Raw genomic sequence first — 144,179 nt, 5'->3', positions numbered from 1 at the left:
CTTGAGTAAATATACTTTGAAAAAAAACCCGAAGTCTTCGATATCAAGTTTCTATGCAAACACAATGTTCATTTTTGGCCGTGACGAAAAAACTACCTCGGGTGCCGAAATAACCGGGTCCTAATTTGACTTGTCGCAGAATTTACTATAACAGGTCCATAAAACAGCTAAGATGCCGATGTGAATAGAATTCAAGGGCAGTCTGTGATCGTCTATTTATCCGTCTTTCCGGTCTTGTAAACGCTTTCCCGCGGGCCCATTCCCCAAACGAATACGAAAGTTTTATGTTGATTCGGTCCACATGTAGCAATACATTAATAAGTTGGCTTGCTGAGAGTTTGTTTTACCGGATACGAATAACATATATACATAACAGTAAATCACAGGACATGCAGATAAGGTATATGAACAGCTATTACTTCAATCAAATTGAGAATGGAAATGGGGAATGTGTCAAAGAGACAACAACCCAACCAAATAAAAAAACAACAGCAGAAGGTCACCAACAGGTCTTCAATGCAGCGAGAAATTCCCGCACCTGGAGGCGTCCTTCAGCTGGCCCCTAAACAAATAAACTAGTTCCGTGATAATGAACGCCATACTAATTTCCAAATTGTACACAAGAAACTAAAATTAAAATAATACAAGACTAACAAAGGCCAGAGGCTCCTGACTTGGGACAGGCGCAAAAATGCGGCGGGGTTAAACATGTTTGTGAGATCTCAACCCTTCAATGTACAGATACAGCACTGACATATATATTTTGAAATACATACCTTACTACACAGTTAAACATCTAAGCTTAGCATGCCAAAATCTGGAGCATAACTAAAACATTAATTCAAAAAATGTTTAGAAAGACTATCATGGTCAATAATGTCTCTGACCTGTTCGAAGATTAGCTAATTTCTTCAAAGAATTATGACTCTTGGAATTGAATCCTTCATTGTAAGCGTTCCTGTATATAAATTGTCTTCAAATTTTTATGCCATCAATTTATTTCGGTCTTGAAAGGTTTGTATCATTAATGTATTGAATCTCTTGTGCCGGGGGACGTTTTTTGAAAATTAACTGATGGATATAACAGGACAATTGTTCCAAACGCACGGAGAAAAGGGTAGTATAGATATATAAGATGTGGTATGAGTGCCAATTAGACAACTCTCCATCCTTGCAGTTTGATTGTTTAACATCAATAATATTAATCAATGGTTGGACATTTATTTACCGAAAGGTAAACATGCAACAATATTTCTTTTAAATACAACAAATCTTGGAACAGTATATCTATGTCCCTGAACAAATGTGTGGCATTGAATACTAATCTAGTTGAAAATTTATATAGGCGATAGCAATACATCGAAATGACCTCACGGTCATCGCGATGTAAAAAAAACAACTATACTGAATAATGCCGACTTTGGACATGAACATATTGAATGCTGCGGGGTTGGTCATGTTGGTAGGCGCCCAATATTCCCCCTAACCTGGGAAACGTCTTAACAAACAAAGTACATATCTGAGATTTCTCGCAGTTACTGACGTCACAGCTAGTCAGTCAAAGCCAGATCATCAAAGACTAAATTATCAATCAGTATTATTATATGGCAGTGAAATATGTGGAATGTTTCGTACTGATTCAGATGCATGCAGAAAAGATAATGACTATACATAAGAAACAGTTTTTGATTCTGAAAAAGCTCATTATAAATTTATGAACTATATTTTTGGTGTAAGCAGAAAGGCCAGTTACAGGTGAGGTTGAAGATAAAGTTCATTTTTTATTTGAATGTGACAACCATTTATTTAAAAGAGAGGAATGGCACAGTGTATTTAAATCATATCCAAACTTACATAACATTCTTATTAACAAATTAATTTGGATAATGAATAAAGAGGATCACAATGTACTATTTGCATTTTATTAGAATATATAAGAGATGCGAAAAATTTAAGGAAAAATGACTTCTGCAATAACTGATCATAACTAATTTCAATTTAACTCTTGATACTCTGTTTAGCCTGCACTGATCACAAGAAGAATTTCATATGCCCTGACACCACCCGATGATGATCTTTGCTTGCTAGAAACAGAATATTTAATCTTAAAAAATGTGTTTTCGAAATATATATTTTCAATAATTAGCTTACTGCAGAAAAGTCATATCAAATATCCTTTATTCTATAATTGCCGTTATTCGCATTATCATGGCCTCATACTAAAATGTTCGTTGTTTTATATACATATTTAACATCACTGAAGACATGTATTGTCGAAATCCGGATCTGGTGAACGTACTGTAAAATATTGACACCATATGTTTGTGACATAACATCGTGGCCACAAGTATTTTTTTTCTGTTTAGTATTAAATTTATATTAAGATCCATTTTGTTACATCTTGTGATCAATTTTTACTGTTTTTGCAATCGCCAATGGCAGTCAGCAGGGTTAAAGAACATCAGTTGTTCGACCTGTTAGTCAAATGCGTTTTGTTTAAATATACTTTTTCCGTGACTTTTTTGGTCTTTTGGAAAATGCTGTTTGTGCTGTTCTTCCCTCGCCGTACTCATATATATGTATATATATATATATTGAAATTTCTACGCACAAAATACTGAAGCCTCTTGTTTTTCTTTTAACAATAAAAAAAAAAACCATTGACCAGGTGCACTTGAGTCAATGTCAACATAATGCAGATTGAATGATCATATATTGCTATTATTTTGTTGTGTGTGTTTCCTGTTGCATTTTTTATTATTATTACACATGTTTATACGTGTATCTATTTTTCTGTGTACTGCATATGTAATTCTTTATAATGATATTGTTTGTATGTTGTATGCCCTCCTGGGCTCTACGTTGGTCAATAAAACAGTAACTATACTTTATATATATTTAATTCTATTCATAGCTGTGATGTTCTGACAAATGCTTATATACTAAATATACTTTTTTTATATATTGTTGTAATTGTCAATGATTATCCCATTTTGGTCTTTTGTGGATAGTTGTCTCATTGGCGATCATACCACATCTTCTTTTTTTTTTTTTTTTTATATAAACCCACATTTTCTACACTGATAAGAAAATACCTGGACCAGTGTGTATAAATGTCTGTGCCTGCAGCAAGTCAGGAATATGACAGTTGTTATCCATTCGTTCGATGATGTGTTTGAGATCTTGATTTTGCCATCTCCTTAGGGAAATTGCATTTAGAATTTTGGTATTCAGTTTTTTTTTACACGATTTATTTTCAGGTTATTGTTTATAATCAATATAAGTTCTTTTTTTTAATCAGAGAACCAACCGCAAAACATTAAGTTAAGATACTATACTGAGAAGTCCCATACAGCTAGCCAAATGTAAATATTTTTCATTGTGAATTGACGTTCTGATTTTGTAAAGGTGAGTGATATAAGAGAGATATAATACATTTTTATTTTTTTTAAACTCTGAAATTGAAAGTCTTGCAAAAAATATATACCCCTCTAAAAAAAACTTTATATTCTCCATATACTCCAAATCAAAAGGATAGAAAAGGAAAATGATATAAGACATATAATTAATATGTCTTGATTTTTTTTTTCTATAGGTGACGAATTGACCAGGTGTCGATTTGACTTATTCTCAAATAAACCCAGTGACCCAAAACCATGCAATATAAATGTTTTTTGTTTGTTTGTTTATTCAATTTCTTTCAGAATATAGAGTTCTTTAAAAGAACAGAGGCAAATATTATAGAACTTATGAATTCCAGAGAAACATAATTTCTTGATTATATTGTTTCACGTCTTCAAGCTTTAAACATCTTTCCTTTATTCCTTTCCTTAAGGTGAAGGGTTAAGTCAGGTGAATTGGTGACACAGGTAAATAATGAAATTTTAACTTAAAAATTAGAGATACTTGCATAACCAAAGTGTGATTGAAATTGCAAGTTCAATATTTAAAAACTTTTTTGTGTAGTGATGAATATTTCCGTTCGTAGACCAAATTAACGTGCTTTTATCCACGTGCATGACATGTGGAACACCTGAGCACAGGTCATTGTGAATGAATGACAAGATCTGATGAACCATTCTCCGCTCCTTTGCATTAGAAACACAGATACAACAACCAATAGACTCTCTTTTCTTCCCAACGTGAACAGAAAAGAGTAAATAACGAGGACACACATCAGTACTTTATTTATATCTATATATATAAAACTAAATCAATTAGACAAAAACTGACATTGCTGAAAAAAGTCAGCACAGTAGTATACAAAAAACATGGATAAACTGTCCACACAATTAGAAGTTATTTCCCTTCATTGGCTAAAAGTGTTGATTTTTATCTTTGTTGGTATTTTTATTTTTTTTCATGCATTGTTTTAAAAACTATAGAACAAGGGTCATTATGGGGGTACCATTTATGATGAAAAACTGTAAAAAAAATCTTTCCAAATAATGTTTAAGACAATTTTTTTGGTACATGAGAATAAAATGTACACTTTTTTAGACGATAAAATAGGATTTTGAAGATTAACGTCTTTTTTCCATAAATAACTGTGACAATAGTTATTCGAGACCCCTTAAAAAAACATTCAAAATGATGTGTTCTGTTCATATTTAAGGAATATATCTGTTTTAAAAAATATATCAATTTTTAGAATAACATTTGAATTTGGAGTTATCTACCTTTGTTCATAATCTACATTATGGAATTTTAAGGAAGATATGTCAACTCAAATATTGCCTTCCAATGCCTAACCTATTTACAATGCAATGTTTGAATTAAAATTCCTTCTGATAAATGCATGCACTTCACCCTTCTGTGCTCACCATGCTACTTTGATTTTAATTTCCTTTGTTTAAAATTATAATGGATAGATGGAAGACAGTTTTTTTTATATATACAAATACAAATACAAATATTTATTGGCACAAACACAATTACAATAATTGGCAATGGCCCATACAACTGATATACAAATAGTAATAATGCATAGAATGTTAATAGGCATATTTCGAACAATATCATGGAACGATATCAATATCATCAACATTAAATGATTAAAAAAAGATATATCAATTACATAGTTGGTCAAACAAAATAAGTATTGAAAATAACGATAACGATAATAATAATATGTAATATTATGAACAATGATTATAAGCAATTTTATAGAGTTTGTTCTGCTTTACGCAGGTTCAAACTGTCTGAGATGAAAGAGGAAGTTAATTTTAGGATTGTGTATGAATTATTATTTAATAAAAAGATTATATTATTTTCATGTTTTTGAAATTTTGTAGGATCAACAATTATATTTGAAACTTTATGGTAAAATATGTCCCTCTTAGTAGAGTATTTTTCACAATGTAAAAGAAAATGTTTTTCATTTTCAATTTGACCAGAATTACATACAGAGCAGTATCTCTCATTTCTGGGAATATTTAGATGTCTCCCTCTTTCAATCATCAGTGTATGAGCGCTTATACGGATCTTACATATTGCAGCTCTGTCACTTCTGTTTTTTAATATATCAACATAGGGTGGTCTTCTGCCCATTATGTAGACACTTTTGAAAAAGTCTAACTTTTTGGATTCAAATATATTTGCATTTTGAACTTGCAAACATTGGTCATTAATTCTTTGTTTAATAGAATTTAAATTACCTTTAACATAATTAAAGTTATTGATGATATAAGACATTCCAAGTTCATTCAAAAGACTCTTGACCTTTTTGACCCAAGGGTTTGAATCTACAGATTTAGTGAATATATCATATGCCAAAGAATTTTCCGAAGAAACTATATGGTTCAGGTAGTTGAATATTGAATATAATATTTTATTTTTTAAGGGAATTCTATTAAGTTCAGCTCGACATCCATCATTAGATGCCTTACAGTGAACCCCTAATATGTCTTTGATAAATTTAACATGAAGTTTTTCAAATGGATCAGAGTCTTTAAAATGTGAATCCACCCCCCAAATTTCACTACAATATGTAAGAATGGGAGTAACTAAACAATCAAACAATTTTTCAAGAAGTCTACATGGGTTGTTGAGACCTATAGTTTTCTTTATTTTATAGTATGCCTTCCTGGCTTTTTCCATTAGAGTATTCACAGCAAGGCAAAAATTGCCATTATACTTTAAAACAATACCCAAGTAACAATAATTTGCTACCGTTTCAAGATATGCATTATCATAAGTAAAATGGTTTAACAATGTCTTGCCATTAGAATTAAATATCATAATTTTTGATTTATCAGTATTAACTTGTAGTTTCCATGTTGAACAATATTCATGTAAAATATCAAGAGATTTTTGTAGACCCTCTTTGCTTTCAGATAGTAAAACAATATCATCTGCATATAAAAGAATGTTCAAAGAGGTATCCCCAATAGCAACTGGATCCGTATGTTTGTTATCAAGATTACCTACTAGATCATTTATAAAATAATTAAAAAGAAGGGGACTCAATACGTCACCTTGTTTAACACCCCTTTCTGATAGGAATGGAGGACTCAACCCATTAGAGAATTTTATTCTACTTACTGTATCAGTATACATTGAATAAATAACATTAAACATTTTTTGGGGGATATTATGTTTTATGAGTTTAGAAAATAAACCTAGTCGCCAAACAGTATCAAATGCCTTTTTTAAGTCTATGAAGGCAGCAAAAACTTTTTTCTTTTTTTGTTTATATTGATCAGTTATGGTCTTAAGAGTGAATATGTGGTCAGCTGTACGACTTTTCTCTTTAAAACCTATTTGATTTTTACTTATTAAATTTTTGATATCCATAAATTTTACTAAACGTTTATATAAAACTTTATTAAAAAGTTTACCCAGGTTGGAACTAATAGATATACCTCTATAGTTCCCTGGATCAAATTTGTCCCCTTTCTTATGCAAGAGAACAAGTAAGCTCTCATTCCATATTCTCGGAAATTGACCAGATTCGAATATGCTATTAAAGAGTTTATGAAGTGGTTTTATTAAGATGGGGATTGCATTTTTCAACATTTCATTTGAAATCATGTCGGCTGATGTACTTTTGCCATTTTTAATTAAACGAATAGCTGTTACTATCTCTTCAATTGTTATCTCTGAACTCAAGTGAGTTAAGTCATCTGTAACATGTGATAAATTAAACTTTTCTTTTAGAGAGTCAAAATCTTTAATAATTTTAGAGTGAAAACTATTGTGATTTATGTCACAGCTATTCAATTTTTTATAAAACTGGATGAAATCTTCTTGTGGTAAAGATTCATTTTCTTTGTTATTACTTTTTTGTCTACTTAATTTATTCAAAATGTTCCAAAACATCTTTGGGTCTTTCTCACATGTATATAGTTCTGAAAATATATCTTTTTTGTATTTATTTCCTTCATATTTACATTGACGTCTAAGTCTAGATCTGAAAGAATAAAATTTATGTCTGTATTCAGAATTATAGGGATGTTTATTAACTAACTTTGCATAATTTTTTACTGTAACGCCAAGTTCATATATATTTGCTTTAGCTTTGGCTTTTATCATTTTGGTGGATATTATCTTTAGTCATGGCTTATTGAATATTTTGCATAGTTAACATGATCAAATATTGCCATTTAATTTCAACATTTGATATACAATGATCAATGATATATACTTCAGTATCAAAATTACATACAAATGAGACATACATGTAGCTCTGTGTCAAAGGTTAATTCAAACATTATGAGCGTGCACTTATGCACCAAAGGTTTTCGTGCACTAATGTCTGGAATATAATATTCATAAAATTTTACTGCCATCTTCAAAGGATGCTTCCCCCCTGTGTTCCTCTTGATGAGAGTTATATGGCAACATATAATATTATGTGTTATAATTTCCTACAGCATGTACAGTTTAGCAAGTTATTACAGATCAATGGACTGAAATCAAACATACCAATAATAGGTGCTTTAAATAAAATTGATCAGTGAAATCCTGTTATAATAAGTGTTTAGCATAATGCTATATCCACACTTGCTTTTAAGTTTAATGAGCACTTTTGTTGAGCTTTCCTTTGTTGACATTCTAAATGATACTTTAGAAGGCATAGTCTGGTATAGGATGTTATCAAATTACTCCATTTTCTTATCAGGTCTTTATTGCTTACTAGTATATTTTGGGTTTTAAGATCTTTATTGATCATTGGTGAAGTTTATTCCAGGTGATATTATGTAATACTGCTTTGAACAATGATATACTTCAAACAGAGGTAAACAGTTACTATGATAAGTTTTTATTGAATTCAGGTAATGATACATGATAATGGGTGACATAAGGTCTCCTTGTGTCATTTAAATTGTCCTGGGAACATTTTCACTGCTGGAGATATTAGACTGAAAACAGGTAAAAGTTTTGTTATCATGATCAGTTTTCTATTTATACTTGCATGTTTTTTTTTTCTAAATGCTGAAGTCAAATGTACATGTAAGCTTTCTGGAAATGAGAAATATTAATAAAAATCATGAATTAATGTAATTTCAATGTTTGTTTTTCATTTATAAATCATGTTAACATTGAAGGGTTGTGTAAATCAGGCCATTGATTTTTGCTTTGAAATAATTTCAAAATTTATTAATTGGTTTCTTAATGTTTAAGGTTTTACTGGTTGTGTCCTTCAGTAGATTGTTTCCTGGTAATTTTGGATAGTCGTCTCATTTTCAATTATACCACATCATCTTATTTTTATATTTAATCAAGAATATGTACCCACTTAAATATAAGAATCCACAGTTTTACATGTAACTGTTCTTTTATGTACAAGGATCATCATTTTTCTCTTTAGATATTGAAGTTAATTTATCAGATGTACGGATGTGATATTTAATTTAACACATATATCATTTATCATGTATATCGGACTGAAAAGAAATCTGTTGAACTTTGATTATGGCTATGATACATGTAAGTGGATTGTAAGTACTAAGTGCAATAGTTCTTTTGAAGAACATAGTTTTATTAAGTTTTAGCAAATTGCATTTCTAAAGTAAAAGTCTGTTTTTAATTGATGCACATGTTCAATGGAAATCATAATACTGTACTGTAAAGAGTCTCAGAAATGTTTTAGGTAGAAGTAACAGTCATTTTAGAAGGGACAGCAGGCCTCCTCCCACCCTCTTGTAAAGCTGCATATATCAGATGTGGACATTTGGACATGTGAAAAATCTTTGCTTAAACCAATGAATGTTGCTTTATGAGGTGATGACCTGGCTCCCCTAAAATCTGCCTCTGTATATGGTTGTGTAGAAATTTTCAATAAATATTTATGTCTTCAAGCACTGTAAGATCATGAGCAGAGCCAGAAGCATCCTTGGCATTTTTATTCTTAAATGTACATCAGTAGATATTGAAGTTTGAAAAAAAATGCCATCGTAAATTTAAGTATATCATCATCATGGTCAAATTGTGAGAGTTGTTTTCCCCTAGACCTAAGCCCTCAAGAAAAACAAACCTTAAGTTACATCTTTGGATATCCTCCGGCTAAGAAGGCCCTTATTGTATATTATGCTCAGAATAAAACATACTTGCATTGGATGGACATAATTCTGACCCAATGATAGCTATTAGATAATTGGATTTAAAGGAAGAATTTCACTTTATGGAAATGTTTTTAGGTCTCTTTTGAACCACTAACTTAAGTTCCATAAACTGCAGAATAATTATTCACTCTGGCTTTCAATTACTTTTCCAATAGCTGTTATAGTTGGTTGACCTTTTACCCTACTCGATCTATGCTAACATTAAATTGAAATGAAATTGGTCTTGAGAGACCTGGTCATTGATATGGTAATTAATATCCTTCTAAGGGCGAGTAATTACCGCCATAATAACACGGCCTGGTGTATTAATCAGGAAACGTACAAATGATGTCCAGGTCTAATGATGAAATGAACATCTGTCTGTTGTGTGAAGATGTATTGGCCTCTAGGCTTTGTTAGTACACGTGATGATTCACCAAACAATTAAGATTTAAAGTCAAACTAATGACACTTTTTGGTTGATTTTAGAGGATGTACTGTGAAGACTGGTGAAGGTTGACAGATTACTATAGGATATAATACAGGTAAAACAGTCATCATATTTATCATCAAAACACTTTGTACTTTTATATGATAAAGTGAAAATAGTTTCATATTTTTATTTTTAGTTCCTTGATATATAAGGAGATAGATCAATATTTTGATAATATGTTGTCTTCAATATTTCCATAAGCTTTATCGGACTACTTGTATATGTTTCTGTTTTCTTCAAATTAGATTATTTTAAGTGCAGTTTTAAATTTAATATTTAAAGTAATGTGTAATGTTTTAATAAAGTAAAAAAAAAAATCATTATTAGTTTCACAAAAACATTGAGTGTGAACAAAAAGTACACTAGAGGCTGTTTTTAAACATCAAAAAATGAATGTGTTAAGATATTGTGCCAAAAATCTGGTTATTATGAATATTTTCAATTAATACAATGCAAGATATCATATGCACTGTAGTGCATTTGTAATATATATATTTATTTGAATGCATAAATTGAAGTTTTGTTAAATCGCTCAGATTAGTGGAAAAGGAATATTGTAGAAGCATTATAGTTTGGCTTTTCTTTCCAGTGTCTAGACTGAATGGATATATTATTATTTACACCCACAAAATCTGAACATTTTTATTCATTTTATTTTATTTTTTGAATATATATATATATAGATATTGCATGTAGACTGATTGAACTTAGGAATTTAATTCAAAACTTTATTGACATATAAATAACCTTTATCACTGTAGATTTGAGCAATTAACTATATGTACAATACAGAAAGTATTTGATATTAAATTCTCATGAACATTCTTTTTACTTTAAAATGTTTCTTTTTATATCTTATTTATTTCTCCTGTGGGGTGGACATAAAAGGTAACACAGGTATATTATCTATTGATAGGACAACTCGTTAAAGGTATGAGATTCTTTCTTTTATCCATAGATGTACACTATAATGATAAGGTATAACTCCCTTAAGCAACCAATGGATCATTGCTCTTTGTAAGGATGAGACAGCTCAAATTTTATTAGGGATTTTTTTTTTCTATTTGGTAATTACATGGTTTGGGTATTCATTTATATTTGTGCAAATAGTTGATTTGAGTAGGTTGAAAAATGTTCTAATGTTTTTATAGGCAGTATAATTGATTGAAAACAGGGATATGTTGATTTGTCACACTGTACAGTAAGATATTTCCAGTCTAGACACTTGAAAATTATTTCTAACAACAAACACTGATATTTTCACTTATCCCAGTAATTAGAATAAAATCTGCATATTGTGCATTAAAAAGTTTGATAAAACATCTATACATATGTAATTTGTAGATCATAGTCTGCAGAGGCGGATCCAGCCATTTTTAAAAGGGGGGTTCCCGACCCAGGATAAAGGTGAGGTTTCAACCATATGTCCCCATTCAAATGCATTGATCGGCCAAAAAAAAGGGGGGGTTCCAACCTCCAGAACTCTCCCCCTGGATCCGCCACTGGTCTGTCCTGTTACAAAATTGGTTACTGGGAAACCACTGGGACAGTAAAAAATACAGATACACATGTTTGCAAGTATTCAAATATAAAAGAACAGGGGTTTTGTAAACTTTTCTGATATTAACACTCAGTTTGTGTAATTTTTTTCATTTTTTAGTAAGAAAATTAGTTATCTGCAATTTTATTAAGTCTGAAGTTTCAAAACAGTTTTGATGTGGTTTATAATCAGACAAAGGAAAGTAATCTTTATATAGACAGGTGTGACAGCCAGTAATCAGACATAAACTATTTCTCTTATCTGGGTTATGTTGTAATTGATTTTCCTAGGTAATAAAATGGAATAAAAAACTTCATATCTTATTGAGTCAGGAAAATTTATGGGTATTATTTTTTACCTTATGTCTACATCAATATTTGAAGATTTGAAGATTTCAAAGGGGAAAACAGGCATTATCTTCAAGATGTAAAAAAAAGAAGATGTGGTACAATTTCCAATGAGACAACTAGCCACAAGAGACCAAATAACACAGAAAGTAACAGCTATATTTCACCTTATGGCCTTCCACAATGGTAGCAAAGCCTATACATCTAAGTTCTTTACGTCATTGAACAAGGCCTAAATACCTGTGCTTATCATGATAAAAAGATAAATAAAGGAGATAAGGGGTATATGTCAACGAGACAGCAACCGTAAATGATACAAAAAGTAAAAAGACATTTACATATCAACATCAAAGCATCAAAGTCCCTTTGGATTGTACCAAGAAGCCACAGGAGTGTTCGTTTGTCTATTGACAAAACTGAGACTGGAAACAGTTTCAAGTCAATGGAAAATCTTAATTTTGCCAAAAAGTGTTTCTCATGTCGGAATTGCTAGGTAGGCCAGGAATATATCTCCTGATGAAAGAGTTAGATATTGTATGACTTTTATTAACTAAAAAAGATCTGTTAGGTACTGGTAAGGAGTACATTCCATTTAAAGTCCTTAATGCTATAATGGAAAGTAGGATAAAAATTGAAGAACACACACATGGTGCTTAATTATCGGACAAAAACCTTAATCTATAATGAATAAAAAGAAGTTAAAGTACACCATTTAGGCATTAGTTGTAGCATTTAAATAGTATACCAACTGAATTTTAAAAGAAGAAATTGTTCAATTTAGCATTGCCAGTTTTATTTAATTTCTAGTCTTCAAAATATTTTGTTTTGTAAATTATACCAATTGAATAAATTGGTATAATTTCAAAATATAATATTGAATAATTCTTTAATTCACCTATCTGAAGAATCTTGAATGACAAGTCCATGAATATAAAGCAGTTTCAATAAGGAAGAATCGATTATAAAGGAAAGTTAATAGGATTTGATATAATGACATTATTTGGTCTAGTTATCTGGAGGAATTTAAAGCCCTGCATAGTCTGTTATAGTCATTATTTATCATCTGACCAGGTACTCCATGTCAATTAAAGAAAGAATGGTATCAGCCCTCTAACCCATGGAATTTACAGTTAATAATAGATTATATGTGGTTATTGAATGTATCTAAACATGTATCTCTCTATATGTAATTAATCATAGTCCTTTCATGTTCTTTGATGCAGGCAATTTGCTCATCTAATTGCAGGAACACTTGGTAGAAGCTGTGAAGATAATTGTAGATGTCACATTACTGCCATGTGACCCGTCAATCAAACTGTCAGGTGATCACCTTTAAAACACCAGCCTAGTTATTACTGAATGAAGTAGATACTGCACAAGAATAAAACAGCAGAAAATTGAAAAATAAATGAATTTGTCTGGTTTTTGGATAGTATTTCATATGTTTTAATGCAATCTAAGTGAAGCCAAGAAAATTTAAGTTTTTAATAGGTAATAACACAGACAAGATCTAATGTAATTATTAGCTTTCTCAGGACTATAGCATTTCATTACATCTGGAAATAATATACAGATTTCAAATTGTGAGATGAAGCATAACCAGACAACTGCAGTTTATTACGTTTATTATATGCATTAAATTATAATTACTTTTTCATGTGATAGAGAAAACTTTATAAAATCATGAAGTAAAGATTATGTGAAATTATCTAATTGGTTTAGTCAGGAAAGTGTCTAAAGTTAACTTTAAGTGGAGTATATCTGTGGACATTTTTAGCACTGAAATTAATATTTTCTTCTTCTTTCAAAATAGATGGATGGTAACTGAATCAATACAAATAGCCACATTAAATTTGAAAATAGCTGCAAATGATATCAGTAACAAAAGATTGATAGTGTGCAGTGTGTAGACAGTGGTTGAACAGATATAACATTCTATTAGTTTTGGGATTTTACAAACAAAGCCAAAATGAATCATAACGCTAGAGGAATAAATAGGAGAAAAAGGGACATGTGTGGGAAAAACTTCCTCAAAGTCGTCCTTTATGTGTTCAACTTTTTCTTTTGGGTATGTATATTTATACATTGTTGTGTAATCTTTTAAAAGACAACTTTCAAGATATATATATCTATTTAAATGATTTATAGATAATTGGTTGCTTATAATCCAGTGGCAAATATTTCATGCATGTTCAGAGAGAACTACAATGTATTTAAAGTTTAAAAGGAGTAGATCCGGTAAGAACCAATTTTGGCCTCAAATTTCAGGTTCATCTAACAAAAGATTTTCACCACTTTTGAAAAATGTAAGTGTCTATTTCATTTGAATCAATTAGGTTATATGAATGATTTTAACTGAGTTAGTCATGAAAAACGATCTGATTCAAGCTCAAATATGAAAAATCTACCAAATATGCCAAAAAATGTCACTTTTCAGATGGTTTTTGTCAAAAATGAAAGTTGCCACATCCTTGTTCATCCTCAACCTTTATATATGTAATATGTATTATCATAAATACAACTTACATTTCAATATTAAGGATGGACTCGAATGTGGCCACTTTTGTTTAACACGAAAACCGTCTAAAATTTAACTAAAATGCTGGAATTGTGAAGATTTCAGTAATTTAGCATGACTTAATGATGCTAGAAAGCGATATTTGTGCATTGTATTGTCAAAAACAGCCTATATGTATGTAGCAGAATCATTCTACTGTCCAATAAATAACTAAAAGTTAACATTTTAACAATTTTGTAAAACTGCTATATTTTGGGGCCAAAAAGGGGTCTTACTGGACCTACTCCTTTGTGAATGTAATAAAATATAAGAGAAAAAGTAGATACAGGTAATTGAATTATCTCCTTTTGTTCTGTGTTTAGATTAAGTGGAAATCTTGTTTCTTGGTTTTCTGTAATATAATTTTATGCCTAAGTGGATCCAGGGGGGCCTGTGGTCTTGGGCCCCCCCCCCCTTTCGTACAAAAAATTTGGTTGATTATATAGGGAATCATTGAAGCATGACTGGAGCGGCCCCCTCCTTAGGTCAGTCAGCTGCCTCCCCCCCTTAGGAAAAGTTCTGGATCTGCCGCTGAAATCCCAGGTTTTTTTTCAAAACAGATTGACATTCAGAGATTTGGCCATTTAAATATCAACAGAAATGTCAAAATAAAACATTTATTTATGTCTAGTAAATATGTAACATATGATTTACTAATATGACATTTTAATCTAATAATGTTAGTGATAGGGCATATCATTATATAAAAGAGCATGGGAAAATTCTATCAAAATATTCAGAAAAAAAAGTGCATATTTTTATCAAATACAATCTATAAAAGAACAAACAAATGACATTTTCCATTAAAATATACTTTGACATTCAACAGGATAAAAGATCCTAAATTTTTTTTTTTTTTTCAAATTTTTCAACTTACAGTGGTAGTTTACTTCAAAATACTAAATTATTCTGTTTTCTTACAATTATTAAGCATTTTCTGTCATTGATAAAATGTTCTTGAAAATTCAATATCGTTTTTATACATAATAAATTCTATCTGTCTTTTCCAGCTGACAGGGTTAGCTTTTCTAGCATTAGGATTATATATCAAGTTCCAGAAGCATACCTATATCAGTCTGCTAGGGAGCAGTACTTTCCCTTTATCAACATACTTGTTACTAGGGACAGGAGCCTTTATTATCCTGTCAGGAATCATTGGCTGTACTGGGACATGTATAGAAAATAGATGTTTTATGGTTATGGTGAGTTATTTCCCTTTGAACACTTTGTTGACTGAGACTACATTCCATCTTTTATCTACCTAGTTTTAAACTTTTCACAAGCAAGCCAACAACAAATTAAATAAATTTATTACTGCTAATTCAAATAACATGTTATTTTTATGTCCCACTTATAATTGTAATGGATATTGTGTATTATTGTCTATTAGTCCAATATCGAAATAAATTTTTGATAAAGGTTGTTTCCAATGAAGTTGTGTTCATATCACCTTAAAATTAAGGACACATGATATGAAATTATTATGGTTTTTAAGCCTTATTCACAGTTCACTAAACATGGAAATCATTACATTCTAAAGTTAAAAGTTCTTTTGTTAATTATAAAACCACAAAATTGTGGTCACATCAACTTAAAACTTGTTCACTGTGATGTGAAATGTTTAACCTATATGCTAAATTACAATTTTTACCTTAATTTCGTGGTTCAATGAACATATTATTGAACTTTAATTGAAGTACAAGTGTGGATGAATTCCTAAGATGATGATTGCCTTGATGTGATCCGTCAGCGACACTCTAGTGTCATGTTTTTAGTTGACCGTTACTTTCATTCATGGTACCTTATTTTAAAACCAGTTGTATGTGGTTTTTTATATAGGAAATCTCCATAAAAAAATCTTTTGTGAGAAATTTAACTGTGAGGATTGAAACTTTTAACTTTATGGTTTTTGTTATCAATACTGTATATTATTAATAGATATAAGAAGTTGTGGTATGAGTGCTAATGATACAACTCTCCATCCAAGTAACACTGTAATTATCTATGTGACTGTGTTATATTATACTTTTCAGTGTCTTAACTTTTAGCTTGCATATCTTTTTATTTCGTTTTTTTTTTCAGTATGCCTTATTTTTGTTGATAATTTTCCTGACAGAAGCAATATCAGGTGTCCTAGCTTATATGTATGAAGGCACAGTAAGTATTAACATTCCCAGTGTAGGGTACTTCAGATTATTTGCTAATAGTAGATACTTACACTCCTGGCACTCATGTATAGTGGTACTTATACTCTCTACATCTGATGTATTCTGACCCTGTTAAGTATTTACATACATTGACACACTTGAATATACAGAAGATCAATGTTAATTGAAACAATTAAAATGGCTATTGAGCATGTTTAAATTTTCAACATTTTAGAATTAAAGTTTGAGAGTATTGGTTTGTCTATAGCTTGTAACTTGTTTACGACTGTTACAGTGGATATCATATTCAAGACATTCAAGGATTGAGAAAAGGAAATGTTTTTGGTTGATATTTGATTTTATGGTTTTGGCAAAGTCTACCTATAAGCCTGTACAAAACATTTCACCTAATTTAACAAAATACAATCACCTTCACCCATGAAATTCATGGAAATTGGTATCTCACATATAAAAATAAATATTTAAGAAATTCAATGTTTAACATAAATTTGCACTGCTCTTTTTTTTTTGGCATTTTCATATTTGTTTGTGATTACATTCTAGGATTTACACACCTTTTAATACCATATTAACATGGCAATTTAATTAATTACTACACACAAAATCTATAAAATATGTTATTAAGTATGGAAGAAATAAACAGCCTTATATGTACCTCACAATCACTTCATTATGGTCATTAGTACATACAAGTATCACTTGCCAGGAAAGGAAATTAAGACTTTTGGAAATGCCATTGTGGAAAGGAATTTGTAAAAGATGGGGAAAAGATACCAGAGGGTCAACTCAAACATGAAAATAATCTGACAACACCATGGCTTCAAAATGAAAAAGACAAACAAACAATCAATAGTTCACAAAACACAACACAGAAAACTAAAGACTCTGCAACTATTAATGCGTTTAGAACTTTTGTCATATGTTATTGTTTTTCTTCCAGATAAAAGAAGAATTATCACGAAATTTAAATTCTACAATGATGAATAATTATCATTATGATGCAGTTATCACTAAAGCAATAGATGATATGCAGAAAGAGGTAAATGTTATAAGCACAGATAGTCCAAACTTATGTTTTGTCTCATTTAGGAAGATTGACCCTTGAAATAATGTCTACTTTGTAGATTTTTTAACAAAAAGTTTATGAATTTAGTTGGGAAGGTACATTGTAATGTTTTGATAAAAAGTGAATTCCTTTCTTTTTTTAATTAACAAAATATATTATATTACACAACTTAACTTCATTACATAGTCAAAACATGTGATCTCCATCAAAAATGATAAATTAACACATTATTGGTAATATTGACTTTGAACTTGCTTTCAGTAACTGATACCCATAGATTAGTACTTTGTGTCTGTTGTCTTGTATTTGTAATCTATTTTCAGCTTAATGCAACCATAAAAATTGTTAATTATTATTTTACAACTTGTTTTCTGAACACCCAAAACCTGTAGAATCAATATTGTTACTTTTATTTCCTAGTTTGAATGCTGTGGTGCAACAGAATTTGAGAACTGGGAGAGATCTAAATGGATACAAGAAATGATAACAGAAGATCCTTCTAAGAAAAACAGAGTACCAGATTCCTGTTGTTTGACTGTTTCTACCAATTGTTCCACATTTGGTAACGGTCCATCAAATATAAATCCAGAGGTATTTATCTGATAGTTTCTAATAAAAAGAACTTTATGACACTACCACATCAGTTGGGGATGCTTCAAATTAACTTGTTAAAGGAAGATAATTTTAGTTTTTTGGCTTGGTTAAATCATTTGGTGCAAGTATTAGTGATAGACCTGGCCAGAAAAAATTCAAAATAAGATGATATATGAGGGGGGATAGGACATTTATCGGGACTCCGGGATCAGTTGTTTCTAAGCTTGCGATTCACCCTTTCGGGATCCAAGAATTCTTTATTTTTTCTTCGGATTTCGGGACGTTAGAATTAACTTTATTTAAATTCAGGACCTCTGGATTTCATGTTTTTAAGCCAGGGATTTTGGGATCAGGACTCCTTCTATCCCCCTAATATATGATTGCCAATAAAAACAACTCCTCCACAGTAAACACAGTAACAACCATAGGACAAAATGCATTTCATTTTTAAAGCTTTTTGTTAATTAAGAAATAGTTCATTCATGTCTTGCTCTATGCTGATTTTAATATGGGTAGGCATTATCATTGTCAATATCTTAATACTGAGGGTTTGTGAGGTGTTAAATGTTGACAAATATGATGCCTACCCATGTTAAAATGAGCTTAGAGCATGGCATATAAAAATTATTACAATTCTAATAGGACAATTATGAACTTTAGTACATGGAAGCGGCCCTTTGATACTTTCTCCAAAGGCAGCCATTTTGATTTGATGAACACCAAAGGTTATATAAAAAGTCAACAGTTTAACTATAAAATATGAAGAGATACATTTAAAAATAACTTTTAGAAGGATTTTATTTAATGTTCTAGCAAGCAACACCAACACAAATGTCCTAGTTGCTTTCCAGAGTTGTTCATACTACAACTGACATTGCAATTTCAATGTGACGTCAATCACATACAGCCTATGTTTGTTAAAATTAGAACATGGCTTTGTTTCCAAAGCGAAAGAATCTTTGATCAACATCTGTATAATAGAATTGAAATTAAACTCTGCTGTGAAAATATAAAATGTGATAACACAAGATTCATATCATTGTATTATTTTTAGGGTTGTACAAAGGCATTGGAGAAGAATACCAAAGATTCTTTGATTCTAATAGGAGGAATTGGTTTAGGACTTTGTTGTATACAGGTATTTATAATTGCTGATCTTTTTTCGTTTTCATTCTCTATCTTAAGTTTGCCTCAACCAAATGTTTTAAAACTTATACACAATGCTTATTACCACTAAACTCAGGTCAAGTACAAATAACTTTTACTCTCTTTGAGTTATGTCCATATATTATGTGATATTCAAGCTGTGCCATAATCTGGACACATTCCCCTTTTCTTTTATTTAAGCATCACTGTACCTTTGAGCCAAAATTATATTAGTGGAAAAATATCATGTGAAAAATTCTTGACAGATATTAGACATGATAGAAGTTACTTAAGATTCAGCATTGTATCACAAATGATTATTAAACATTGTCATCTTGTTCTTTTTCAGTTGCTGGGGATTATCTTCTCTTGTTGTTTAGTAAGAAAATTCAAGGGACGAAAAGCCTCATCATATCTTTAAAACAAAGACATTTAAATATGTGTATGAGAAAGTTTATTGGTTTCATATCCATGACATTCTATTTCTGGGACCAATAACAGTTTCTTGCCATAGACCAAAAGTACATTTACTGTTTTACATTAAAGATGATTGTGTTGCGTGAGCTGCAGAAGAAGTTGACGAAGGATTTTTGCCTAGTAGTCATAGTAATGTTAGTGACATAAAACATCTGTATTGTATGATCATTGTATGTTTGTGCCATTGTGAATATTGACTTATTTTATGATTTTATGTAAAAAAAACTTTTGTTTTTTTTGAAATTCTGTATTTTACATGTTGAAAAATCATATTCATATTTTTATTGTACTTTTAAATCATGTAAATTCTTCTATTTTTGTTTGTGTGATACAAAGTTTGTCAAGTAGTTGAAAGATAAAATTTTGAACTTAATTGATTAAACTGCTAATATTGTTCTGTAAAGACAATTAATTTACTCAGTCTTTCCTAAGTGGAAACCCATAGAATATAACTACCTTTAATTGGAGCTAGAAAACCTTCTGAAAATATAAACATGGTCAATTTTGAATAAAATAAAAAGTTTAGTTTTATTTCAGTTACTGGTAATTAAAATGTACCAGGAAATATTTGGAATTAATAAGTTAATTTGCATCCAGTTAATTGTTTTTGAAACGACAATTTTCATATATGTTCGAGTATTAAAATGGTTGTTACAAGTGTAGTCAAATTTTTATTTGAATCAAAGACGTACACACTTGTTTTAATTTCTGTGTGTAGATTGAAATAAACTTGACATAGTAGGATTGATTATTTTTCAAACCGGTAAATTTATTTTGTGAAATAAAAAATCTTGTAGGTCTGTCTACAAGATCAATACTAGTAGAAATATATTTTTGTATCATGGGACCATTCTAATTTAATTGACCATTGGTTAGAAATTTGTAATCATGCCAAAGTACAGCATTTACTTGCAATTTTTGAAACATTTTACTAAACATTTTTTTTAAGGAAAAATCAACACATTTTATGAATTTCTTATTTTCAGATAATATAATTAACTTGTAACAGATTGTAACTAGCATTTAGATAAAAAAAAGAAAAAAAAGCAGTTTTTACAGAAAATATTTTTTGTACTTGAAAAATGTAGTGTTGGTTGCTTGTCCATCAATAACAACCTGTATGGTGGCTTTGTGTATAATAACTTATGTGGTTAGGTTGCTGTCTCATAGAGATCTCTGATTTTTTTTTTACTATATTGTTTGTATTGATAAAAAAACAGTTAGTTGTTGAAACCTAAATACTAATTTTCAATCAATCTGAGAATAACTAGTCAAATTAATGCATATGACAGATTTCACTAATGTAAATTATGATTTTATTTTGTGGATAAACTGAATATCTACACATTTCTTATCCTAATTTGTTATATCTTGAAATATAATGTCTTTGGTTTGCTGTAGGGCAAAGTATAATCTTGATGTATAAGTTATTTTTTACTGGACAGTGAAAATCTAATGACAAATAGAGGTCACATCTGTTTTTTTGGACATTATGGTCACACTTCCTCAATTCCTTGAAAACAGCATGACAGAATTCAGACAAACTTTTATAGATTCTTCTATGTCTTGGTGCTGCACCTGCTATTTACATTTTTCATGCAAGTGGTGTTTTTTTTTGCGTTTCCCATACTACCACATGCTTATTTTATTTGGAGGCAGCAGATGATCAAAGAAGACAAACATGTTACAAAAATGACTTTATATCTTTGCCAGTATAATTACACATTTGATTATGACATATATTATTATTAAGTTTTTTATTTACCTCATTAAAAGCATTAAATTACAAACAATCCATTATCATTCATCGTCAGTATTATATTTTTTTTATCATGTATAAAGCTTTTTATTGAATATGAATTTTAAACGTTCTAGTGATTTCAATTTTAAAATATTGTGTTGAATAATCTTTATTATAGGCATGAATTTGTTTCAAGGTTGTCTTATGTTTATTTTAAATTTGATGAAAATAAAAAAGAAAGAAAGTATTTTGTTTTATTAATGTAATGACCAATAAGTATTTTTATATGCTTTCAGTTCCATTTGGAAATATATATGGTTGCCAGACAGAATTGTTGTTTCACATCATAATTAGCCATTTTCAAAAATCTTCTGTACAAGAGGAAATCTTTGATCACTTGAAGTGGACCTCTATAGATAATTCATTACCTTTGATCAGTAACTTTTGGAAAGACCCAATGGTAAATGAAATGTTGTTATCTCCATCCATACAACGTGGAAAAAATTAACTAACTTTGCAGAATAACGTATAGAAAGTCAAATACAAAAGATCCTCATTTGGTAACTTAGATGAAAATCATAGCTGCAATTGACAATTTTAGATGTTGATTAACCAAAGGACCGATTTTGGCCTCAAATTTCAGGTTCATCTGACGAAAGATTTTGACTACTGTTTAAACACTTGAGTGTCTATTTCATTTGAATCAATTTCTTTATGTGAAAGATTTTAACTGATTTTGTCATTAAAAACGACCCGATTCAAGCTCAAATATGAAAAATCTACCAAATATGCCGAAAAATGTCACTTTTTAGATGATTTTCGTCAAAAATGAAAGTGGCCACATCCGTGTTCATCCTCAATCTTTATATATGTTATGTATTATCATAAAATACAACTTACATTTTAATATGAAGGATGAACACGAATGCGGCCACTTTCGTTTCACACGAAAACCGTCTAAAATTTAACTAAAATGCTAGAATTGTGAAGATTTCAGTAATTTAGCATGACTTAATGGTGCTAGTACCTGATATATGTGCATTGTTTTGTCAAAAACAGCCCATATTTATGTAGCAGAAGCCTTCTTCTGTACAATAAATAACTAAAAGTATACTTTTTCACAATTTTGTAAAACTGCTATATATTGGGGCCAAAAAGGGGTCTTACTGGATCTACTCCTTTGAAAATTTTCTTCCCCTGAAACTACAGAAAGGTTTTTAAAACAGAAAGTGAAATGGAGAGTAGTTGAATCTTTGTAAAAGTAGCAAGGACAAAGAATCTATTTTAGACAGATTGCTATCCTGGCAACACTTCTATTTACTGGATTTTCTTCAGAAAAATAGATTATTGATTTGGGGATGTACGATGGGTGGGTGGCTTCCAAAATGTGTGTCCATTCATCAAGGTGTAAACGCTTTGTAGATTTTTTTTCAAATTTCGATATGCTTTTCCGTGACTAAATGAAGGGTCAAGTTCAATTTTTATAACTTCAGCTTTTTTCAGTGTTTTAAGTTTAAGACCCTTTCAGTAGCCAAAAGTGATACTAGTGATTGAGTTATTTCCCTTTGAAAAGAAATTAATAAGTTTCATTAGATAATAATTTATTTGTATTAAGGGATATATTTCATTACTTTGTGTAGATAATTAAAGTTGGTGACATTGATATATAAGTTGCAGATATATTTTAGTTTGTGCCAAGTGAAAGAAAAAATATTTTAAACTATAAATTATATTTGATTGTAATTTGTAAATAGATAAAACTTTATATCTTATTTTAAGGAAGTTTTTTTTAGTGGTTAAATAATGTATAATCTTAACGAAATTATTTTTGATGATTACATTCCTGGTTCATGGAAATAAGTTTAGAGTTATTTCCCTTTGAACAGAAATGGTTTAATTTATAAGTATTTTATCAAAAATTTATTAAGAGGGGTTCTTTGATTAACAACTTCAAATTTACCAGTTCTTTGACCACATTCAGTTTGTGAAATAAACCTGTGCTGTATCAAATATTCAATCACAATCCAAATTCAGAGTGGTTTTAAGCTCAAATGTTGTGTCAATTCTTGCTCAACCGTTCCAAGGTTCGACCTCAATAGGAAAATCAGATTTTCTGTCACTCTCTCATACCCTCGTTTCAATTACAGTTTTATGGTGCTAGTTCATAAACTTAAGATTCCACAAGAAGAGCTGACACCCTATCTAGTAACATTATTCTGACTTTCAGCCATTCTGTCTTTGCTTTTGTTCCTATAATTGCCTTTGATTGGCAAGGTAGAAGCCAATTTCAATCTTAAAGTTGTCAGTTCGACCAACACATGTTATAAAACAAAGACACCATGGACTAATGACAAGTTAAGGCTTATACATCACCAAGGCAAGTCAGCTTTATCAACCTGATTCAAGCAAAAAGGATAATGTGCCTGAAATCCTTTACAAGAGGAAGCAGTCATAAAAGAATTAAAAAACAAGAGTGCACACGCTGAAATGTCTCGCCTTGTTTACTAATCATTGATATAATGTTGATAGTCCTAATTATAAAGCTTTATTACAACTGTCACATAAATTAAACATTAACCAAGACAACTAAACATTGACCAATGAACCATATAAAAATGAGGTCAAGGTCAGATGACACATGTCCAAAAGGCAGGTGTCATCTGACCTTGACCTCATTTGCATGGTCCAGTGGTTATTCTTAAGTTTTTATGTTTTGATCTGTTTTTCTTATACTGTTTGCAATAGGTCTACTATATTTGGTGTATGGAATGATTGTAAGGTGTACATGTCTAGCTGGCAGATGTCATCGGACCTTGACATATTTTCATGGTTCAGTGGTCAAAGTTAAGTTTTTGAGTTTTGGTCGGTTTTTTCTTAAACTATATAAGCAAATTATATTTGTTGTATGGAACAATGCTAGCTGCACATGTCTGCCTGGCATGGTTCATCTTACCATGATCTCATTTTTATGGTTCATTGGCCATTTTTTTTTTTTTTTTTTTGTTAATTTAAAGTTTATCGGACAGTTGTAATAAAGCTTTATATTTAGGACTATCAACATAAAATCAATGGTTAGTAAAGAAGGGAGACATTTCAGTGTGTGCACTCTTGCTTTAAAAGAAAATGGAACTGTATAATTCACGGACAAAGAAAAAGGATGTAACATTCTGCATTAGATTAAAATACACGCTTACGCAACAACATACCAGATATCAATGCCCTTTTGTTAAAACTTTTTATTATGACTAAGCTGCGAATATGTTTACCGAATAGGAAATCAATGTCACACATTTTATTAAAATTATAAGTAATAAAGGTTATGTTTTCATTGTTTATTGATGTGTTAAAATAGTTGATTCTTTCAAGTTTACACATCATTAAAATCCTTCCGAAATAACCTTTATAACTTGCATCCTATGATTCTTTAGAACAAATGTAATGACACTATTAACCTTTTTATTGTGTAATGCAGATCTTGGTTGAGGACATTGTTTTTTAATCTATTCATAAATTTCTAAAGAATTGAAAAATGGAATGACAAGAAGTAACAAAAGTGTGTTGATCATGAACTATGGAACAAGATCAACCTGAAAAGAGCTGATTGATGTGTTGATAGTTCTACATTCAAAAATTAAAATGTATCACTGCTGCCAGATCCTTGGAGGACATTTAATTCTATTATTCAGGAAAGAATTTTGTTTGACTACTGATTAATTTTACTTAGTTAAGTTTTTCAGATATTGGACAGAAACACCAAAAATTCAGATGATTTCAACAATATTGGCTTCATGTAATCATGTCTTGCTGATAATGTTTGCTTATTTAAGTTTCTATCTATCTTTTCAGATAATAGGCCTTAACTTGAAAATTGAGTAAAAAAATCATTATAGGGCAATAACTCCAATAATAATGATTTCAACCATGTTGGCATTTTTTGTAGATCTTGTTTTGGCCATCATTTTTGCTGTTTTTAGTTTCACTGAAATAATTAGTTTCAAAGTAGAACATTTTGGTAAAACTAATCAATGGGGAAGACCGAGGCCATGTGATGAGAAAAGATGTCTTAGCACCATGAATGTTTTTTGTTCGTTTATTGTTTTGTATGAATCAGGTTTTTGGTCTCTTTTTTTTGCTTTATATTGTGTCATGTTATGGCCTTCAACAATTAACCAAACCCTTGCTTTATACTGTAATAAGCTATTGCCTTCAACAATTAACCAAACCCTTGCTTTATACTGTAATAAGCTATTGCCATCAACAATTAACCAAACCCTTGCTTTATACTGTAATAAGCTATTGCCATCAACAATAAACCAAACCCTTGCTTTATACTGTAATAAGCTATTGCCATCAACAATTAACCAAACCCTTGCTTTATACTGTAATAAGCTATTGCCATCAACAATTAACCAAACCCTTGCTTTATACTGTAATAAGCTATTGCCATCAACAATTAACCAAACCCTTGCTTAATACTCTAATAAGCTATTAAAGGACATAACATGACACACTATAAAGAAAAACTTGAGGCTCTAAAAGGCCTGTGTTGCTCATCTTGTTCTATGTGCATAATGAACAAAGAACGCAGATGGATCCATGACAAAATTGTGCTTTAGTGATGGTGATGTGTTTGTAGATCTTACTGTACTGATCATTCTTTCTGTTTACAATTATCTCTTTCAGTAATAAACTTGGCCAAGTAGGTACAGTAGAAATTATTTTATAACAATTTACAAATATTCACAAAATTTATGAAAATTGTTAAAAATTGATTATAAAGGGCAATAACTCCTTAAGGGGTCAATTGACCATTCTGATCTTATAACTTTTTTGTAGGTCTTACTTTGCTGAACATTACTGCTGTTACAGTTAATCTTTCTATAATAATAATCAACATAAATAATCAAAGGCTGCAAAATATTTTCTTAAAATTACCAACCAAAAACCTGTTACCTGAATGTTCTGAAAATTTCAGGACAGATAGATCTTGACCTGGCAAACAACTTTACCATAAGTCAGATTTGCTCTAAATGCTTTGGTTTCAGAGATATAAACCAAAATCTACATTTTACCCCTATGTTTTATTTTTAGCAATGGCGGCCATTTGGTTGGTTGGCTGGGTCACTGGACACATTTTTTTTAAACTAGATACCCCAATGATGATTTTGGCCAAGTTTGGTTAAATTTGACCCAGTAGTTTCAGGAGAAGATTTTTGTAAAAGTGAATGACAATGGACGAAGATTCAAATTTCTGACCAGTTGAACAATTTGGTTTAATAAAACAAGTTGCAATTTTGTCAAAATTTTTAATGAGTTGCAATTGGTGGAGAGCAACACTAACAGTCAAGTCACTGTAACAAAAAAATAAAAAGTGTTTTTTTAATTTGAATTTCAATTTGGTGTTGAAATACTTTTTTCCATACTAGTTGAAATGATACAATTAAAAGTAAACATTTTTATTAATTGGTAAATGTTTAATTAACACAATAAAATTTTGCATTACAATATGTACACTCATAATTAACATTACCAAAGCTGTGGATTTCAGAAAATATTAACTCCACTAAAATTCTAACAATATTTGTTGAAAAAAGTTTTGACAGACGAGGCATAGCAATGTTTCCAGATTTAACAATATCATAAAACTTGAGATCCTGTTTCCAAAAACTGTTTACAAGATCTGACAAAACTCCCTTGGTACTTACTGTCATTTTAATATGAAATTTCAGTCTTCAAAATTTATAAATGTTTCTATTAATCCAACAAGTCTAGAGGATCTGGAAAGGTCTTTAAAACAGAAAATAGAAGTTAGAACCACATTTTTTGGAAGCTTGGACACAGGAACTACATTTTAATCTGATTGAAAATAAGACATTATCATTTTTAACATGTGGTCACTAATTAAAATACTTTCATATACCCTTATTTCGAGGTAATTTATATTCAGTAAATTAATTAAATTTCAATATATATTTTACATATTATATATTATCAATATTTTGATAAACTAAGGTTTTATCTCATGATTAGACAAGTATTTTTACCTCGTTTGTTAATCTTGTTAAGATTTAGTCAGGCCATACATGTACACTAAGCATGTTTAATTCTTTTACCTTTTTTTGAAAAAAAAAAAATCAGGTGGATTTAGGAATGTTAGGGGGGGGGCAAGGGCCATAATTTTTGTGGATTATAAAGGGAATCACACCCCCCCCCCCTTTCTGGGATAATTTTTGTTGATTATATAGGGAATCACTGAAGCACGATGGGAGCAGGCCTCCTCTTACACAGTCAGTGGGCTCCCACTTATGAAAATTTCTGGATCCACCAAGGCAATTCATATAACATGTATAAATCAATTAATTAAAAGCATCAGCAAAAGCTGAGAATTTCTATGTTCAACGCTTATATTTTTAATGCAACATAATGGATCCCATCCCAGTATAAAGAGTCATATTGAAAAAGTTTTACAGATACATGAATATGGAACATTTAACTGGCCAAATTTAGTCAAATTGCATGTAAAAATGTACATCTATTTACTGTTACCTTTACTCATGATAAAGATAAAATATTTGTTATGAGCTATGCATAACTATATGTTCCCATGATAACCAATTCAGAGAAAAAAGTAGATATACAGGACGTGGTCAATGAATGAAAAAACAGATTCAAAACATGCTTGGCACTGTAGTCAAATTATGTACACTTATCTCTTTACAATAAATAAATACTATATATATATGATTAATCATGGACAGAATGATATTCTGTTAGTTTATTTGCAATTGTTCAATAGTAACAGGTACATGCATGTACACATAAACAGTCATCAGTATCAATTTCTAAAGGATTAGATAGAGTTAAAATTCTTCAATAAAAAAAATGACAGAGCAACTGTTACATGTTAAGACTGTATTTAAATTATTAAGGAGAAAAGATTTTAACATTCTTAAATTTTGAAGCTAAAAGAACACACACATTGCAAACTTTAATTTGGTCTCTATATTTATAATTAACATTCATTTAACAAAAAACATATGTACATGTTAATTCATTAATAATACAAACACAGAACTTTCTAAATATGTTTAATATATTGATGTCTTATTAATAGAAATAAACATTAAAAGACGGGGGGGTACACAAGTCGATGAGCCAGCAACCCAATTACACAAAAAACTCAAGTCATTTAAAGGTCAATTCTTGGTCTTCAACAATATACAAGTGTTGTAAATGGCAGACAGAAGGAGAAGTCTATCAATGCTACGTCAAATTTTAAATAAATTTTGAAGATCCCCCCTTTTTCTTCTCACTAAAGATTAATTCATGCATGTCTACAAGTTAAATTTTAAGGTTTTTCCATTTTGACAGTTGGAACTTTTCATGCTTCTGATGCATTACATCAAATAATAATGTCTCCATTTATTTATTTTATTAAATGGTGAAAATTTGCATACATGTTTTCTCCCCTGTTTTTACTCAGTCCAGTATTTCATAAGAGGAGCAGATGAAAAGCCTTAAGGAGGCTTCAATATAATGAGGATTTTAAATAAAATGTTTCTATGACATATAAAAATGTATGTCATTTAATTCTGTGGTTTAACATTCTAGTTTAAATAACTTTAAATTCAGTTTACTGATCATGCTGTCAGATTTGCATTAAAAAAAACTGATCTATGAGAATTTTCAATCAGGAAGAGAAAGGAAATTGTGTAATAAAATCATAATTTGGGCTTCTGTTGTACCAATATGGTATAGCATAATACATGAAAAGCATATTTATTTATGATGACAAAAATATCATTATCTGAGATGATGTAATTTAAATGGCTTTGGACAACTCATTAACCCTTTTTCAAAACAGAAATTGACTATATAATATGTAATTTTATCAAGAAATTAATTGTTGATTCACTTAAGAGCAGTTGGCAGAATGTTTTTGAAATATAATTTTGCCTTATTTTTATTCTAAATATACACAATGATTCTGCACATATTTTTTTCCTTTTGCAGTTAATTACCATAATTTAAAAAATTCTTAAAATATATATTGATAAACTTTTGACATTTAACAACTTGATCGCTAATTGTTTCTCTACTAATTCTACTTCCTTCCAATATGGATTCCCTTTTGCCTTACTGTTCCTCTACTTATTCTACAAGTCAACCATGCCTTATGTATTCCCTTTCGTGGCTTTACTGTTGCTCTACATATTCTACTTCCATGACATATGTATTGCCATCCACATACTGTCCAGTAACACTGTCAATGACTTGTTCTGTGGTTACTTGAGTATCTCCCATAGATGTGATGACTACATTCTCGTTACTAGTCCCAATTTCTCTGCCATGTTCATCAACAAAGATGGTTTTAACTTCTTGCATACTTCCATCCTCCATGACAGTATCTTGCTGCTGTATTTGTGTTCCGTCTGAAGTAGTTATGATGATGTTTTGTCTCTGTGACGAATCATCAATCTGTACGTTAGAAAGATCGACATGAGAATTGCCATTGGCAGATGTAGTTGTGTGAGCATCTTGATTAGAACTAGTGATCATTTCTACGAGAGTCAAGAGACTATTTGCGATGGAATTTTCATCTTGTCCGTCAGTTACGACTTCAGCAACTTGTTCTTCTTTGATGTGATGATCTTCAACATTCTGAACTTGTATAATTTGTCCTGCTTGTTCAGCTTCGTGGATGTGCGTTTCCACCTCAGCAATGGTTTCTTCTGTGATTATGTCAGTTTCTATATTGGAATTCTCATATGACTGATTAGATTCTGCTTCAATTTCTTCCATTAATTTCTTCTTCATCAGCAACTTACGTTTATACTTAGGAAGATCATCAGAGTGTACACACATGTGGACATCTAAATTCTGGGATCGAAGAAAACCTTTGCCACAGATGGTACAAATATATGGCATGCCATTCTCATGGATAAGTTTATGTTTCTTTAATGTCTTACTCTCTTTGAATGCTTTCTCACACAAGTCACATTTATAGGGTTTCTCACCAGTATGTATTCTCATGTGAGCCATCAAGTGAGCATTCTGGGAGAAAGCTCTACCACACTCCTCACAAGGATAAGGACGTTCCCCACTGTGTGTCCTATAATGCTTCTCCAGATGAGGTTTAGTACGGAAACATTTGTGACAGATTTCACATTCATAAGGCTTTTCCCCAGTATGTGTTCTACGATGTTTAGGAAGCTGGTTCTGTGTTGTGAAGGCTTTTCCACAAATGTCACAAACATAGGGACGTTCACCTGTGTGTGTTCTCATGTGGACCTGTAAGTCATCTTTTCTACGGAATGTCTTCTGGCACTCGGTACAGTGGAATGGTCTTTCTCCAGAGTGGATTGTCATGTGAGAGATCAGATTGTGCTTGTAAAGGAACTCTTTCCCACATACATTACATTTAGGTAATGTTTCCCCATTGTGATATCTTACATGAGCAACCACATGTGATTTTTTACGAAAGTGTTTACCACAATGTTCACATTTGTATGGACGATTTTCAGCACTGTTATTGACATTGTATATTTTTGGTGCTACAGATTGAGGTACTCTAGTTTCTGTACCAACACTGTTTGTGGTGACAATCTCCGTCTTTACTGGTGGAGGTGGCGCAGCCTGTTTTGCCACTGTCATTGCATTACCTACGTATACAATTTTCTTTCCATGAGCGTCTTGTACCTGTATTATAGTTGGCTGATTCTGCTGTAGGTCACCTGTATCACTCATCTCGCCATTTTCTTCCTCGTTAGTTTCATCAAGTAAAGCCTCAGCATTTTCAATGGCTTTTTGGCAGATGTGGCATGTTGGAGGATCATCTCCACCATTTATACCTATCCCACAATTCTCACACTTTTTGGCAATTTCTGAAAGCAAAGCAAATCAACATCAGTCAGAAAATACTGTGCTACAAATCATTGAATTATTGAAATCAAAATATATTTAAAATACAATTTTAGGTTTCAAAATATTAATTCCTCCTATATCGTGGATATGTATAAGTACTACCAAGTACAAGATTGATTGATTGTTGGTTGCTTTACGCCGCATTAGCACAAAAAGGCTATATCGCAGCGAACCAAGTACAAGACATACCATGTATTTTTAATAGACATGATAGAGAGTCAGTGAATTGTTTCTGTGATTTTTACTATTAGTAGATTTTTTATTGATGATCATATTTACTGTTTGCTGGTTCTGTCTATCTACAATAGTTTTTAAGATCCAACACAGAAATTGTCATATCAGGACAATAACTCCTCCAATGGATCAATTAATGTTTTTAGTCATATAAGCATTTTTGAAGGGTTGTATTGATACATATTTATATATTTTTGCTGTTTACAGTTCTGTCCATTAATAACAATTTTTATGTTAAAATATGAAATTGGCTTAAAATTCTTATTCAACGAAAAAGAACTCTTATGAGGTGTCATCAAATATAACTTTGGAACAAATAAAAAGAAGGTAGATTATTTTCCTACTAAATGTTGTTTCTAATCAGAAGAACTTCATCTGTTACAATATAAGAATAAGAAGATGTACATGTATAGGTACCAGCCTTGTATTACAACTCCAGTTTCCGGTGCATGTCAAAACATGGAGGGAAACAAACTAGTGCATTTTTTTCTGAACTTAATTTTTTCTGTTTGATTATAGGTTTATGCTGAATTGAAACATATATTAAGACTTTAAAAAAAATCTTGCATCTTTTGGGGATATCAATCTAGGAAAGTGGAAGGATATCATGTTTACTGGAAGTGGTGCGGCCTAGTAAAATTAGCAAACAGAAAGTAGAAAAAAATGTTTTGACTTCAGGATTGCGTAACTTTTTATTCATCGTGGCAAGACCCCTCTTTTTTTCCGATTAAATCACAATTTCACATTAGTACATACATGATATGAACATGATTTTTTTTTTCTATGTAGCATTTTTAATTTTTTAATTTTCAAAGATCAGCTGTTTTGCATGTAAGCCTATGGAGCAGTCAATTACAAGACTGCAACCTATAGTATGATTCCCAATGAGACAATACTCCACCAGAGACCAAATGACATAGATAACAGTAAATGTATGGTTTTCAAGATCTAAGACAATTTCTTGTACGTTACCCTCTATGTTCTTTTTAAGCTATGATAGTCATGTCGGTTGATGGACCACAATATAAAATCTAATGCAGAAGCTAGAATCTATAGTCACCTTAAAATTTAGGATCAATATTTGGTTTAGTACTTCTGAGAAAAATATATTCTATGATATTTTTTTATAACAGATCATGTCACAGATACATGTACGGTACCAAACCATGCCGATGGCAAAGCCTTTTGTCAAGCCGAAGTAATAATGTAATTGAATAACTCTTAAATTCTGTTGAGGAAATACATGTCATGTGTACCTTCTGTAACTATTGTCCAACCATTTATCTGGAAAAAGGCATAAATGGCAATCTCTTGCTCTGGGGTCACTCTAAGTGCAAGTAATCTGGTGTCGCCACCTACTGGAGCAGTAATCTCTACAGTTGTCATTATTATCCAGGGTTAAAGTTCAATTCTGAAAGATATATAAGATAAATAATACTTATAATATAAATATATCAGATAAATAATCTGTACACAACTTATAACTTGCATTTCTAAAATTTCTTTAAAATTCAATGAAACATGATATAAAAAAAGAAAATGTGGTATGATTGCCAATGATGCATGTTTCATTAAATTTTAATGACTAAAAATGAAATGTTTCAAGTGAAAACGGATTATACTTGTTAATTTCTGTGTCATTTGGTCTTTCGAAAAATCTGTCCCATTGGCAATCATACCACATCTTTTTTTATGTACATTGTGTATGACTACAAATGTAACTTATATTACATTTTGTACAATCAACATGTTAAATGAAAAACAATTATCACAGATCAAGACAACAACCAAACACACTTGATTACAGGCTTCTGACTTAGAATAGAATTTAAGTTACTTATCATGCTTATTGCTTTTTAACCTTTTTGCTAAATAAGATGGAAGATTTAACAATCGAGGAATCTAAATATCCTAGAAAGATTTACAATGTAGCAGAGCTAGTTAAATTAAGAAAAGTAGTCTTTTAAAGTTAAATGTTTCATTATACTTTCATACATGCAAATTAACATAGAAACTGGTATAACCAATACACAATTGGAATTTAGATGTTGTGTGTTATATAAGTGATAAAAATTAAAGTTCTTAGAAAAATTTTGGTCAGGCTTGCAGATTGCATCTAGCAATTCAATATTATGAACAGATATACCGGGATATTTTTTTACTCATTATTTTAATACATATTGGTTTGTGCAAAAAAGGTCAAGGATGTTGTCTTTCTAACTACAAAAATCGTTTTAAATCAACCATATGATCAATGGCTCAGTTAACGTTAATCAACATATCTATAAATACTAAAGTTTGTACAGCTTTTAAAAAAATCTACAATCAGCCAGATATAGTTTGCATGGTCCATTTTAAACCTGGAAGTCACCACCCAACCAGAAGGTGGAATTCTTGAATTTTAAATTAAGTTCATTAATATTTTTAATGATCATTAATTTTAGATAAAAGAGTCAGTATCAGTTTTATTTGGTGGTCTTTATGCCATGTATGCAGAAATAATAATTTAGAATGTAGCATCAGTTATATAAATTTGGGCAGCAATAAGTTTTACATCTTTTCTTTCTTACACTTCTTGGCAAACAATATTAATGCCCTTTTGATGGCAATTACTGTGAAAGTACTTTTATTTTTGGGGAACCAATTTTCGTGGATGACTTTATACACAAATTTAAGTGTCCAACCAATTTAAAACAACCATTGTCCAAATCAAGACATGGAAAGATCCCCATGTAGGTGTGACTACTTACATGTATATAATCTAGAGAATAACGCACTATGGACTACAACTGTGGGCAGGATTCCCCCAACGTCGGGATATTATCTTTTTAAAACCCCAGGATTTGGGATCAGGACCCCTCCTCTTTTATTTCAAAACAATAAAAAAAAAATATATCATAGCTTACTATACGAACTAAACCACTATTTAAAAACTTATTCAACACAAAACCTTTAATCTGTTAAAAACGAACATGTGGAGTGAAAATTGTGATTTCGGGTCAACAGGCCTGTATTCTTACATGTAATTTAGTAATTATGTTGGCTGTCATCTGGAACTCTTCATTAAACTTAACTTAAGTTGCTGCAAATGAATTTCTCATTTTTATCCTTTTTGTTATTTTTGAAAAACAATTATGTAGAACATTTATGTGAGGGGAATAGGACCTTTGTCGGGACTCCGATGTTTTTAAGCTCGGGATTTTGGGATTGACACTTTTGGGATCCAGGAATCCTTTTTTTCAGATTTCGGGACGTGGGGATTTACTTTATTTAAATTCCAGACCTCGGGATTTCAGAATCAGGACCCCTCCTATCCCCCCTCTTTATATTAGTTCTACATAAAAAAAAAAAAACAAAAATAGTAAAAACAAACCGACACATTTTCTCATTTCTCAATTTGTGAATCATAGAGAAATTTTTGTTTCGACCCTTGTAGATTTATTTTAATAAATATCAAAGTCAAAGTCTTAAAACATAAAAGTTGAGAATTCCCGCTTTAAGAGGACACTAATTGTACTCTGGACATTATGGACGCGGGAAGAAATGTGACGCCCACCATTTTGATTTCCTTCTTTCAAGGACATGATGTTGCCGTGTTTAGATGTCATTTTTTCAGTTGTTTTTAGAAAAATTTACAGGATCACAACGTGAAAAGTGAAACAGCTAATCGGCATCACTCGGAATACCTACATAAAGTGGAGTCCGAAAGCCACGCACTTTGAAATTTTGAGTTATCTTCTTTCTGGGGTCTTCAGTCACGGAAAGCACCGAGGCAGCCCGGCCAACAGAAATCTTTGTTGGAAAGATGCTTGTATTGCATGTAAACCACATAAAGACCAAGCGCAAAAATGATAAAGACCTCACAATTGGGGCACCTTGCAGGGATCACAGTTTTAAAATTTATTAATAATTCTTTGTCAGAGTCCTCTCCATAAATTTTTATGCAATAGTTATGAGAAAAAAACAGCAGGAAACTCATGTATTTTTTTCTTTAGTTTTAATAGTGATTCAAAGTTTTAAGAATAACAACGAATCAACAAGTGAGACTACCTGTTACTATTTTTAGTTAAAATAATTTCTATTTATAGAAAGGTAACCCCTTGAAACCCGTTGAACAGAATGCTGTTGAATTCCGTTTTTGATTAATTGAATAAACTTGATTTTCCCAAGTGTTATTGTATATTTATAATAAATATAACCATTATGAAAAAACAAAATAATGAATATCCTTGCATTTTAAGAAAGACGACCAGGTTTAATTTCGGAAATGAGAAATCATCCCTTACGTTTCCAAATAATTTTGGGGTATATATAATGCGACTGAGAAAAAATGGGTCATCAATGCCTGCTCAGTGCCTCGCTACAAAGAACGGAGGGTCACTGGGTTAAAAATCTTTGTGTGTGGTGAACATTTGTAATATTTGTGCATCTTATTTTGAGTGGATTTATGAACTGGTCTTTCAAATGACAGAATACAAGCTTGTGGTTGTTGGAGGTTTGTATTTTTTGATAAAATGTAGGGACGAAATGGATGACAAACTGATACTTGATGTGTGTCAGCTGTTAAAATTTTTGTTGTATCTTAGAAGACACCAAAACAGACATCGCCCATGAGAGCATTGTTTACTTCGCATTGAAATTCATGACTAATTTTCCTCACATTATCAGTATAGGAACTTAATTATTTCTAGCATTTACGGAAATTAAAATATCTGTATAAAAAGTGATAGCAGCTACACATATTATCCATTGTCATGATGACAAAACATTTACGCTGAGTTTTATAAGAGTGCAACCTGTTGAATATTATACATATATTTACATACAATACATTGTACTACCAGAAGATGTATATATACAAAAAAAATACATTCTATTTAATAAATGGACCAGCTGTTATGGGGTATAATTAACATAATCATAAAGTAAAATCCCCTGTGTCCATTTTTGTTCCTATGGCTAGTAATATATTATTATTGCTCATAAAAACTGATTATTTCATTTCCACAATGTAGCTTAATAGGAATTAGTTTTATACTAGTTTTAGTCTTTTAATTTGCATGCTCAAAATTATAAGACATTGGAAAAGCTATCAAACCAGGGGTATCGGTTAATTTGAACACATTATACAAATCGTACCTATAGAAAATGTCATGATACTGAAGTACATGTATATGCATTCGTCTCAAAACAAAATCAAATTAATGGAAGACATTATGACCAAATAATCCAATATAAGTACATGCATTGGCGATATACATGTAACTATGACCCTAAGGACTTCATGTTTCAATCAAATCAATAGAATAGCTCTGAGATACATATTTTAATTGTTGTTTCTATTTCTAGATAGGAAAAAATCCCATACATTTGTCTATGCATCTACTTAGTGTTCAAACAGTCAAATTAAGCACATTTAATTATAAGTATTCTATCACTTCAAATGTTATAACCCTCACTCTTGATAAACCTATAGTAAGCTGCAGGGTTGTCTCATTGAGGATTTTTTAAGGCTAGTCCAGGGACTCGTCATTTTTGGCCACAGTAGGACAAACCATTAGAAGAAGATATTTTATTACAATATGATTTATTATTTTAGTCTCCCTGACATATTAATTAAATGAGCAATGAAATGATAGTAAATCCTGATTACTTTTAAACTTTTGATATAAAATAATGTGTACATGTGTTCAGTTACATGTACATGTAAATCAAAATTTTACATTTGTGATGCTTCTTTGAACTGAGTCCAGGACTCATAGACTGGCCTCAGACTAAGTGAGAACCCTAGTAAGGTGACATTACACAAATCCTTACACTCATCTGCCATTATGTGGATAGATACGTACAATGTATGTTGAACACATCTGAAGTTAACATATATTTGTTTTTCGTTCATTTTTTTCATAAATAAGGCTGTTAGTTTTCTTGTTTGAATTGTTTTACATTGTCTTATAGGGGCCTTTTATAGCTGACTGTGCTGTATGGGCTAGGCTCATTGTTGAAGGCCGTATGGTTACCTATAGTTGTTAATGTTTGTGTCATTTTGGTCTTTTGTGGATAGTTGTCTCATTGGCAATAAAACCACATCTTCTTTTTTATATTGTATACTGTCTTGTGGTCCTTTTTTCAAATTTTGGCATGAAGTTGTGACAGTTCTTTTTACTTCTTTGGTATCTTTTGCCTGATGAGCTCCTCATTAAAGTTCAATTGCAACTTGTAAAAATTAAAATTTAAACTAAAAAAAGCTTGTTCTTTATACATGTTATACATGCACAACATTAAGTTAAAGTTACATGTAATTTATCGTTGCATTTCATTGGTCAACATTCATCAGTGGTTGGTTACTTTTACCACATCATATTACATATTTGTGTACATGTTTAGAATGTACTATTTATACATGTACACTCAAAGTGTAGATATCTTTTTTTGAACATATACAGAATGTATAACCAATGTTTATTAAGTCCTTGTTCCATTGTAAGCAAATTCACACTTCATTATGAACATGTGGGTTTGACGCTTATTTTATTAATATAGTTTATGACGTGTTGCTTAAACTGTTCTCAATATCAGGGAATTTCTATTTTTCTTTTAGCTGGTGGTGTTGGTAAAAGTGCCCTGACCATACAACTTATTCAAAATCAGTAAGTCTATTTCTCTCTTTCAGCTGGTGGCGTAGGCAAAAGTGCATTAACCATCCAACTTATACAGAATCAGTGAGTTTATAAAAATAGAAATGTGGTATGATCACCAATGAGAGAACTGTCCAACAGAGTCAAAATATCATAAATTTAAGCAACTACAGGTTACTGTATATCCTTTAACAATGATCAAAATGATATATCCATACACTATTCATGTTATTATTGTGATGTAGCTATATGTATATAGTCAGCTATTAAAACCTAGACAAGATGAAATGTAAATAAGAAAAATCCAATGACCTGATTTATTCAAAACAAAAAATGAAAAACAAATATATAGACAGAAACCAACAACAACTACTGATCATGAATGGACACTCTTGGGTTGACTTGGCACAGCCACATACAAAATGTGTAAGTATTAATCATGCCCATGAGCACTGATCCCTCACCTAATCTGGGACAGTGGTACCAGTGTAATAGTTTTACATACATAAATATCTGTATGAAGAAAAAAATAACTAACTTAAAGTACTCACTGTATGACTGTTACTGAAAGCTAACTCAAAGCTGAAAACAGCAAAAAGGAAAAATCATGTTTATCCAGACTAATTTCTAGTCTTATTTAGTCTAGGTTCAATTGTTAATCTCAATACTGTAATCAACACTGGTGTTGTTGTTTCTTTTTAAAATTTAATGTCAAAAAAATGTTTCCGTATAGTACAGTGCTGTGACTGCTGTCTTAAACACCCAATGTGGCACATCAACATGTACAGTAATACTGTGTCAATTTGAGTATACAATGTGTGTTCTTTTATATTTTGGTGACAATGCATTTAAATTTTACACTAACATGCATCTTTGGGCCTAAATAAACCAAAATAAGTTGTCATAAAATCATAATACATTTGTGTACTCACACATTTAAGAATCTCACAAAAAGTATTAATACTATAAATCTTCAACAGTTAAAACTGATACTTTATATACAAGCTTAATGTTAACCCTTGAATATTTTTTTCTGGTGATCCCTGTCATGCCTGTAAGATACATGAACATGATAAATGAAATCAAAGTAAAATTTTTCCTATATATATGTAAATGGAAATAAGACATAAATGATGAAAACTAACAAATAGGGTTCCATGTACTATAGGGTTCAATCTACAAATGATGTAGACAATGGTAGAAAATGTCCATAATTTGATTAAATATGCATGTACTTTTATTTCTACCCAGACTTTTATACCTACAGTCTTATACTTTTATACCCAGACTAAACATATAGATCAGATTAAGATACTAGATCAACATATAGATCAGATTAAGATACTAGATCAATATTACGTTCACCAAGTTGACATTCAATTTTGTTTGCTCAAATGATAACTGAAATGGTCTGTTAAAAAAAGTTGGAGTGTATCAATGTTGTTAGGTAGATGACCTTTCTATAGTATGAGCTATCATACATTGAAAACAATTACCATGATTAACAACAGCCCATGGAATGCTCAACTTATAGATATAGTTTATATTAACACATATTTTCTGACAGCTATTATATAAACATACAATATTAGGTCAATGTTGGAAAAATATTAAAAAAAAATTAATGGGTGAGGCTGAGAAACTAAGGAAGGTCAAGGTTTTAACCGATCCCTTCCTCAGTTTTGTGCGGAATCCAAAAAAAGATTGTTAAAGAAGTACATGTATTCAATCTGTTTTAAAGTCTTGAAAGAGAGGAATCTAATGTATAAACTGACAAAGGAAGACCTTTTATAAATTATAAGAATAAATGCATCCATTTTGAAAGATGATGGTTTATTTATTAAATGAAATAGAAAATTTTTAAAATACCATTGGTGTGGAGTTACCAAAAATTTACATGTAAATTAATGATGTAATCAGGAGCCCTGAAGAAATTCCTATTCCGCCTGACATTTATTCTTTTATTTATGATAAAATCCTGTTTATTATTGTAAAATTAATTTCAACCTGAGAGTGTCTGGTGTTATCTATAGAAAGCCTTAAGTCTTGATTTGATGGATTTGAATTTGTATCCTTTAGAAAAGCAGTATAGGAACAAGTAGATATAACCTCCTAGATTGGACCTTTACAATGCAAAATGTTTTGCACAATGCAAAAACAGTCAAAATGTTCTTTAATGGAATTTGTCACAGAATTAGGTTTGATTTTGCATACACCATTGGCTTGATGAACTCAGTAGCGGATCCAGTAATTTTTATAAGTGGGGGCCCACTGATTGTCTAAGAGGGGTCCGCTCCCGCCAGGCTTCAGTGATTCCCTATATAACCAATTCAAATTTTCCAGGGGGAATAGAGAGTTCATCGAATCTACAAAAAACATTCTTAAAATAATCGAATCTCTGATAATCAATGCATAGATTTTTCTTAAACATTCATATTCTGCTTGAATGAAGATCTACGAAATAATCACAGGGTCAAGGACTTGTTTGTAAGTGTATAGCCAGTCAAGGTCGTTAAAAACTTCCATTTGTTGTTTGTTAGTGTATTAAACAGTCTAGTTGTTTGACATCAGATTGTAAAAAATGTCAAACTTCTCTTCCTTGTCAACATCATTCTTACAAACCTAAGGGGAAAACAAATTACATGATAACCGGTGTGTCTGCAATATATAAACAAATACATGTACATACACTATTGATGCTTAAATGTTTTAATTGGTACATGTACGACAAACATTATTGTGTATTTTTATTTGTCCTTTTGAACAAAATTGAGAAAGGAAATGGGGAATATATGTCAAAGCGACAACAACCCGACCATAGAGCAGACATAGAGTAAGACTGTTGCCTATCTGTTTTCTGAATATGCCCGTACCAAGTCCTGAACCTATTTATCAGTCTTACACTAACCACAGTAGAAGATCCAGAGGGGGTGTTATGGGGTTGGAAAAAATTTGAATGGGGACATATAGTTGAACCCCCCCTCCATTTTTTATCATGGGTTGGGCACACCCTTTTAAAATTGACTGGATCTGCTCATGAACTACTAATGGTGAATCAATGGTATTTTGTTAGTAGTTGCATTATTATATATTTATATATTGGCACATCTCATTTCCATTTTAATAATTCAAGTGTTGCACTTTGAACCTGGAAGTAAACAACTTTTAAATAATTGCTTGCAAATGGGGATGACATGCACTCATTGTATAGTTGTTTGTTTAAAGATCCTATGATATAACACTTGTTTTGTCCTTGTTAGTAGTAGTCAAGTCCTTAGATCATTTAAAAAATTATGAAGAATTGAAAAATTGCATTAATTTCATGGCAACTAGCCACATGCAACGCATAGCATTATTAAATCATGATTGAAAGGAGTAAAAATAAGCATAGGGTTAATAATGTATTCCCCATTTCCACTCTCAATTGTATGTCAATAAGGGTCTGGATGAGGTTGACTCAATTGTATGTCAATAAGGGTCTGGATGAGGTTGACTCAATTGTATGTCAATAAGGGTCTGGATGAGGTTGACTCAATTGTATGTCAATAAGGGTCTGGATGAGGTTGACTCAATTGTATGTCAATAAGGGTCTGGATGAGGTTGACTCAATTGTATGTCAATAAGGGTCTGGATGAGGTTGACTCAATTGTATGTCAATAAGGGTCTGGATGAGGTTGACTCAATTGTATGTCAATAAGGGTCTGGATGAGGTTGACTCAATTGTATGTCAATAAGGGTCTGGATGAGGTTGACTCAATTGTATGTCAATAAGGGTCTGGATGAGGTTGACTCAATTGTATGTCAATAAGGGTCTGGATGAGGTTGACAGATAAGTCAATAAGGGTCTGGATGAGGTTGACAGATAAGTCAATAAGGGTCTGGATGAGGTTGACAGATAAGAGAATAATGAGCAAATGGTTCAGAATAAAGAATAGACCCCCACCCAACAAAAAAAATGATAGAGAATAATGGGATGTTTAAAAAAAAGAAAGAATAAGGTATAATAGGCAAAAAAGATTAAAATTAGAGAAAAATGGAGGAATACCCCCTTGAGAATACCCCCTACCACTCAAACCATCAATAAGATACTAGCAAAAAAAAATTAAAAAACAACAAAAATAAAACTAGTGGACAAGGTAAGGTCATAAAACAAAAGACATGTCTCTACGTACAACTTTTAATGCAATGTAACCATGGAATCAGAGATTAGTTATAGTCTGTCATTAACCTCAAATTCCATGTACGGTACAAAAAAAACTAATATATATTAACTAGAAACAACTAGCATGACTAGTGACAAAGTCAGCAGGACGATGAGCAGGTTAACATGTGGTTGGGGTCAATTTTTTCTATTAGACCATGTACATCATAATCTGTTAAGCAGATGTATCTGACAAAGAGGTGGATATTATAAACATTTCCACAGGGTAGATTATATAATAAATGTTTGGTAACAAAATAAGACAAAACGTGATAAAGCTAACAAATTATGATACCATTCTTGATTTAATATTGAAATTCAATAAGTTGCCCACTCTTATATCAATATTTATAAAAATAAGAATCTTAGTTGTGAAAACATGACGAGTCAATCCCAATGAAATTGGATAAAAAACAGAAAAAATCTCCCACTGTTTTTCAGTGATTTATTTTCTGTGTAATGAGGGTATTTGATAACAGATTTATAAGCTTCCAGTTTTAATGAACTGAAATTACTGATGTGTCAAATATGTTTACACTCGAGTTTAAATAGAGGAAAACATGCTTTGCAGGAGACACTTTTATACTAAAAAGAAATATGTGTGTTTGAAAGAGAGAAAATAATAACAGAAGCAAATATATCAAAATTGATTTATATCTAAATGAATAATAGGTGTTTGATAAGCATATACTATGAAACATCTAATTTGCAAACAAAGCTAAAAAAAAAAGGAACTTGCATGCATTTATAGAATTTGAATAACAGTGGGGTATACATTGTACACCTATGAGACAGCAAACTAGCAACAACCATAAAACATCTACAGGGCAACATACTGTCTTCAACATATATACATATATTCAGATGTGGGGTCCTATGCTTTATTTATCTTACATGTACTTTTAGATTGTAATTTGTGTTGCCCTTCATTGAAATTTAAGTTAATAAAATGGCAAAACAATCAATTGATTCAGAGAGTAAGAGTAATAAATAAAAGTAAGAAAAACTGAGATTAATTTCTTTCAAAACTAACACCTCAATGCTTAAAATTTTAATACAGACATTAGTTTGCTGATGTCTATAAACAACTGCTACTCTAGATTATATATATATATGTAATATAGGTATATCTAATACTAGGTAGGGTAGTTATTTAATAGTCTTATTTTGTTTTTATCTTTTTGCTACATATTGAATGAAGAAATTTCCATTCATCAGACACATATTGTGATTACATTTTAAAATACATGATTTATTTATTTATTTACAGTACTGTAACATGTGGTTCTTAGTCATTGATCTGGTTTATTTCTCTTTTCAGTTTTGTAGAAGAATATGATCCTACAATAGGTATGTAACAGATAGGTACCAGTCATTATTTAGTCTGCTCCATGTTATATTAGTCTGAAACTGGAACAATGAGAGATATCATCTGATTTTCAAAGTTCAAGCAGTTCTTCATTGCAAATTTGAATCTCTGTTCTCTATTCCATTCTACATGAAACTTTTAACAGTTTGTCATTCTTTAATAAACTTTTATACCCAAATCAAAAAAATGTTGCTAATTTATTCATATCCCACAATATTTAAAAAATATTTAGGTATACTTATCAACATTGAGAGAATACATGTTCGTGTTATATCTTTTATATAATAATGTTTATTGATTTTGAACGATCATATTACTGTTTACATTTGTCATGCTTATGAAGTTTAATATCAATAGAATTTGATGAATGGGTATTGCTGAACAAGATTTAACTCCCCTTACACTATAAATGTTTGTCTAATTATAGAGGATTCGTACAGAAAACAAGTGGTAATTGACGGAGAAACATGTCTGCTAGATATCCTAGATACTGCAGGTCAAGAGGAATACAGGTACAAAAAAGTATACAAAAAATAAGCCAATGTGGTTTGATTGCCATTGAGACAAATGACTTGAATAGAAGTATGACTTATAAAAAGTAAAATCACAAAAATACTGAACTCAGAGGAAAATCAATTTGGAAAGTCCATAATCACATGGCAAAATCAAAAAACAAAACGCATCAAAAACGAATGGACAAGAACTGTCATATTCCGGACTTGGTACAGGCATTTTCAAATGTAGAAAATGGTGGATTAAACCTGGTTCTATAGCGCTAACCCTCTCACTTTAATAACAGTCTCATCAAATTCCGTTACATTTACATGATGCGTTAAATAAACAGTCACAATCAATAAAATAGTCAAAATATGGGAACATCAGTCATCATCGTATAACAATTTAACAGGACACAACAACATCTACTATCTACGAACACATGGATTGATTTCTAAAGTAGTTCTAGGTTACTGTTGGGCCTTCATCAATGAATAAATCATGATTAATGATTTATTCATGCATACTTTTGTACATTTGTCCACATAATGGTTGTGACTGTCATCTACATGTAAAGCTCAGAAACGCAGGAACAATGAGGAACAAAGGCCTTTTTGGCAAGGGATTGCTGTTAGCCAAGTGAAATAACATATTATAATGAAATATACATGTAATGTAATTAATTATATGAATTTGAAGAACAAATGTGAAAGATTTGCAGTGTGAAAAATGTTGCATGATGAAAGAATTGAATATGAAAAATGTAGATTCAATAGCTTTGAGGAATAAGAATTTTATGTCTTATCTACAATATATAGTCAAAGGCATGATATTTTCAAGTCTGTGCATACAGCCATTTGTTTTTTTCATATTTGGTTAAACTTTTTGTTCAAGTTACTATGAAGATTTATCATTTGAAACTTAGAACAACTAAAACCCATGTTCATCTGACATGGTGTAGCGAGGGTGTAGCTATTTATATCATATTTTCTGAGTTATTTTAACTTTTAACAGAAATTGGAGCAGAATTATTTCATTATTATGAAGTTTGTGTAATGATTTTCTCATTCTTTCAGTGCTATGAGGGATCAATATATGAGAACGGGAGAAGGATTTCTTTGTGTGTTTGCTGTAAATAATACAAAATCGTTTGAAGATATTAATCAGTATAGAGAACAGGTAGATTACTTTTTCATTTAGGTAGCAGAGATTTTGTCAAACTTTGATTAGAACAATGTATAAGTTTTGCATTAATTGATACGATAGATGCTAAGGTAGTTTTTTTAAAATGTGACGATTGTGTTTTCCTCAACACCTTGTCCTAACTTTCAAGATACAAACCACCAATTAAATCTTTTATTTGGTAATTATATATTGTCCTCCTAAGAATTTCATTGGGATGTGTAATTGTTATCAAAGGTACCTGGATTATAAATTAGTATACCAGACACGCGTTTTTGTCTTCATAAGACTCATCAGAGACGCTCATCAAAATATTTATAAAGCCAAACAAGTACAAAGTTGATGAATTTTTTTTAGCTGATCTTTTTAATTTTTCCATGATTTCAAATAATTGTATATATTACTGTTTTATGAGTTTTGAGCATTTGACCAACACAAAGAAAAGAAAATGCAACTTATTCATGATTTAAGGTGGTACCCAACACTTTCACTATAATTAATTTGGCTCGTTTAATTTTCGTAAAATTTTGGCAAAGTATTTACTTCAATCCTTTGACAAAAATACAAAAATCTCAAAAAATTTGAACCAACCATTTGATCAGAAATATTACACTGGTTATATAGCAGTTTGACAACCACTAATTTTGATCATTGAGAACCTTAATATTCCTTTTACAACAGAACGTAATTAAAACGTTTAGCTGATTTTACAGAGTTATCTCCCTGTAGTGTTAGGTACCACCTTAATAGAAATTTTCTGTATTATTGTAATTGAGGTAATGAGTGTTTTGATATCAGGTTGCCTGTTACTTTCCTGTCAAAACTAAGAAGTGATTGATTACAATGTGTGTTCTACCTTCTAATTAAAATTAGTGTGGTGTCTAGTGACCCAATGAAATACAAAAAGTTAGAAACTATTTAAATTTATTACATGTTGTGAGAAAATTACAAACAGTAGAATTTAGGAAATCAACTTCCCAAGAATTCAAGTCAATCGTGACATAGAAAAGTTTTATTTTGAATCATGTACTACCATCTAAACTAAATAAGTAATATTCGATTACAAAATTTTAAAAGAAAATAAACTCATGATTCATATACATGAAACAGAGATTTGAAACTTCAATTGTTAAAGTTTTAATATTTATAATAGATAGCATTGGTATTACATATTACTATTTTTTTTTCAGATCAAAAGAGTTAAAGATGCAGATGAAGTGCCAATGGTCTGTAAGTACTTGTGATAATTACTGTAATTGTGTATTTACAAAACTGGGGTCTCCAAGGCCTTGTGGTATAAGTAGCTGAACTCAAAGGCCTTGTGGTATAAGTAGCTGAACTCGAAGGCCTTGTGGTATAAGTAGCTGAACTCGAAGGCCTTGTGGTATAAGTAGCTGAACTCGAAGGCCTTGTGGTATAAGTAGCTGAGCTCAAAGGCCTTGTGGTATAAGTAGCTGAACTCTAAGGCCTTGTGGTATAAGTAGCTGAACTGCTGTATCACTAGTCTGTTAACCCTGTGGTTGTAAGTTTGAATCTGACACATGGCAGGTATGTTCAACTTCAATCTTCATTGACTAGAATTATCAGATGTCCTTCTCATTGCTTCTGAAAGGTTGTTGGTTCTGTGTGGTTACTCAGGCTTCCTCCACCAATAAAAACTTATTACTATGAAATAGAGCAATAATGTAGAAAATTGTACAAAAAAAACTCTGCCTGGTGATTAGCCATACGAGAAACCTACTACCAGTAGTATTTTGTTGTCTAGGTTTTCCTTCCCATAGACGATTGCCTGCAATGGCTGACAAGTTCCATCTTCTCAGCTTTTCTTTCTGGGTCTGCTCCCATAGCCTTTTGATTTTCCCAGATCTAACCACAAGGCAGTGGTACTATTTAACCATAGTTGGGACAAGGTTGATGAGTTCAAGGACGTGTCCATGCGCCGATGGGCCTACACACTGCATCTCTTAGTAGAGCCCTTGCTGCTCTGAGATCCTCTACAATAATGCCTAGAATACTAGATCCTAATTAACATGTGCTGTCAGAGGAGGCATTGTAGTAGTCTTGAATAGTGTAGAGGCTATGAACTGACAGACAGACTTACGCACTTGGCTGGAAAAATAGTGCCCAACAAATAAGAAAGAATTCTGTATTCATCACAGTCTGTAGAAAAAAACTATTATTTATTATTTTCATTTAATTTTCAGTGGTAGGAAATAAAGTAGATTTACCAACACGGACAGTAGATGCAAAGCAAGCAAGGCCAGTAGCCGATAGTTATAATATACCATATGTAGAGACCTCAGCCAAAACAAGACAGGGTGTCGATGATGCTTTTTATACTCTAGTGAGAGAAATTAGAAAATATGTAAGTCAAATTATTTAACCACTACTATAACTTGAAAATATTAAAGCTGACTATTAATAGAAAAACAGCTGATACAAGGTATCCATTCATGACACAAAATCAGTACACCAAAAAAATACACTAAAAGCAAAGAAACAGCGGTTATACTGCTATTATTATTTACAAGATAGTAAATGTAAAAGGCTAAAAATCATACCCTAAATTTGTTAGCAATTATTTTGTTGTATACAGTAATTTCCTGTTTGTCTGTTTGTGGAAGATTTTATAAGTTTGATCATCTTGTGTCTCATCCCCTTAGCATATTTTAGCAAGTAAAACATGTGTAAACTTTGTTGTCTTAGCTCTTTCTTACTTCTGTGAACTAACAAAACAAAGAAATGGTTTTGCTATGATATGATATACAAAGCATCTGGTGTAATTCAATCAGTAGAATGCAAAGTTTGATAAGGTGAAATACATCTTGAATAATCTTGAATAATCTATCTAAAAGGAGATATAATGTTATACATCAATTTGTATTTTCCTTGTTATTTGCATGGTAAAAAGCAATATGTTCAGAGGATTTGTATGAAGCTTCACACCTAACAAACTAAACCATGTACAGGTATGCATGACAAATTGGGACTGACCCTGAAAATAAATATGGTAATCCATTGCTTGATAGAATGTAGGCCAATTTATAAAGTTCAGAGACTTTTCATTCTATTCTAATTATAAATTTGTCCCCTTTATTTTACAGAAAGAAAGAAAAGGGCCAAAGAAAGGAAAAAAGAAGCCAAGGTGCTTATTAATATGAAGACAAGAACATTTTAAATTTTTTCTGTCATTTATGTAACATTTTTTTGTAATATTATGTTTAAACAGCTGTAATCTGTTCCTCAATGTTGATTTGAGGGATTTTGATTTCTTTAAGAAAAAAATATGTATTTCGGGGGCATTTGTAAGTAAAAAAATAAAAATTATGTCTGCAGGCACTGTGCTCGGTTTTCACTCTTACTATTATTTCATAGCATAATATCATTTGCACATACATGTATATATGTTTATACATTTGGGGTTTTTTTTGTATGGAAATATAGGTACCTCTGTGGCTGAGTGACCTTAAGATCTCTTTAGCAACCACTAGCCTTTCTACACAGAGGTTGTCAGTACGAACTCTGCATGTGGCAGGTGCTATCAACTCTAATCTTTATTGAATTGGATGATCAGATTTCATGCTAAATATTCATGGTTTTCTCTGGGCACTCCAAATCTTTCTGCCAATTATAACTAGCTGCCACAATGCAGCCAAAAGTGTTAAAAGTAGATCAGGAAACAAGGGGGAATAATGTCCTCGTATAAAAATGTTACTTTTACATGAATAGAATCAGTAAATTCTTGTAAAGCAAAGTTTTATTCCCTGAATTATAATTGTGGGTATGGTTAGTTACTAGATGTATTACTCCTTTGTGAATTTTATAACAGAGCACCTTTTTGCACTAGTCCTTACTGTGTAACTAGTCATGTGTCTGTAGTGACGTCCTGTGTCCCTTTGTAAATCGTCATTTCATCTTTTGAGTTTTAAAGAATTGTACGGAAAATCACAACATAAAAGGAAGATTTTGTAAACTTCAAAATAGGTGATTGTAGGAAAATAATTTGGTCAAAGTAAACATTTTTTTTGTTATAACTATAATGTGATAGGACCTAATCTGTAGAAGCATATGTATGGACTACATTTTAAATTTTTATTGCTATTTAGTATATGCAATAGAAAATTTAGATGCATTGCTTCTTTGATGAATGAACTACACAAGTTAAAATCATAACTTGTGTAAATAATATTTGACGTCTATGTTCATGTATATTTTGAGCTAAGGTAAACAAAATTCCAGTTATAAGTACAAATCATTATCATTGACTTTTTATAAGGCAAAAAACTAAAGTGAGCAATGGCAAATATTTTCATGCATTTTGTTTTTTGTTGGTACAATTTTGGTTTCTAATATGCAAATAATTTCAAAATGATTCAATAAAATGAAGTTTGGTATGTTAATTTTTGACTCCTGATCCTTTAAAATATCAGACAAATTAATGGCTTTTCTTAAAATTTTATATTTATAACTTATATTTACATCAGGTAGCTTTTAAATTAGAAACATATTAATCTAGACTCATTATTACACACAGATTTTTTTATCTATCTGCTTTAATAGCATTTCTTATTTAAAGTAGTATATATTTTGATATGAATTATTCTTTATGTGTTAAGTAGTTGTTTCAATATATTGTTATATAGAGTAGAATTTTGATACAGTTATTATTTTACAATAGTAAATTTGAATGAGCCTGAGGTTATAAGATGTTGGCTTGGGTTTTTTTGCACTGTAAACTTTTGCAGTTTGAAAGGTCAAGGATATTTGAAAATTTTACTGACTTATTTTGGCAATATTGAAAGTGAATGGTAAATTAATAATAATTACTTGTAAAGATTTAATTGTTTTAGTAATATTTCTCCACTTTCTCTTTCTGGTTCGGGTTCTTATATTGTATGTGAATATGAACAAGATAATGAGTTCTATAATTACTGGGAAGGTAGCCCAATTAGCACCTGTTGATTGTTAGAATATAATTTTCTTTCTAATGATAACGTAATAACAAAACGTCAACCTTTTGATTATGTGCAACCTTAAACATGTTAGCTGTTTTTTTTAGTTCAGAGTAGTTCATTGGACTCATAAATGACCAATTATCATTAAGCTTACATTACCTGCTATGCAGCTGTTGTTAGCTTATTATAATATAGAAAGAGTTTATTACAGCTCAGTGGGCCTCATGTTTTTTGTAGAATTTGGTTTATATTTATATTCAATTTGTATTTTTTTAAGACTGACCTTGACCTTCTTAATTAAATTTTCCAACCTTTTTTTTTAACATTTTTCTCATGTATTTTATATTTTGTATATATTTGATCAAAGTTCAAAATTTCTTTGAAATTTAAAAGAATAGATACAGATGGAATTATATTAATATTTAGTACATAACAAAATTCACAAGAAAAAGATTAACAAAAGAGAGGTACGCTGTAATCAAATAGCCTATGTACCAAAATTTTCATTTTTAGATTGAGAGGTTGATTTTTGATTTTTCAACTATAATACCTTGTGTTAATGAACTTTGAAATTAGATGATGGGTGAAATCTGTTAAAATACCAGTATTCTGTATATATTTGTTGAAAAAAGGTCAATTGAAAAAGAAAATCAGAGGAAATGTACATCGTGAGTTTTATGTTGATCATGAATTTTATGTTAACTTGTTGGATATGGTTTGTGGTTACATTTTAGTGTTATGTTTGCACATATTTACATTGGAATATTTGTGGATGCACTGATATTTAAATGTAAAAGTATTTGTTATTATACTTGTACTTTTTTTAATTCGTCTATTTATCAGATGAAATCATATGTATTGATTTATTTAGCTTTTGTATAGTGAAATGGTCATAGGTTTATTAATAATCTAATATCACTTTTGATAGTAACAACCCATAAATAGGGGAAGAAAAGTCTGTAGGTTAAGGTCACATCAAATTAATTTACCATCATTATGACTAACTGTATTCACTCCAATGGTCAAGTCCCAATCGGTATCAATTTTATTTTTGTTATGGTTTAAAACCATTTATATGCATCTACTTTCACATTTTGTGAATGTCTTAATGTTTATTCATTGGTTGGTTCTCTTTCATCCCTTAAATAACTATTATACTTTAATATTAAAGACTAAACAGATCTCTGTCAATTTATGTCATTTGTTTCTAAGTGATAATTATTGTGATCTGTCTTATGAAATTTGTGATTACTGGCTAAATTGTAAGTAGTTTCTGGTTACAGGCTAACTTTTATGAACTTCGTGATTACTGGCTAAATTGTAAGTAGTTTCTGTTTACAGGCTAACTTTTATGAACTTTGTGATTTCTGCCTAAATTGTAAGTAGTTTCCGGTTACAGGCAAACTTTTATGAACCTTGTGATTTCTGGCTTAATTGCAAGAGAGAAAAAAATAGCATTGTTTTATGTAGCTTCCAGTTATTTAATTGAGAATTATTCACAAGAAAACTAAAAGAAGAGGATTTCAGGTTGAATATTTTGTTCTTATTCCATTCAAAGGAAAATATTTACACTTCCCCAATTTTTCTGGTGATAGGTGACTGAAAATCTACAAATTATTTTAATATGGCCTTAATGGATTTTGCTTTTAATTAAGAATACTCGAAAGAAGTATAGATGAAAGAAAGAAAAAACTAAAATATTAAAACTGTTCATTTTATCCCGATACTGTAACAAGCATTTATTCTGACAATTTTACTTCAATTTTTTCCCATAGAATTGAAGAAAAGAAATAGAAAGATAAATTAGATCCAAACATTTATATACTTGTCTATTATCTCTATGTTGTCTTACTTATAAACTTTATTATTCATTTATATCAACTCAGAATACCTTTAAAAGATGATGACATCAGTAAAAAGAAGTGATTTGAGTGTTTTTGATATATTGTATATTTATGATCTGATTTGAGGATGTTGTATTACAGCTCAAATAAACATTCCTCATCATAACATCATTGGTTTTTATTTTTTCATAAGTTTATGTTCAGTTGCAATAGGCCACTTTCCAGTTCGATGCATTTCTGTAAAAAAAAAATCGTTTTTAGTGAACATCATTTGTGTGTTAAGGGAATACGATACAGTAGCAGGGGCAGATAATAACGTTTTCAAAACTGTTCGTGTTGTTTTCGGGACGTTGGTAACCGAACGTTGTAATTTCGCGATGTTTCTAATGAGAACGTTAACATTTCGCGACGTCGCTTTAAAAGAAATCATATTTCACGGAATATTCACTGACGTCATTAATTTCGATTATGCGAAAAAAAAAGTACATGCTAAATAAAAAGTTTCTAAAAGACGGAGAAATCCGCCGAAAATCAGTGAGATCAAAGGAAATACTTGAGATGTACAAAAATAAATCAAATACAATTTTGAATGACGAAATTGAAGAAATGGTGATAAACACAGAAGCGAGTACTGACAGTATAACATGGAAAGACGGAAGAAGTATTGTGGAGCTTTTTAGTCTGGCACTGAATAACTGCCAAAACTGCACGGCACAGCGGAATCTGCTCAAGGTAGAGAAAGAAAAATTGCAAGGAATTGGGGTCTTTCTTACTATTCGTTGCTTAAACTGTAACATGCTGAAAAACATTTTACCAATAACACAATTCGGAACAAAACGACCTGCAATAGCTAGTTATGAGTATTGGTTAGTATTGGTAGCTGCTTAACGTCCAGCGGCAAATATTTAATTGCACATTTATGACATCCAAATGTTATTTTAATGAAACTTAAAGAAATGAGAAAACGTATGAACCCTTGATTAATGAGAAAAATTTAACAAAATATATGGCGCATAGGGTGGCCAAATCGGGTCTGGTGTTGAAATCCATACACAAAAGTCATTACTACGGCGTGTTGTACAGCTGTGCAATATTTTTCATGACGAGAACAGTTATTTTCATTTATTGATAATGAATTCGAAGTAAATAATACTTGAATTGAAAAACATCCGAATCAAAATAGTTAAGTTTGTGTCTTTTTTTTTCTTTTCTTGTTTAGCATTTGGCAGCCTCCAAATTTTACGGAGAATTGTCATTGTAAGGCCAAATTTAACAAATTTATCAATGAAATAACAAAATCGACTGCATGTGCGAGACCCTCATTGGTGGACAAGGTCGTATAACACCCCTATTCGTAAATAAAATAATAAATAAAGAGAGTGTCTCATCCTGTTCTGGACTTGAAATTGGTACATAAAAAAAATGCTGATTTTAAGGTAACACGATACCGAATGGCATATCTCCCGATTTCCAAACTTTTTGGCACATGTGTTCTTTGAATCGAGTTACATCGGAATATGTAATAAAAAATGGGGGTCACCATTTTTGTTTTCTTGGTATTTTCATAAGAAAACGTCAATTTTGGCGACAAATTTACTTAGGTATATAGGAGAAATGGCTATTTTTCGAATTACTTTTTTAGATTTTCCAATGGATGGCTATGTTCTGATATACAGAGAAAAACAAAAAACTAACATAATATCCAGGATTGCATACCGAATCCATACACGTATAGAAACTTATATGTCACCATCCTTGTTTTTGAGATAAATGACTTCAAAGTTGATTGATACCCTTAGAATTTGGCCGAAAACGTGTGACGTTATTGAATACAGAATGTAACGTTATTCCTACTCAGAGAAATGGAAAACAAAATATGTGCTGGAATCTGAATGGTAATTATTTTATTTTCATTTCTCCTGTCGGATGTCGTAAATTTCCTAGTAATGCAATATGAAATATTTCGTCCCGCTCATAGAAATTTCACTCAAATGAATTGACATTAATTTTGTCTGATTTGCACACCAAACTAGCATATTGTATTTCAGTGGTTGTGGTTTGTTTATGTGTAGTCTGTTTCCCGACCGTTATTGAAATTCTTGGTTATTATTTGTATATTCCGAAGGCATACTGAATGTTTTACGTAGGGGACCAACCTAGTTTATGTGTTACATATTTGTTTTTCGTTCATAATTTTATATAAATAAGGCCGTTAGTTTTCTCGTTTGAATTGTTTTACATTGTCATTTTGGTGCCTTTTATAGCTGACTATGCGGTATAGGCTTTTCTCATTAATAAAGGCCGTACGATGACCTATAGTTGTTAATTTCTGTGTCATTTATGTCTCTTGGGGAGTGTTGTCTCATTGGCAGGCATACCACATCTTCTTTTTTATATATACTTCAAACTTGCTTGAACTGGTTGGTTCCACGTGAATCTTATAATATACTAGTTCATGAATAAATCACTGGAAGTAGATACACGTTAAATTCACGTATTTTTTTTTTAAATAAGATTATTCAAATAACATCTTAATTCTTAAATTTAATTAAAATCATGAAAAATACCTTCATATTTTTGTAAAGGTCACGTGGAAATAACAAGAGAAATTTGACGGTGATTCATTTGAACAACTGAGTTTTTAACTCCATCCTTTAAGATACTGATGGTGGTGTCATCGCTTCATCCATGCAGAAAAAGAGTACTTTAAAAATTTGATCCAGTTAACAGTTTTATAATTGCTCGGTTTTTGATGATTGTTTAACGTTCAGTGGCAAACAGTTCATGCATGTTCGGGACGATACAATACAATTTTGAAAACAGTTGTTCATTAAAGACACATTTGATGCACCAGTCAAAAAAGGTTGAACATTCTGTTAGTTGTGAAAATTATGATCCTGATAAAATACACATTCTAAAAAATAAAATAATAAAACTCTTTTAGTTATTTCACAAAATGTCTGTCATTTGTGGAAATTTATTTACAAAACAAATCTTAAGATCAGATATGCATTCTTTATAAGTAAAACAAACTGCGAAATATAAAGGTTCCAGCTTGAAATTCCATGCACATTTAGGAGATGGAAGCCGGAGTCTGAACTCTGCGTGCCTTTATATTTTATCAAATTGCCTAATCAAGCAACCTGTCATGAACAAAAACAAAGAAAATCCAGAAGATATGCGCAGCTTTAATATAAGTTGTAACACCATGTACTTAATTTAAACCCGAATCAAAAAGACTGTAGTGCTAAATAATTAGCCGTATACACACTATATACGTGCCTATTAGGATTTTGGTGACAAAAAAACTATTTGAATATTTAGTTCATATAATGGAATAGTTATTTGGAGATCTAAAATGAAGTACCAATGTAAACAAACTAACATTTCCGTCATTTTGTCTCTGGTGGAAAGTTGATAAATTGGCAATTTAAGTTTAAAAAAGTAAACCATAGGTCAACGTACTGTCTTCAACACTAAGCCTTGGCTCCGGATGTTGCTTTCTTATAAATTGCATATCCCATATCTCCATTTATCATTATAACAGCCAACTGTTGTACAAATAAAATTTTCCATATAATTGTTTGCTTTATCTATACTTGTACTTTTACTTGTCTCATGTTATCCCACGGGTACATGTCAACTCGTACTTTCGGCAACTCGTACTCAGCCAACTCGTACTTTCGGCAACTCGTACTTCTACCAACTCGTACTTCTTCTAAGTCGTACCCAATATTTTTTTAGCATTATAATATAAGTGTTCTACGTTTATCATGTTTATATCCGTAGATATGGATATTTTAACTCCTTGAAGTTGAAGTATCCCAGAGCACCCTGAGGTGGATCCATAGAATATGAAAAGGATATCTGTTAGTGAACAAGTAATATGTGACACTTTTTAAACCAATTATTTATTGCAGTTTGCGTGCCGGTGATTAATTGATCATTGACCATTGTTTCACACCTGAAGCATGTCGATTACCAGTAAATCGGCCCTTATTCACACACGAAGTGTGCCATAATTAACTTATCAAAACAACTTCACACCTGATCTAATCTTTCTGCATGTACGTTTGCACAATATTTTAAAATGTATATTTCATCACAATACTACTTTCATTTATATACGTATTGACAACAATTATACAGTAGCACATTTGGATTGTAAAAGTATAAAAGTTAAAATAAAAATTAAGCCAATATTTAGAAGAATTACGAGAGACGTATTAAAAAAAACCCACTAGTATCACTAATATTTACACACACGTACATTGTAAGAGTTTAATCATAAAACAATCCATTCTATTTTTGTAGGTATGTTATCCACTAATGACCATTGATTAGCATATTGTGTACTCATAATTATTTTAAGGTGCATATCAAATAAATTGTCGTTTTGGTCTCTCTTTGACTAATACTGAGTCTTGTGGTATAGCTGGTACCAACTCCCCGGCCACCTTGTAGACAAAAGTAAATCTACTGTGACGACGTCTGTTTTCCAGTGTTGGAAGTTTTAGTTCAATCATAAGTCTCCTTATGCTACCTTCCTCTCTGCTTGTGTAATCCCCACTGATGAAACGCACTGCTGGTCTCGAGATCTGTACTTTTTCAAGTGCAATAATATCCTTCATTAAGTAAGGGTCCCAGACTATGGACGCATATTCTAAAAGTGAACGGATAAGTCCTATATACGCCTGTTTCCTGCAATCCTTTGGACAGTGGCGGAGATTTCGTCGCAAGAAGCCTAGAGTTGAGTTGGCTTTCTTCACGGTTTTAGCGATGTGGGCGCCCCACCTCAGATCATCTGAGATAATTACACCGAGATACGTATTTTGTTGTACCTGTTGCAGTATCTGATTGTTTTTTTATTTGTATTTTGCTATATAGTGATATACGAAAGAAAGTTACAATAACTATGCATATAAACTAGATAAATAATATCAAATAAAACATGGTTACGAGTTGGTAAAAATAGGGTACGAGTTGGTTGAGTACGACTTGCCGAAAGTACGAGTTGTTTAAATAGAATAAAATAGAGGCAATGATTTGAATTTTAACAACTTAAGTTACAAGTGACGATGGAAATTGTAGGATTGATTGCAGTTTGCTTTACGTCCAGTGACAAATAGACCATGCATGTTACATGTATGAGCGAGAACAAAATAATAAATACAATTGGTAGGTTATGTAATAGAGGCGTTCCGGGATTATGGTTGAGTAAATTTGGAATGACACTTGAAAATGAGGGTATATTGGATAGGGACAGAAACTTTATCTTGCAACAGGCCACATACAGATCGACCACTCAAAGAGTTGTTGCAAAGATTTTTGATTTTCAAAGAGCATAGCACTCTCTTTATTCGAGGCATCGGATTTAATTTCCCCATTCTGACCGGATGTGGCTGCAAAGTTGATACATCCCACACAGCCAAATGGACGCCTCACTTTGGAAGCATTTTTACTGTCGGTCAAAAGAGGACCAAGTGCCCATTTCTATTCCCTTGTCACCCTTGGGGTGTAATTCGTAGAATAAAAACAAAATATAAAAATTATGTATATTGTCAGAAAAATAAAATGTATTTGTACTCACTACGGAACAAGACTCTTTCTGTCGTTTGAATAAAAAGTTAGTCAGTCGTATGCTTGTAAATTTCGAAAGACAAAAAAGGGATTTTAGCAGATTGCTTTGACATGCTTATACAAATAAGAAGACGTAGTGTGATTACCAATGTACGGCGGGAATGATTACACGACGTTGTTGCGATTAAAACTTAATTTAACGTAATTTAGCGCCATACTGACAGACATCGTAAAAAATTAAGGTATATGGCTTTTATTGAAAAAACAAGCACATGGACCCCATTTTTTTTCTTTTGCAATCAATCAAGTACTGTTTCAAGAACACTCCGCCAAAATTTCAGGAAAAAATCAACGATCAAATTTTTTCTGCACTTCCGAAAAGAAGCAAAAATATGGTCAATTTCTTTATTTTGGATATAGCAATCTAAATCCGGAACATGATGATTTGATTTAACCTTAAACTTGTTTCAGACTGTTGATGCCATGGATCAAGGGAATATTTTACAAAAAAAACGGTTAAGTTATGACTTTTCGTTCAAAAGTATTGTTACTTTCTTTAAAAGTCATAATTTATGAAATTTCAGGGATTTTCTTCCAAATATGCAAATTTCGAACCAAATTATCTCAAAAAGTAAGTCATGAAGGTACTTTTTTCTTTGCATATTTGAAAAGTACACATTGAAATTTACCTTCTATCAAAATTTTAAGAAAAAATCAACGGGGGATCTCTACTGTATCGTAAGCCCTTAAGGGGTGTCGTCATTTCTGTTCAAATGTTGAGCAAGTGGTTGGAGAATTATGATGCTATATTGCATGTATTATTCGGAAAATCAGCACTGCTGTCATCATGAAATTGTGATTAAGTACCTACGGAACAACATTATTTCCAGTTTATCCTGCACAATGACGATCACTTAGATCCTTGATGAACGTTAATAGTGCAGGGATACAGGCGATCATCTAGTAAATGATGTCATAAATGCACGCATAATTAATGAGTTTTTTTCTGGTGAAGGACAAACTTGAAAGTGGTCTATTGGAAAACAGGAAACTGTAGTTGGAATGACAGAAGAATTGAGATAAGGTCCGTCAGACAGTCAACAAACAATACATATGTCAAAAAGGAAAATAGAAATAACACAATGAGTGGACAAGCTGAAATGTCTTGCCTGCTTTACTGACCATTGATTTTATGTTGATAGTCCTAAATATAAAGTTTTACTTCAAGTATTTCATAACTGAACATGAACCAAGAAAGTGAGATCAAGGTCAGATAAACCAAACCAGAAATACATGTACACCTTACAATCAGTCCATATACCAAATAAAGGTCACCTCATGTTTATAGTTTATAAGAAAAAAAAATGAACAAGAAAAGCTCATTTTTTTGCAGTTCTGCAGAACTTGTATTCAGATTTATAAACAAGAAGAAACATGCTGAGGTGCTTCACATGCTTTACAGATCACAATTGAATGTTAGGTTGAACGTCAATAAAATAAAGGTTTTACTCAAGTGTGGCTCCATCATGTCAAATTCCGACCTGGAACATTTCACAATGAACCATGAAATTGAGGTCAGAGTCAGATGAAATATTATATACAGACATGAAGACCTTACAAGCCTTCCAAACACCAATTAAAGTTGACCGATTGTTTAAAGTACCAGTACCTGAAAAACCAACCTAACCATAACAACATTGACCAATGAACCATGAAAATGCTGTCAAGCTCAGATGAATCATTTCAGACAGACAAGTACATCTTACAAGCAATCTATGCATTACATATAGTCGACCTATTACTTAAAGTACCAAAGAAACAAACTTAACCAGGCAAACTGATCATTGACCAATTAACCATGACAATGAGGTCAAGGTTGAACACTGAGTGAGACATGATAACCTAACAATCAATAGTTGACCTATTGCTTATAGTATCAAAAAACTTAACAATGAAAACTTAACATTGAACAATGAAACATGAAAATTGGGTCAAGTTTATATGATGTATACACCTTAAAATCATTCCATGCACTACACATGGTTGACCTATTACTTCTAATTTAAGAAAACCCTATCTATAATACAAAAACTAAACACTAAGGTATGAATCATGAAAATGAGGTCAAGGTCAAATAAACTAGCAAGACTAACATATTCATCATAAAAATATTTACAATCATTTCATACAGTTGACCTATAGCATATAGTATTAGAAAAAAAGACCAAAAACACCAAAAAACTTCCTATGAAAAAAAGATCTGGGTTAAATTAAATTAAATTTACTTTATTTGGAAATAGACTACATTGTTATGATTAACATATATATTTTTCTCGAATCAATTATCAACGTTTATATGTTTTTTAAAGGTTTGATTAATCTTGGAATTGCAGGGAATACTGGAGTTGATGCTGTGCGATCGATCTTCTTATTCATCTCACGTGAGCGCGTGAAGTTTGTATTTCGAGGAATGCTCACATGTCTTTTACCCAAATTTGGGTTGTTATCCGGTAAGTTATAAACAAGTCCTAAATTTCCAACTGCACATTCAAACTGTTGATACAATTTATCATTTTGCACGTCAGGTTGTTGAGACTTAGTCTTCTTTTGTAGTGTACCAGGAAGTCCCTTCCTTTTATATACTATTTTTAGAGGTCCAAGTAAACTCTGATAAGCCGGCTCGAAAATCTTGTTTAATGGTCTACATTTTGAATGTATTGCCTTTTTGTTTGGCAAATATAACTGCAAATATCGTGCAACCTTTGCCACAGAATATTCCATATCGGGAGTGTTAACAGATTCTATCGGTCTATGCTCCAAAGACGGATTTCGCGTTAAAGGTGAACCTCGCAACGGAGAAGGAGTAGGAGTTGTGGAAATTTTGCACTTCTTCTGTAAATCCTTCTTCTTACTTAGCTGTATATTTGATGACGCATCTTCTTCTTGCTTCCGTTCTCCCTTTTTAGTAAATTTGTTGTAATAATCATGTGAATATGCCAATCTGCTGATAACTCGATCATAGTTATTGTAAGCACTTTGGTCAACTTGTATTGGTTTTGTTGTTGCTTTCTGGATTTTACATATAAGACATTTCCTCTTTTCATTTTCATCAACAATTCCTTTCCTCCATTTAATAACACGCTGAAAGTACTCTCTTCTAGAATGAGAACCTATTCCAGGACAATGTTTACACAAAACATTCCAGGCAGCATCTCGTTTCAATAGCTCTGGAGATAATTCCCGCCAGTCTTGAATAGTCGCAATAGGGGGTAAACGCTTTTCTGCTGGAATCTTCTCAAATTTCATATTAGGTGTCACACTTAAACGTCCACATCCTCCTTGAACTTCAGTCTGCGAAGAAGGACGAGCATGGTTTTCGATATTTGAGGTTGAATTGCTCTTCAATATTGGGAATTTCCTCCAAAGCACTGATTCTGGGCGTTCGTAGCCATTTTCGCGTGGTGTATTTTGTGGAACGATGCATTCTTCTGGAAATGTACCACGGAACTCTGGTGTTTGACGTCTGTTGACCTTGTATTTAGGCGACTGAACTATTTTCTGCCGACTAGGTAAGCTGCTCATCTTGCCGTCTCGATTTGCATGATCCTAAAGTCACCGTAGGTTACATTTATGACGTCGTTTTCAAAGACGTTACTTTGAATGAACACGCGTTTTTGACGTGACTAAGATGTTGCAGTCTTGACCCTCAGTCTTGTCTTTGAAGTCAGATACATTACAGGCTTACAGTCTTCATCGTCAAAATAAAAGAGATCAGTTGGTTGAAATTTGTGTACCATGTTAAATTCGATAAAGGATAAAGTTGATTATTTCAAATTACGGTAATATTTATCATTCAGAAAGACGTTTTGTCTCTTCTTCCGCAATTTCTCGCCTTCCCTTCTATCATATAATGTCAGAACTTTAAGAAACGATAAACTTCAAATATTTGAAAAATTGGTAATTAAATTTGTCCTCTACTGATTGTCTTTTAGACATACCGAATGTTTGGGAACTCCTCAAGCTTTAAACTAGGCATTTAAAAATCGAACGGTAATAAAACTAGTGTTGACTAAGCGTCAAAACACAATTTATATAAATCAATCTGCTTCCAAACAGAACAGCAGACAAAACTCTTATGAATATCTAATTAAAAAGTTACCCATATATAAGACAATGAGTCAGTATGAAAACTATTAAAAAAGCGCTAGAATAAAAATTCACAAAAAAACGTTTTACTTCTTCACAGAACTCGAGTATGAACATGCAATGATACAGAGAACTAAATTGTGCAACCACAAATGATTGGTATATATAGACACATACATTTTATTATTATTTGCGACAGAGTGTAGGCATATTTCAATTCCAATGTATAAACATGTATAAATCCTTAACGTGAAAAACAATGTTATGATTTATGGATTGGTTGTGGGTTGTTTAACGTCCAGTGGCAAATGTTTCATGTATGTCGGATCCATGACGAGAACAAATAGATAATTACTACACTAGGTAGGTCCTGTAATAGATGCCATCTGGGATGAAGATTGGAGAAATTTGGACTGCCACGGGATAAAGAAGGTATAATGGAGAGCGAAATGAAGAAGTTTAGACTTGCAACATACCACCTACGGATCCCTCGAAGAGCTGTGACAATGGTTCTTAACGTGCAAAAAGTGTGGCACTCACTTTACACGAGGAAATAGATTTAACGTCCCTATTATGTTATAAGATAACAACACCTTGAAAAAGGCCAAAAGGTTAACATAAAAAGGCATTGCCCCCCCCTCTTATAAAATATGTATCAATCATTAACCCTATATTAAAAAAAAATCATAATTATTGGAAAACAAGAATACAACACTTGTGGTAATGTACGCAGTGGTAATGAATAACCTGCGGGAGTCAGTATTACATTATATCATAATTCGATATTGCGTTTTATATCTATTTCGAAATCATACTAGTAAGGTCACTATATACATGCGACAGATGGATGATTTCGAAAAAACAATATCCAACATATGCTGTAGATCAAAGGGTAATATTATATTATATTTTATTTTACTTTATATTTAATTTTTATATTGGATTTTAATTTCTACTTCAAATTCTATGATCCATCAGTTCTCTTTTACTAGTATCCTTATGAGTAAAAAAGTGTAGAAATATTCAAAAGTAATAGTTTTTTGCATTGTTTTGTATTGTTGGTTATGAAATCAATATAATGTATACTAGTATAGATTGAGAAAGAAAACCAAGCGAGCACACTTCTTTCTAGTCAAAACTTAACTTCATCTACGAGAAATGGCTTAGCAGGTGACATGCGTTTCCAAATAGTGAATGTTTTATCCGTAGATTTTGTGTAAGTAAACAGTAGGGCACAGGGGGTGTATCTGGTTTGTGTGTGCTGAAGCACCTTCCTTATTTACAGTTGATTCTGCTTGAAGACCAATGCTGTCTCCGGCAATGTAGAAAACCTAGTAATATTTAGTAATGTAAATTAAATAGAACTTGCTTATTTGATTCCTTTACATCATATTGAGACAACATATATACATTTGTACATGTAAAATATAGTTTTATGTAATATATACGTGTTTCTCGTTTCTCGTTTTGTTTATATAGATTAGACCGTTGGTTTTCCCGTTTGAATGGTTTTACACTAGTAATTTGTTTGGCCTTTATAGCTTGTTGTTCGGTGTGAGCCAAGGCTCCGTGTTGAAGGCCGTACTTTAACCTTTAATGGTTTACTTTTTAAATTGTTATTTGGATGGAGAGTTGTCTCATTGGCACTCACACCACATCTTCCTATATCTATTGATCACTTGAGTATATCTTTATTTCTGCATGCCAGATTAAACTTTTTATCAATAATTACGATCCACGCGGGAAAGACTTGAACTGTTTGATGCCAACACCAAATGTAGCTTATCACCGGATTCATACTCGTTTGAGCAGCACGACAGTCTGGTATCTCTTCTAGAGGATGGCCTTCCGCGGGACACAAGTCTCAGACCTGAGTTCACTAACGTTTGTTTTGAGAGGTTCGTGTTGCTCAATCTTTTATATTTTATGTGTAATGATCTGTAATGTTGTGTGGACTTTAGTTTAGTCTTTAAAGCCTCACGATTTTTATCAAAGACCTCTTTCCGAGTAGTGATTTTTATTTTTTCGACAAAATTTCAAGTTTGATACAAGTAAGCTATAGATTTTATTAGAATTTTGTAAATGTTTTTTTACGGATTTTTCTACTTTAGTTATGGCAGCAATCTTCGTTGAACAACAGTTATATCTTTCAACAGGATTTCATTCAAAGTAACAAAACATATATTTGAAGGTCAACTTCGAACAACATCCTATATTCTGTGCACAGGCACTTGTCTCAGAAAAAAAAATTCCTATATACCTTATTATAATAAGGTATATAGGAATATTTTTTTTCTGAGAAAAAAATTCCTATATACCTTATTATAATAAGGTATATAGGAATATTTTTTTTCTGAGACAAGTGCCTGTGATTCTGTGTACAGAAAAAAAAATGGTTGGATCCATACTGATAATTTAGTGTACTAGAGTGTATTGTCTCATTAGCAATTATACCACATCTCTACATTTTCATACCAAGTGATGACAAAACATCACTTGTCCACAATATACTAGTCCTGACTAGGTGAGCTAAAAAGAACAACAGAGTTATTTGTCCTTAACACTGAATAAAGTAAATAAGAAATAAAACACTATTTTTCAAACTTTTTATTTTTAATAATAACAGTTTAACTTTGGGCGAAGTTCTATCACAGTAACTTGACACTGAGAGATTTCTCTATAGTGGACACCTTCTTTAACTTAAAACTTTGATTATTACTATTAATTAAGAAAGACAAAATCGTTTATTAACTTTAGATATATCAATACATAACAGGGGACCGGAATTCTTTCTAGGTTAATTTCTTCATTTTGAAGAAAAATATTTAACACCTAATTCTCTCTTTACAAACATAAACATTATGCTTTGTATACTATACACAAATCCTTAGTTTGACATAAGACTAGTATGACCATACTCCAATGTTACATATTTTTTACCCCAAAAAATTATCACTGAAAATAAAAATCAATAGATACATTGTACAATTTATTGAGGGGATACCGGTAACGACTCATATTGCCGGGTACTGTTTCTTTTGAATACCAAATGTTCAACTTATGCATACATTGTACAATTAATTTAACTCATTTTACATACTTTTGCTTGGAGTATCAAATGTTCCAACTAAAACAGATATATGCAGTTTACGTGTACAGTCAACCCTGCATATTAAAGTCACTCATGATACAAGTGAAAGCTGGCCTTATATGAAAGATATGAAAAGTGACTTTTGAATTGATGTTCAAAATGCATAGGTATTGAATTGCAAAATGCATATATATATAGCCGATTATAGGTATTACTACATCAGTAAAATCGGACGTTTATTGTGCAGGACTTGTTTTGTTTAATAAATTGGACTTGTAAAGACGGGTTTCTGCTAAAAAGAGATGATCTTTATGGCAGGTTTGGCTGTATTTGATTTAATCAACTATCTTTTTTGATTTCTTCAGCTGAGAGTTGTTCTGTCAGTCTATCTACAAGTTCGTGTATTTTATCATCTTTTTGTTGAGCTTTGCCGTCTATAGATTCTGCTTGCAGGATGTCTTTGGAATCAGCTGATTTTTGTTGAACAAATGTCCTATATGGCTTTCTGGCAAGAGGGTCTATTTTCTGTACCAACTCAATATTAGGCGGTGGTCTAGCCCATGGCTGTTCATTACCTTAAATTGTAAAACAAAAAACTCACATGAAAAAGTTTATTTAGATAATTATTGCCATTTCTAAAAGATGTTGAATTGAAAATGTTTGCAGAAGTTGATTATCATGATTTGGGTATAGATTCTTCTTTGAATAGCTAAAACATTAAACATTTTGCATAATTCTGATTATGTATTATCTACAAAAATATTGAAAATGCGTTGTTTATCTTGCTCCTACGTAATATTTACTACCAAAAACCTTACCAGATCCAAAAATAACAAACACCAGTGCACTGAATAAAAATATTGCCATGGTAACGTAGAATATGTCATCCCATCCATTAAGAGTCTACAAATAAATATATAAACTGTTTCAGTATAAGCTAAGGGATATGTTGATTTTAAACAACAACAAAACCCAATGAAATCCTCCTGAAATAAAAGATAAAACACAATGAGGATACACAGGTCCATCCAAGAGTATAGAAAACAATTATACACTTGATAATTACAAAGATAATATATGTTACTGATATCAACCACAACATTAGAATCACCATTTTAATTATAACTCATCATTATACGTGCCCATAAAAAAAATATAGGCATGAGTGCTGTCATTTAAAGTCCATCACAGCCTAAAATTCTGAGACGATTCTTATCATAAATGAAATACTTACCCTATCTTTCGTTAACTCTCCGGTTACCAAGGGAACGGCAATAGCACCAAGTGTACCAAAAGCTGAGGTGACACTGACCAGGATGCCTGCATATCTAGCTGAGAGATCATAGTGATTAATTTGCCAACCTAGATAACAAATAACGAGTAAACATTTAGTTAATAATAATTAACAAATAACGAGTAAACATTTAGTTAATAATAATTGAGTCTAACATATATATTTTTATCTATCATACGTAGACAATGTATTTTTTCATAAAATGGTTTCTCTAGAAGATACTTTAACTGTATTTTATCGAGATAATTATGGTAAGTATGTTTACAAACGACATTGTATTATCTTTTAATTCATAAATTTGAGTCACAAATTATAAATAATGTGTAAAACAATTTACCTGATATGGAAACAGCAAAAAATCCAGCAGCTATACAAAGGACCAAAATAGCACTAACTCCAGTCTCACAAAATGTTAGGATAAAGAAACTCAAGGCTACGATACTGAACCCTGTAAAAAATAACAGAACTTGCGCTAGAGAAACATGGTTAAATAAATCAAAAGCAGTGTCTAGCTAAATGAAATCTATGAACGGTTGGCGGTGATTTAAAGTAGTCTCTCCTGCATAACGGCCTTGAACATTAAAACTCAATATTAACAAAAGACGCTACTATTTTTAGTGTTTGATACAGGTTGTTATTCATTGTGCACAACAAAGAACCCTATGAGGAAAACCCAAAGAACTTTTTTGGTAAAAAAAAACCACCACTGTCAATCATCCCAACATACTATCCACACTGATCTGTGTCCACACTTGTTAAACACAAAAAATAAACATTACAAACTGTCTCGATTTAGCAGTTCCTTCATAATATTAGTTCCAATTGGAAAATATATTTTGAATATTATTTCCACTGAAAGAATTTACTTAGTGGTTGTTCATTGAAATAATGGGTATTAAATATGTGTCACTTATATTAAGAACAAATATTATGGCACTACATTGCCAATAACAAAGTTGCAAGGACAACTTGTTAGACGGAACACACATATATATATTTCTGCATATTGCACAAAAGAACTATTATTACTGCCATTGGCTACGTTGTTTATGGTGTACTTCTCGGCTGTTATCTGTTCTTTGGTCAGGTTGTTGTCTCTTTGGCATATTCCCCATTTCCATTGTAAATTTTATTGAAATTTAGTACATGTGGTATGCTTGCCAAAAAGACAACTATCCACTAAAGTTCCAATGAAGTATATGTCAGTAATCATAGGATCCATGCGGCCTTCACAATGTGATAAACACGTACCATATAGCCGTGTTTTAAAGGCCCAGAAACGAAAATTATGCAAAAATTCAATTAGGGGACGATCATTTAATATTCGAGGGGGAGGAGGATTTTGAAAATAAATAACTCATCCTTGATGATAAAAAAAAAATGATTGGTTTGTTCTATGGTAGTTTGAAAATAAATTACTAGTACCTGACTTACAATGCATTGAAAAATGGGTCTAATCGAAAGTTTGAGATGGCACCAGATTCTTAATCAATTCTTCTTTTCCCCAAAAAAAATCGGGAAACACTTCCCAAATCTTTTAATAATGAAAGTATAAACATTATTTAAATATACTTGAAATGTCTGAAAATTGATTTCATATAATTTGAGGTATACATGTATATTGTCTCAGGAACACTTACCTCACTTTTATTACACGGCTGTAACTACATTGAGGATCATTGAGGCAAATGCCTGATGTAGGAAATTTCAAAACCAAACGTTTGTCTCCATATCAAATTGTGTTCACCCTTAGTTTCTTGCAAGAAGCAAGTTCTGTTTTCCCTCAGACATAGCCCTTGATTTTTCGTGATCAATTTATTTGTCTTTTGTTCATTGATTCTGTTTGTGTTGCATTCATTTTGAAATTTAGTCATTTTTTTTTTATAAATTTGATCATGAATTTAAAAAAAAAGCAGCCGCAGACTTAACTATGTGAATTAAATTTTTGCTTTATCATGCATATTAATCTTTTGAAGTTGTCCCTAGAAACTTCAGTCTTACACTGAATCTATACATTTTGCTATGAGACCAAAGTATTGTCAAAAAATTATTAAAACAAAACTTGCATTTTTAGATTAAGAAAGGATCTGGGAAACACCCAGAAAGCATGATTTTGCATCATTTGTTTTAAAGCTTCTTTGGCCTTCGGTGTATCCAAAACCCTTCAAAAAAAATTGCCTGGCTCCGCTCGGGAAAACATGTTTTTTTTTAAAAGAGTCTGTATATAGTTACAACCAAACTTTAATAATGTGTTTGTTTGCAATACATGCATATGCAGTTGGGAATATAGAAGATTCATTTCTGCAGAGGATGAAAATTAATTCTCATTTAATGGTACATAATGACTTGACTATACATTATTTATAATAAACAAATAATAAACAAATATATTTTCGAAATAATCATTCCCTTGTTTTAATGAAAATGAAAAATCTTGCTTAAATAGTGCAGAAAATAGATAATCTGTCCTCTTATTTACAAAAATAAATAACCAATCCAAAACAAATCCTCCTGTCCCCGAATATCTGCAAATGGTCGTCCCCTTAAGAAAACTAACGGCTTAATTTGTAATAAAATAATTTAAGATAACGAATTGAACAAGCATGAACAAATTAACTACAGACTCCTGACTTGGGATAGACACATAAAACACGTGGCAGGTGTGAAGGCGCCAACCCTTCGCCTAACCTGGGACAGTGTACTAACAGTACAAAATAAGAACAAACGTTAGAATCAATTGAAAAGTGAGTGCATCGGATTGATAGTTTAGTCTTAGATGCATGATTTTTTTATTAGTTGTTAGTGGCTTTGAACTAGCTGTCAGATAACTGCGAGTACTCTCAGATCTGTTCATTGTGTCTTTTTGTGTCGAAATGTATAAGTACCCGGCAACGTCCACTTGTATTTTTGTCCATCTGATGAGTTAAGCCTTTTTCAACTGATTTTTTATAGTTCGTTCTTATGTTGTACTGTTATACCACTGTCCCAGGTTAGGGGGAGGGTTGGGATCCCGCAAACATGTTTAACCCCGCCACATTATTTATGTATGTGCCTGTCACAAGCCTGTAATTCAATGGTTGTCGTTTGTTTATGTGCTAGATATTTGTTTTTCGTTCATTTTTTTATATAAAAAAGGCCGGTAGTTTTCTCGTTTGAATTGTTTTACATTGTCTTATTTGGACCTTTTATAGCTGACTATGCGGTATAGGCTTTAATTGCTCATTGTTGAAGGCCGTACGGTGACCTATAGTTGTTAATGTCTTTGTCTTTTTGGTCTCTTTTGGACAGTTGTCTCATTGGCAATCATACAACATCTTTTTTTTTTTTATATTAGATCGTACAAAGCAGAGAAACATCTAACAAAAACACAGACTTGACATGACTGTATTTATACACCCTTTACAACAAAAAAGACACAAAGACTGCCGTCATTAAATGCAAATACTAAGGTGCTCCTCTTAAATTGATGAATGGTTTGAATTAAGGGGGCGTTAATTTAATGTTTTGTATATAAAACTTCTTTTACACATAATCATTAATTCATCGTCTGTTTTATTGCTGGAAAAAAATTACATTCCGCGGTTGTCGGAGATTGCTTTGACGTCTGTCGGTCTGTTTGGGGACTAGAACAGGGCACCCATTTAGTTACATCCACAAACTGGTTTTTGTCTCATACATTTGTAAAAGTTCTGATTTATAATAGTTAGACAGTTAGCCCCAAAACCTGTTTCCCAATTGTATTTGAAGCAAAGTTTATAATCCTTGGTTGACGCCTGCTACATGTGCTATTTAAAATTCATTAACCAAATGTTTTACAACATAAAGGTATACTTAGTAAATACATATTACATACATAAAAGATCATGATAAAACAGACGGAAGTAGTATATACTAATGTTATTCGATATATATAACAATATGATTCAAAATAGCATAGTTATGTAACCAATGGAATATAAATCAGACTTAAATTCTGTAAGATATAAAACCCAAAACAGTAATGTATAAGCTTCATTGCCCAGAAAATGAATTCCTTATGTTTCACAAGTCTTTAAAATCAGTAGTGCTTAAACATTGTAAACAGATTATAAACATATGAATTACGTCAATAGTATTAAAACTAACTGAAACTAGTACATAGAGCTTGTTAAACAATCCTTCTTACTAATCAAATATAATGTAACTAAGGTTTGGAGTTTAATATGACGTCTAGTATCACTGAACTAGTATATATTTTTGTTCAGAGACAGCTAAGCACATCTCCGCTCTTGTCCGCTCTTTGGTCGGGTTGTTGTCTCTTTGAAACATTCCCCATTTCCATTCTCATTCTCATTTTATTTGATAGTCTTACCTATACCGGTCAACAGCTTTCTGACAACAGTAGGAGACCATCGAAGAAGTAACAAGTCAGCCATGTAACCACTACCGAAAGCTACCAAAACTTTCACTATATGAGGTATTGAAGAATAGGAACCGGACTAAAATATAAATTTTAAATTCAGAAAATGCTCACAGGCCATAAATAGTAAAAACTTTAAAAAAATTGTGTTCTCCATTCAAATTTAAGATGGTCGTTCGTAAATTATCGATATGCAATGTCATGCTTCTTGTTGCAAGAGTGACCACGGTGTTATTTCGAAGTTGATAACATATTGAAATGGGGTTTATTTTATAATATATGACTGGATTTCTTTTTATTAACAGACAAGACTCAAGCTGGCAGTAACTATCAGCATCCAGTTTAGTCAGCAGCCACCGTGAAATCTAATAATATTTTTTTTTTAATGCAATAGGTGACCATTTAAACAAATCTGGCTCTATCTGTCATATTCTGTTAACCTCGTTTTCCTTCTTTCAAGTAAACATCGAAATGCTCATTTTCTCTAAAACTACATAACAAACTGACTTCATATTTAGTAACAAAATTTGCATGATAGAGATGAATTGGACAGTGTGAACTATTTTATTTTGTCTATCAGATACCGACTTCCTGTTTCTGATACTCTTAGTTTCAATTGTGTTTTGTTTAGCATTACAACGGATACATTCTCGTTCAAGTTATATCCATTTTAATATGTTGACCAATCTATATAAAACGTGTTGACTAATTCATTTAAACTATGTTGTCTAATCAATGTAAACATGTTGGTTAATCCATATTAACATGTCGACTAATGCATTTAAAACATGTTGGCCAATTCATTTGCATAATTATGTCGACCCACCAATTTAGATATGTCTTATCTTCTAAACAATTTTAGTTCTTTTGAATGTTTAGTAGTTTAGTGTTTTTACTGAACTAGTACATAATTTTGTAGAGGGGCCACCTGAAGTCAGACTCCAGGTGCAGGATTGTTTCGCTGTGTTGAAGACCCATTGGTGGATTCGGCTATTGCTTTACTCTTTGGTCGGGTTGTTGTCTCTTTGACACATTCCCCATTTCTTTTCTCCATTTTATTGTGTAGCGCTCACTCAGATTTTTTAAATTAAATGAATCTTGTTCCGTACATAAAAAAAAGGTTGGAGAAACATAAACCAACTTACCTCTGCTATAGAAAATCCAAAATTATTGAGATAATATGGTTCATTTGTTAACATAAACACAAAAATCCAGTTTCTGGCAAAATGGCATATACAGAGGGCTATAACGGGAAGTGATGTTAAAATCTGAGCCCATGGTATTTTTAAATTCTGAAGAAGAAAGTCGGTTTCATTTATTCATTGAATATTGGTTACATTGGTAATCAAATTTCAACACTTGCTAGTTGCTACTTCGATTATTATAAGGCATTTCTTGCAAAATTAGAGTCAATTTAAATTTTAAAGGTACAATAATTATTGTTTAATTGTCATATATAGGACTCAGAAATGGGTAATGAAGGTAAATGAACGCTGCAACACTTTCAAATAAAAAATTTCACATAAATAAATGTGGTCATCTCGATCTTTTAACTTAAATTTGATCTTACTAATATAACCTAAAAAATAATATATGTTATTGAATAATAAAAGTAAACTTCGTTTTAAAAGAAAAGCAATATAAATATTACACGTACAACATAATCGATTACGTCACTTCCTTGGGCATCACACAGATAGTTATATTCTTCATCACTAATAGAAGTGTGATGTGAAGGCTTCTCATACACCAAACACAACCAACTGAAATACCATACTATACAAACACCTCCTGAAAAACATACTCAGGTGTCAGATACGTTATAATAAATAGTTTCAAAGACCAAAATAATTTGAGCAAAACAATTATTTCATGCATTTATTTTTAATCACATTCATCTGTGTCCACACTTAAAGAGTTCACATAGTCCACATTCACCTGTGTCCACACTTGAAAAGTATCCATTATATTACTCACCATATACAATACAATACAATACAATACAATACAATACAATACAATACAATACAATACAATACAATACAATACAATACAATACAATACAATACAATACAATACAATACAATACAATACAATACAATACAATACAATACAATACAATACAATACAATACAATACAATACAATACAATACAATATTTTTATTGTCAATCAAAGACGCCCTAAAAGAGCAGTATAATTACAAGCAATTTGTTACAATGATTATTATTAATTCTTAATGATATGCAAATGACAAAATATAGAATAGAGAAAATGAGCTCAAAAGTAAAATTATAACCACAGATATTTATATATGCATATATTGAACCTGTAAAAATGATTTTAAGCTGTTTATGGATACCATTAGTGCCATAAAATCTAAATTTGGTCTATGAATGATTCACTGGGTCAGCGAATTGGTATTACCAAGTATTTACATTTTTATCAGTTTATCCCTCTCAGTCCAGAGACTGATTATTAAATTACATAAGTGTTTTAGAACTTCTAGATTCTCACAACCCATTAGCCATATAAACATTTTTTCATCATTACATTTCTTTAAATTAGGATAAAAAATACAAAGTTCTTTAAAAAATGTCATTCTGTATGTTTCTAATTTTTTGCATTGTAGGAGAAAGTGGATCTCATCTCCCACCTCCTCCTCACAGAGTTTACAAATACGCTCATGAGCTGGGATGTTTTTTTGTCTCCCTGTTACAATTGAAAGTTGATGGTCTCCAATCCTTAGTTTTGTTAATGCCTGCCTTTGTTTAGAGTTTAGATATAGGAAGATGTGGTGTGAGTGCCAATGAGACAACTCTCCATCCAAATAACAATTTAAAAATTAAACCATTATAGGTTAAAGTACGGCCTTCAACACGGAGCCTTGGCTCACACCGAACAACAAGCTATAAAGGGCCCCAAAATTACTAGTGTAAAACCATTCAAACGGGAAAACCAACGGTCTAATCTATATAAACAAAAAAAGCAGGTTTAAATAAGGCTCAAAATTAAAATTCGCTTCTTACATCATTAAAAATGATATTTTTCCATTCTTTTATATATAATCCTTTAAGTTTTCCCATAACTCTTTTTTTAATGTTATGTAGTAAACTGTTGGGAGTGAGATCCAGAAGCTCCAAAACTTTAACAATATAACTATACCATGAAGTGTGACCTTTTTCATGTAGGCTTTTAGATAGTGCCAGAGCGTCTTTAAGTAAAATGTCTTCAGATTTTTCTAAAGTTATCCAATATTTAAGGATGCTTAATAAAATAGACAATTGTATTGGTAAATGTCCCACTTCTGCCATAACCGCATTATTTGTGCTCTTTCTGTTCACACCAAGTATATATTTACAACTTTTTACATTCAATTTTTCAAGTATAAAATCATTACATAGTTTATAAAAAGAAGATGAATCCTTGAGTCACCATATAAAAACATCCTGACTCACATGTGTCCACATTTAAATCGTATTTATACTCACCAGAGGCGGATTTAGGGGGGCCAGGGTGCCCGCCCCCCCCTTTTTGGGAAAAAATTGGTTGCTTATAGTGGGAATCACTGAAGCGTGACTGGAACGGATCCCTCTTAGGCAGTCAGTGGGGCCCCCACTTAACGAAAATTTCTGGATCCGCCACTGCTCACATGATACATAGTACACATCCGCTAGTGTTCACATTACAGCTAGTTTCCTAATGCTTGTAGATTTAAACTTTGGCTTGCTTGCTTGTTTATTTGTATAAACGTTAACTCAAGCTTTGTAATTGAGATTGACATCTTTAAACAATATATACAGGCATAGATAAATTGTATATATAATATTTAAATTTTATTGGACATACAAACAAAGCAAGCAAGCTAACCAAAGTCTTGTTCTAAATGCATTGGGAAACTACCTCTAAAAGCGCATTTATACTCACAGCAAACATAGTACACATTCGCCTGTGTCCCTCACCTGTGTCCACATTTAAAGCGTATTTATACCCATCACATACATGGTACACATTTGCTTGTGTTCACATTTATACAGTTAGTTTCATAATGCTTGTAGAATTAAACTTTGGCTTACTTGCTTGCTTGTTTGTATAAACGTTAACTCAAGCTTTGTAATTGAGATTGACATCTTCAAACAGTATATACAGGCATAGATAAATCGTATATATTATATTTAAATTTGATTAGACCTTATAACAATTACAATTGTGCAATATACAAACAAAGCAAGCACGCTTACCAAAGTCTTGTTCTACAAGCATTGGGAACTTACATTTAAAAGCGTATATACTCACCACATACATAGTACACATACTGCCAGCCAATATAATGTGTTATAAACCCTGCCATCGGGAAGCCAATAATAGCACCTGCATAGCTACCTACAAAACAGACCATTTATATATGCTTTACATAGAAAAGGACATACTGCATTATATTGAAAAGGATAACTTTCTAATGTTCGAATTACATACAGGACATACCAATAATAAGTTGTACTATAGTATTCCCATGTAACATATATTACCTTTAAATCACAATCATAATTTTAAACACAAAAAAAAATAGTGTTTAAACTTTAAAAAAATCCTGAGCAATAAGGACCGAATCAGACAAAATATATCAGCCAATTACGAACCTGTAAGCACGGCAGAAACAAGTCTCCCCCTTTCTTTTGTAGTAGACCAATGTCGGAGTAGACCATAACACGCCGGGTACAGTAAACCCTATCAAAAGATAAACGTCATTGTATAAAATTATAAGTGAAATTCAATTAGTGTAACTAAAATATTTGAGGTATACACGAGGTGCTCATTAAAATTTTTATCACTTGGCCATTTTTTGATCACTTTATGCGTCTGTTGTCGTCGTCGTCGTCTGTTAACTTTTACAAATATCTTTTTCTTAAATTTGTTTTTTGAAAAAATGGTTTCGAAATAATTTACAACCACGACGATATAAGAAGATGTGGTATGGGTGCCAAAGAGACGACTTCCCATCCAAGTCACTATTGGTAAAAGTAAACATTACAGATCAAATTAAAGTACGGTCTTCAACACGAAGCCTTGGCTCTCAACGAACAGCAAGCTATGCAGGGCCACACAAATAACTAGTGTAAAACCATTCAAACGGGAAAACAAAAGGTCTAATCTATATAAAAACGAGAAGCGAGAAACATTTATGAACCACAGCAACAAATGACAACAACTGAACATCAGGTCCCATGCTTACAATGATACACTGGTGCAACGCCACGGTACATAACAACATCGTAAGGATATTTCATTATTCATAATGTTGTCAATAAAACAAAACCGAGAAAAAAAACATGGTTTACCTCGTTATGGTTTGTCATAAATTTTGAGATCTCTGAAACAAGGCTATTTTCAAATGATTTTTTTTCTTATCTAAAGTATTTACGGAATTATATTAAGAATGGTTAGATGTTAGAAGAAACGTATATTAATATATTTTTAAAATAAGGATGATTATTGTAACGATTAATATTTCTTTTCCTATCTGGAATAAAATGACATGATTGATATTATATATATAATTAAGATGTAGAAATATGTGTGGCTGTAAACTATATGAATATCTATTATTTCGTTTCAATGTAATAGTGTATTGTAATGTGTATAACGACAGTGATATTGTTTGCCTTACAGCTAATTTCCTAATGCATGTAAAGCAAAACTTTGGTTGACTTGCTTACTTTGTTTGTATAATTGTTTATACAAGCTTTGTAAATAAGATTCACATCTTTAAACAATATATATAGGCATAGTTTAACCTGTATATATCATATTCAAATTAAATTTGGTGTTATCCTAATGATTGTACAATATACAAACAAAGCAAGCAAGCTAACCAAAGTTTTGTTCTACATGCATTAGGAAATTAGCTGTAAATTAGTGGAGAATAAAGGCTTTTTCCCCTGGAGAAGAATCCCAATTTGAAAAAAAATGGCTTAAATTATTCCCAAAAAGACAACTTTTTTCCCAAACAGTGCAGTCTCAGTAGTAATTGTGCATAAATACCGTGAAACTGAAAACACTCATTTAAACAATTTTCTTGCCTAAATTAACTATATGTGCACATTTGAGGGTCTATTTATGTATCATCACTGACAAAATAGGGTCTTATTTTAAAGCAGGGTTTGACTCTTGAAAATGGGTTTGTAAATTGAAGTTTCAGTCAAATTCATGGTTTATTTTAAATTTCCCAATTTGATGAAAATGACGCATATTTTCCCAATAAAAAAGGGTAGAGGTAGTTTTGAAAAAAAGCCAACAATATCACTGAACGATCTATAAATGCTCTTAATTGGAACAAGAACTTTTTTTTTTAATCTTGACTTATTAACAAAAAACATAATAAGATATATCTGAAAATACTTGCTTCTCCCATGCCCTGGATTCCACGGAGACAACAAGTTCCTATGTAGCCAACCTCCTCAACAAAAACTGGTAGTAATAAATTCATAACGGCCGAAAACAAAATACAGCCACCAAATATTCTGAAAGTTAATTTGTTAATAGTTTTACAAGTGTGGACACAGATCAGTGTGGATAGAATGTTTGGATGTTTGACAGTGTTTTCTGACAAAAAGAATTCTCTGGTTTTCCCCCATAGGGATCCATGTTGAATTGTTATGACAGCCAACCTGTACAAAACACTAAAATAGCAACTGTATTTTGTTTGATATAGAATTTTAATGTCCAAGACTGTCATGGAGGCCATCGGAGATACTAATTTAAATCATTGCTGGCCGTTCATAGATTTTGTTTAGCTAGACATTGCTTTTAATATCAAATCAACATATTTTAATAGTTTAATAATATTGCATAATCATACGAAAGAATGGTTCGATAAAAGAAACATATTAATGCTAATTCCCTGAACGCAGCTGACAAAATATATAAGCAAACAAAATAACAGCGCTCGTGTTGAAGCGCTTCAACTCAAAGTCACATTGCAATAAAATGAAAAGGGTTCAAAAGCTCACTCATCACTGCTAGTTCAAGATAATCCTAATATTATTCTACCGGAAGCTCCGAACATCCGAAGTATACACTGGTAGCTCTTTCACGGTATTTCTGTAATTCCATTATTTCCCATGCCATTCCAAACTTAATGTGTATCGTAAAACCATGTTCACAAAGATATTTATCAATAACTCATTCTGTTTTCAGTGAGTTTATATAATTATAGTACATCTTAAGGAGTAATGGCCGATTTGTAAAGCCCTTACCTATGACTAGCCCATATAGTTGTCAGATAGCCACCCGGAATGTGTGTTATTATGTATCCAATATAAAATACAGCATGTAGAAACCCAATCTCTCTGGTATCCCATTGCACTGTTGGTAACTGAATGTATAAAAAGCAGCAATAATAGTTAATTTCAAAAGAAGAAAAATGATTGAAATAATAAATAATAAACAGCTGCGCCATGAGCGCATGATACGCCCGACGTCTTGTGTGGAAGTTTTATGCAATAATCATAAATAGTTTCTGAGAAAGTTTAATGCCATTACCATTTATTGTTTTTGAGACACGGCGGGACATGTGACCCCCCCTTTTCAAACCCTTTTTTTACACAAAAAAAATAACAGAAGACCGCAAAAAATGTAAGAAATCAAGACAGCCAACTCTTACATGTAAAATATAAAAAAAAATTTAGTAAAACTGAAAGCGGATATCCTACTTTTTCAAAACATTTATCTTGATTTTTCAAACTTCAAAGCTGCAACTTTTATAATCATTGTATTTATAAAAAGACAATATTTTTGAAAATAGGTAGTAAAGTTTGGGAAATTGGCGCATACCAAGGACTACGTTGAACACTCTTACAATTAGTGATTGAAAAGAACTTCAAATTTTGTATGAACATATTTTTTTGCAATTTGTTTTATTACATGTAAAATGCAGCAAACGATAAACATATTTCATAATTCATAGGCTTCTAATGCAATTATCTCGTAAAATATAAAAATAAAAGTTTATGCATTTACTGGTATATTTCTAAAAACACAGTATAACCGTAAATTTCGTTATGATGTACGATTTTTGATAAGCAATAACTTTTATTTAGTGTTGATATAACAAATTGTGAATTTCTCTACAAATAGAATGATTAATTAAAAGTTGCATAACCCGAACTATCGTATTTCGTGTATTAATTGATTGTTCATCTAACGTCCAGTGACAAATATCTAATGCATTTTCAAAATTATTTTCAGGTTTAATGTTTCTAAAACCAACCCTCTATTTCCCCTTTATTTGAGACACATTTAGGAACTAGCTTCTCAATTTAGCATATGGGAACTGGTGCCTTTAAACGAACAAATATTAGACAGAAAAGGGGGTCTATTTGATTAATCTATACTGCATATTTTCAACTCAAAGCGAAACGAAGAGTTCTGTTGAGATGTTGGTGTTTTAGGAAGATAGAAACATATGAGAATAAAAAAAAAACTTTTCCTTCTTAACAAAGCCTGGCATGATGCTTTAATTATATCAATAGGAACATGAAAGGAGTTATTAAATATCCTTCAATTCATCACTGCATTTGTCTTAAATAGATTTGTTTCAACTTATAATTTAGATTTGATTTTTTTTTATCAAAAATAAAAAAATAACATGTGTGAGATTTTGAATGATTGTGGACTTTCAATTTCTGTTTGAAAAAATAACACACGAGTATAATTTGAGCACCTTAATATCGTTGTATAGAATAGAATAGAATAGAATAGCATAGAATATTTTTATTTCCCAAATTACAGGGCCCATAAAGGGCATAAAATCAGATACAGATTTACATTATTGGTAACAACAACAATAATAGCGGCATATACATATACATTTAGAATATAAGCATTGGTCAGAATCAGAGCCAAAACCCATATATATATAATAAGGATTTCAGATCTTAAGCAATGGAAAAATATTTAGATCTACATCTCTAAACCGTTTAAGCGTTTCACTTATATATCATTTATATATGTCAAATAGAGGAGAGGGATAACCCCCATCACAGTAATTTGACATTTCAAATATTTGTTATCTGTTATATCAAATTGATAATCTGTTATATCAAATTAATAATTTGTTATATCAAATTGTGAAATGAAAATTAGCATGGTCCTAAAAGGCTTCCGTAAGTGTCGTCTCCGGTATTCTTCTTCAAACGTTGATTTTTTTCATATTTTTTATCTCTCTTATTCTCGCTCGCGTCATCGGTCTTGCCAATGTCAATTAAAAAATATCGTGTTTATAGTTTTATCCATGCATGTAACTGTGACTGGTTAGAACTAGAATTGTCCAGCATCTAAGGATAATCAAGAAAAACAATAAAACTTGAGGCTAATTTGCACGTCTTTCTCGACTCAAATATTGCATTTCCACTCAAATTCTTGTTCTTTATGTGTATATGATCATGATATTTTGATAGTGTATAATGTTGTTAAGTTTGTGATGTGAATTGAATAAACCAAGCATAACGTTATAATCACAAACCTGTTCAACAGTTCAAGTTCAGTTTAATAACATCTAGTGTATGTATTTACTATGTATGGAGGAAATCGTGCAGTTAAAAATATGATTGTCATCATTTATCCGTATTACAAATAATATCTTTTTTAGTATTGAAATTTAAGGATGTCTTACAGGGCGGATCTAGCAATTTCAAAAGGGGGTTCCAACCCATGATTAGGAAGAGGGGTTTCAACTATGTGTCCCAATTCAAATCTTTTTATAAAAAAGATAGGGGAGAGGGTAACCCCCTGGATCTGTCAGCAGACACTTACTTTTTCGAGGGTGATATTTTAGGGTGCCGTACTTACATGCCAAACTGCCTCCATAGCCTGAGTCGTCCCTACTTTCGTATGAGGAGCGAAGTCCAAAATAAGAATTACTGTTACTGCTAGATTAGTCCTCATGGCATAAACAAGCATCATACCGATACCCGTCAATATAGTCACAATAAAACGTTTAGGGACATAACAAGCTGTCGAACAAGACCGACGACATGGTCGACATTTACCACACATAATGTGTTTTGACAACATTTCCGCATGATCTTCATCATCACCACTGTCTTCATTCATATCTTTTTTATCCATACTATTAATATCCATCTTTTTAATATCCAACTTTTCAATTTATCGGTATTTGTAATGTTTTCATAATATCACAACAATTAATAATGGAAAACATGCCCATTTTGTAGATATTGACCGAAACAGCTGATATACATGCAGCAGATTGTATAATATACTTTGTAATACAAGAGGATCTCGGAAGGGTGGAACATCTATTATTAGTTTTATTCATGAAGGAAAAAAACAAGGCAGTGCATCAGACATATTATTTAAGAAAGTATATTATATGTTGATATTATTGTACTCAGGTACTTACAAAAGTTCTTATAAAACATGCAAAAATATTATATTAGTTATATATAAAGTTTTCACCCTTGCAACCTCTGAGTCGTTTTACGAATTTATACTAAAATGTCAATATTTAAATGTAATCCATTGCTAAAATTGGTGTATTTGTTCATTTCACTTTTTTTTTTTAATCATGTAACAAACCTGTTCAAGGTTGAACTTAATCGTGTGCATCACACATTTGTTCAGGAGTTGTAACACATAAGCGGCGCTGTATCCAGAGCATTTTAAAAGAGTCATTAAAAACTGAATTTTGTGTTAGATCATTGGTATTTGATGTAAAGTTGAATTACTATAGTACATATCAATATGTCAATACGACTATTTCTAGACTCTGTACCCTAGTTCATGATCCAGCAACTTTGAATAGCTAGCTATTTTAAATGATAAGGTTTTTGTTTAAGTTAGTTTGATAGGAACTTCACTTCTGATAGATCAATGGTGTGTTGTATAGAGTTGCATTACTATCAGTGCATATCAGTTTGACGACTATTTTAAGGGTCTGTCCCAAGGCCCATGGTACAGCAACTTTGAATTTATTAGCTATGAAGCTGGCCATCAGATCGTCTTTTTATGATTATTATCATGAGGACAGGCAAGCCATATCACATGTCAACATTTTTTTTCTATGGTGGTTGACAATTTTTGCAATACCCTTTTAACCACGTTACTATGTTTTGAAAATAAATGGAAAAAAAAAAAAAAAAAAATCTTTAAAAAAAACTTTAAAAAGTTTGTAAGATATTCTTATATTTTCAGTTTCTGTAAATATATTTAGACACGTTTATTATTCTAGCAATTTACACATTTAATCTTGTTTTATAGTTTAAAAAAAAAAAAAAAAAGCAAACATTAAATAAATGGAAATTTCAAGCAAGAACGTCAAAACAAGGTTTTTTTTAAATACATTTTACACTTTTAACGTACATGCAGCTATTATAGATTAAAGATAAGCTAATAACTGTGATAGATATAACTTGCCATGTCGATTATTATTTCATTTTACACCTTTGACCTCGGCTTGCTCGTTTAGTTTTCGAAACAATAGATAAAATAATACTGACCATTTTGGGGAAAATAACTCCAAAACGAGTGAACATATTTTTTTAGACAGGGTAGTTCGAATTAATTGAGCAATCTGACTTTTTAAACCCCAGTATTTTTTTTTTAATAATTGCTATAGTTTTCGAGGTATATGTTAAATACTGCACATTGCACCTCTAATGCATATACGTTGCATTTCGAATACCATGATAGCATACCAAAATGAAACTAAAAAACAACTTTTTACATATGATACTTTATACTATGTATCAGACCAAAAAATATTTTGACGTTTGTTTACTTGATATCGGACTCGGACTTCATTTAAACTGAGTTTTACTGTGCGTAATTGCTATGTGTTTCTTAATTCTACATTGGCAAGAGGTAAATGGGGAGAGTTGGGATCTCACAAAACATGTTTAACTCTGCCGCATTTTTGAGCGTTTTTAAAGTCAGGAGCCTGTATGTTATATAATTTTTATTTCATTTATATGTTTTGGAGTTTAGTGTGACGTCCATTTTTACTGAACAAGTACACAATTTTCAAGGGCCAGCTGAGGACCATCTCCAGAGGCGGGAATTTCCCGCTGCGTTGAAGACCCGTTGGTGGCCTCTTTGGTCGGGTTGTTGTCTCTTTTACATATTCCCCATATAATATAAAAGAAGACAAAATGAGTGTACATTGCAATGATTGGACGGAAGTGAGACTACCGTAAAGTATTAAAAAATATCATGTATATGTTCTTGACTATCTTCTGAAACTAGTTTAAAAGAAAGTATTAGACCATTGGTTTTCCCGTTTGAAAGGTTTTACACTAGTAATTTAAGGGCCCTTTATAGCTTTTTGTTCGGTGAGGGCCTAGGCTCCGTGTTGAAGGCCGTACATTGACCTATATAATGATTTACTTTTATAAATTGTTATATGGATGGAGAGTTGTCTCATTGGCACTCACACTACACTGTAAATAAAAGTGTTAAGAATCTGAACACTTGTTGAACGCCCTTTTGTAACACTTCTGGAACGCGTAACGGTGTTCTCAATATTAACATTGGTGTTCCAGTTTTTAACATTATGTGTGCATCTTTCGAACGCTATGTGCGTTATTTTTGAACGGATAGTGTGTACTCCTTGAACACCTAGTGTTTGAATCTGGAACGCGTAACAGTGTTCTAGATATGAACTTTCGTGTTCCAGTTTTTAACATCATGTGTGCATCTTTCGAACGCTATGTGTTATTCTTGAACGGATAGCGTGTACTTCTTGAACGCCTAGTGTTTGAATCTGGAACATGTCCTTGTGAGCAAAATTGTATGCCGTTACGCGTTCTAAGCCTTGTAACACTTCTGGAACGCTCGGACTGTGTTCCAGAAATATGTGTTAATATCCAGAACACATAGTGTATATTACTGGAACACAATTTTACATGTTCCAGAAAAAGTGTTATATTCTCTGAAACATTATTGTGGTCTTGTAAAACAAATATTTTAATTGATTAAAAACGTCTTTAATTGATTAAAAAAGGCAACATTTAAAAAAAAAGTACAATAAAATGTGAAATATTGAAGCAACTTTAAAATGACAAGTTAGACAAGTTAGAAATATAACATTTGTAATTTGCAAAATGTGTCCAAATATTTACTCATAAACAAAATGTTCGTCATATATTTAAAATTATTATGTTACAACAAAGTCAAGTGTCTTATGTTTAACTCATCGTTTGCAACTTCCTAAGTCAAGAACTGTTCTGAATTTCTTTACAAAATACTGATGCCACTGACTCTTTTATCACCAAAATGTTCCATAATCCACTGGCTGCATAGCACTCAGATAGTCAATATCAAACATAAAATACCCTGTGTATATGATGCTAGTAGTCGAGTCGGTGTTCATGTAACACTGCTTCCTTGGACACTTTTAAACATGATTTGAGTCATTTACAACTGATTTTGAGCTTCCATTTTTAGAGTATTCGTCTCCTTGGGTTATAATTATTCTTTAATCTTGTTATCCATCAATCGTAAGTTCTAAAATGTGAAATATGAAGTGTATGAGTAACCAAATTATTCATCATGTCGACATTCCTTAAAAATATTAGAAAATCTTATTTCGTTTTTGTAATTCCATTATACTTGTCAGCATTATAAGATAAGATGCATTTGCCAATGAGTGGTAATTAAGTGGTCAAATGTGCTCTTGTGTTCTATATCTTTTTTTAAAAATTGATAGAAAGTGTCCAGCAAGTGCTTTTATGTTTTTTAGGCAAAACTTTATCGTCAACTTAGACTTGTCACTAAATTAACTGCTAACATTTCAAGAAACTAATTACCATTTGCCTTTATTTTGAAAGATATTTAGTAATTTTTTCACTTATGATCTGTATACGGATAATTGACGGATGATGTAATTGCATCAAATTTAGCTCAAATAGCTTTCTGATTAATGTAAACAAGTGAATGGTGCACATTTTATTGATAAATCTGCAATAACAACACTTGTAAGAAGTCAATGGACATGCACTCCTATTCAAAATTCTTAAACTTACATATAGTACTTTTATGGTGCAGGATAAGTAGTCATCTCTGGAACTGCAACGAGGTATGCACGAACAAATACCCTTAAGTACAGTATAGTTGGGTTTGTACCCTATAAAAGTAACATAGGAATACATTACAATACATGAATGCAGTGCACAAGGGTGGACATTTGCTAAAATGAATTACTAATTACAAAGCTATTATAAATAACATATACATGAGAAATTTAAAATTAGTGTTGCAGTATGCCTTTTTTTACAAACTTCTGTCTTGACATTGCAATGTCATGACAGTTTTTGCATTTGTGAACAAATCTTTATGCATTGGTTTTATTTAATTAAAAAATGTACATCCTCAAAAGTGTAGATGATCGTTTGATCTTCTTAATGCTTTCTATACACAATGTTTGAGTCGTGTTAGGAATACATGGCGTTCGGAGAAAACGATTAGCTTGAACGCATCATGTTCGAGACCAGAACACATTTACAATAGCAACGATATCATCATTTACGTTTAAATTTACAGAGGTTAATTTTTTTTTTAAACATGATAATTTGAATGTAATCTCTCAAAGAACCGCTACTTTTTTAATCGAATTATGACAGCACAGTTAAGTGGAAGTGGAGGGGGCAGTTTTATGTTCGAACAAAACGTTCTTCCACTTATACTTCAGTGTGTCCTGTCCAAGTAGACATTTGTTGATTTCATGACTAAAAAAAATATTTTTTATATTCGTCATGTGTAGATAAATATAGATAAACATACCTATTATATCAAGTTTTGTTGTTAATTTTCTTCAGTGAAGCTTCTTCAATCACGATCAAAAACCAAACTTCCGGTACATTAATACGTCACGCGCTGTTATGTACGCGGATATGTTTGGAACACATGGCGTTCAGGGAAAATGGTAAATTTGAACGCATCATGTTCGACACCAGAACGCTTTTACAAGAGCAACGTTTTCATAAGCATTTACGCATTTACATTGTTAAAAAAAATACCTTAAGAACTTAAGTCGTTTAGAAAAAGATTCATATTAAAAATCAATCATTTGCACGCTTATAAATACGCTCTTGTAAAATGTTTCATTTTTTTTTACCAAACTATAATTTGCTTATATGCCGATACAGCTAAAATACATTTATCGTCAAATCATAGTACGAATCACCCTTATTCATCGTCTGTTTGACTATGAAATGATGAAAAAAAATTTCACTCCCCATTACAATATAAGAACATTTTTAGTGTTCAATTTAGAACACTTGTCTTGAATATGTGCGTTAAAAGACTGAACACAATGTGTTATATTCTTTAACGCAGACGTTCAATGTGGAACACTAATGTTAATAACTGAACATATTGTGTTTAAAATTGGAACGCGTCCAGACGCGTCAGGCGTCTGCAATATTTGCAGTGTACATCTAATCTTCCTATATCTAAATACTTCAATGTTGTGTTGTAACAAAATGACGGGAGGTATGGGGTGTAACTGTTTATAATTCTTGTGAAACCATTATGTACATTTCTCTGATATTGCAGATATAAAGCCACACTTGTTTTGCACTTGTATCTTATTGATGAACACGCTAAGCATAAAAAAAACATACCCACAGCGAAATTATTGATGTTCTTCATCACCGGTATTTGTTTCAGTGGCAAACCTATTGTTCACCAACAACAACAGAATTTGGTATGCAGTAGAAAATATATGGGCCACTGACAACAACATATTTTGGTACACAGGACTAAAATATATGGGCCACCACACAACAGAGTTTTGTCTTTAGTTGTAAACCTATTGACCACCGACAACAACATATTTAGTATGCAGTGGGAAAAGTTTTTAAACAATGACTCACGAAGGTAATCAGTGGTAAATCTATTTGCTTCTATCAACAATAGAATCGGTATGGAGTGGTTAACTTATGGGCCACCAATTACAGTCAACATAATTCAGTGTGCAGTGGAATATCTAGGCCACCGCGACAAAACAAAATCTATGGCCTACCAACAACAACATGATTTGAGAAAATATATAGGACAACAACAGAATTTGAAATGGAGTAGAAAATCTATGAGCCACTGACAACAACAGAGTTTGAAATGGAGTAGAAAATCTATGGGCCACTGATAACAACAGAATTTGAAATTGAGTAGAAAATCTATGGGCCACTGACAACAACAAAATTTGAAATGGAGTAGAAAATCTATGGGCCACTGACAACAGCAGAATTTGAAATGGAGTAGAAAATCTATGGGCCACTGACAACATATTTGGTATAAAGGACTAAATCTATGAGCCATCAACAACAGAATTTTGCCTTAGTGGTAAATCTATGGTCCAACAACAACATATTTGGTATGTGGTGGAAAATAAAAAGCTCACGAAGAATACCTATATGTACTATTCAATGATAAATCTATGTGCATTCATCAACAAAAGGATCGGTATGGACTGGTTAACTTATGGGTCACCACCAATAACAACAGAATGCAGTATGCTGTGGAATATCTATGAGATTGACCCACCGACAAAACAAAATCTATGGCATACCAACAACATGATTTGATATGAAGTGGTAAACCCATGAAATTGTTCTGTCTGAGTTGTTGTTGTATTCAGGTGTTCAGTTGTTATTTTTAACTAGCGCTCTTTCTCATAAATGTATTTTGAAATCTAGGAGCTTTTTTTCTTCGAATGAGTCATCGAACTTAAATAAAACAAAATCTTACGTTAAACATTGCATCTTCGTGTACTTTCATATGAGCACTATTATCTAATATGGTTATCACTGTTACTCCGAAATTAGACCTCATGGCATAGGTTAAGAGCATTCCCAATGAGGTCATAGCTGTCACAACAAATCGTTTTGGAACGTAACATCCTTTGCACTTTAAACAACTAGAATTCGTAGCCATTACACTATCATCTTTTGCCTTTTTCATCTTAATTTCATCTACATTTTGAAGTTCATCTTCATCTACTGTTCCGTAATTATTAATGTCATCCCTCTGATCCAAAAATTGAACTTCATCACTTTTATTTTCCATATTATTCCATTTTCATCGTTCCATTTATAAATCGAAAAATAATCGATATAGAATGAAGATAATTGATTGTTTTGTTCCTTAAGAAATTGATGATTGAATGAAGTTATAGATCCCGAGGTTGTGAAAGAAACATATGGTGTCCATGTAGCATCGCTCTTCCTAAACTATCTATGTTGTAATATCATAAATGTCACGCTAAATTGGAAAAATTGTTATTATAAAATCTAAAATGTAAAATTGGCGACACGTCACATATGTCATTATCATGAAAATTGTCTATGTTGTTTTGAAAAGTTAGCTAATGAGTTTAAACCGACGAGTATATTATTTATTGTATAGCTAAAATGACAAAGGATAAATTTGTATTTTTTGAACTGTCTTTCACATGTGTGTCGGTTTTAACAAGATAATGATGAATTATAAATATTGGAGTTAAAAATCTTCTTAAGTTCTTCCTTCTTATTGTTTATTAGTATTTAATATAAACATACGTACATACAGGGATTAAAATAATCTATTTTGTTAAGTGACTTGTACAAATATTTCAAATTGACTAAATATTGGTGTATTCTATGAATAGTACATTTAATGAATCAAAAGTAATGTTGTTACATTAGGTGGTAAAAGGAAAAATCAAGATACGGACTTAGTGCTTTAGTAGTCATGTGTTAAAAATGTTTAATTCTATAAGTCATGGGGTTATGATTTCAACGTTAGACTGAACCTTCATCAACAATCTAACAGACAAAAAACAAAAAAACCAAAACACAGAGGCTCAATTTTCAATATTTAAGACCATCTTTTATTCTAAATTAAAAATCAAAACAAATAATAAAAAAATCATCATTCGTTCCAATTTATTTTTTTTTCAAATATTTTTTTAATTCGAATTTATTATAAGTGCATACGTTATACGAAAGGACATAATAAATATATGTACTTAATGAAAGCAAGCACGGGCGACCACATGTTGCACTAAGCGTTGTATTGGTTTTTTTTTTAAAGAAAAAAGAAGTACACTGACTGCGTGTGAACTGAACAGATGACTGAATGATGATGCGTGAACTGTAACAGATGACTGAATGATGATGCGTGCACTGATACAGATGACTGAATGATGATGCGTGAACAATTGAAAAGTCGTACAAACGGAATGTGGCGGGGTTGAACTAGTTTGAAGGCGTCAATCGGCCTTTTACTAACCTATGAATACTCTGAGTTACTATTCGAGTAACGGGATCAAGAAGCGAGACACTCGAAAAGAGATCGGGGAATCGTTGAGAAGCGGCCGAATTGATCGGGAAAGGATCGCGTAGAGATCGAGTTTGGTCGGAATACACATATTTAACCGATCAGTACTCGACCATTTCGACCTCGATTAATATCCGATCATTTTCTAATCAACGCCAACCTGTTCGATCTGTGGTCCAGATTAACCAACCAATTTCCGAGCGCTTCCAGATGATCACTTCGACTTCTACCATTTTTTTAATGATCCAAAACCAACGCGAGAAATTATCCCATCTCTACGTGACAACATTCGACCACTATTCGATCTCTACGTGACAACATTCGACCACTATTCGATCTCTACGCGACAACATTCGACCACTACTCGACCTCTACGTGACAACATTCGACCACTATTCGATCTCTACGTGACAACATTCGACCACTATTCGTTCTCTACGTGACAACATTCGACCACTATTCGATCTCTACGCGACAACATTCGACCACTACTCGATCTCTACGTGACAACATTCGACCACTATTCGATCTCTACTCGGTCGTACACGATAACACGTGACTGCTACACGATTCTCTAAAAGGGTGTGCAGATCTGATTAACTCTTATAGCTTCGATGTCGCAAAAATATATTGTCACTGTTCATTTTTCAAATTGTACAAAATATGAACTCCGCAAAAAATTCCTCCATGTGCAGTTCTTGTCTGTAGTTCTGATGAGAGTTAATATTCTAAAAGAAGCAAAAGATACCAAAAGAACAATCAAATTCAAAGGTCGAAATCAACTTGACACAGCCATGGCGAAAAACGAAAATCGAACAGAAGACGAACAGTAGTCAAAATAACACAACATAGAAAACTAAAAACAACACGAAACCAATCTAAAAACTGGGATGATATCAGGTGCTCTGGAAGGGAAGTTGGTCCTGTATTTTGGCCACGGGGGATTTATTTTAAAAATTAAAGTAGTTGTGCAATAATACAATTCATTTTTAGAAAGCTGATGACTTTTTTTATCTGTTTGAATTTCCGTATTTTCCTAGGTCCAGAAATTTTGGTAGTATAAAAATAAGAAGATGTAGTATAATTGCAAATGAGACAACTCTATAAAAGACACAAACATAAACAGAAATTAACAAATATAGGTCACCGTATGTCCAAATTAAATTGAGAATGGAAATGGAGACATGGGATCAAAGGAACAACAATACGATCAAAGAGCAGAAAAACAGCCGAAGACCACCAATGGGTATTCAACACAGCTAGAAAATTCCACACCAGGAGACCGGGCTCAGCTGGACCAGTATAAACAAAAATGTGTACTAGTTCATTGAACAATTGGACGTCATACAACTCAACAAGATGATACCCGCTTTCATATCATATCAAGTTGTAACGTAGAACATTGCATTGTATAATGCATTGCTATTTGGTTGTAGTTGATTTTTTAAATACGATTATGGACAAAGGAAGATAACTCCAATTTTAAAAATCACTTTTAACAATTTCATCAGTGATATTTTTAGAACAGAAATTAGATTCCTGCATTTTTTTCAATTTATAAATGGGCATAACTCTAATGCCGTCAAACTTGATCTAGAGTTCGTGGTTATGATCGGGGGGAAAGGGGACCAAAGGGCCTAGGCCCCCTTTCGTGAGAAAAATTGGGTTCATTATATAGGGAATCACTGAAGCAGGACTGGAGCCCCCCTTTGGTCAGTCAGCGGGATCATCCTCATGACCTGATTGGGTTTGGGGGGGGGGGGGGTCACGAAAATATAAAAAAAATATCTGTCAGAACTGAATCACGATAGCGGAAAAAGCGCCAATCACCGAAGAACGCGAAAAATCCAGTTTTATAGTTTATAGTTTTATATATATCCTGAGACTAGATATATCTCAAAGATGAGACTACTAACTATTCTATATAACTGTTAGGGAGCTACCATTTGATTTTTATGGGGGGGCTAGGATGAATATTTTGTCCTGCCTTTTTTTTTTTTAGCTGTAATCTCTGTCCTGCCTTTTTATTTTTCACTCTGTTCGGTCCTGCCTTTTATTTTTTAGTTTATCCTGACTTTTTTTTTACCTAAATTGTCGTCCTGACTTTTTTTTTTTGTAAGTGTCTCATCCTGCCTTTTTTTTTACTCAAAACTCCTGTCCTGCCTATTTTTTTTCAAATTTCATCCTAGCCCCCCCATAAAAATCAAATGGTAGCTCCCTTATTCAAAGTCACATATGAAAATGGCGGAAAATTTTAAACCGAGTAAGGTCATTTTAGTATTTCCGGTTCACGGTAAACACGTGTTTCAAGACAATAACATTGGCATTGCACAGCACATCTTGCTGAGCAAGTAAGTTTATCGCCACTGTTTCTTTTCTCTGAATGTTCATGCTGTACCCAAGAGTAGCTTATAAATGCGAAGTTCCTATCCAAAGAGGTGTAGCTTTATTCTCTCCACGTTTGCTTGTAACGAAATGAGTACAATAATTTTCAGACAGCCGAACCCCCATATCCTTACTAAGGTTCTAGCTTTAGAACCATACATTCTGTCCGAACATACATGTATAATAAGGACCTACAAGAAACGGTTCTGTAGCAAGCCATACATGTAGTCCATATACTGTATTGAATAGTCGACCAATGGCATGAACGGCAATACAATGGTGGAATAGGCACCTGTTTCTGTCTATGCAAACTATGGGCAAATGATGGGGTTTACTATAATAATATAATATTATATTTTATTTAATTATTGTAGGTTAATTGTCTCAATACTGTATGACATAACCATTAAGTGTCATGACTGTCTACAGTACATATTACAATACATTCTTTTTTTTTAGAAATTAACACATGTCCAGAAATTTTTCACAAGTGGGGGCCCACTAACTGACCTAAGAGGGGGCCCACTTCAGTCATGCTTCAGTGATTCCCTATACATAAGCAACCATTTTTTTTTCCAAAAAGGGGTGTCCCCCCCCCTAAATCCGCCTCTGACATATATTTAAACAAAACAGTTACTCCCCCCTGGTCTGTGTTTACCCCTCAAAATTTTCTCTTGAGTACTGTAATGAGTTGTCTTTTTGTTTGTACCTCTGAGACCATTCTATAAGCTGATGCAGGACAGGGGATACATGACTGTGAGAGTCAGCGGAAGGGGGTAATACAGTTATATTCCCCTATATCTAATACAGACTCTTTAGGATCCATTTGATTTAAAAATATTCTTTGAATATATATATTAGAACCAGTGGGATATTTCACCAAAAATGTAGCATTTCATTCAACATGTTCAATTTAGTAGTGGTAGTAGTCAGACCACAGGGTAAAAAGAAGGTGATTGTATAAAACTTGATTTGCTTTCATATTACTAAAGAGGGAAATGTAAATTGACCAAAGCATGTGACATTTACTCCCAAGATTACCTGGACTATAGAGGGAAATATAAATTGACCAAAGCATGTGACATTTACTCCCAAGATTACCTGGACTATAGAGGGACATGTAAATTGACCAAAGCATGTGACATTTACTCCCAAGATTACCTGGACTATAGAGGGACATGTAAATGGACCAAAGCATGTGACATTTACTCCCAAGATTACCTGGACTATAGAGGGACATGTATATGGACCAAAACATGTAACATTTACTCCCAAGATTACCTGGAAATACATGATGTTCCAAAAGACTATTTTCATATTATGGACTTATGACTCCGGAGTTTATTTTATCTTTTCTACAGGTTATCTTCTCTCTGATTAGACATCCTGGTACTCAGTCATCCAAGAGCAAAGTTAAGAAGTAGAATCAAGCTTTTGATCGGTACACTTTTTGAAGGAAATAAACTGTTTAAATATTTTATGTTACATTATACATTGTACTACAAAATAATAGGAAAATAGTATAAAATCTTGGTAAACTTTACCATGACAATGCACAGATTTTAAGTTTGATTTTACTTCTTTTTTTTGCTCTTTTACTTGACTGAGTACATGTACCAGGATGTTGAATCACAAATCAGGCAACCTGTCGAAAAATTAAATCCAGAGTCAAAAGTTGGTAATATGAAAAAATGATATCTGTGCTTTATCCTAGAAAAATTTAATGTCCTAAAGTAAATATCTTATGTCTTTATCAGGGCTTCCAAAATTTTTCTGAGCCAGCCGGACATTTTATATCTGATCCGAAATTTAATCCCTCAGACTAAGTCACAAAAGGCAATTATGGTAATCAGATGGCCATCCCAATGATTGACATTAGATTTAAAACGATATTAAACTTAACTTTGATATGAATTTGATGTTCTGACATAAACTGTTAAAATTGACATTGCATCATTCAGAGTGTGCACATCAACGTGCTCATATCTGCATTAGACTCTTTATTTGTGCAAAATGACGTTGTCTAGATCTTTATATTCGTTTTTAAAGTAACATTTTTCAAATGGTAAAACATAGACCATAAACGGATACGTAAAATCCGTGTACGTTTACATAGCACAACTGAGCGAAGAAGCCCTCTCCACGTTATTTCTTCAACAAAATACTTGAAATGAACGTTAGATATAGGTATCAATGGTAGTTTTAGCATTTTTGAAGAAATGTAGGATGCATAATTGAATTTCCCACCTGTGCACATGCGCACATGTGTTCTTGTTCATACAACGTAGTTCTGACAAATTTTCATTTAAAACCTATTAAATGTTTCATCAAATCATGTTTATAAATGTATTTATTATAAATTTGATCTTTTGGACTAAATCAATTAGATACAAACCGCTGAAATGTACGAAAACAATTGTAAATCGACCGATTAATTTATACGATGTCCGGTACTGAAAATAGTTTACCTGTCACCTGAACAGGTAGTTTTCAGCTGTCAAACAACTAATTAGCCTTGATTAAAATTAGAAAGTATTGAAGTAGGGGTTGTTTTGATACTAATCATCATGTCACTTTTATGACCAGAAATGTATGGCTGTTAAAGGCAAAAGGTTGGGTCAAATAGATCGTGAATTTATATCTTAAAATGACAGAAAAAGCCTTTAAAAATAAAAAGTAGATGACTGTTTCATGCTTTGCCCAGACGGACTTTTACCGGACATTATCCAAATGACTTGAATATATGACCGTTTTGGAAGCCTTGGTCTTGATGTCCAATGATGGGAAATGGTTTCCCTCAAATGCTTGGCAGTTCATTCATAAAATGGAAATGGATTGTCTTGTATTTAATTGCCTTAATGTGAGATATATATTGTTGGTAGATTATAAATGACAGAAACAGTTCTGGTGATTGGTAGTGGAGGGAGGGAGCATGTGTTGTCGTGGAAACTATCAAAGTCACCAAAAGTCAGACAGGTTTATGTTGCACCAGGAAATGCAGGGACTTGTCAAGCCAAGAAAGTAGAAAATGTTGGTAAGGTTTACAGAAATTTTATTACACTTAAAGAGTGAAGCTGGTGTGAAAATGAAGACTAAACATTTTTTGCATATTACTAGCTTTTGATATCTGTGAACTTTCAGTTTAAATTGATTAGATTCATTCTTGGGATAATATTACAGAATATAAAACAATTTTGTACCGGATAGATAAAACTGTTCTATACATGGCCTAAACCCAACCAGCTTTTTTTTCTCGATTTTTATACAACCTTGACTGATGAAAATTGACTAAACTGAGTTTCTATGTCATTCAATTATAATACAGCAACCTATCCATACTGACTGAAGGCAAATGTGACTAGTTGTTTTTTTGGTGAACCATGTCTTGCAAAATGTCTGTTTTGTCAGAAATTGTTTTTGAAGATTTCTGTCAGACAAAACAGTGACTTTGGTTTAACAGACCAGATTTTTTTTGGTCATATGATACTTCCTTGTGTTGCACTGTTCCTGAATAATCTAATGCATTAAGGATAATAGTTAGTACCTATAATTTGCGTGCAATTTTTGTCGAGCCTGCAACTTTTGTTGCAGAAAGCTCGACATAGGAATAGTGATCTGGCGGCGGCGGTGTTAGCTCACTTCTTAAAAGCTTTATATTTTAGAAGGTGGAAGACCTGGATGCTTCATACTTTGTATATATAGTATTAGATGCCTCATGTTACGAAGTTTCCGTCAGTCACATGTCCAATGTCCTTGACCTCATTTTCATGGTTCAGTGACCACTTGAAAAAAAAGTTAAGTTTTTTTTGTAATGTTGAATTCTCTCTTATTATAAGTAATATAAGTAATATGATAACTATATTTGGTATGTGCGTACCTTGCAAGGTCCTCATGCCCGTCAGACAATTTTCACTTGACCTCGACCTCATTTCATGGCTCAGTGAACAAGGTTAAGTTTTGGTGGTCAAGTCTATATCTCAGATACTATAAGCAATAGGGCTAGTATATTTGGTGTATGGAAGAACTGGAAGCTGTACATGTCCAACTGGCAGGTGTCATCTCACCTTGACCTCATGTTCATGGTTCAATGGTTATAGTTTTTGTGTTTTGGTCTGTTTTTCTCATACTTTGAGCAATAGGTCTACTATGTTTGATGTATGGAATGATTGTAAGCTGAACATGTCTAGTGGACAGACGTCATCTCACCTTGACCTCATTTTCATGATTCAGTGGTCAAAGTTAATTTTTATAAGTTTTGGTCTTTTTATCAAATATTATACTGCAATCAGCTATTTTACTATACAGATAAAGCTATACATATAAACGTAAGTTTTATACATCAATGACCCCAACTAACCTATAAGCCCCGCCTCCTTATTGTATTTCATCAACAACGTCACGTAACGACCATGACATTGAAAGTAACAATGGGCAAACTTTTATGTCTTCAAATTGGTTATTTATATACCATGGTTATCAAATGTTATCGATTAAGTTCATTTTCCCTTTTCTAATTCCTTAATATGTCAATGTTTTACCGCCTGGACTACGCTCATATGGAAATACCCCAAACTGGTACCCCAAGGGGAAATTTCCAAACACTTTTTATAACAATTTTTGTTACATGTTTTTTTCATTTTTAAATCATTTTTTTCGATTTCAGTATAAAGACAATATACGTATAGTGTCTTGAAATATGAAATTTATTTGTATTCGGCACGAAAAGGGAAAATGCTCGGTAGAACCTCGCATTTTCCCGTTTCTAAGCCTCATACAAATAAATTTCATATTTCAAGACACTATACGTATATTGTCTAACTATACACCATAGGTCAACTATATTAAGTGTATGGAAATATTTTATGATCTATATATTAGACGTGCAGGTTTTATTTGACCTTGACCTCATTTTCACAGTTCATTGCTCAGTGTCAAGTTTTTGTGGTTTGGATATTTTTATTAAACTATAATATAAGTATTAGGTCAACTATATTTGTTTTATGGAAGCATTGTTAGCTGTACATGTCAGCCTGGTATGGTTCATCTGACCTTGACCCCATTTTCATGGTTCAGTGGTCTTTGTTTATTTATCTTGGTTAATATAACTTTTATGTGATAGTTGTAATAAAGCTTTATACTTAGGATTATCAACATAATATCAATGATAAGTAAAGAAGGCGAGACATTTCAGTGTGTGCACTCTTGTATTATTTAGATTTAAAACATTATCTACTTTATAACAAAAGTTCCATAAATATTCTAAATGGTTTTGCATTTTATATCATTACAGATTTAAATGTGAAAGATTTTAATGCAGTTGTCAAATTTTGTGATGATAAGAAAGTTTCGTTGGTTGTGGTTGGACCAGAAGATCCATTGGCTGCTGGGATAGCAGATACCCTGCAACAACATGGTAAGACAGATAACTTGTTAAATCTATTCTTAAAATTATTCACTGTCAAAACAAGGGTCCAAGGTCTATCATTGATGTTGGAATAACAACAAAAAAATCTTGAAAATGTTTTAAAAAATGAATTAAAGATATCTTTTTGAAAATTGAATAATTTACTGTCAATTCATAATTTTTTGTCAGATAACAATTTTCATGGGTTTGTGGGTACCAGTGAACCACACATTTAAATGTTCAACAAATAACAAGTTCTATACAGGCTTGAATGGAGACATTGGCAAAACCACGAAATCAAATATCCATGAAGATGTAAGTTTTCCTCAATGCACAAAAAATAGTACCAAAAAAAATCTGAATAGTTAATATGAAATTGATTTATAATCAAACTGAAAATAACTTTTGTTTTATGGACATTGTTGGATATTGTTGAATATTTATTTTCTAGGTATATGTTGTTTTGGCCCAAGTGCTGCAGCTGCACAAATTGAAGCCAGTAAAAGTTTCTCTAAAAAGTTCATGGAGAGACATAACATACAGACTGCCAGATTTCAAACATTTACCTGTCCAGATGCTGCTATCAAACACATTCAGAGGTATTGTTAAATGTTTTATTTAAAATTTAAGATGAAAATTAAACTTTAAATTTTATGCATCTAAAGCTTTTTACAGGTTCACCTTAATCATGAATGCTCAAACCTAAACATTTAAAAGCTTGTGATTATAAATGTGTTGAAACTTAAGGAGCAAAATAACCTAAAGGACCTAAAAAGAACAACTAATTTTATCTAAAGTTAATTTTACCAGAGGGAGTTGGAACCTTAGCATAGAATTTGAAACCAAAGACCTTAAGTTGCACACAATATAAAGGAGTACAAGGAAATACTGGTGGACTCAGTGAATGTCATATTCCTGCAGACTGTTACCTTTGAAATAGCACTTTAAAAATCAACCTTACGTAGGTTCAGTACAAAATAGGGTTCATAGGATATCACATCAACATGTTCACATCTTGAATAGGAATTTATATCCACATATATTCATCATCAACATTTTTTTTAATATTTTGTCTTAGTTTATATCTCTAAGGAGTAAGTTATAGTTTTCAATAGTTAGTTCTTTTTGTAGAAATTAATATCTTGTAATATAAAAACTTACAGAATTATCTTCTCTCTTTGTAGTGCTACTTACAAAGCGTTAGTTATAAAGGCCAGCGGATTATCAGCAGGGAAAGGTGTGGTGGTAGCACAGAACAGAGACCAAGCATGCCAAGCTGTTACTGATATTCTGGTGGTATGCTAACTTTTAAACTATTGTATATTTAATTTTGTGTTAAGAAATTTTGACATTTTATTTTATAATTTTTCCAAAGTGCGCATTTAACCCAATATTTATTTGCTTCATGTGTGCATGCTTCACTGTTACATGAGTTTTCAAATTAGTCCCTCATCATCTTTCTGTTTACTGTTTTCTTATAAACTGTAACATATATTAGCCTTGTATGAAATTTTGACCACATTTTTTGAAAGTATCCTATAAAATGTTATGCTCCAAGTGAACATGCTTTTGGATGTGACTTGTTTTAAGATTTGTTGCTTGTCAACTTCCTGCTTACCAAAAAAGATGTCATTAATATTTTACTTGCTTATATCACATTTTATGGCATTATACGTAAGTTAAACACACATAAAAGGTGTATACTTATAACAATCTGGTATTTCTCAAATCACTGTGATACTAAATGTGTTTAGAGCTCCTTCAGTTTGGTCTACTTTGTTTCTGCTGGATAGATAATGAATTAAGGTGGCTCGGGACTATTCGATTGCGCATAATTTCACGCATGAATTACAAAAGTATTTGTCGTAAATTCGGTAATTTTTTTTAAAATACTTTGATTGATTAGAAATGTTAAATCATTGTAGTTATGTGAATAATAGAATATTTTCGTTATAATCTGTATTTGTTAAAGGGTCAAAATGACATTTCATCTATTTTCACCATTTTCCCAACCAAAATTTGGGTTTTAAGCCAAAATATTATTTTTTCCTTATCGGTGACCCATTTTTTTATTTGCTCATTCTTGGAAGCTATATTTCAGCTTTTTATATTACAATTTTGGACCAAGTGTCATAGAACGTTTTTTTGATAATCCGATAAAAATATGTCAACACCTCTATTTTCCCTATCATTTCATTGAAAAATGGTCATGGTCCCTTTACATACCTGTTTAAATGTAAAATGTTGAGCTTAAATGGTCCGTGACCCCCTATTTTTTTTCTCAAATTTGATTCAATTTCTGAAAAGAATAAAATAACAAAAAATACGGCACTAGAAACTTTGAATAGGCCCCGAGCCACCTTAAGGTTGTATGAAAAGCAAGCAATTAAGCTTTTTCAGAAGGGCAATACATATAAAGCTTTGTCAGACAAGCAAGGAATACAGACCAGCACACTTTTCCTAGAAAAACAGAATTACTTATAAGACTCACCAGAGCAGATATTTGTTTGTGGACTTATTTTATTGTTTGAACTAAAGGAACATGGTTTTACTGAAAATGATTCTAACCAAAATATTCTCACACTATCAGTATTTTGTAGAATAAGAAATATGGACCTGCTGGAGAAGAGGTGGTAGTAGAAGAATTTCTGGAAGGAGAAGAAGTTTCTGTATGTGGTAAAAAATAAAATAACAAAAATACTAAACACTAACAGACTAAGAAAAGTTTAAAATGGAAAGTCCTCAAACAAATGGCAAGATCAAAAGCTCAAACACATCAAACGAATAGATAAAAACTGTCATACTAAACTGATTTTACAAACCATACAATTGTTAATCTTGAGTTGGAAAGAGAAGTTAAACTATGTTCTACTTTTTAATAGATTTAACTAAGTACTATAGAATTGTTAGTCTTGAGTTTCGAAAACTTTTTATTACTCAAAAGTTTCATTGGTACAGATTGTTTGCAAAAATTCAATTTTTTTCAGCAGGAATTTTTTGCATGGAAAATATTCAAAACTGTTTAAGGAAAATTAAGAAAAAACAAAAATCTAATTAAAATATTAAACACCAAGTTATTAGCAGCAATCTATTACATAATAAACTCTTTCAAGATAGAACACACTAACAATAAAATATATGATAAAATCCCTGGTATTTAGTAAGGGATTGATAATTCAAACCTGAACACTTTCGAAACAGACTAAAAAAAAACCCACTCCAGTTTCAATGATGTGAAAGGATCTGCCTTGTTATAGATGAGGAGAAATTTTCAAGATGAAAACTGCATTTACATTTACACAATTTTTCCTTTGTGGTCCATTGGTTGTTAATAAGAAATTGTAAACGCAAGTAGTTCAACTATTGTAAGTCTGCCATTTTAGGTGTTGTAGGCAAAAATGACTTGATTTACAGAGGGTTAATGTTTTATTCTTATTTCTCAACTTTCAATGTTTCAAATACATGTACATGCAAAAGATCAATTCAGTCATTATCTCTTTATCAGGTTTTAGCATTTTGTGATGGGGATACTGTTGCTCTGATGCCACCAGCCCAAGACCATAAACAGCTCAATGAAGGGGACCAAGGATCAAACACTGGAGGGATGGGAGCTATATGTCCTTATCCTCAGGTAAGACAACTGACCAAACAAAACAGAAACCTTGAGTTGTTAACAGTACATGTAGATTGTCCATGCTGTGTAAAAAACCTCAAATAATAAATATAAAAAATATTCACATCCAAAATGCTTCAGCAGTTGACATGCTTCTTCTCAGAAAAATGGTTATGGCAATATTTTTTAAAGATGACGAAATTGAATATGTTTGGAAATATTTTTTTTCTCTAATGCTTTTAATTTCCCTTTAATACTTTATAAATAGGAATACCATGTCAATGTTCATTGGTAAATTTTATGTACCTTCCCCCCCTGGCTACACCTTTAATCAGTTGTCATGCTTTGTGGATGTCCAACCTTTGCACAGTGTTATACAAAATAGAATGATAATATTATCTAAAAATATGCAATATTCTGCATGAAATGTGTCACTCTAACAGATTAGAAATGTAGAACTTTTACTATCTTTTTGATATATTAATTCTTGTTTGAATTATTTAACTTTGATTAAAGGAAATTCTATGGTAACATAATACTCCTTGTAAATGCTACTCTTCTGAAGATGTTTTCTTTGTAGCTTTCTGTTAATATGATTGTATATCATTATGTGTTGGTGGCAGTTTTTTACTTGCCATTTTGGATTTGACATTTTCTTCTTGAGTTATTAGACTTTGACCATTGCCAGCTTATTTCAGCATAATCACACCCAGTTACTGTATTTCACATTACACAGTAGATAATTACACCCAGTTACTGTATTTCACATTACACAGTAGATAATCACACCCAGTTACTGTATTTCACATTATACAGTAGATAATCACACCCAGTTACTGTATTTCACATTACACAGTAAATAATCACACTCAGTTACTGTATTTCACATCACACAGTAGATAATCACACCCAGTTACTGTATTTCACATCACACAGTAGATAATCACACCCAGTTACTGTATTTCACATCACACAGTAGATAATCACACCCAGTTTCTGTATTTCACATCACACAGTAGATAATCACACCCAGTTTCTGTATTTCACATCACACAGTAGATAATCACACCCAGTTACTGTATTTCACATCACACAGTAGATAATCACACCCAGTTACTGTATTTCACATCACACAGTAGATAATCACACCCAGTTACTGTATTTCACATTACACAGTAGATAATCACACCCAGTTACTGTATTTCACATCACACAGTAGATAATCACACCCAGTTACTGTATTTCACATTACACAGTAGATAATCACACCCAGTTACTGTATTTCACATCACACAGTAGATAATCACACCCAGTTACTGTATTTCACATCACATAGTAGAGGAGGATATTTGGCTGAGGCATTGGAATCTTCTTGTCTGCCATGTGTCACACCAAGGGGAATATGGTAATGGTCTCTGTCCCTGCAAAACACATCAATTCTCAAGAGACAGTTCGACATAAAACTTTCATACTAGGTAGGATTATTTGCTATTTCATCAGTTCGGTTCGTCATTTGAAGCAGAGTTATAGGACTTTGTTCCTTTATTAGGTATTGTTATAATGCCACCTTGTGATGGCAACCTCTCTGAGACCATTTTACAGGACCCTCTCATATCTGGTAGGATTGTTGACACCATGTGCAGTTGACCATATTATACTGTCATTTTTTTCCAATCATATTTACGGGTGTTATGGGAGTTTTACTACTTTTGGGTATTTTATAAAGGTCACTTTAAGACTTGCACAACAAATCTTGATGTCATTAGACAGAAAGCTCTCTCATACATGTTATGCTTGCTTACCATCAAATGTAGTTTACTATATTGGACCATCATTTTGATTTGACATATTTTATGGAATAAAAGATTGTCAATTGTATCGGAGGGAGACATTTTTCTAAGGGTTTTAACTTTATTTTTGATACAATCCCATTGAACATTATACAATTTCTCCATATCTTTTCTCCCCACACCTTTAATCAGTTGTCATTCTTTGTGGATGTTTAACCTTTGCACGGGTGTTATATAAAAAAGAATGATAATATTATCTGAAAAATATTCAATATTCTGCATGAAATTTATCACTCTAACAGATTTTTAATGGAGACTTTGAAAGGGGCTACAGTAGAATCCACTTCTTGCTACTCCCTCAGTTTATTAAAAGATATGTATGGCCATTGTATCTTGTAGAACCTGCATTATTGCTTTAGGATTTTCTGTTCTTATGTATAGTTGACCATTCTGTGGAAATTATTGCATTTTTACTATTTTTTGGTACCTCTGTAACACAGTGACTTCTTTCAATTGACTCAGCCATCTGACTTACCATTTCAGAATTGGTAGTATTGTTTATCATGTGTAGTTGTCATATTATACTTTTATATATATTTTGATTTGTCAATTCTTGCACGAGTTATTTGAGACTTTGATGAAAATAAATTTGATTGAAACAGAACAACACTTTGAATGTAACTCCTCTTAGGCTGTTTGCCTGAAAGATTTCATACTCAGTAGGATTGATTTTCACCATGTTGAGTGGACAATACTAAACTGACGGAGTAATTGGACTTTGACCATTGTTGGATTATTGCTGCATAATCAAACCTAGGTCATGTATTTCACAAAACACATAAGTGACAGACATTTTGGTAAGGCTTGGAAATATTCTTGTACCCGAAGTGTCTCACCAAGGGGAATATGGTATTTGTCTCTTTCCCTCTGAAACACGTCAATACTTGATGGTTTGACGTACAGCTTTCATACTAGGTAGGATTCTTGATATTCTCTTGCATTTGCTATTTCATCTGTTTGGTTTGTCAATTTTTAGCAGAGCTTATAGACTTTGATGAGACCTTTTGTATTTTATTATTGACACTTTGTGAACATAACTCCACTGACACTATTTAACAGAAACATCTCATATCCTGTAGGATTGGTTGACATTATGAGCAGTTGACCATTTCGTAATATAATTTTTTTTATCAAACCATTTTTACTGGAGTTATTGTTGTTTTACTACTTTTTTGGAGTAATTTATAAACTGTGTCACTTTGAGACTTTACACCTCTCCTCTGATATCATTAGAAAGAAAGCTCTCATACTTGTTAGGATTGCTTCATCATATTGCAGTTGACTTTATTGTATAATCATTTTGATTTGACTTTTTTCATGGGATAAAAGATTCAAGTAAATTGTATCTAAGGGATAGATTTTAATAATGGTTTTAATTCTATTTTGAACTAATAACTTTAAACGCAATCCTATTGTACTGTATACAATTTCTCTGTACATTTTCTCCATATCTTCCCACCCCACATACACCTTTATACAGTTGTCATTCTTATTTTCATGGATGTTCAACCTATGCTCAGGTGTTATACAAAATAGAATGATAATATTATTTGAATATATGCAACATTTAGTATTCTGCATGAAATTCATCACTCTTACAGATGTGAAATGGAGAACTTTTAAAGAGGCTACACCAGATTCTCTTCCCAAACTTCTTAGTACCCCCTGCATTTGGTAAAGGTTATTTAAGAGATAGCCTTTGTATCATGTAGAAAAGTACTGATTGAACCGTGAATAATCTTGTAGGGATTATTTGTCAACATGTCTAGTGGACCATACTTTACAGTTATTTGTATTTGATGAATTTTATGGAAATAATTGGACTTTTACCATTTGTTTATCTCTGTAACACTGTACTTTGAAGATTTCAAAATTGGTAGTATTGTTTATCTGACATGTGAAGTTGGCAATTTTATACTTTCTTTTTGATTTGTCAATTCTTGCATGACGGGAGTTATTGGACTTCATTTATAATGAATTGGATTGTAACAGAAACTTAGTTTGATTATTTGGCAACAACTATAATGACCATACTTTACAGCCAATTTAATATAACTCTGTACATTTTCTCCATATCTTCCCCCCTACAACTTTAATCAGTTGTCATTCTTTATGAATGTTCAGCCTTTGCACGGGTGTTATACAAAAAAGAGTGAAAATATTATCTGAAAAATTTGCAATACTTTGCATGAAATTTATCACTCTAACAGATTTGAGACTAATCTTAGTTTAGTAATTATATTCTTAGAATCTCTTCCTTTAAACAGTCTTCTGCAATTCATTTGCACAATACAGTATATATATACATCTTCCTCCTCGTTAACCTCATTTCAGAATCAATAAAATGCAATTATGCATCTGCTATTTTTTTGGGAGTAGGGTATGAAGGTGGTGTTGTTTAACTTACCAAAGGATGAACTGGCAGGGGAAGGGATATAATTTTGTGATCTTTTCTTGCAGTACTTCTAGTTATGTGTTTTAAGTCAGAATCATGGGCACAATATATCCCTCCTAAAACCCTCATCATAACTTTAATCAATAGTTCTCAGAATCTTTATAATGTAATGCCATTGTGCACCTCTAAATTTTGATTTTTTTTCATCTCAATTATATTTAGATTTTCTCATACCATAACATTTACTTTGCAAGGGTGTGTGGAATAATATATATAGCACAACACATTTTTATTTTTAAAACTTTTATAATCTGAAATACAATCACATTATAAGTTGGAAATTTTCTCTTTACATTTTCTCCATTCTTTTCCCCTTTACACCTTTAATCAGTTTTCATTTTTTATGAATGTTCAACCTTTGCACGGGTGTTATACAAAATAGAATGATAAAATTATCTTAAAATATGCATCATTCTGCATGAAATTTATCACTCTAACAGATTTGAGACAATTATGATTTATTGATTTTATTCTTAGAATCACTTTCTTGGTAGTCTTCACACAAATCAATTTTCAATTACTGAAACATGGACTGCAAGGGGCGAGATATGATTTTGTGAGCCTTGGTTGCTATACTTCCTGGTTTTTTTTCTCTGTCAAAATTATTTCAAGGTTTTCTTCAGAAAAATAGGTGCCCACTGCAGTACACAATTATATCCCCTTCCCCTATTCAACCCCTCGTCTAAAATTTATTAAATTTTCTAAGAATCTTCACAATATAATGCCACTGTGCACCTCTAAATTGTACAATTATATTTAGATTTACCCATACCAAACCATGGACTATGCAAGGGGTGTGTGGTAAAGCTTTTCTCTGTTATTTTCTCCATATCTTCCCCCCTTACACCTTTAATCAGTTGTCATTCTTTGTGGATGTTCAACCTTTGCACGGGTGTTATACAAACTAGAATGATAATATTATTTGAAATATGCAATATTCTGCATTAAATTTATCATTCTGACATATTTGAGACTTATTAGGGCCCCGCCTAAGGCGGGTCGCCCTAAAGTGATCAGTCTGTCCGTCCGTCCGTCCGTCTGTCCGTCCGTCAGTCCGTAACACTTCAGTGTCCGCTCTATATCTTGAGAACCATTATGATTTCAAAGTTTATACTTGACATCCATTTTAACCAACACCAGAGGGTGTGTCATGATGTATGTACAACTTCCTAGGTCAAAGGTCAAGGTCAAAAACTTTGGTTTCAGTTGACAACCCTGTGTCCTGTGGTGAAGATCATGTCCGCTCCATATCTAGATAACCGTTATGATTTCAAAGTTTATACTTGACATCCATTTTAACAACCACCAGAGGGCGTGTCATGATGTATGTACAACTTCCTAGGTCTAAGGTCAACGTAAATAAAACTTTGGTTTCAGTTGACAACCCCGTGTCCTGTTGTGAAGATTGTGTCCGCTCTATATCTTGAGAACCGTTATGATTTTAAATATTATACTTGACATCCATTTTAACCAACACCAGAGGGTGTGTCATGATGGATGTACCACTTCCTAGGTCAAAGGTTTGTCTGTCTGTTGGTCTGTCCATCGCTAACAAATTTGATCCACACTATATTTTGAGAGGACAGCTGTTATTATATCATACTTTATACCTGACAAACATTTTCAACTTAACATATATATATTAACCAACACCAGAGAATGTGTCATAATGTATGCATCCTAGGTCAAAGGTCAGTCCGTCGGTCTGTCCATCCATTCGTTGTTCTTAACAAATTGTGTCCGCTCTACCTCTCGAGAACCGTAAATATTTCATACTTTATACTTGGTGGGTCATAATATATTGAAGGCATAATTCTAAAAATATGAATTGGGCAGCACCTTTAAACATTTTGTTCAAATATCAATCCATATATCCAGAAGTAACCTTAGAGTAGTCAACAATGAGTTCATATCATGCAGTCATATCACTATTATACTATGAAAGTAAGTTGAGAATATTTATCAGTTTTAACTTAAAATCTTAGATTAAAATCACACGTGAGACTATGTAATAACTTCAAATAATGCTTCATATCAGATTATCCATACAACTAATTTACCCCACGTTATTGACAGCGGGGCCCACAGAGATGGCTCCCATCTCAATGATATCTAGTTAGAATTAATTTGCAGTTGGATTGAGTTTAAATATAGCACTTCAAGTTTTTATGGCATTAATTACATTTTAAAAATTCATGATCTTAAAACAACAATAGTTTTCGCTGTTATTTCCTCCATATCTTCCCCCCTACACCTTTAATCAGTTGTCATTCTGTTTGGATGTTCAACCTTTGCACGGGTGATATACAAAATAGAATGATAATATTATTTGAAAATATGCAATATTCTGCATTAAATTTATCATTCTGACATATTTGAGACTTATTAGAATTAATTTGCAGTTGGTTTGTGGTTTAATATAGCACTTAAGTTTTTATGGCATTAATTACATTTTAAAAATTCATGATCTTAAAACAACAATAGTTTTCGCTGTTATTTCCTCCATATCTTTTCTTGTCCCCCCTACACCTTTAATCAGTTGTCATTTTGTTTGGATGTTCAACCTTTGCACCGGTGATATACAAAATAGAATGATAATATTATTTGAAAATATGCAATATTCTGCATTAAATTTATCATGCTGACATATTTGAGACTTATTAGAATTTATTTGTAGTTGGTTTGGGGATAAATATATAGCACTTCAAGTTTACATAGCATTAATTTAATTTTAAAACTTAAATCTTTAATACAATCTCGTTGTTCATTGGGAATATTTGTGTATATTTCCTCCATATCTTCCACTCTACATGTCATTCTTTGCACTAGTAGCACGATTTCAGTCTGAAACGGTCATTTTGGTCTGATCACATCTTGATTGACTGAATTTACCGCTAGAGAAAATCGTCCAGACTTTTTAGACCGTTTAAGACTCCGTTACGATCGATAGTCTCATCAGGTAAATCAGTCCGTTAAGGCATGTCAAGATTATCAAGACTGAATCTCCTAGCGAGCTGTTAAGATCCGTTACGACAGTGTCAGACCGAAACAGACCATGGATACAAAATTACGTTAAGATGTTGTCAGACCGTGTTTAGTCGTGTTCCGATTTTATTAATTTGGACAGAAAACGGGTAAAACTTTCCCAGTGTTTATCAGGGGTTGCTCCCCTTTTAAGAATAAAATTTAAATTAAAAAGAAGACGGTTTATGTTAACTGAAAGTCTGCCATGTTTTAATTAAGTAAAGAAAATAATCAATTCTAATTCATACCTTTTCCTATTTAATTATTTAACATTTTCTATATTAAAAAAAAAACATAAATGGTTCAAAGTCATACTGCTGCGCAAACGGTGGTGAATTGAGTTTAAAATCAACAGATTGCCGAAATTATATTTAATAATTATTCATTGAATATAAACATCAAAAACTTTATATTCAATGGTTTACAAGTGATTGTAAATAAATATTTATGCAAATACAGACTGGTGCCGTTGGGGAAAATGTGTCAACTTGACGTTACAGATAATTTGTATACCCTTAAAAATTACGGATGTCGGGATTAATACTGGACAACGTAATCTAAATATGTTTAATTTATTAAATTGTTGATGTTACTTTTCTTTAATATTGTAAATAATATGCATTATCATTTAACTTTTCATGTTTGCTATATCAATTTCATTTATTAAAGTTATTGTAAACTTAAGACAGGGAAAAACAGTACTATGTATGTCTTTTGTCGTTTTCTGATCATTGTTCATTTTTGCCAGACTTGTGCGTTTGATTTCCATTTTTTTTTTTATTGTGTCTATAATCCAAAAGCCATTTAAAACTTTCTTACATACCAGATTTAGAGGCGTTCATTAAAAAATAAAGGTTTAATATTATTGCAAAAGTCTGTGAATTATTGAAAATATGACGTTCCGAAAACACAAGTCGCTATATTAAATGCTTGTGAATCTCCGTTACATGTGGTGCGCTTTTATTCAAATACCTTTCTGTTACATAAAAAAAGTGTAAAAACAGTTATTGGAATCCAGCTGAAAAAAGGGAAAACGAATAGTGACTATCTAACTTATTTTTAAAATATCGAATACACAAATAAATCTCTAACCATCAACGCTTGCAATTTGTTTTACTGACAGGTGTCTGCTGGCATTCGATTGGATATCAGTTTTATGTAGGCGTAACAATTCATCACACTTATCCAATCAGCTGGCTTGTGTGCGATCTCATAAGGTCCACATAGTTTAGTTTTTTATACATGTACTGGTAGCGATAAAAATTACTCGTGCAGAATATACATATACTATGAAACAAACAATATCCTGTCCAAAAATTATTAACGTGACACCATATTATACCAAATAACTATTTAAAAACTAAGACAGCATACATATAAAATATTATCATTCATAACAATTACTATTTAAAAGTTAAAAATATTTTACTATTAGTATCATGGTCCCAACAATTTAAAAAATGTTATAAAAGTTGCAATGGTGTGACAGGGACTTTACGGTGCGTCTAAAAACAACCTTGGCCGCCGTGGTGCACTAAGCTCTCGAAACTGCACTAAGACCATGATGGAACACTATAGCGAACTTTCTATACTTATGAAATGTCCATGTGTGGAAAAGAGATCTTACCATACACTGTACGGACATGTAGACTTATTCACTAGCTGTGATATACAGCAAAAGATTTAGCAAGGATAGCAAGGATACAAAAATTACGATTTTAATAATGCTAGAAATTAAAAGGAAAGTATACGGAATTCGCCAAAAAAAAACCGGGTATTTTAGAATCACGAAATAATCGAAATCGAATTTAGATTAGATTTGTGATCGTTGGAATTTATTAAGACTGTTTAAAATATCGATCTCTTTATAACTATCTTGTTTAGATCGAAATTAATGAGGTTCATAATATCATATAAATATAAGTATGTGGTACAGTTCACACCTATTAACGTATATATTAGTATTGAATTGGTCTATACTCATGCAAATAACCCTTTCAATTATAAATACTTATAAAGTGATTTTTAAGTAATCAAACGAAACACATACTACATGAGATGTGGGATATATTTCGATTTGACAGCAACTAAACGACAAAAAACATAGATGATTCAAGAGCGCATGTTTAGTCTTCAACAAGAAACAGGTGTCTATGCAAAAGGTCACGGTCTGAATCGTCATAAGTTTGTATAAAATTTGTAAATACAATAAATAAAAACAATTATATGAAAGAGTCTTAACAACTTAATATTCATTATTTACACAAGTTCGAATGATCTAAATAATTTACATTGTTTTTATCGGTAGAGACACGTTTGTAAAGCTCATTTCCTGTTCTCTTAATTTTTTTACGGTCTTCTCTTTTTTCATTTATAACCCACAAAAGATGCTCAACCTTTCATTCTGACAGCGTGAAAGACCAGAACCAAGGTAACACACTAATATAAGTCAATGTACACACAATGTTTTCACAAACCGGTAATTTCTTCGCCCAGGGATATGAATTTGACATTTAAAGTCCATCAACAGCTTTACAATACCCGGCCGTGTCACTTCCGCGTATATTGTAGATGGAACGGATAATATATAATGAACGTCTGAACACCACTAATGACCTCCTTAGTGCACTCAGGACATACAATGTGCACTGAGGATCCTTTATATTCATCCTATTTGCACACGGGACGGGATGGGTGAATATATTCATTACACGCTGCTTATTTAAGAGTTTAATAGCTTTTTTTTTTTTTATATTTTTATATATAAGATGACCGATAGTGCTGTATCAATTCAGAGATTGAACATTAAAAAACATGATTAAGTATGTATATAGTCAGAGACATATAATACAAGAGATTTGCAACTCGGCGAAATCCCGTGATTTCACTCGGCCAGATTTAAATCTCGCGAGATTCTGTGGTTAATAGAGTCTTTATCAAAGTATTAAAGGTACTCGAAGAAATGGTGAAGTTGAAGCATGAATTAACTGTTTCAGTGTTAAATTTAACATAATTAAATGAATAATTTTAGTTCATACGTAATTATGTATTTCAATGTCTTTTTAATTTTGATTATTTGTATTATTGAAAAAGAGACATTATTTGATATTGTATTAAAAATACGATATTAAATAATTAATACGTAATAAATTGTATGTCTTGTATCAGAGTTAATTTTATTTGATTCTTTCATAATGGGTTTCTATTAAATATACACCTGTCTCGGAGACATGTGACATGTATATTCGGCTTGAATTATCCGATGGTCAGGTAAATCACAACCTGTTAAAATGAGTTTTATTTGACACCTGGTACACACGAAGTAGTTACACCACAGGTGTACACACTCCTTCCGAAAATATTATTTACAAATTATGAAATTAAATAATGTCAGAGACATATAATACAATTATATGTCTCTGATAATGTGTAGAAAAAAAAACTTAATTTGTTTGATAAATATCGTTTATCACGATCGACTTTGTCTTATAAATATAATATATATATAGATCATTAAAAAATGATTACTTTCTGGGTTCATTATTAATTTGGCTTGTATTGGGTTGATTTTTTATGATTGTCTGTAAATTGTTTTCTAATTGTGTTTTTCGAAATATTATGAGCTTGCTTTCAGTTGTTTTTATGCCCGATTGTCGGTAAATTTATGGTTTCTCCTTTTCACGGATTGTGTATTTAGTTAGGACTTACATTTAATGGTCATTTAATAGAAAATTGCAATATAAGTCTCACTTTTGACCTCGAATATAAAGGGATTAACCATATTGTAAGCGTAATGTACAGGTTTCCCTCTTTTTTTTACTTTTAGACTAGTTAAAATCTCCTTTTAATTTTGAAACAGACATGGACATGTGTGAATAGTTAAACAACATTTTGACTTGATTGTTAGTTAAAACCCTTTTTTTTTTACCTTATACAAACTGCACGAAAATGTGTCTTCCTTTGTTGTTAATCAGGCTGATTTTATTGATGCTTGCTCAACGTCCAGTGGCAAATATTTCATTTTTTTTGTTGTTGATCAGGTTGATTTAATTGATGGTTGCTTAACGTCCAGTGGCAAATATTTCATATTTTTTTTTTACATATTGATGTGCGAGTGTATGACATTCATTTTTTCTGTACAGTATATGCAATATAATGTCTAACTCTCCACAAGAAACCAAATGATACAGACATCAACATTTTAAGGTGACCAAAAGGCTCCAAGCAATGTGTAAAATTGTATTTATGTCTCTGATATAGCACAGAATAGTATAGAACGTGAAAGCGATTCTTTTGATATAAAATTTGCAGCAATTATCCAGTATAAAATGTCTGTCTATCTATAGCTACATCCAACGCTTTACATGTCATGATATACTATGAATGATATTCGTCAACTCTTAATCATTGTTTTACAGCCTTGTTTACCATTATATAACTTCTATTATAACTGTATGGAACTATACTGAATATAAAAGGGAATTTAACGTATGGATTTTTCAAATTGTTGAAGGCCGTACGTGACTATAGTTGTTAATTTCTGTTTCAGTAAAGTTTATCTCTATTCATGCTTTTAGAGAGTTGTCTCTTTGGCAATCGTACCACATCTCGATCTTTTTTTATTTTTTTTTATATATTTAAAGTTAGACTTTAACCCTACCCCCCCCCCCCCCCCCCCCCCCCCCCCCCCCCCCCATTTTTCATGAAACTCCTCATAGATTTAAAATAGATAGCTTACATATGACATATGTTTTGATAGCTTATATAGATCTTATTTTAGTTTAAAAACTTTACGAATGCTCAGCAAAGATTAAACGTGTTGCCGCATGATTCGAAGCGATCAGACTACCGCTAGGCCATTTCAACTCAAAATATATAAAATATCGTTGCATCGGTAAAACTTTGAATCTTTTTTGACAAAACTATTAGAATTTAAGGCTGCCCTGCTTTTATATCAACTGTTAATTTGTTATCATTTCAATGAATATCAAGTAATATTTGTCGATGAACGGTTGTTGAGTTAATGCACGGTATTGTGATTTTTTTTTCACAATTGAATTTATAGAACCTTTTTTTAAGATTCATTGTCCTATGCATCAAATTATAAAATAGCTTTCTATTACCAGTTCTTTGGCGTTGCAACACCACTGCATGGTCATCCAATGAAAAAAGATATTATTTTGTTAATAATATAATCTTTTATTCGTAAGCAATACAACTTACAGAAAATAATTATTACAAATATTCAATTACATCAGTGAAACAATTAACATTTAAACAATTAGTCAAATAATCATACAAGTAAGTATACCCATTTATATAACAATACAGCACAGTATTATCAAATATAACACATTTTCAAATGAATTTAATTTTGTGCCTTCTCAGTCAGAAATAAAAATTTCCCTTTATTTGTTAAGTTGCTTTACATTATGAACAAATACTGGTGAGCACCCAGCCACTTTAAAAGGGGGTCACAACCGAGCATAAAAAGAGGGACGAACTATATGTCCCTATTCAAATGCATTGATTGTCTAAAAAGTCTAAGATTCGACGGTTTTCTTCAACAATATGGTTTGATAAATTTCTTTCGAAACTCATTATACTTTTCACATACTAAAATAAAATGATATTCATCTCCAAATACTTGTTTATCACACATATTACAAAATTTTGGAAATCTCTCAATATTATAAAATCGACAAGTTTCTATATTCAAACGGTGAGCAGATGTATGCGGTATTTTCAAATAAATGATTCTATAAATATAATTTTAATACAGCATGATCTAAATAAAATAGTTGGGGTCAAATACATCTATGCAACAAACATTTAGGCGATTCTTCAAAAAATTAGTTCATATCACTATTGAAGCTACCGTTTAATCTATCTTTGAATTCAATTAAAAACAAATTCACATTTTTTACACCCTGATGTAACCGTACTTTTAAAGCGTAGTCATCCGTATCAATAAATTGTTTAATATCAAAATTGAAGTGCATGAGTATTATTAACGTCTGGGATGAATGTGAGAAATCTCTATTGATGGGAATAAACAAAATTTAGCTGAATTTGTATTATTCAAATTAGTGAAAAGGCAAGCTAGTGTGTGTGTTTAAAATGATATTGTTGGAATGGATTTATAACATGAAAAATGTGTGTAACCGATTTAACGTTTACTTGGACTGCGAATTTGAACATAATATATTTGTGAAATCACATTCTACAAGATGGCATATTTTGTAAGTACTTTAACCTTTGATTCTAATAATTCTAATACTAGTATCTTTGAATTGCATTTTATAGCTGACTATGGGCTTTGCTCATTGTTGACGGCCGTACGGTGACATATAGTTGTAAATGTCTGTGTCATTTTGGTCTCTTGTGGACAGTTGTCTCATTCGCAATCATACCACATCTTCTCTTTTATATTTATAAAGCTATAACTTAAAACTGTCATGTGTACATGTTTCAGGCTCGTGCCGCTGAAAGAGGTCTCCTTTCAAGTTTGAAAATATGTTAATAGGTTGGAAAAACTATCAGAAATATATATATGCACTTATAAATTAAATGATGAAATGATGTAAAGCAAGACTTTAGTTAGCGTGCTTGCTTTGTGTTTTTTTTTTTTTTATTGTACAATCATTTTGATAACACCGAATTTAATTCAAATATAATAATTATATAAATACAGGTTAAACTATGCCGATACATATTGTAAAGATGTCAACCTTATTAACAAAGTTTGTATAAACAATTATACAAAAAAAAGCAAGCAAGTAAACCAAAGTTTTGCTTTGCGTGCATTAGGAAACTAGCTGTAAAGCCTTAATTTAGCCGACTTGCTCAAACAATAGATAAAGTAAGAGACGGATTTGATCAAATTTAACATACGGAGGAAAGTTTGGGTTTAAAACACTCTAAATAAATTCAATAGAAATTTCATTTATTTCAAATGTATTCCATTTAATTTCTTATAAATCGTATAGGGATCTTTATCCTTGTTTTTTTTTATCCTTTTCCATGACACTTCACTTCTAATTACGTACATCTTGATATAAATTGAATCGTTGGTTTTCCCGTTTAAATGGTTTTACACTGGGGCCCTTTATAACTTGCTGTTTGGTGTCAGCCAAGACTCCACGTTGAAGACCGTATTTTGACTTATTTTTATTATATACTATTATAAATTGTGACTCGGATGGAGAGTTGTCTCATTGTCACATACGACATCTTATCTTTCTATGGCTCAAATCGAAACGAGACGGGACAAAAAGGGATAAAAACACACTTTTTTAATATATTTATAATGGGCTTAATATGAGTCAGAAAAGAGTAAAATAGTGGGTCGCGTTGGGGTATAAGCGTGACGCTGAATTGCCTATTTTTTTTGTAAGCGTGACACGTGACAGTTAAATGATTGTGACAGGACACGGAAAAATTCAAAAAATGAGAACTGCATAGTATAAGCGGGATACGGGAATCTGACAAAGCAGTAAGTGGGATCAGGTATCAGACCCCCCCCCCCCCCCCCCAAATGATACCCCAGAATAAGATATTTATTTATCTTCATCATATTGTTACACTCATGCCTTCAATAACAAATGTATCCCATGCATGCATTTTCATATTTTTGGTCCTTTTTTCAAGTTTGTGGTCTCCAAATTTATAGACAAAAGTCCTTATGGATATTTGTGGTTCTTTGACATGCTGAATCTAACCGTGTATCCAGTTTAGGGATTTTTTGCCAAGTTGTCGAAATAGCCCACATAGAGGTCCAAAGGGTCTAAGATCATCAAACTGAATTGTAGCATGCATGTCGTGTACAATTACCCAAATGTGCATTGCTTGACCTCTGTGGTAGTATCCACTCGCGGATTTAGAAATTTTCATAAGTAGAGCCCAATAACTGCCTAAGAGGGGGCCCGGCCCGCTCCAGTGATTCTATAAAAGTAACCAAATGTTTTCCCAAAAAGGGGGCAACCCCCTGTCTCCCCTAAATCCTCCTCTGGTATCGAGCTGTGCATTACGGATCATTTTTTTGTTTCAAGGGTGCTCTACGTCACGTACCAATGCAAACAAAAAAGTTCGCCCACACATCTTACATTTCATGTTTTAATGACTGTGGATAATTTATGTCACACACCGTTTCACCTTATACAGTAAAAATCATGCAAGCAACAATTGAGTCAAAAACATTTATTCTACCAACAACTGTCTTTTTTTCAGAATATGGAAATTAAAACAGTTGAGGGTACAACTGGGAAAGTTAATCTTTTATAAGCTTTTCTGTCACTATTGCGTTTTAAGATGCACATTTCTCTGTTCGCAATGCAAGTGAATGTATTGCGTGGAAGATAACGTCCTCAAATGTTCTCGTCTCTATTTTTCACAGACTGCACTGAAACTCCGCAATATTAATCTTTGACTTAAAAATAATACAGAAATATCTTTTAATTATTTTTTTTTTAATCAAGGAAAAACGTAATTTGAAGAATACAATATGACATTTTGAGAAGCGTTTTTGTTACAAGTGTGAAAAGCTATATATTTGATAAAGAATGAATGAGGAGTTTGTATTTCAATTTGAAAATACATTTATCATAAATTCTAAAGTCTTCAACTAAGTGTACATTTGTTTCAAGTGCATTTATCACATAATTCTACAATAAAAATTCCTCGCATCTTCGAAAATTCCACATCAGAAATGACTGCACTAACAGTGATAATTCATCGCATCTATAGTTAAAATGGATCGCTTTCAATAATCGATATAATATATTTTATACGTATATCGAAATGTGTTCATACCAATTGTACCGCTTAATACCAAACCCGCGTAACCTTAAAAATTAGGACATAACACTATCAAAACATTGCAGTTTTGTTCATTACAGATATTTTATCATATCCACGGTTGAATGGGTCTCTAAAAACACCGCAAAGGACCTCCTTTGTGCACAAAGGAGCACAAAGGAGCACTAAGGACCCCAAAGAAGTTTGTTAAGGGCACAAATGACCTGAAATTCCCTTTAAAGCATAAAATTACAATAATTCCTGAAGAAAAATGTGAAAAAAATAATTAATTTCAATAAAAATTGCGATTTTTATAATGTACGATTTGGTGTTGTCACCGGTATCGGTTTGGAACAGAACTTATATTCGGGCTATGTGACAGCTCGCGTATGTGAATTTTTAAATAGTTATAATATGATATAACTGATAAAAACCTCAATTATTTTGTTGATATATTTTTTTTTTTTACGACAAGAGACTTTATCAAAACTACGAAAATCACGTAAGGATATCGAAAATTGGGTTGATTTTTTCAATTCGTATTTTTTTCAGAAATGTCAATACACACTCTGTTTTATCAAATTTTATTCTGTACAAAACAGTTACGGACAGAAAGTAACAGAAAAAAGTCACAGGACTAAAAAATCACAATTCAGTTTTGAGGTTTTGAGGTTAGTTTTCTTTGAACACGAAAACACTTTTTTTGAAAAAAAAATGTATTTTTCTTGAAGTTTTATTTATGAAGCAACTTTGTAATAAAAATTTATTTAATAAATATCAATAATTATTAAATAATTGTTACGAAAACAAAATATCAACGAGGCTTAAATGGCTTCATTTTGCCAATAAATATATATCCTCTGCATGATTAAAAAATTAATACATTTTCATTTATCAAGGTTAACGAGCTCCTAAACTTAGAAATGAATATATGTTAAAAAATAAAAAGATATTTCAAAATATATTTAACAATTATCAACAAAATATTTGACTTTTTGTCCTATCAAATTTGTGACTTTCTGTCCGTTTACCTCCTCGGACATATTTCAGACCTAACTTGAAACTGTCTTATGAAGGTCTAAGTAAAGATATCCTAAACTTGTCGCAAGTTCTTTAAATTTTCAAATGGATATAAATCTTGACAAACAGTGTTTGCTTTATTTATTTATTTTCGATTTCATGTCCAGTCTGTATTTATATCGTATGTTTGTGTTTTCTCAATATTTTTCAATACATCCGTATATACCGATTACAGAACACGGTTCGTAAATCTTCAACTTTAATACCAATTTAACTCGAGACGGGTTTTTATTTGTGAAAAAAATCAATATTATTTCGTTGGAAATCACTTCCCCCATTTCATAAATAATTTCAGTTCCTTTGTGCACTTATCAAACTACTTTGTGGTCCTTTGTGCTCGCTAATACTTACATAATTTTCGTAGTTTTGGTAAAGTCTCTTTATTACAACAAAAAATTTTAAGCATACTAATTGACGTTTTTATCATTAAAATCAGAGACATATACTCTCTGTTTATATAATATTATAACTGGTTTATCGCATAGCCCGGATATGATGTCAGTTGCAAACCGATACCGGTGACAACACCAAATCGTACATTATAAAAATCGCAATTTTTATTGAAATTAATTTACTTTTTTTACATTTTTCTTCAGGAATTATAATAATTTTATGCTTTAAAGGGAATTTCAGGTCCTTTGTGCTCTTATCAATCTTCTTTGGTGTCCTTAGTGCTCCTTTGTGCACAGAGGAGGTCCTTTGCGGTGTTTTTAGAGACCGCGGTTGAATGCACAATATCCCCACCAAGAGAACCGTCTATTGTCTGTTAGAGGAGGGACGACAGCATAGATGTCGTGTGCAAAAATAATAATCACTTGGTACGGTCAGAGACATATATACACATATATATGTGTATATATTTCTCTGGTACGGTTTTAGCTTGCATATTGCAATTTTGAATAGTATAGATCGATTCGTGTTTTAAAATCAAATAAACGCTAAGTACTGCATTCCTAGATATCAGAGCTATGCAAATTCTGTAATGAGATTGAGGACGAAAAACACTTCTGTCTCAAATGCTCTAAATATAACTTTTATAGAAAAAAAAATATTTTAACTCAACGAAAATCAATTCGGAGTGGAAAAACACTGCTAAAGATGACACATTTAAACTTAGAATATTACTAAACCCCACATCTCACAGTCAATCAAAAATACAGTTTCCTTAATATGAATCATTAGAACTGAGGACGGGAGACCCAAAACAATAATTTGAACTGCTTCATTTTGTATTTTAATATTGTACTGTTTATACTGTATTCTTTTATATATATGTTATGTTTGTCAGAGATCAGTTTTTTTTATTTATATGACAATAAAAGTATTTGATTAAAAAAATACAAGGCAAACGTTTTGTTAATATTTCGTTAGACATCATTGAAATATATAACAATTTTAAAGAATATTATTCATACACACAAAAGTCATTATATTAAAATTGAGAATGGAAATGGGGAACGTGTCAAAGAGACAACAACCTGACCATAGAGAAGATGTATATATGTTATGTTTGTCAGAGATCATTTTTTTTTTATTTATATGACAATAAAAGTATTTGATTATAAAAATACAAGGCAAACGTTTTGTTAATATTTCGTTAGAAATCATTGAAATATATAACAATTATAAAGAATATTATTCATATTATTCATACACACAAAAGTCTATGAAAATGAGTGTTATTTGTGCAAAGGTCGACTTCGTTCTCTAGTTCTATTTTTTGTGTGTGAAGAATTAGTACAATACAACTGTTTTTGTGTCAAATACAGGTGGGTACGAAATAATAGCTTAAAACCTTTCAAACTATTCCAGTAATCTCTCCATGCCGTATGGCATAGGTTATGATTAGCCCTCGGGGAAAACAGTCAAATGTTGGGATAATTATGACAAGTACGTGTATTCCCGACAAACAATGAAATTACCACATTCGTTTATTACGTGTACATGAATGCATTTTGTATAACCATTTAATCTGTATCTATATATATATAGTATAACTGTATAAATCACCCATGCAGGAACATATTTATAAATAGTTAGATTTACTGTTACCAGATTTACCTTTTGTATTTCTTGACACGTGTGTTGTGAGGTTGATTTATTTTGAATAACTAAATAGATAAAAAAAAATTAACGAATAATATTACATAATTGTAGATAATACAATATTTGGCTGTATGACATTATAAGTAATAACACGGGCCATGCTTGTAAAAACTGTGTGATAGTGGTTAGTTCGTATAATAAGTCAACGTTCGGTATACGTCAGGGACTCTCTGTTTTACACAAGGAATGGTGAAAACTAAAGACATCCAAAACCTTTGATTTTAAAAAGTTAACATGGAACTATTTTATTGCCAATCAGCCAATTATTGTACAACAAAATAATATTTTTGACTCATTGGCACTCATACAACAAAGTAAAACTTCTTATAAGCGTGATTTTTTAATCAGCGTGCGCTACTCGGCACGTGACCAACGGCTTAATGCAAATTCCCAATCATCACAATAAAAAGGGTGAAACAGCTTGTATACTTTGAGCTTTCAAACTAAATGGTAACCCTAACCCCCAACATAGAATGGTTCAAATTTTGAGTTGAAGCCGTTAGACTGCTCTATAATTTGATATAATTTGTCTCGGTGGATCCAGGGGGGGGGGGGGGGGGGGGGGGTTCCGGGGGTTGGACCCCCTTTTTGGCCGATCAATGCATTTGAATAGAGCATATACTTGGACCCCCCCTTTACTCTGGGTTGGGACCCCCCTTTTTTAAAATGGCTAAATCCGCGCCTGATTGCAGTACACTGCACTGTGAGTATTTGTTAGATAATCACGCGCGATTTTATCATTTAAAGGAAATGCTTCACGAAATAACTAAAATCAGTTTATTTGTACTCGTAACAAAAAGGAGAAAAAAATTGGGCTGCCTCTCTTCAATTGTGTCTAGTTACCAAAGTAAAATCAAAATTTATAATTCTCTGACAATGCACATGGTGATATATTGTATATGTCATTCCAACACTTACACTTGTTCTTTTATTTGTGTGGCTATTTAATGACCATGTTAATTCAAAGCTTGGATTTGCATCCTTCATTTCCCAGTACTCTAGAATTTCTACATACATATCACAGTAAATAATTAAAGTTGTGTGTTAAACGTCAATGCGAAAGCAAAAATTCCATAAAACAATTTAGAGGGCACAATTGTTTCTTTCGTCTGACAGCAGGTATACACCACAGTTATCGTAAATTATAAAAACATATATAAAAAAAACATTATTTATTTTAACACAAAACAGAGAAAAGAACTGATAAGTGCGGGTAATCCATGCGCCTTTCCTCCCTGATGTTTCGATATTTTAAAAGATAATTATTCTTTTATCCATTTTAACACGTGAAAACTACACCAGTGAGTTCCATGTATGTCACAAACTTACAGCTGGTCCTGAATATGCATGAAGTATTTGCCACTGGACTTTAAACAACCAACAATCAATCACACTACAACTTATAGTATATATAGTTGTGAAATACAAAATGTTTATTATAATTATACAATTAGCCAAATAAATAGAATACAATGATACACACTACTTTATATAACTGACACAATTTAAAGGAATACTCTCTAAACTATACAAGTAGAGAAGCGAAAAGTTTCTTTTGTATAGTAAACAAACTTCCAAACAGTACATGTTTTTAATGGTTTTCCCTGCGGCGCTCAAATATTTTGCATGGTCTTTTAGTGTTTAGACATATATGACATTGTAAGAACCATTAACGTGTAATAGATTCAAATTCGTTATTTTGCTCAAGATAAGAAAAACAAAGACATGTATATTAAAAACTGACGGTCAGACATCACTATTTAAATACGTGTATACACAAATTCATTAATTCTTTATTAACGTTTAGCCCTACGACACCTTTTTATTAAGAATGATAATGAAAGTAATTGTAAAATATAATAGGCATGTTCTTTCTTACGTTATGGATCATTGATTTTGTTACCTATTGACCCGGTTGATTTCTAGCACGTGCCATTGAACTCGACCATTTTAACTAACACAGATTTTTTTTTTAAATTAACGCCATTCATATATACTAAGTACTATATACATATTATATGAATTAGAAAATAAATATTATAAGGATACAACATTGTTTGAATGAACATTTTTATATGGTGATACTTTAACAAGGTCCCGACAAAGACTGAATGCAGTATCATGATCAGCTTTCGGGATCCGGGAAGTCTTTTATTTTTATTTCCCGGATGTCGAGAATATTTTTTTCCAAGTTTAATAGAGAAACTCGAAAGAAAAAAAATAAACATAAAAAAAGCAACAGATTCACGGTAAACTATGACATATATCAACAGATAGCGAATTCAAGCAACTGTAATACATAAAACAAAAATATGCATGTGTTAATTTGCCTCCGTTGCATTTCTGTGGATTGTCTCATTGGCAATCATACCACATCTCCTTAATTTTTTTAGGTTACGTTTACAATTTTCCGTTACTATTTAATCTTCAAATACGAAAAACATTTTCACCGGTGTTCACAACATTTTAAGGTTAAATTTATGGCATACATTTTGGTGTGTATACAATAAACATACGTCCTTGCATTTAATTATCAATATATATTTATAACTAATATTTATTATAAAATAAACAACATAATTATATAGACGAATAATTTATTAGTTATTCCTCAACAAAACAAGAAAAGAAATAAAAAATCAACAGAAGATTTAATCTTTTTTTTTTTTTTAATTAATCAAAATATACTTCAAATAATAATATTAAAATACATCTATACATATTAATCTAAAATGCATTATCGAGTAGAAGGGGCGCAACTCGTGGTATCAAACCGGTATACTGAACGGATCCAAACAGGGTCTGAACATTTTGAACGTAATTTTGTATCCATGGTCTGTTTTGGTCTGACACGGTCTTAACGGGTCTAAACAGCCCACTAGACGATTCAGTCTTTTCCGTCTTGACATGCCTTAACGAACTGATTTACCTGATGAGGCTATCGATCTGAAAGGCGACTTAACGATCTTAAATATCTAGACAATTTTCTCTAGCGGTAAATCCAGTCAATCAAGATGTGATCAGACCAAAATGACCGTTTCAGACTGAAATCGTGCTACTAGTGTTGTGGATGTTCAACCTTTGCACGGGTGTTATATAAAATAGAGTGAAAATATTATCTGTAAATATGCAATATTCTGCATTAAATTTATCACTCTAACAGATGTGAAATGTAGAACTTAAAGAGACTGCACCAGATTCCTTACACTTCTTAATTAATTCTTGAAACAACCATTTATATTGACTGTACTTGACACAAATTGAATTGACTCTTTACATTCTTGCTTATACACCTTTAATCAGTTGACATTCTTTGTGGATGTTCAATCTTTGCACGGGTGTTATATAAAGTAAAATGTTATTATATTATCTAAAAATATGCAATACTGTGCGTGAAAATTAAGTAAATTCTCATTTAAATTCATCCAAAACTATCTAAATACGTAATTATAAATAGTTTAAGCATGTCACTAATTCAGTTTGCTCCGTTCTTTTACGACTATTTTAAAAGTGCGTTTTTTTGCATCTACCTAGAGCGCTTCGATCCAAAAGAATTGCCGTATTTGTCCTATGAGAATCGAAATAATTCATGAATATATCTAGATTTTACCACTGATTATCCCTTTATGCCAATATTTGTCATAAAGGACCAACCCGTGGTAAAATCACGATATATTCAATCCCCCATGAATTATTTCTTAATTAATCTATGAAATCATTACTATCATTAAAATAAACGACATTAAAGACAACAACACCCATCATTTACCGCATGGTGATTAATTTATTGTGGTCGACATGTTTTGCCAACAAGTGTGGCGTCTTCAGGACAATATTATACATGAAATCAAACAGTGAAGTACAAATTTGGAGGTTGTGTGGTTCGTAGAACAATAGAGGTTGTTGTGACGACATTATAGATATAAATAGAAAGTGAAAGTGAAAGTAAAATAAGAATCTAGTATAGTTAAAAGTGAAAGTTAGTCAATAAAGTTATTAATGAAGTGGTTAGCTGCTATTCTTGCACGTCTGTGTAGTGGTCCTCATAGAGGTTTCTAGTGGTAATATTGTAGGAATGATGGAAGTAGCTCATAAAATGTCAGTTCATTTCCAAATTGGACATCACCCCATTGGCCATCCCGTACCAATTCAACTGGCTTCGCTCCGAGGGAGGTACTGCTTCCATTGAGCTAGTAAAAGGTGAAGTGTATGATTGCCACAATTTTGGGAATTGAAATCTTGGTAGATATGTTCATAAAAATTAACTTTGCTAATAAAATGTCCGTGGATCAGATTTTCTTTATAAATATGGTTTGTGGTTTATGTGGTTCATCTTGGTTCTGGTTCCTTCCTTTTTTCTCGAAGTAAAATGGATGGTATGCCGAATTACTTTGACTTTGTGTACTTATGTATGGTATGTTAATCTTCAGTGATGGACTGCTTCTTCCTTGTATGTTTCTGTGGTTGCTTCTGTTTCCAAATCTCTCCTTCTTTTTTCTCGTATCGGGTAATTTTCGGGAACAGATCGAGAACTTTTTAAATGGTCTGGTTTTTCGTTCATGCTGTGTGGTTGTTAGGTACAACGCTAGTTTGGCAACATTTAAAACATTAAAATAGTTGACTTGTTATTGGCAATTATGTTATCAGATTTTCTGTTCACAAGGCATTTTTGAATCTTAAGTATTTAAAAAAAATTGTACATCAAAACTTAGGTGATAGGTTAGATAACATCCAAATTCAAATCCATGGATATCTAATTAATGACTTAACATTACTTACTGTTTTGTGAATACACATTTAGATTTTTCACTGCCCTGTAGATTCTGGTCAGATGCAGTAATTCTTGGTTGATCTGTTCTAATATCTCCCTTTCATGTTGGTTTGGTCACTTCCATCAGTGATTGGTCATCAAGAATGATGACGGGCCACCTAAAAATGTTTTTTTCTTTTGCCTTTCAACTTATGATTAGTCTTGGTTCTTAACCTTGAAATAATTGTCAGTTGAAAAAATCCATTGTTTTTATTCACTCCACACTTGTTTTTCTCTGCAATGAACAAGTAAAATTAGTATTATACTACTATATTTCCCCAGCAAGGAAAATAATTTGTATTCAAATACGATTCTAATTCATTCAGTTAATTTCTTCAAAGTATATATGGTTATTTTTTTATTATTTCAGATTTCAACACAAGAGTTACAAGTTATAGAAAAAGAGATAATACTAAAAACAGTGGTTGGATTAAAGTCAGAGGGCAAGACATATAAAGGTAAATTAGTGTGTGGTCAGAGAGATAAAAGAAAGATAGGTCATATATGCATTTAACAAAATCCAGTTACTGGTTGAATTCTACCAATTCATAGAATAGCTGTTGCTGATCTTAAAGTTTTGAGATTAAGTTATAGTCATGATTTTAGACAGGAAACAGACTTCAGTTAGGTAAGAATCTTAACATTTATTTTAAGATAGGTAGACTGTAATAAGTGAATGTTATTGATGCTTCTGTCCTTGGTGTAAAATGGGGTTCTGGTGATTTATAGTAGAGAAAAGTCATTTTTGGTTCAAACCCCAACATGCCCAAAGAGCTGTTAAAAAAATTTCTATTCAAAATAAAAAAAAAACAAACATTTTCATACCATGAAATTCAAATATAATTTTTGAAGTTCTTTTGCAAACTCTAAAGTTTTCAAATCTTCATTGTTTTGTCTTTTAAATTCTAAAATATCACTTAAACAATGATTAAGTTTTGACCATTCTGTAATAAAAAGCAACCTGTCCAATCCAAAAAAAAACATGAATTTTTGTTGCATATTAAAATTGCGTCACTGACTTCATGACACATTAGAGATAACAAAATGCATGGTTAACATAAAACAAACTTTATATATTTTGAATAGGGGCATTGTATGCAGGATTGATGTTAACAAAAGATGGACCAAAAGTTTTAGAATTTAATTGTAGATTTGGAGATCCTGAAACACAGGTACAATTTTGGTTTTAAATTAGGTTAATTATAAATGTTATTGTTCACCAAGGTATAAATCTCTCTAGTCTTGGAAGAGAGGGGACAGATACCAGAGAGACATTTAAACTCATAAGTCAAAAAATAAACTGACAGTGCTATGGCTAAATAGAATAAAAGACAAACAACAGAAAACAAAACACAACATAAAAAACTAAATATTGAGTAACATAAACCGCCGAAAAACTGGGGGTGATCTCAAGTGATCTGGAAGGGTAAGGTTGAGTAACATAAACCGCTGAAAAACTGGGGGTGATCTCAAGTGATCTGGAAGGGTAAGATTGAGTAACATAAACCGCTGAAAAACTGGGGGTGATCTCAAGTGATCTGGAAGGGTAAGATTGAGTAACTTAAACCGCTGAAAATCTTGGGGTGATCTCAAGTGATATGGAAGGGTAAGATTGAGTAACATAAACTGCTGAAAAACTGGGGGTGATCTCAAGTGATCTGGAAGGGTTAGATTGAGTAACATAAACTGCTGAAAAACTGGGGGTGATCTTAAGTGAACTGGAAGGTAAGATTGAGAAACATAAACCGCTGAAAAACTGGGGGTGATCTCAAGTGATCTGGAAGGGTAAGATTGAGTAACATAAACTGCTGAAAAACTGGGGGTGATCTCAAGTGATCTGGAAGGGTAAGATTGAGTAACATAAACTGCTGAAAAACTGGGGGTGATCTCAAGTGATCTGGAAGGGTAAGATTGAGTAACATAAACTGCTGAAAAACTGGGGGTGATCTTAAGTGATCTGGAAGGTAAGATTGAGTAACATAAACCCCTGAAAAACTGGGGGTGATCTCAAGTGATCTGGAAGGTAAGATTGAGTAACATAAACCCCTGAAAACTGGGGATGATCTCAAGTGATCTGGAAGGGTAATTGATCCTGCTGCACATATGACACTCATGGTGTTTTTCCTATCAAATATGTAGAAACATTTAGACAGGACAGACTTTGTTAAATAAAAAAAATCAAATGTTCAAGAAAAGACAATTTTTGTCAATCCACAAAAGTTGGTTCTCTCTAAAATAAATAAATCAAATAGATTTGTGATAGAAATTAGGAAGGGGTTTAATTCTATTACGCCAACACTTCTACTGTATTTTCTATTTACTGTTTCTGTATTGAATTTCAGACCATACTTCCTTTGTTGGAATCTGATTTGTATGATGTGTGCAAGTCTTGTGTTGATGGGACATTAAAACAACACCAACCTGTATTCTCACAAGATAAACATGTGGCTGGAGTCGTTATTGTTAGTGGTGGCTATCCTGAATCTTATCCTAAAGGTTTAGCAATTACAGGTAGGTTAAATTAGGGCCAATCTTATAAAAATACAGCCCAAGTCTCCATGCTAACAAGGACCTGACAACAACCTGTTCTAGTTTTTGTTCAGGGAATTATAACCATCAGCCATGGACATAAATGCACCGTGTAGGACAAACTCTAAATCAATCAGAGTTCACCTTGTTTAGGACTTTTGAATATATAAATGTTCTAAATCTTTTTATTTGGATGTTTGTTATTAGTTAAGCATTTTAACATATTTCCTGCCATGATAACTATACTTGTAAATAGGAGGAAAACAAAGGGAAATATTTTGTTTTCTTTCTAAAGTAGACTCACCTTATGAATAAAAGGAGATCTAGTCAAAAAATAATATTGTTAATATTGTTTGGGACTTAAGCATATGTACTTGTAATCTTTTCAACTATTAGGTATAGATGTTGCTGAGAAAACTGGTTTACAGATATTCCATGCCGGTACCAGTTTAAAAGATGGGTCTACAGTTACAAGTGGTGGACGAGTGTTGGCAGTAATTGCTGTTGATAGAACCCTGAAGACAGCTTGTGAGAGGGCCACAGACGGGGCCAAGTTTATACAGTTTCAGAACAGTTTTTACAGAAGTGATATTGGATTTAGGGTACTTACTAGGTATATTTATTAACCCAATTAATTTTAAAATTATTTTACATACACTTCTAACAATGATCAGTTTTAATATATTAACCTGACCAGTGCAAAATTATCCTATCAATTGACCAGTTTAGAAAACAGAATTTATAAAATTTTTGCATTGTGAAATTAGTTACTTTCCCTCAACATCCAAAGATGACATGGGGCTGCTATGGGTTTTACTTTGATGGAACAGCAACTTTGGATTTTTGAAACACAATTAAGGAAAAAATATAACACAAGCTCCTTGATAAAAGTTGTATATAAAAAAAATAATGAGATAAATAACATTCATCAATGCTTACAATGTATAGGTTTTTTAAACATTAGTGAATTTTGAGCAGATTTATCATGTTACAGGAAAATGCCAGTCCAGAGAATGAAAACATTTCTGAGCCGCAACATGAAGAAAATTCTTTTAAAGAAGTTTTTTTCTTTAAATACCACCCTCACTCCTGATGATCTACCCTAAATTGAACAAAACTTTATGTTTATTAAGAATACATCCTGATTTATTCCTGTGCATCATACAGAAATATGCAAAAGTGCCATTGTTGACCTTTTAGCTTTATGGTTCTAATTAGGTACCAGATATATGAATAAATACATATCAAATTAGGAGATAACTGTATTGTATTTTAAGCTTGGCCTTCATAAAACGTCGATTTTACTGTCGCAAATTGAGTTTACCTAGCGACGCGGCGCAAATTGAGTTTACCTAGCGACGCGGAGCCAAGCTTAAAATACAATACAGTTTATCTCCATTCTAATGCCACATATTAACATAAATTTCATTTAATAAATATTTTGGCTTGAGAATGCCATAAATGAAAAAGTCCGGGAAACTGTTGCATCGTCTTTAGCATTTAAACAATGTGACGTCATATGTATGCTCTGGTTGTCAAACATGAAAACTAAACTTATTTCTACCTTTTGTACGCTTCAGAATGGTTTCAGTATAGACAAAAAGAAGATTTTGAGGCTCAGAATGCGACTATCTTGTTTATTTTTTGAGAAATTACATACCCAAAAAATATCGGAATTCAAAATGGTGGCTTTCTTAGTTGCGGACTGGTAGAACGTGGAATCTAACCCCTTAAAATATTTGTCAACATCCAATGAAAATTGTCGTTACAAACTTATTGCATTAGAATAAGCCGTTTACTTTGATCATTTCTTCTATTTATTTCGTAAGGGTCATATCATTTGGTTTTACATATTAAATGTGAATAAGAATCACTTCTGAAGTCTTAGGGTTATATGTGTAAAATGGTGTCAAGGTATTTTTTATTTATTATTTAGAATATGTGTAAATTCATCAGCTTGTAAAAATTTAATAGAAATGTAATCTATGTCAAAAAATTATTTTTCAGAAATCGTTTACAAGTTCAGATGACATACAGTGATGCAGGAGTGAGCATAGAAACTGGAAACAGTTTAGTTCAGGCCATTAAACCTCTGGCTAAGTCCACCACAAGGACAGGGTGTGATGCACTCATAGGAGGATTTGGTGCTTTGTTTGATCTGAAGGCTGCAGGATTTGTTGACCCAGTTTTGGTGTCTGGAACTGATGGGGTTGGCACAAAATTAAAAGTATGTCATCATTATTCATTTTATTCCAATAATTGTTAAACTTCAGTGGTATAGGTTTACTATAAATTTTAATATTAGAAAAAAGCAAATTTTATTAAAGCTTGTATGCAGACTTTGCCAAAACCTCTAGATCTTAAGAAAAATAAAAGTTTTCCTCAATCCCTGCAAAATTGGTACCCATGAAAAATAGATAAATCCATAGTAACTGATAAAGTGGTCTCATAGGTGAATACTGCAATAGAGCATGGAAGGTACTTTGTTTTCATTTACTGCCAAAAATACTGTATTAAAAGAGTTTTTGTAGCGAATGAATAAAAGATAATCTGGATACCATGAGACATTTGACTTACTTTATCTTCTAAGACACTACCCAGTCAATTTATATCAAGTTGACAACAGCAATCCATAGTGTATTAAAGTATGGTCAATTATTTTCATCCAACTGCTAACATGATTGCTATATAAATAAATCACAAAAATGTAAGAACTTCCCAAAATATATAAATAATAATTCATTATGTATTTTGATTACAGATAGCTCAGGAAGTTGGTCGCCATGACACTATAGGGATTGACCTTGTTGCTATGTGTGTAAATGACATTCTGGCCCATGGTGCTGAACCATTGTTCTTCCTTGATTACTTCTCTACTGGTCATCTTAGTGTTGCCATGGCAACAGATGTCATAACAGGCATCTCTAAAGGATGTAAAGAAGCTGGATGTGCCCTTGCAGGTATGAAGTTTTCTTACATCTTTTCCTGTATTGGACCGGTCCTAAAAGAAATATTAGCTCATGATTTATATTAACAGGACAACATCATTATTGCACATTCTGATTTATATTAACAGGACAACATCATCAGTATTGCACATTCTGATTTATATTAACAGGACAACATCATCAGTATTGCACATTCTGATTTATATGTTTTAGGTCTGATTTGCTCATATCATTTTATAATATAAAGTGTTTATGATATGATATGGCTTATTCAATATCACACACTGTCTAACCCTTTACCAATATTATCACTGAAGCAGAGCTTTTGGGATACAGATGTATACCCCCCTTTAAAAAATTGAGGGTATACTGTTTTACCTCTGCCTGTCCATCAGTCAGTCCATCCATCCGTCCATTCATTCGTCAGTCCAATGAATATTCGTCGCATTTCTCAGGAACTACATCAAAAGGGTTTCTGAAATTTTGTTTAAGGGTTTATAAGAGTCATCTATACCGTGTGATGTGTTCTCAGATATATCACTCAACAACTTCCTGTTTAATGAAGACTAATATCATTTTACACATGATAGTCTAGTCGAAAATTTTCGTCACATTTTTCTCAGAAACTACAATACAAGATTTTTAAAGATTGGTTTCAAGGTTAATATAAAAAATGGGTTTCAAGGTTAATATAAGTCAGCTCACAGTAGCTGTAGCTCACACTTTGCTTGTATTTATAAACCCATATGTCATATAATATTCTCTAAATATTGCACTTATCATTTTGATGCTGTACTCATTTCTTTTGTCAGGTGGAGAGACTGCTGAAATGCCTGGTATGTACACAGGAAGTGAATATGATCTGGCAGGATTTGCTGTCGGAGCAGTTGAAAGGTCTTGTATTATACCACGTCTTGATCAGATTGTGACTGGAGATGTTTTGATTGGATTACCATCTAGTGGTCTCCATAGTAATGGGTTCAGTCTTGTGAGGAAGGTTATAAATAAACTGGAGATGACCTATGATATGCCTTGTCCTTTTCAAAGAGGAACTACATTAGGTATGTTGTCTTTATATGATTTACATCTGTATATTTATCCCTTAGCACCATACACACACACAGTTGTATGTAGAACTTGTGATCTGCAATAATTTATGTACAGTGATTCACCTACCAGTTATGAATATGTTGTAGTGTTCAATACAGTGAAATCCTACCCACACACAATTATATTAAAAATCCTGTCTTTTATGATTAACAAAAGGTCTAGTCACTTAAAAATCCCTTTCTTTTGCTATATATGTTAGTCAACTGCGTTTTGTTAAAAAATACTTTTTCACTTTATGGTCTTTTGGAAAATGTTGTTTGTGCTGTATTTAGACCCTTCTACAACGAAATTTGTTTTACATGCACACTTATGAAAGTTGCGGTTTTCATCCAACCTTTATAGATTTGAACATAGTTTTCAATTTAGACTTGTATACACACATAGATATATATCACAATAACATATTTTATTAAACAATAAATTAATCTTTTTTGTCTTAAGACATTGTAATGAATTTTGACATTAAAATGATATATTTTTGCTTAGAATTTTGTGATGTATTTAAAGATTTTGTTTATAGGAGATGTATTACTTACTCCTACCAAAATATATGTGAAAGAGTTGTTGCCCTTGATGAAGGAAATGAAGGTCAAGGCCTTTGCTCACATCACTGGAGGTGGACTTACAGAGAATGTGGCAAGAGTTTTACCATCAGACTTAGCAGCATCAATTGATGCTAGTAAATGGAATATACCCCCCGTGTTTGGTTGGCTTGCTGATAAGGTAGTGACTATAAATGGTTCAGTATTTACATTTATTAACATTTAAAAAATCAAACTATATATAGACATTTTCATTATTTTTTTTAAATGATATGAGCTCCCTGTGCATAACATATTTTTCTGCATTAGATCTTATACGGTACTCTTTTAGACCCAAGTTTGGAAAGCCAAAAAACAGAGCCAAAAATTTAAAAAAGGAATAATTATGGAAGATAATGTATACATGGAAATTATATAAAAGGGTAATTTAAGATTTGCGTATTAATATGTACAAAAATATGTATCACTTTTAATTGAATGTTTTTATATATTTAGGGTAATATAAATGCCAGAGAAATGAGTCGTACCTTTAATTGTGGTATTGGTGGTGTGTTAGTGGTAAAGTCAGAGGAATCTACAAGTGTTTTAAACAGTCTTACAAGCAGTGGACTCCAGGCCAGTATAATAGGTGAAATTGTCAAGAAAGAAGGTACGGTGATTTAATTTTTAGCTTGTACTTTATTTAGTCAAAACAAAATATGATTGACACATTTCACATTTGACACCCACACGGGAAGCCTTTGAAATACGACACCACAACATTCAACATCTGTCAGTAATGTGACGGTACCAAATTGCACCTATTTTGACAGTTTTTTCAACTACACTTTTATATGATCAAGACAAACATTTCCATTTTGTGTTTATTTTGTAGTGGTATCCTTCTTTATTACATAGGTACACCAATTTGATTTTCATTTCATATGGAATCATAGAAAAATTGGTCTGAACTTACCTCCAAACCATCAATGATTCTGTAATGAGGAGTACCCAAATTCCATCCATGCTTAAATTTGCATCTTCAAAAGTCGAATAAAAGAGCTTTTGTTTATTTTTTTCAAATATTTTGAACAATTGGATATTTATCCATGCTTACTTTTCTTTTTTTAAGAAATTGATACTTGAAACATATTGTATTTGCTAATTTTAAAAAGATGACGTTTTGATGACGTCGCATGGCGAGGTTTCAGTACATTTTGCTTTTTCAGTAAACTCTTCATCTGTTGATAAATACTGTAAACGTTTTGTGTATATCTAAATATATTTAGCTATGTTAAAAGACGTGTATACTATCTGATCATAAAAATACAACATGTTTTGTCTCTAGGAAATCTTTAAGATTTCCACTGCTATTTTTGCTAAATAGGTGCAATTTGGGTACTCGTTGCAATTTGGGTACCGTTTCGTTATAATATATGTGATTTAAGATTTGATTTACTTTTGAATAAATCAAAAACTTTGAAGTAGACTCGTGGAGAGGGCTTTCATAGGCTATGCCATTTGCCCAATCCAATTCAATTTATTTGAATAAAATATTGTTTAAACTAAAATCAAAGTAGAAACCAAACATTAATCAGTTGATTTCATATTCGAAAATACATAAGTAAAAATTTCTAAAAATAGAAAACTAATGGATTTTTTTTCTACGTGTGATTTGATATATTGTAGATAAGTCAGTGACTGTACACAACTTAGTAGAAGGTCTAGATAGAAGCTGGCCGAGGACACCTATTCTGCTACAGAGGAAAAGGGTTGCAGTGCTCATTTCTGGCTCTGGTAATTATTTTGAATTTAACATTATACCTATTGTTAATAGCACAAAGTAATATAAATGACTTGATTTCTATATGCAGTACTAACTCTTACAGTATATTCTATTTATAGGGATGCAAAATTGTAAGATAAGTAAACCAATGTTAAGTTTAAAATGTTTTTATGCCCCATTTATGGGCATTATGTTTTCTGGTCTGTGTGTCCTTTCGTCCCTCTTCATGATAAAGTTTTTGGTTAAAGTTTTTGATCGAGGTAGTTTTTCGATGAAGTTGAAGTCCAATCAACTTGAAACTTAGTAAACATGTTCCCTATGATATAATCTTTCTAATTTTAATGCCAAATTTTATCCCATTTTCATGGTCCACTGAACATAGAAAATGATAGTGCAGATGGGGAATCCGTGTACTTGGGACTCATTCTTGTTTTCTCTTTATACATATGAACAAAATACAATTCCAAGACTTAATATAATCAACTGATAAGTAAATCATGTTCTCCTCCCAAACTAAAGTGGAATCAGTATACATTAAACAGATTCAGCTTAAAGACATCCAAAGTCGTAAGAATAACATTGATAAGATGTCTGACCATAAGTTTTCTAAACCAGTTTGATATGTTCTAATCCTGATTTGATGCAGTAAATGCCACTGGATTTCAAACACTCATCCATTCATCCCTTAAGTATTAACTGATTATTTATTTGAAAAAAAAGTATGGTGTTTCTATTCATGTGTATCTCATGATTTTAGGGACAAATTTACAGGCTTTGATTGACCATACAACAGAACAGAATAGTAATAGCTCAGCTGAAATTGTATTAGTGATCTCTAATAAACCAAATGTACAAGGTCTTACTAGGGCAGAAAAAGCTAGAATCGCCACAAAGGTAATAAAACTAAATGTGCAAGGACAAACTAGGGCAGAAAAAGCTAGAATCGCCACAAAGGTAATAAACCAAATGTACAAGGTCTTACTAGGGCAGAAAAAGCTAGAATTGCCACAAAGGTAATAAAACTAAATGTACAAGGGCAAACTAGGGCAGAACAAGCTAGAATTGCCACAAAGGTAATAAAACTAAATGTGCAAGGGCAAACTAGGGCAGAAAAAGCTAGAATCGCCACAAAGGTAATAAAACTAAATGTACAAGGTCTTACTAGGGCAGAACAAGCTAGAATGGCCACAAAGGTAATAAAACTAAATGTACAAGGTCTTACTAGGGCAGAACAAGCTAGAATCGCCACAAAGGTAATATAACTAAATGTGCAAGGGAAAACTAGGGTAGAAAAAGCTAGAATCGCCACAAAGGTAATAAAACTAAATGTGCAAGGGAAAACTAGGACAGAAAAAGCTAGAATGGCCACAAAGGTAATAAACCAAATGTACAAGGTCTAACTTGGGCAGAAAAAGCTGCAATCGCCACAAAGGTAATAAACTAAATGTGCAAGGGCAAACTAGGGCAGAAAAAAACTAAAATAGCTACATATGAAACATAACAAACGCATAGGGGCTTATCAAGGCAGAAAATATCTAATTAACACAACAGTAACAAAACTAATGCATTTTAGTATTAACATTTACAAACTAAATAGGTAAGATTATATCAGGTCAAATAGCCCTGTAGTGGTTTTTTTTTGGCTCACTTGCAAGTTTCAAATTCTGAGGGGCATTGGTGGCCAATTGTCTAGGTAGTAGGACTATTGTATTGCTAGCTTGTCAAAACTGAGGCTGAGAGTTTAAATCTGGCATGTGGCAGGTGTGTTAAACTCCAATCTTAACTTTCTAGGATTGTCAGTTTCCTGCCGAAGGTTGTGGTTTCCTCTGGGCACTCAGCTGCATCTACCAATAAAAACTCACTGCCTTACTGCTGAAACTGGTGTTACACACCAATCAATCAATAAATTAATTAATTACACCAATTTTTATATGAATAGAATCAGCAACTTAAGATAACTCTGTAAAATCAGCTAAGCATTTTAATTACATTGTGTTGTTAAGGGAATATTAAGCTTCTTAATGATCAAAATTATTGTTTTTCAAACTGCTATATAACCAGTGTAATTATGCCCCACCTACGATAGTAGAGGGCCATTATGTTTTCTGGTCTGTGCGTCCGTTTGTCCGTCCGTCTGTCTGTTCATCCGTCTGTCACGCTTCAGTTTTTGTCAAGGTAGTTTTTGAGGAAGTTGAAGTCCAATCGACTTCAAACTTTGTACACATGTTCCCTATGATATGATCTTTCAAATTTTAATGCCAAATTAGAGTGTTTACCCCAATTTCACGGTCCAATGAACATAGAGAATAATAGTGCGAGTGGGGCATTCATGTACTGGGGACACATTCTTGTTTTTCTGATAAATTGGTTGGTTCAAACTTTTTGAAATTTTAATATTTTTGTTAATGGATCAAAGTAAATACTTTGTCAAAATTTTATGCTGTATATGTTATTGATTTCTGAAATGAAGAGCAGTGTAAATTCAAATTTTATCCTATGTACATTCAAATATTTATCAACAGGTGATATCCCACAAAGATTATAAGAGCAGAGATGATTTTGATGAAGCACTGCATGCTACATTGACGTCTGCTGGTATTGATATTGTCTGCTTGGCAGGATTTATGAGAATATTAACAGGTATGTAAGACATCTTCACATCAGTAAAAAGAAGTTATAGATCTTTTAGAATGATAAATCACGGTCATGTCCCATGATACTGTAAGTTCAGAAATTATTGGGAGGATTTTATTGATCTAAATAATGTGAGTGGTTGAGTATCAAAATAATGAATTCAATGCATTCAGTGTCTATATGCAAATATCCTTGAAATCACAAAAATTATCTCACAATTTTGTCCATTCACAAAAATCAGGATAATGAAACATGTAATAATTTCTGAATTTACAACCATGCAAAATAAAATGTAATCTTAATATCAAATTTTTTGTCTATTTTTTATTAAATTATTGTAATCACATGTGCATGCATTTTTTTTTGCTTAACTATTAGCACTAACATATATGATGTCTTCAGTGTTGTCTACATTGAACATACTATAAGAATCAGTTTACATGTACACAACTCATCAGATCAGTACATAAATACACAAGAAAAACACAAAATACACTAAATACAGATCTAAGAGTACTTACAGTTGCTGAAAACTAGTTTAAAGCGAATAAAAACTTATAAATTTTTTTGTGTCAAAGACTAAATATTATATGTCCTTTGCAAGGAACATAACCCTTCTTTTTGTAATTACAGGTGGTTTTGTGAGTAAGTGGCATGGTAAAATGTTGAATATTCATCCATCTTTCCTTCCTTCATTCAAGGGACTTAACTCATGATTTTTTAATTTCAGGTAGTTTTGTGAATAAGTGGCATGGGAAAATGTTGAATATTCACCCATCTCCTTCCCTCATTCAAGGGACTTAACTCATGATTTTGTAATTACAGGTAGTTTTGTGAGTAAGTGGCATGGTAAAATGTTGAATATTCACTCATCTCTCCTTCCTTCATTCAAGGGACTTAACTCATGATGTTTTAATTACAGGTAGTTTTGTGAATAAGTGGCATGGTAAAATGTTGAAAATACACCCATCTGTCCTTCCCTCATTCAAGGGACATAACTCATGATTTTGTAATTACAGGTGGTTTTGTGAGTAAGTGGCATGGTAAAATGTTGAATATTCATCCATCTCTCCTTTCCTCATTAAAGGGACTTAACTCATGATTTTGTAATTACAGGTGGTTTTGTGAGTAAGTGGCATGGTAAAATGTTGAATATTCACCCATCTCTCCTTCCCTCATTCAAGGGACATAATGCACATGAGCAAGTGATCAAAGCAAATGTTCGGATATCTGGCTGCACAGTACATTTTGTAGCAGTAAGTACAAACTAACAGATACAACTTAATTTGTCTTATTTAAACTTGAAACTTTTAGTGTTGATCTTTAATTTTCAGTGTGAAGTTAGACAATATAGCAACTGACTTGGATTTTTTTTTAAAGTTGAGGGTGGAATTGGCTATTACTTGCCAGTCATTGTAACTTGTTCTAATATGACGTCCTTATTAGGCTTTGTAAACACAGCCTTGTTCTAATTCAAATAGAACATGGGCTGCACGTGATTGACGTCACAATTGAAATTGCAACGTCAGATGAATTTTGAACAACGCCAGAGATCATAAATGGACATTTTTGTTGGTGTTGTTCGCTAGGAATTTAAATAAAAACATTCTAAAAGTAAGTTTAAATGTTTCTCTTCTTTTTTTATTGATAAACTGCTGATTTCCTATAACGTTTTTGGCTCATGAAATCAAAATGGTGACATTCCGAGCGTCTACTATAGGTCAGCTTCGAAGTGAAAGAGTTCAAATATTCCTATTAGAATCGAAATAATTCTATCCTGCCATGCTCTATGCTCATTTTAACATGGGTAGGCATTATATTTGTAAACATTTAATACCTCGCTAACGCTCGGTATTAAGATATTAACAAATATAATGCCTACCCATGTTAAAATGAGCATAGAGCATGGCAGGATAGAATTATTTCTTAATCATTATACCCCTGCTTTACTATACTGTTTTACCTCTGTCTGTCCTTCCAGCAGTCAGTCCATCTGTCCCATGAATATTTTTGTCGCATTTTTCTCAGGAAATACAATACAAGGATTTCTGAAATTTGGTTTCAGGGTTTATCTAAGTCACCTATACCGTGTGATGCGTTTTCAGATTGATCACTTGACAACTTCCTGTTTACCGAACACTTGTATGATTTTACACATGATAGCCAAGTTGAAAATTTTCGTCACATTTTTCTCAGGAACTACAATACAAGGATTTCTGAAATTTGGTTTCAGGATTTATATAAGTCAGCTATACTGTGTGATGCGTTTTTAGATTCATCACTCGACAACTTCCTGTTTACCAAACACTTGCATATTTTGACACTATTAATATTATCCACTTGTGGCAGGGGTATCATCAGTGAGCAGTAGCTCGCAGTTTCACTTGTTCAACCTTAATTACTGTAAAAGATAGAGTGATGTTTGTTTCTATGAAGGTATTATATATCAAGACAAGAACTGTAATCACTGAAACAATAAGTAATATGAATAGTAATGTATTGTTGTTCATCCTTTTTAATTGTAAAAATGAACCAAAATTTAAAAACACAGAAAAAGTTTGTCAAATAATGGATAATCTGATTAATTTGTTTGCATTCTACTTGATTTTCATAGGAAGAAGTAGATGGTGGTGCAATCATAGTACAAGAGTCAGTACCTGTTTATTATGGTGATACTGAGGAGACATTAGCTGACCGTGTCAAGACAGTAGAGCATACAGCATTCCCTAAGGCTTTAGAGTTAGTGGCTAGTGAGAAGGCTTTGCTGAATTCTGATGGAATGATCAGCTGGAGATAAATTTTCTGAAACCTTTTTTTATAAAATAAAATTAACTATGCAAAGTTGGGTAACACTTTCTGATCAAGATGAAATCTTTAAATAAAACTTGTCTAAAATTATTCTGATGATGAGGCTTAACAATGTTATAATTATATAAAATACACAAAGGAATACGCTAAGACAAATATATATATATGTCTATCCATGCACAAGTATATGAAGCATGGTTAAGTTTTCCTGTTCAGATTGTTTTTGTCAGATACTTAGTGATACCAATCATGTTAAATAGTGCATGAGAATGAAACAACTATTGAATCACTATGACACAGTTTTCATGCATTAACATTTTTTTGTCAGATGAGGTTCAATTCTTTAGAAGCCTTATAATATTATTGATATTCAAATATTGTTTAACTCTCTATAAGTAAAATATCTAACAAAAAAAATCAGATTTGAGTCTACATATGACCTACATTTCATGCATTTGTGTCTGGGTCTATTAGGTCCCTATTCCCTATTTGCTCACTATATCAATGATATTTTACCATTTTATTTATGCCTGTAAGATTTTGTTAAGTTTCACATTTTAGGTCAAGGCCTTTTATTAACAAATCTTTACTTGGTACTAAGAATAGAAAGTTAGTGTTTTTAACACTAAATCCAGAATTTTGATTGTTATATTTGTGATTCTTAAGTTTGATATTCCTACTCAAAAGTCTGATGACCATAAAGCCAGTTTTTTTCCCCCACATACATATATTCCACATAATGTTTACGTTTATAGGTGGACTTGCATACCATACCGCCGCTTCATTTTATTCAATATCAAAGCCTTTCAGTCATGAAGCTTTAAAATTGTGAATTGTATATTTACTTACAAAAAGTTGAATGGATTTTTTTTTTTACGTATATCCTATGATATTATTGTTGTCCATTTTGGTTGTGCATGAGTAGCCCTAGTATCTTTTTTTGCCATATTTTACAATGTTTAATATATTTAGAATTAAGACTGTTTCATAATTGTAACATTGACTTATAGGTTATACATTTGTAATATATTTATAATGCTTGACATTTTTTTCCTGCATTTTTCACAGTTATGAATAAATACAATCTGTTCTTTTATTTTATAGTCTTTATTTTTGTTTTTGTTCATTACTTTCTATTTTGAACCCCAAACCGAACCCTCATATGTTCAACTGTTAACATTTACTAAATATGTATAATATGTATGCTGCATTACTTTTTGATATATTGTTTAGAATGCTCTTAAAAATACTCTAGATCTAACATGCTCACTGGTCCCTTTAAAACTGAATAAAATACTCGGTCAACTTTTACAATTACTATAACATTCATCATCTTTTGTAATGCTTTCAATGTTTTTCAAAATACGTTTGTTTCTTTTATTTTAATAAAACTGTAGCAACTTATAAAAGTATTTCAAGAAAATTCTTATTTTTGAGGGGCACATTTTGAATTTGCCATTTTTATTTTGGCAAATAATTTTTTGTTTGTCAGACATATTTGTTACATTCTGGTAAAAAAGAAATAATCTATTTATTTCCATGGGAAAATCCCATGTAGCTATATTCAAATTAATTAGTAAAGATATTTTTTTAGTTGCAGATTTTTTCTGTTACAATGCAACAAACACTGTATGAGTGAGGACATTTTCACTTAAGTTAAAAACAGTAAACATGAACTTGCTTAGAGAAATATACATTTATAATACTCATGTTAAATGCATGTCATCACCATTAGATCGTTTTTGTGTTTAACATTTATATAAATAAGAAGTGCCATAATTTAAAATATTGTTAAAATACCTAGTGCTGTTGTAATATTCAGTAGTATGTGCCATTATACATTTATGTAACCATAGGATCTCAGATATTTTGTTATTTAATTGGTGCCTTATAACATATGAATCTCTTTATTCAATATTTTTACACTTTATTTTGAGTTTATATTTCAAAAAAATTTTGTTATCGAATTGATGCCTTATAACGTATGAATCTCTTTATTCAATATTTTACACTTTATTTTGAGTTAATATTTCAATAAAAATTTTATAATTACCTTTTGTTATATTGAAAACCAGGATTATCTTCATCTCTTCATACTTTCGTTGAAAAATTAAAATAAAAACTGTGATGATAGAGACCATACAGTAATCAGTTTTGATTAATTTTTCCATCATTTAATCTGTTATGGACAGTTGTGGATAAGGAACAATGAAAGTGACCAACGTAGGTCCTCTTTCCCTTCCTTTGATCTGTGATGTAGACAACAGGGACAACAATCAGTTCACTCTTCAATCCTTTGTTTGGCATTGTATAGTTTTTTCATTACAGTCATATCACAATGAAATTTGCAAAACAATGTCAGTGAGATGAAGGATATATTAGAAAACAGAAAAAAAACAATTAAATCTGCTAAATGTCATAAATTAAAGTTGTGCAGACTTTTACTTCTATGAGGAATCTGAAAAACTGAAAACTTTTGTGTTGTAATTTATGCTTTAAAGGTATGGAAAATAGCATTTTTAAACACCCAAAAAAGGATATATCAGATAGACAAACAAGGCTTAATCACTTAGTTCTATAAAGCGTAGCTTTTCATTATCTTGGCTACTTCTTACTTTTAATTTTCATTAGTTGTTTACTATCAAGTAGTTTGGTTCTGTTTTAAGGATAATGTCTTATCATTAAAGCTTGTGGTACCAATGCTGTATGTTATAAGTCTTCCACATCCTTTTCAATATGGCATTCCTTTCAATATAATGGAATTTAATGCGACTATTATACAAGTGAGATTAGTTAGCTATTAAACCAGATTTCAACCACTATTTTCTTCATAAGAAAATGCCTGCACCAAGTCATGAATATGACAGTTGTGATCCATTCATTTAAAGTTTTTGAGCTATTGAATTTGCAATTTGATTACTGACTTCCAGTTTTGAATTTACCTCGGAGTTTGCTAATTTTGTGATTTTACTATTTACTTTGAGAACGATATCTGTCTGACATCACATGTCTTAAATCTGTGTCACATGATCTTTTCCAGTAGTAAGGATCAGTATGTTCCGCTTGAAATCAATGTATGTTTTCAGTAATCATTTTAATCTTAAAGTGTAATGTCTGGTTTGTATTTTATTAGGCTTTCAACTGTTTTAGTTCGAGGGCCAATGATGTGTCTTGTGGACCTCATTGTAGGTCTGGTAATTTTGATGAGCTTTTGCAACCACTGGGTTGAAGCCACTGCTGTTGTAGCTTTCTGAGCATATAACTAGCCAAGTAGACAGTACCTTTGTTCTAACATGAAATACTGATACTTTCGTTTTATGTCAATATGCTGTTTATAAAATGTTGGAATATTCGAAACACTTATCAAGTTGTTTTAACCCCATATATACAATATCAACGTATATTTGTTCTACCCAACAAAAGTTCCACTGGAAACTTTGTTTTAAACAATATCATATCTGTTCCTGTTGGAACATATATATTCTTACATTGTGCAAATGGATTATCGGATTTATCCAATCGAGATAGTTAAATTATCAATTTTAAAGTTCGAGCCTCGAGTTACTATGTAAGAATCTGTTTTTCTAATGATTAAAAAATACATTTTCTTTTTTTGTTTACCGAAAATCCATTTAGAGTGCCTTTCACATTGCACGAATTTGTGAATTTCATGAACACCTGTTATAGCATATTTTGATTCATCCAGTTATCTAAAAAGGTCATGACCCTTAAAATCATCCAATGATATTCTGAGATCACCGGCAGCCACACGTTGATTATTTTTTTTTATACTATGGGTTCAAAAAGGGATAAATTGTCATAGAATTAGAAAAGTATTATACACCATTTATTCCGTTAGGAACATATACTGTTATATTTATTCGAGTGTAAATAATATTCCAGGATTTGTTTTTCATTTGAAACTAATACGAAAGAACTTCTATTTCGTGACATTCTTTTATTTGTTTTTGTAAATTATTAACCTTTACTGCTACTCCCGTTTTTTTACACTTTTACCTATTATGTTTGTTTTGTTCAAATATTGTTGTGAAATTTTATATTTTCACCAGTCGCGCATTCGTCTACAAAAGAAACATCAGTGACGCTCGTAACAAAAAAGTTAACAAAAAAACAAATAACGTACGAGCATTGAGGATAAAAAATTCATAAAACTGTCATAAGTGAGATGTTTAGCTAGCCATATAATTTGGTTAAATCCACCATTTCGAGTTTTACATAAAGAAATGCCTATACCCAGTCAGGAGTATGGAATTTGTTTTCCATTCGTTTGATTTGTGTGAGCTTTTGCTTTTTTCAATTTGATTAGGGACTTTCCGGTAGGTTTTTTTTATTCTACATTTTGTAATGACGATTTTACCAATTTTTGGTGATTTTGCCAATTATCTTAAAAACTCGAAAAATCTGATACAAACTTAAAAAGACAAATATGAAAAAAAAAAAACAAGATTAACATAATAGAGATTTGTCTTGAATTCTATTCTAGTCTTAAGTCTTCAATGGTTGAGAGTTTCAATTTTGAAAATGTACATATTGCTAGGTGAGTGACTTCCTGTTTTCAATTTTCCTTGGAGATCAGTATTTTTATTATTTTACTTTAAAAAGGGAGTGTGCAAATCTATTATTTATAAAGTCTTGTGTAGAAAGGACATTTAAGCACCTGAGATCACCACTAGTTTATGGTGGGGTTCGTGTTGTTTATTCTTTGGTTTTATATGTTGTGTCATGTGTACGTTTGTTTGTCTGTTTGTCTTTTTCATTTTTTGCCATGGCGTTGTAAGTTTATTTTCGATTTATAAGTTTGAGTGTCCCTCTGGTATCTTTCGTCCCCCTTTTAAAAACAACACCAACCTGTATTTTCACAAGATACACATGTGGCTGGATTTGTCATTGTAAGTGGTGGCTATACTGGATTTTCTAAAAAGTTAGTAATCAAAGGTA

The 144,179-nt window shown here is 31.9% G+C and overlaps 5 protein-coding genes across 18 annotated transcripts; 3 read left to right on the top strand and 2 right to left on the bottom strand.

The window, feature by feature from the left end:
* Positions 1-3,724: 3,724 nt before the first annotated feature.
* On the top strand, positions 3,725-21,921 carry LOC134685092 (CD151 antigen-like). Of its 11 annotated transcripts, none has more exons than XM_063544518.1 (11): positions 3,726-3,869; positions 10,035-10,090; positions 11,383-11,445; positions 13,172-13,416; positions 13,739-13,993; positions 15,493-15,684; positions 16,565-16,639; positions 17,591-17,689; positions 18,137-18,307; positions 19,365-19,448; positions 19,806-21,921. In XM_063544518.1, the coding sequence occupies exons 5-11, from the start codon at positions 13,895-13,897 to the stop codon at positions 19,875-19,877; spliced, it is 792 nt and encodes a 263-aa protein (XP_063400588.1). In that variant the 5' UTR covers positions 3,726-3,869; positions 10,035-10,090; positions 11,383-11,445; positions 13,172-13,416; positions 13,739-13,894; the 3' UTR covers positions 19,878-21,921. The 11 variants fall into 11 exon arrangements, with proteins under 11 accessions (XP_063400590.1, XP_063400589.1, XP_063400588.1 ...); XM_063544517.1 differs by lacking the exon at positions 11,383-11,445 and adding an exon at positions 8,277-8,373 and having other exon boundaries at positions 3,759-3,869; XM_063544520.1 differs by lacking the exon at positions 11,383-11,445 and having other exon boundaries at positions 3,725-3,869; positions 13,172-13,247.
* A 5,193-nt stretch (positions 21,922-27,114) lies between these two features.
* LOC134685091 (zinc finger protein 260-like) lies at positions 27,115-35,642 on the bottom strand. Of its 2 annotated transcripts, none has more exons than XM_063544510.1 (3): positions 35,523-35,642; positions 33,089-33,243; positions 27,115-31,558 (listed from the first exon to the last, which is right to left on the bottom strand). In XM_063544510.1, the coding sequence occupies exons 2-3, from the start codon at positions 33,216-33,218 to the stop codon at positions 29,871-29,873; spliced, it is 1,818 nt and encodes a 605-aa protein (XP_063400580.1). In that variant the 5' UTR covers positions 33,219-33,243; positions 35,523-35,642; the 3' UTR covers positions 27,115-29,870. The 2 variants fall into 2 exon arrangements, with proteins under 2 accessions (XP_063400580.1, XP_063400581.1); XM_063544511.1 differs by lacking the exon at positions 35,523-35,642 and adding an exon at positions 35,389-35,513.
* A 513-nt stretch (positions 35,643-36,155) lies between these two features.
* LOC134685090 (GTPase HRas) lies at positions 36,156-52,682 on the top strand. Of its 2 annotated transcripts, none has more exons than XM_063544509.1 (8): positions 36,156-36,327; positions 38,506-38,554; positions 43,993-44,021; positions 44,468-44,552; positions 45,612-45,714; positions 46,908-46,947; positions 47,922-48,082; positions 48,822-52,682. In XM_063544509.1, the coding sequence occupies exons 1-8, from the start codon at positions 36,297-36,299 to the stop codon at positions 48,876-48,878; spliced, it is 555 nt and encodes a 184-aa protein (XP_063400579.1). In that variant the 5' UTR covers positions 36,156-36,296; the 3' UTR covers positions 48,879-52,682. The 2 variants fall into 2 exon arrangements, with proteins under 2 accessions (XP_063400579.1, XP_063400578.1); XM_063544508.1 differs by lacking the exon at positions 38,506-38,554 and adding an exon at positions 38,434-38,482.
* A 12,151-nt stretch (positions 52,683-64,833) lies between these two features.
* Positions 64,834-88,506, bottom strand: LOC134685089 (vesicular glutamate transporter 3-like). Of its 2 annotated transcripts, none has more exons than XM_063544506.1 (12): positions 87,793-88,506; positions 78,282-78,400; positions 77,429-77,546; positions 75,666-75,753; positions 75,322-75,408; positions 72,684-72,817; positions 72,172-72,318; positions 70,979-71,105; positions 66,965-67,075; positions 66,568-66,695; positions 66,152-66,236; positions 64,834-65,908 (listed from the first exon to the last, which is right to left on the bottom strand). In XM_063544506.1, the coding sequence occupies exons 1-12, from the start codon at positions 88,108-88,110 to the stop codon at positions 65,673-65,675; spliced, it is 1,698 nt and encodes a 565-aa protein (XP_063400576.1). In that variant the 5' UTR covers positions 88,111-88,506; the 3' UTR covers positions 64,834-65,672. The 2 variants fall into 2 exon arrangements, with proteins under 2 accessions (XP_063400576.1, XP_063400577.1); XM_063544507.1 differs by lacking the exon at positions 87,793-88,506 and adding an exon at positions 80,875-81,325.
* Positions 88,507-91,610: 3,104 nt separating this feature from the next.
* Positions 91,611-141,179, top strand: LOC134685088 (trifunctional purine biosynthetic protein adenosine-3-like). The gene is made up of 21 exons (XM_063544505.1): positions 91,611-91,712; positions 94,629-94,780; positions 97,037-97,159; positions 97,602-97,749; positions 98,335-98,446; positions 99,751-99,819; positions 100,656-100,781; positions 125,255-125,342; positions 125,971-126,056; positions 127,227-127,395; positions 127,810-128,026; positions 129,421-129,640; positions 130,175-130,373; positions 131,174-131,422; positions 131,992-132,194; positions 132,509-132,662; positions 133,682-133,789; positions 134,536-134,672; positions 136,301-136,418; positions 137,529-137,668; positions 139,027-141,179. The coding sequence occupies exons 2-21, from the start codon at positions 94,636-94,638 to the stop codon at positions 139,207-139,209; spliced, it is 2,994 nt and encodes a 997-aa protein (XP_063400575.1). The 5' UTR covers positions 91,611-91,712; positions 94,629-94,635; the 3' UTR covers positions 139,210-141,179.
* Positions 141,180-144,179: the final 3,000 nt, after the last annotated feature.

Source organism: Mytilus trossulus, chromosome 9 (assembly GCF_036588685.1).
Source record: "Mytilus trossulus isolate FHL-02 chromosome 9, PNRI_Mtr1.1.1.hap1, whole genome shotgun sequence".
NCBI classification, from domain to species: domain Eukaryota; kingdom Metazoa; phylum Mollusca; class Bivalvia; order Mytilida; family Mytilidae; genus Mytilus; species Mytilus trossulus.
The sequence above is the reverse complement of the archived record's forward strand: the minus strand, read 5'-3'. Positions and strand labels throughout refer to the sequence as shown.

Coding starts and splice junctions, on each gene's coding strand:
- LOC134685092 (XM_063544520.1), top strand. CDS start 13,895: ATGAATCATAACGCTAGAGGAATAAATAGGAGAAAAAGGGACATGTGT. Junction 13,994..15,492: donor TGTTCAACTTTTTCTTTTGG/GTATGTATATTT, acceptor TGTCTTTTCCAG/CTGACAGGGTTAGCTTTTCT. Junction 19,449..19,805: donor TAGGACTTTGTTGTATACAG/GTATTTATAATT, acceptor GTTCTTTTTCAG/TTGCTGGGGATTATCTTCTC.
- LOC134685091 (XM_063544510.1), bottom strand. CDS start 33,218: ATGACAACTGTAGAGATTACTGCTCCAGTAGGTGGCGACACCAGATTA. Junction 31,559..33,088: donor TTGGACAATAGTTACAGAAG/GTACACATGACA, acceptor CTTTGCTTTCAG/AAATTGCCAAAAAGTGTGAG.
- LOC134685090 (XM_063544509.1), top strand. CDS start 36,297: ATGACAGAATACAAGCTTGTGGTTGTTGGAG. Junction 38,555..43,992: donor ATCCAACTTATACAGAATCA/GTGAGTTTATAA, acceptor TTCTCTTTTCAG/TTTTGTAGAAGAATATGATC. Junction 44,553..45,611: donor GCAGGTCAAGAGGAATACAG/GTACAAAAAAGT, acceptor TCATTCTTTCAG/TGCTATGAGGGATCAATATA.
- LOC134685089 (XM_063544506.1), bottom strand. CDS start 88,110: ATGGAAAATAAAAGTGATGAAGTTCAATTTTTGGATCAGAGGGATGAC. Junction 77,547..78,281: donor ACTATATGGGCTAGTCATAG/GTAAGGGCTTTA, acceptor ATTAACTTTCAG/AATATTTGGTGGCTGTATTT. Junction 71,106..72,171: donor TTGGATTTTCTATAGCAGAG/GTAAGTTGGTTT, acceptor TTTATATTTTAG/TCCGGTTCCTATTCTTCAAT.
- LOC134685088 (XM_063544505.1), top strand. CDS start 94,636: ATGACAGAAACAGTTCTGGTGATTGGTAGTGGAGGGAGGGAGCATGTG. Junction 127,396..127,809: donor TAAAGGTTTAGCAATTACAG/GTAGGTTAAATT, acceptor TTCAACTATTAG/GTATAGATGTTGCTGAGAAA. Junction 134,673..136,300: donor AAGCTAGAATCGCCACAAAG/GTAATAAAACTA, acceptor ATTTATCAACAG/GTGATATCCCACAAAGATTA.